At 34.7% G+C, this 133,221-nt stretch overlaps 26 protein-coding genes, 3 long non-coding RNA genes and 3 other non-coding genes across 68 annotated transcripts in view; 13 read left to right on the top strand and 19 right to left on the bottom strand.

Annotated features, from left to right (window-relative positions):
• The window catches only part of LOC103857517 (protein SPEAR2), a 2,226-nt gene extending 1,136 nt beyond the window's left edge, over window positions 1-1,090 (bottom strand). For 2 of the 4 annotated variants that reach the window (XM_009134719.2, XM_009134720.2), the window contains exon 1: window positions 1-1,028. This exon is cut by the window's left edge and continues 68 nt beyond it. In XM_009134719.2, the coding sequence (XP_009132967.1) occupies window positions 1-370 (370 nt within the window). In that variant the 5' untranslated portion in view covers window positions 371-1,028. The other 2 variants (XM_033286083.1, XM_033286084.1) reach the window with 2 other exon arrangements.
• A 2,942-nt stretch (window positions 1,091-4,032) lies between these two features.
• On the top strand, window positions 4,033-8,807 carry LOC103857516. 5 transcript variants are annotated; one of them, XR_004455902.1, is made up of 9 exons: window positions 4,039-4,311; window positions 4,379-4,444; window positions 4,645-4,759; window positions 5,282-5,361; window positions 6,117-6,210; window positions 7,417-7,499; window positions 7,728-7,826; window positions 8,010-8,093; window positions 8,206-8,807. It is a non-coding gene; the product is annotated as an uncharacterized LOC103857516 (long non-coding RNA). The 5 variants fall into 5 exon arrangements; XR_001957786.2 differs by having other exon boundaries at window positions 4,033-4,311; window positions 7,728-8,118; XR_001957785.2 differs by having other exon boundaries at window positions 4,035-4,311; window positions 7,728-8,093.
• On the bottom strand, window positions 5,513-5,584 carry TRNAP-UGG. The gene has a single exon. It is a non-coding gene; the product is annotated as a tRNA-Pro (tRNA).
• Window positions 8,808-8,914: 107 nt separating the features above from the next.
• Window positions 8,915-8,986, bottom strand: TRNAP-AGG. The gene has a single exon. It is a non-coding gene; the product is annotated as a tRNA-Pro (tRNA).
• An 8,352-nt stretch (window positions 8,987-17,338) lies between these two features.
• Window positions 17,339-22,745, top strand: LOC103857514 (WUSCHEL-related homeobox 9). 2 transcript variants are annotated; one of them, XM_009134717.3, is made up of 4 exons: window positions 17,340-19,110; window positions 19,231-20,037; window positions 20,315-20,496; window positions 21,201-22,745. In XM_009134717.3, exons 1-4 carry the CDS (start codon window positions 18,984-18,986, stop codon window positions 21,204-21,206), a joined length of 1,122 nt encoding a protein of 373 aa, XP_009132965.1. In that variant the 5' UTR covers window positions 17,340-18,983; the 3' UTR covers window positions 21,207-22,745. The 2 variants fall into 2 exon arrangements, with proteins under 2 accessions (XP_033144651.1, XP_009132965.1); XM_033288760.1 differs by having other exon boundaries at window positions 17,339-19,110; window positions 20,315-22,745.
• A 318-nt stretch (window positions 22,746-23,063) lies between these two features.
• LOC103857513 (ras-related protein RABA1h) lies at window positions 23,064-26,618 on the top strand. The gene is made up of 2 exons (XM_009134715.3): window positions 23,064-25,415; window positions 26,137-26,618. The coding sequence occupies exons 1-2, from the start codon at window positions 25,195-25,197 to the stop codon at window positions 26,570-26,572; spliced, it is 657 nt and encodes a 218-aa protein (XP_009132963.1). The 5' UTR covers window positions 23,064-25,194; the 3' UTR covers window positions 26,573-26,618.
• A 1,074-nt stretch (window positions 26,619-27,692) lies between these two features.
• On the top strand, window positions 27,693-29,388 carry LOC103857512 (acid phosphatase 1). Its single transcript, XM_033288217.1, has 3 exons — window positions 27,693-28,119; window positions 28,193-28,402; window positions 29,053-29,388. Exons 1-3 carry the CDS (start codon window positions 27,722-27,724, stop codon window positions 29,228-29,230), a joined length of 786 nt encoding a protein of 261 aa, XP_033144108.1. The 5' UTR covers window positions 27,693-27,721; the 3' UTR covers window positions 29,231-29,388.
• A 339-nt stretch (window positions 29,389-29,727) lies between these two features.
• LOC103857510 (protein FRIGIDA-ESSENTIAL 1-like) lies at window positions 29,728-31,489 on the top strand. Its single transcript, XM_033288219.1, has 3 exons — window positions 29,728-30,791; window positions 31,009-31,087; window positions 31,199-31,489. Exons 1-3 carry the CDS (start codon window positions 30,674-30,676, stop codon window positions 31,431-31,433), a joined length of 432 nt encoding a protein of 143 aa, XP_033144110.1. The 5' UTR covers window positions 29,728-30,673; the 3' UTR covers window positions 31,434-31,489.
• Window positions 31,438-34,804, top strand: LOC117125711 (protein FRIGIDA-ESSENTIAL 1-like). The gene is made up of 4 exons (XM_033288218.1): window positions 31,438-32,623; window positions 32,705-34,129; window positions 34,239-34,437; window positions 34,538-34,804. The coding sequence occupies exons 1-2, from the start codon at window positions 31,568-31,570 to the stop codon at window positions 32,738-32,740; spliced, it is 1,092 nt and encodes a 363-aa protein (XP_033144109.1). The 5' UTR covers window positions 31,438-31,567; the 3' UTR covers window positions 32,741-34,129; window positions 34,239-34,437; window positions 34,538-34,804.
• LOC103857509 (dormancy-associated protein homolog 1) lies at window positions 33,899-34,812 on the top strand. Of its 2 annotated transcripts, none has more exons than XM_009134707.3 (3): window positions 33,899-34,129; window positions 34,239-34,437; window positions 34,538-34,811. In XM_009134707.3, exons 1-3 carry the CDS (start codon window positions 33,967-33,969, stop codon window positions 34,572-34,574), a joined length of 399 nt encoding a protein of 132 aa, XP_009132955.2. In that variant the 5' UTR covers window positions 33,899-33,966; the 3' UTR covers window positions 34,575-34,811. The 2 variants fall into 2 exon arrangements, with proteins under 2 accessions (XP_009132955.2, XP_009132956.2); XM_009134708.3 differs by having other exon boundaries at window positions 33,943-34,129; window positions 34,245-34,437; window positions 34,538-34,812.
• A 6,118-nt stretch (window positions 34,813-40,930) lies between these two features.
• On the bottom strand, window positions 40,931-41,002 carry TRNAK-UUU. Its single transcript has one exon. It is a non-coding gene; the product is annotated as a tRNA-Lys (tRNA).
• Window positions 41,003-42,031: 1,029 nt separating this feature from the next.
• LOC103857508 (squamosa promoter-binding-like protein 3) lies at window positions 42,032-42,905 on the bottom strand. The gene is made up of 2 exons (XM_009134706.3): window positions 42,458-42,905; window positions 42,032-42,364 (listed from the first exon to the last, which is right to left on the bottom strand). The coding sequence occupies exons 1-2, from the start codon at window positions 42,772-42,774 to the stop codon at window positions 42,268-42,270; spliced, it is 414 nt and encodes a 137-aa protein (XP_009132954.1). The 5' UTR covers window positions 42,775-42,905; the 3' UTR covers window positions 42,032-42,267.
• A 1,917-nt stretch (window positions 42,906-44,822) lies between these two features.
• LOC103857697 (F-box/kelch-repeat protein At4g39560) lies at window positions 44,823-48,997 on the bottom strand. Its single transcript, XM_033288216.1, has one exon. It carries the CDS (start codon window positions 48,439-48,441, stop codon window positions 47,227-47,229), a length of 1,215 nt encoding a protein of 404 aa, XP_033144107.1. The 5' UTR covers window positions 48,442-48,997; the 3' UTR covers window positions 44,823-47,226.
• Window positions 48,998-49,011: 14 nt separating this feature from the next.
• LOC103857505 (DEAD-box ATP-dependent RNA helicase 21) lies at window positions 49,012-51,346 on the top strand. The gene is made up of 2 exons (XM_009134705.3): window positions 49,012-50,991; window positions 51,217-51,346. The coding sequence occupies exons 1-2, from the start codon at window positions 49,122-49,124 to the stop codon at window positions 51,219-51,221; spliced, it is 1,875 nt and encodes a 624-aa protein (XP_009132953.1). The 5' UTR covers window positions 49,012-49,121; the 3' UTR covers window positions 51,222-51,346.
• On the bottom strand, window positions 51,337-54,806 carry LOC103857504 (B3 domain-containing protein At2g33720). Its single transcript, XM_033288210.1, has one exon. The coding sequence runs from the start codon at window positions 52,298-52,300 to the stop codon at window positions 51,398-51,400; it is 903 nt and encodes a 300-aa protein (XP_033144101.1). The 5' UTR covers window positions 52,301-54,806; the 3' UTR covers window positions 51,337-51,397.
• A 6,392-nt stretch (window positions 54,807-61,198) lies between these two features.
• Window positions 61,199-68,264, bottom strand: LOC103857501 (heat stress transcription factor A-4a). Of its 2 annotated transcripts, none has more exons than XM_033288212.1 (2): window positions 67,886-68,264; window positions 61,199-67,812 (listed from the first exon to the last, which is right to left on the bottom strand). In XM_033288212.1, exon 2 carries the CDS (start codon window positions 64,624-64,626, stop codon window positions 64,411-64,413), a length of 216 nt encoding a protein of 71 aa, XP_033144103.1. In that variant the 5' UTR covers window positions 64,627-67,812; window positions 67,886-68,264; the 3' UTR covers window positions 61,199-64,410. The 2 variants fall into 2 exon arrangements, with proteins under 2 accessions (XP_033144103.1, XP_009132950.1); XM_009134702.3 differs by having other exon boundaries at window positions 67,383-67,812; window positions 67,886-68,242.
• Window positions 68,265-68,667: 403 nt separating this feature from the next.
• LOC103857499 lies at window positions 68,668-72,007 on the bottom strand. Of its 19 annotated transcripts, none has more exons than XR_004456493.1 (6): window positions 71,850-72,007; window positions 71,097-71,765; window positions 70,946-71,008; window positions 69,273-69,382; window positions 69,145-69,198; window positions 68,668-69,067 (listed from the first exon to the last, which is right to left on the bottom strand). XR_004456493.1 is itself a non-coding variant. In XM_018657055.2 (3 exons), the coding sequence occupies exons 1-2, from the start codon at window positions 71,913-71,915 to the stop codon at window positions 71,097-71,099; spliced, it is 735 nt and encodes a 244-aa protein (XP_018512571.1). In that variant the 5' UTR covers window positions 71,916-72,007; the 3' UTR covers window positions 70,737-71,008. The 19 variants fall into 19 exon arrangements, 3 of the variants coding, with proteins under 3 accessions (XP_018512571.1, XP_033144102.1, XP_018512572.1); XR_004456489.1 differs by having other exon boundaries at window positions 68,668-69,052; XR_004456496.1 differs by having other exon boundaries at window positions 68,668-68,991.
• Window positions 72,008-72,979: 972 nt separating this feature from the next.
• On the top strand, window positions 72,980-75,077 carry LOC103857497 (short-chain dehydrogenase/reductase family 42E member 1). Its single transcript, XM_009134691.3, has 5 exons — window positions 72,980-73,270; window positions 73,366-73,708; window positions 73,775-74,043; window positions 74,288-74,484; window positions 74,551-75,077. Exons 1-5 carry the CDS (start codon window positions 73,081-73,083, stop codon window positions 74,992-74,994), a joined length of 1,443 nt encoding a protein of 480 aa, XP_009132939.2. The 5' UTR covers window positions 72,980-73,080; the 3' UTR covers window positions 74,995-75,077.
• On the bottom strand, window positions 75,036-77,724 carry LOC103857498 (AT-hook motif nuclear-localized protein 10). Of its 2 annotated transcripts, XM_009134692.3 has the most exons (6): window positions 77,336-77,724; window positions 76,537-76,954; window positions 76,052-76,104; window positions 75,786-75,917; window positions 75,543-75,704; window positions 75,036-75,453 (listed from the first exon to the last, which is right to left on the bottom strand). In XM_009134692.3, exons 2-6 carry the CDS (start codon window positions 76,952-76,954, stop codon window positions 75,232-75,234), a joined length of 987 nt encoding a protein of 328 aa, XP_009132940.1. In that variant the 5' UTR covers window positions 77,336-77,724; the 3' UTR covers window positions 75,036-75,231. The 2 variants fall into 2 exon arrangements, with proteins under 2 accessions (XP_009132940.1, XP_009132941.1); XM_009134693.3 differs by lacking the exon at window positions 77,336-77,724 and having other exon boundaries at window positions 76,537-77,293.
• Window positions 77,725-79,617: 1,893 nt separating this feature from the next.
• LOC103857496 lies at window positions 79,618-81,553 on the top strand. 3 transcript variants are annotated; one of them, XM_033288215.1, is made up of 4 exons: window positions 79,774-80,143; window positions 80,219-80,290; window positions 80,377-80,443; window positions 81,210-81,553. In XM_033288215.1, the coding sequence occupies exons 1-3, from the start codon at window positions 79,979-79,981 to the stop codon at window positions 80,428-80,430; spliced, it is 291 nt and encodes a 96-aa protein (XP_033144106.1). In that variant the 5' UTR covers window positions 79,774-79,978; the 3' UTR covers window positions 80,431-80,443; window positions 81,210-81,553. The 3 variants fall into 3 exon arrangements, with proteins under 3 accessions (XP_033144104.1, XP_033144106.1, XP_009132937.1); XM_033288213.1 differs by lacking the exon at window positions 80,377-80,443 and having other exon boundaries at window positions 79,618-80,143; XM_009134689.3 differs by lacking the exon at window positions 81,210-81,553 and having other exon boundaries at window positions 79,841-80,143; window positions 80,377-80,676.
• A 125-nt stretch (window positions 81,554-81,678) lies between these two features.
• LOC103857495 (galactan beta-1,4-galactosyltransferase GALS1) lies at window positions 81,679-85,632 on the bottom strand. Its single transcript, XM_009134688.3, has 2 exons — window positions 82,776-85,632; window positions 81,679-82,152 (listed from the first exon to the last, which is right to left on the bottom strand). Exons 1-2 carry the CDS (start codon window positions 83,897-83,899, stop codon window positions 81,795-81,797), a joined length of 1,482 nt encoding a protein of 493 aa, XP_009132936.1. The 5' UTR covers window positions 83,900-85,632; the 3' UTR covers window positions 81,679-81,794.
• A 251-nt stretch (window positions 85,633-85,883) lies between these two features.
• Window positions 85,884-86,839, bottom strand: LOC103857494 (cysteine-rich and transmembrane domain-containing protein 1). The gene is made up of 3 exons (XM_009134687.3): window positions 86,649-86,839; window positions 86,341-86,524; window positions 85,884-86,070 (listed from the first exon to the last, which is right to left on the bottom strand). The coding sequence occupies exons 1-3, from the start codon at window positions 86,689-86,691 to the stop codon at window positions 86,010-86,012; spliced, it is 288 nt and encodes a 95-aa protein (XP_009132935.1). The 5' UTR covers window positions 86,692-86,839; the 3' UTR covers window positions 85,884-86,009.
• Window positions 86,840-87,756: 917 nt separating this feature from the next.
• Window positions 87,757-90,282, bottom strand: LOC103857492. Its single transcript, XM_009134686.3, has 2 exons — window positions 88,953-90,282; window positions 87,757-88,248 (listed from the first exon to the last, which is right to left on the bottom strand). The coding sequence occupies exons 1-2, from the start codon at window positions 89,163-89,165 to the stop codon at window positions 87,928-87,930; spliced, it is 534 nt and encodes a 177-aa protein (XP_009132934.1). The 5' UTR covers window positions 89,166-90,282; the 3' UTR covers window positions 87,757-87,927.
• Window positions 90,283-92,499: 2,217 nt separating this feature from the next.
• LOC103857491 (titin homolog) lies at window positions 92,500-100,839 on the bottom strand. Of its 2 annotated transcripts, none has more exons than XM_009134683.3 (10): window positions 100,307-100,839; window positions 97,174-99,622; window positions 96,946-97,083; window positions 95,042-95,113; window positions 94,434-94,475; window positions 94,211-94,300; window positions 93,883-93,993; window positions 93,690-93,779; window positions 93,515-93,594; window positions 92,500-93,422 (listed from the first exon to the last, which is right to left on the bottom strand). In XM_009134683.3, exons 1-10 carry the CDS (start codon window positions 100,471-100,473, stop codon window positions 92,708-92,710), a joined length of 3,954 nt encoding a protein of 1,317 aa, XP_009132931.1. In that variant the 5' UTR covers window positions 100,474-100,839; the 3' UTR covers window positions 92,500-92,707. The 2 variants fall into 2 exon arrangements, with proteins under 2 accessions (XP_009132931.1, XP_009132932.1); XM_009134684.3 differs by having other exon boundaries at window positions 97,174-99,629; window positions 100,307-100,436.
• An 81-nt stretch (window positions 100,840-100,920) lies between these two features.
• LOC103857490 (putative F-box/kelch-repeat protein At1g20940) lies at window positions 100,921-103,083 on the top strand. The gene has a single exon (XM_033288209.1). It carries the CDS (start codon window positions 101,893-101,895, stop codon window positions 103,039-103,041), a length of 1,149 nt encoding a protein of 382 aa, XP_033144100.1. The 5' UTR covers window positions 100,921-101,892; the 3' UTR covers window positions 103,042-103,083.
• Window positions 103,084-103,213: 130 nt separating this feature from the next.
• On the bottom strand, window positions 103,214-108,516 carry LOC103857489 (protein unc-13 homolog). The gene is made up of 6 exons (XM_009134681.3): window positions 107,668-108,516; window positions 106,915-107,585; window positions 106,629-106,830; window positions 105,804-106,259; window positions 105,539-105,725; window positions 103,214-104,804 (listed from the first exon to the last, which is right to left on the bottom strand). The coding sequence occupies exons 1-6, from the start codon at window positions 108,289-108,291 to the stop codon at window positions 103,834-103,836; spliced, it is 3,111 nt and encodes a 1,036-aa protein (XP_009132929.1). The 5' UTR covers window positions 108,292-108,516; the 3' UTR covers window positions 103,214-103,833.
• A 275-nt stretch (window positions 108,517-108,791) lies between these two features.
• Window positions 108,792-109,694, top strand: LOC117132851. The gene is made up of 2 exons (XR_004456504.1): window positions 108,792-109,358; window positions 109,439-109,694. It is a non-coding gene; the product is annotated as an uncharacterized LOC117132851 (long non-coding RNA).
• An 11-nt stretch (window positions 109,695-109,705) lies between these two features.
• On the bottom strand, window positions 109,706-111,628 carry LOC103857488 (heterogeneous nuclear ribonucleoprotein 1). Of its 2 annotated transcripts, XM_033288208.1 has the most exons (3): window positions 111,267-111,628; window positions 109,942-110,989; window positions 109,706-109,905 (listed from the first exon to the last, which is right to left on the bottom strand). In XM_033288208.1, the coding sequence occupies exons 1-2, from the start codon at window positions 111,486-111,488 to the stop codon at window positions 109,985-109,987; spliced, it is 1,227 nt and encodes a 408-aa protein (XP_033144099.1). In that variant the 5' UTR covers window positions 111,489-111,628; the 3' UTR covers window positions 109,706-109,905; window positions 109,942-109,984. The 2 variants fall into 2 exon arrangements, with proteins under 2 accessions (XP_033144099.1, XP_009132928.1); XM_009134680.3 differs by having other exon boundaries at window positions 109,710-110,989.
• Window positions 111,629-114,590: 2,962 nt separating this feature from the next.
• On the bottom strand, window positions 114,591-115,955 carry LOC103857487. 4 transcript variants are annotated; one of them, XM_009134675.3, is made up of 4 exons: window positions 115,800-115,955; window positions 115,316-115,720; window positions 114,972-115,025; window positions 114,591-114,888 (listed from the first exon to the last, which is right to left on the bottom strand). In XM_009134675.3, exons 2-4 carry the CDS (start codon window positions 115,528-115,530, stop codon window positions 114,873-114,875), a joined length of 285 nt encoding a protein of 94 aa, XP_009132923.1. In that variant the 5' UTR covers window positions 115,531-115,720; window positions 115,800-115,955; the 3' UTR covers window positions 114,591-114,872. The 4 variants fall into 4 exon arrangements, with proteins under 4 accessions (XP_009132923.1, XP_009132924.1, XP_009132925.1 ...); XM_009134676.3 differs by having other exon boundaries at window positions 115,316-115,643; XM_009134677.3 differs by having other exon boundaries at window positions 114,591-115,025; window positions 115,800-115,953.
• Window positions 115,956-117,587: 1,632 nt separating this feature from the next.
• Window positions 117,588-119,577, top strand: LOC103857486 (probable peroxygenase 3). Its single transcript, XM_009134674.3, has 6 exons — window positions 117,588-117,855; window positions 117,950-118,099; window positions 118,228-118,313; window positions 118,764-118,858; window positions 118,959-119,084; window positions 119,204-119,577. The coding sequence occupies exons 1-6, from the start codon at window positions 117,753-117,755 to the stop codon at window positions 119,361-119,363; spliced, it is 720 nt and encodes a 239-aa protein (XP_009132922.1). The 5' UTR covers window positions 117,588-117,752; the 3' UTR covers window positions 119,364-119,577.
• Window positions 119,578-119,714: 137 nt separating this feature from the next.
• On the bottom strand, window positions 119,715-122,273 carry LOC103857484. The gene is made up of 3 exons (XM_009134673.3): window positions 122,029-122,273; window positions 120,211-121,618; window positions 119,715-120,133 (listed from the first exon to the last, which is right to left on the bottom strand). Exons 2-3 carry the CDS (start codon window positions 121,600-121,602, stop codon window positions 119,960-119,962), a joined length of 1,566 nt encoding a protein of 521 aa, XP_009132921.2. The 5' UTR covers window positions 121,603-121,618; window positions 122,029-122,273; the 3' UTR covers window positions 119,715-119,959.
• Window positions 122,274-129,568: 7,295 nt separating this feature from the next.
• LOC103857482 lies at window positions 129,569-132,154 on the bottom strand. Its single transcript, XR_631012.3, has 3 exons — window positions 131,101-132,154; window positions 130,460-130,805; window positions 129,569-129,892 (listed from the first exon to the last, which is right to left on the bottom strand). It is a non-coding gene; the product is annotated as an uncharacterized LOC103857482 (long non-coding RNA).
• Window positions 132,155-133,221: the final 1,067 nt, after the last annotated feature.

Here is a 133,221-nt window from a genome sequence, read left to right as displayed (position 1 = left end):
AAGATCCGTTCGAGAGGTAAGACGACAACGGCAAATCAAAGTTTGGAGGCATCGCCGTCGCCGGTGACCACCGGAAAATATGATTAGTGGTGTAAGAGGACGGCAAAGGAAGCTGTGGAGGAGGAGGAGGAGGAAAAAAGAGAGTGTGATCGGTTCTTGGTAATGATAAAGAAGAAGAAGAATGTGGAGTTACAAGAGAAGGAGTTTTGTTCTCTTCTTCTAAACGGATCTTCTCGAGTTCGGCGACACCAGGTCCTCTTCGTCGTACTTTATCTTTCTTCTGTTTTTTCGGACAAGAACCAAAGTAATCATCTCGTTGTAAGAAGTCTCTGTCTCCTCCATAGCTTCCACTGCTTATGTTACTACACATTTTTCCTCTGCTTCTGAGATGAAAACGGATCTTCTTGCGTGGGAGTTTAAAGAAAGTTTAAAGTCTCCATGTTTTAAGCTTTCTTAAGATCTATTTCTCCCTTTCGAATGTACCATCTGTAGATAGAGAATCTTCGTCGGTTTCCGTGATTTTCTCTCTGGAAAATATTGTGATTCTGTTCCTCCACCTACACAGTTTTATTATTGTTAAAATCATTTTATGCTTCTTTTTCTTATAATTTGCAATATTACTGAATGACCCTTATAGTTATTTATGTTTGACAAATTGATCTCTTTAATAAAGGTTTGAATTTTGAATTAACATGTGTTACCCATTAAAGATGCAATTTTTACTATATGTTCGGATTGGGAATAAGTTTTTTTAATCAGATTTTGATATTGTGCTCATAAGTTTTATTCAGGTGTTTTTAATTTTTTTAAATACCTAAATTACTCAAAAATTGGTAAAAACCCTCAAAATATGAAATATTCAAAGGTATCTGAATAATAAAAACCGATATAAAATTATTTAACTTCTCCAAAGTACTCTAAAATATTCAAATTACTCAAAATTAGGTTAAAAAGTGAACTTGTTTAGTTAACTTTGTGATTTTTTGGATATTAATTCAAACTACGGTCATGTCCTAGTATTACTATTACCTAATATCTGAAGTATTTGGCTTAATTTTAAGTCTCATTCATGCATGCTTAGAATTATATTGGATAAGTTTGAATTTAGTAGGATTCAGATATTTGGTTCAATTATAGATGTTTAGGCCTAATTTGTACAAATATCTTATTCCATGCTCATCTGATTATTCAACTAAACTATGTGCTTTTTGTGACAAAAAAAAACTATGCGCTTTTTAGGAAAAATTGAATCATATATGTTTTATTAATTTATATTAGGAGTAGGGGCCTTTATGAAAATTTCTAATTAAGGAAGCTGTCGAGAATCAGAGAACGTTAATGATTAAATGAAAAAGTGGGGGATATTTATAATTATTGAAATTGAAAGTTGAAAACTTATATGGTCCCAGAAACAAAACCGAGCAAACATATAATACAAGACCCACTTGTGAAATGTGATTTAATAAGTTTCTTGTCTTTTACTCTTCATTTTCTGTTAGAATGGTTATAACTATTAATAAATTTATATACTGGGGAAAAAGTTCCAAACAACCTATATGCATTATGCACCATGTTCTGTCATAAAGATTTTTTATTTGTTTGGTTTGCTATCTATCTTATAGTTTCGTAATAGGTTGACTACAAAAAATCATGATATACGTACATAGTTTCTCCATTTGTAAATGAGATCTCATGGTCCCATAAAATATCTGATCCGAAAAATAATTGAGTTAATTATATTTTGTGCTAATTTTCCCTTTAATACGTAAACATCACAATAATGATGCATGCATCATGCACATTCTTGCGTCATCCGTATCAATTGTTTAATAGAATGACATCCTACTTGTAAATGGTCGATACCCTACGATCCAACTCAAATCACGTGCTCAATATTTTCAGAATCCATAATTTGGTTATAAAGAACAGTATACTGTTTATCCCTATGTTTTTAAGACAGCGTACGATTACAAATAATTTAATTGAGTAACAAATCATCTGAAATTTAGTTGTTGATTCGCACGTTGGAGGATCAACTGTAATTAGGATTCGGCAATATGTAAGATTCGCTAGAAAATTGTTATACGAAATTGTATGGTTTTGTGTCAATGGTTAGAGTCTTTCTAATAGTTCTAATTTCTAAATCAAACGCATCCCGCGATGGAGCGGGAAAAAGACATGGTATTTACAAGGTCGTTTACTACAAAATTGTTTGGTGCAATTTGACACAAAAATTCGTTTTATGCAATTTTTACTGAAACTAACTGAAATTTTCGGTTTAGTGAAATTTCAAAAAGTTAAATTTTTGTTTAAATTTAGTTAGTTTGGTTATATCAGGTTAAAATTTGGTTAGTTTGGTCAAAATTTTTAATTAGAATATGTATATATTTTTTTTAAAACAAACTAGATTTTGACCCGCGCTTCAAAAGCGCGGGTTTCTTCGGGTAATAAAAATGTTTGATATGAATTAGTTTTTTGGTTTTGAAGTATATTATCAAGTTATAAAGTTGTATTATATTAGAGAAGAAAACGTTTCTTTTTGTGTAAATTATATTAACTTATCAGTTAGTTTATTTGAGATTTTGTATGTACACTTTTATGTCATAACGTCATTTTTATATTGTGTGCATTTTATAAAAGTTATATTTGTTCAGCTGGTAAAACATAAGAATTTTTTGCTGGATTTTGGATTTTGGGCTGATCTAATAATATACATTTGTAGGGTTTTTAATAGTCTTAGAAGTGTTTCCGTACCCGACCTAGACCCGCAGTCAAACCAATAAATCCAGTAACTTGTATATATTACGGTTCAGATTTAGTTAAAACCTGACATAAAAACCTGATAAATCCAGTTCAAAACTCAAAACCAATCATTAATCTGGGATCTGATATTGTTTTGACTCTATAAGACCCTATATAAATATGATGATATTTAAACAATGTTTAATATGAATTCGTATTTTAGTTTTGTTGTACATTTTTATGTTCTAAAGTCATTTTATATCGAAAAATAATTTTTTTTGTTTTAAATTAAAGTTTTATGAATTTATATTTGAGATTTTGTATGTTATAACGATATTATTATATATATTTTTTTGCTATTTATAAGAGTTACATTATTTGTTGAATTATAGGGACATAAGATTTATGATTTTGGCTTTATGTAATAATAAAGGTTTGTACGGTTTTTAATAGTTTCAGTTTATTTTAAAATAATAATTTTTAATTATAAATAACTTTTATACAAATGAGGTTAACTTAATACATATAGTTTTGTTTTAAAAGATTGTTTGGTAAAGTGTGTTTTTCGTCGTTCACATGGATCAATATCTCCGAGTGTGGTTTACAAAGTACATATGAATCTGTAATGTTGTCGACAAAAAAAAAAGTTTGGTAAAGTGTGTTTATCAAAAACAAATTTCTAAAAATTTGTTTTTCTATGTATTTAAATAAATTTATTTTGTAAATTTTGAATATTAGGATATTTAGTATCAACTTGTGGGTTAAATTATAATACACATTTACAACATATGTTTTGTTTTTTTTTCTTGGTTTTGTCAGCGTTTTGGACTTAAGTGCGTAGGCTTTATCTAAAATAATTATTTCTACACATTATAACATTTTTAGACATGGACCAATAAAATAAATTTCTAAAATAATATATTAGCCCACGAAAATGAACATTACCACTGGGCTTTAGTTAAACAAAAACTTTGGTCCACTATGCCGACTAATAAATAAAAGCATCATGTATAGTTATAGCTAAGTAAGACTAAATGTATTAGTTAAATAAAAGGATGCAACAACCTTTTTAAGTAGATTTTTTAGAATTCCTTCCCTTTTAATAGTATTGATGGAAACCGAACTATCAACATGTCAAACGAATAACCAATTTTTTAATCTACCAAATTGAACCGGATTTAAACTAAGAAACCAATTTTTTGGTTTGGTTTGGTATAGTCTGTTCGGTTCGGGTCGAACTCCCAGACTAACATATTTTGGGTGCAAAAAAACACACAGACAGGACCGGGACTAACTTGCAAAAATGGATCAGACCAGAGCTGTGTAGGGTGAAAAAGCTTTGCTTTTTTTTCTTTAATGTCGTTGGCTCTGCACTTTCATGGAGTCCGTAGCATCGGTCGCCCAAAAGTTTCTCAATTGAAACTTCCTGACTCTTTGCCGTGGCCAGCAGCTGCGTGTATACAAGGCAAGGCAGCCGCTTTCTTCACCGTTCGACGAGGCGAATATAAAGCGGCTGTCTTGATCTGTCACTTCGAAGGAGACGACGGTGATTGGCTTCTACTCACTCGGGTTTGTACTTTGCTTTTTAGAATTGGGTTTACTGTCTGTTGGGTTTGTAACATTGCATTTGATTCAGTTTCTTTACCAGGTGGCAAAGCAGAAGAGCATGAGCCTTGTAAGATGAATGGATGTTCGTATCAAGGTATGAGAGCTATGTTCTGTAAGGACACTGAGTTAGTGTTAATAGTTAGGCAGATTTGCATATTGAAGACTGAATTGTCAATGCCATATTCTTAATCACTAGTAGTTCTCATTAGGACTTTGTTGGTAGGGCTCATTACTAGTAGTTCTCATTAGGACATTTTGGTCTAGGGTGATTTACTTTTCTATCGTTTCCTGTAGCTCATTCCTGGAGACTATGGCAGCATTTGCGTTGTACTTTGATGTTCTCTGGTTGGAATGGTTCAAGAAGAGATTACTTTTTTGCAAATATCAATCACCCAGCCTGAAAGTAAAGGTATGTCACGCAATGATTTATTAGAACCAATATCTTAATATACAATGCTGGAAATACATAATTCTCCAAAGATTTTAGATACTGACCCTCCTCTAACTCCCACCTGACAACCCTAAACCTCGATAAAAAGACCACCATATCTCTTACTACTCCATACGCATGTACGGATATGTTGTAGTGATGTTTGTAATTTACTGATGGTGAAATTCTAGGACTGGTCAAATTTTTAGTTTAACATGAACTTTACAATATGCATAGGAAAGTATTGCCGGTAACAAAAATTTAGCTACATTTAGACCTTTCTGATATAAGGAGCTACCTACAGGATTCTGGTAATAATTATACACTAGACCAAATGTCCAGTTGTTGTGATTCATTAATAAGAGAATGCTTTTGCCTAGTCCTGTGAACTCTTGCACCCTATAGCTGAACTTTAGTTCAAAGCAATTGTTCTGGAAACTCAGTAACTTCTTTTCATTTGTGTTCTTTTTTTGTTGGAGCTTATGTTTTCCTTTCCTGCAGTACACTGCTTGCGTTATCTAGTTGGAAAATTATCAAGGCCGATTTTGTGCAGATCTGAATAATTTGACCTGAAAGCCAAGGTATGTTGTGGTGATGTTATCATTTACAGCTGGAGAAAATTAAGAAATGATTAGTGAATTGCTGTCTTAAACGTGATCTTTGAAAATCTGATACCAAAAGACGGGAAAGTATTAAATAATGATTCATAACACACACTGTAAAAAAGTCAATGGGGCATTCCGAGAATCGAACTCGGGACCTCTCGCACCCAAAGCGAGAATCATACCACTAGACCAAATGCCCTCTTGCTGCTTTAACTCAGTTAAGGTGCCTATAGGCTTGCCTGCTAAGATTTGACCATTTCTTGGAAGTGCCAGTTTGAATTCTCTGGTTGTTATATCTGAAACTTTGCTTTTGTAGGTGATATGAGTAAAATCATTTCTGATTGGTTACTAGAATACAGGCCAAAGCATCTGAAAATAAGGCTACAGTTTGGATATTGTTTTCATAGTTCATTTGATTAAAAAGAATGAATCATAAGAATCTCTTAGATGCATAGATGTGGTATCATGCCAAAACAGATCCAGTGTCTGAAATTTGATTTTTAGCTTTTTGAGGTTATTGCCTTTAAATTTTGATCAGAAAAAAATCTGATTTTAGATCTTGGTTGCTGAGTTTAAACCTATACTTTTCAAGAATTATAGCTTAGAGATTAATTTTCTTCATTTTGTTACCATTGTTTTCTGTAATGTTTAACCAGTCCTTCAAAAAGAGCTGTGATTTCTGTTGATTACTAGAGGAAAGTTAGTTAACGAACCGTTTCTTATTGGTGCAGCTTATTCTTAAATGCCTTTCAACATTGTTGGTGGCTAACTCTGATATTGGAAATCAACAAAGCTAAGCTATCTTATTCATCTGAACGAGCAAAGGTACATAAAGATCTTTTTCTTTTTGTTGACTTTGAAAATTTTATACAGTGGAAGTCTTAACGTGCGTTCTGATCATTTGGCCTTATTTCAGTTAAAGGAAAATGAATGTTGTACATGGTCTCTGAAAAGTCTAGTAGAAGTAGACTTTATTATCTAACAATGCTAAGCTTGCTTTTAGTACACAATATATGAAAAAGTCTTGGGGGCATTCCGAGAATTGAACAATTCTGGGGACCTCTCACTCCCGAAGCGAGAATCATACCACTAGACCAAATGCCCTGATGTTGAATACTTATGATGAAAATGCTATAGAAGAAATCATATTTAAGTCAGTGTCGGTTTTAGTTCCCGTAGTTGACTTTTCCGTGATTAATTTTCAGTCTTAACAAGGTTTCTTAGATCTTATCTGTGTGATCTTTTCACAACCGAGAGTCCAGGGAGTGGCCATGTGCATTGATTGTGTGAAATTGTTCCTATTACTCTGTGTCTTATGACCATGTTTGTATGTTAAAGCACATGTGATACGTTCTATGACATTTCCTGTTGTAAGGGAATCCCATGGTATTTAGGAAACAAAAATAAAGCCAGAAGCATCTTTTAGACATAATTCTCTGTTTTTGATGTAATTCAAGTGAAAAAACTTAAGGGGAAGCTGTTTTTAGATCCATCCTCTAAATGCGTGGTTAGGCTGTTTTTAGATCCATCCTCTAAATGCGTGGTTCTACTCTCGTTGGTGGTTTGAGTACCTAAATAGCCACATAATAAGACCAGGGCTATTTTTGCTCTTTGGTGTTTCAATATCTGTTTTAATGGATTTTTTGTTGTGTATCTTGGTTTTCTTAATGGACATGTACAACATAATCAGTAAGTGGTAAGAAATGTGAATTGTCTGAGATCTGATGTATAATGTATAGTTTATGGCCTTTGGATGTAAAATGTTCTGATCAGTAGAATTTTCTTATTAAGAAATTTAAGGGTGCATCTGTTGACTTTTCGTATCACATACTCAGGATCTAGTTTAAGCACAAAAGTATGATTTTTCATGGGGCATTCCGAGAATCGAACTCGGGACCTCTCGCACCCAAAGCGAGAATCATACCACTAGACCAAATGCCATACTGTTGATGTTATTCATTTGCAGTACCTTCTTTGAAATTCTGTTAGGTTAGTTAACTTGAGCAATGTTCTTTATACATTTCCTTGCAGCTTGTTGGCGGAGAATCAGGCATCGTAGCCCTTTTCTGATATTATCTGGTTAGACATCTCAATCATATGACCTGAAAGCAAAGGTATGTTTCCCTGACCGTTTGTGATGTTCAGTTGAATATAATACTTATAAATCTGGCACTAGATGACAGAACTTTCAGTAATAAACTTTAATTAGCATACCAAACATACACTGCTTAACAAGACCAAACACCCAACTGTTTGATGTAATCCATTTCAAGCAACTGTTTCTGGAATTCCACTGAACTTTATTGACGTGGGCCTGATCATTTTTTTTCTGTTTCTTGCAGCTTATTCTTGGAGAAACTACCTGCATTTGATATTTATTTGGTTGGAATGGTTCAAGAAAAGTTTAACTATCTGCAAATCTATATCATCTGACCTGAAAGGTATGTGATGACAGAAACCGATATTTTAGTATATGACAATGCTGAAAATACAAAGACCCTAAGGATTTTGATAATGGAGAGCTCCTGCAACTCTGTATAAAGTAGAGAGACAAAAAGCTTTGCCTGACTATAAACGAAAGTAGAGGTGAAGTTTTGAGCCTCGAAACGCTTGTTATGTTGCAGTGATGTTTTGTAATTTACTGATGAAGAAGTTCAAGGGATGGTCAATCGTTTTGTTGATATGATCTATAAACGATAATCTCTTAGGTGAACCAACTTCTCGGCTGTTGATGTAACCTTAAGATCAAAGCAATTTTTCTTGGTCTTTTGCAGGAACTTTATTAATCTAAGCGTTTGCATTCGTTTTCATATCTTGTAGCATACTCTGCTTGCATAAGGAGATTGGAATATTATCAAGATGGAGCATGAAAATCTAAATTTCTGAATCCTGAAAGCCAAGGTGTATGTGAGTAGCTACTTTTGTAAATCTGGCACCAAAAACATAGAAATTGCGAGGTAAAGTCAATGGGGGCATTCCGTGAATCGAACTGGGATCTCTTGCACCCAAAGCCAGAATCATACCACTAGACCAAATGCCCTGTTTTCAAACATTGAAGAGAGAATGATTTTATCTTTGGATCCATTTTTTATAATACCAGTTCCTGCTCTCTGGTTTTATTGTGCTTGAAAGATCACCATTGCAATTGATGGAACTGGAATCAGATCAGGATTGATTTGGTTAGAGGGAGATGTGGATTTTGCTTTAGGGAACCTAAGGTAGTGGATCTGATGGTAAGGATGCAATTTGCATCTTGTTTAATCAGTTACCATTCATGTCATATCTCATATCTTATGTTTTGTTTTTTTCCTGAAACACTATCATATCTTATGTGTTTTTTGTCAACATCTCATATCTTATGTTAAACCATTTGTTTTTCACCTTAAATTCCTAAAATTAATAAACATGTGATTGTCGGTCTTGATTTTGCTTATCAAGGAGTTCTGATATGCTTTCGACATACTATGTTACTGAGATGTGTGATGTTGTATTTCACCTGAACACCCCTGACATTTATTTAAAAAGAGAGGGGGCATTCCGACAATTGAACTCGGGACCTCTCGCACCCTAAGCGAGAATCATACCACTAGACCAAATGCCCTGTGGTTGTACAATTAGGACAAGGCAAAATCTATGTTAAAAGTGTTATATTATTTGTTTATGTTCATTGTATAAAAAACGCAAAAGCTATTGTTTCTGTAGTTAGTCTTTCATTTGATACGTTAATAGTAATTGAATGACATTCGCATACAATTTTCTCTGCCAAAAATACGATAGAAGTATATCTCAAAGTAAATTTACAGTTTGGTGGTTCCGGTTATTAGTGCCTTCTGATCGTCTAACGTTCAAAAATGTCAACGGAGCATTTCGAACTCGGGACCTCTCGCCACAAGAGATAATGCCCTATGCAGCTATGCTGATATAATTGGATTTGTATGCTGAAGAAGAGGAGAATGACAAAGGTCTTTGCTGAAATATGCTTATATGCGCCAAATTTCATGAGGCTTACATTTACCATGCTAACTTGTATTCCATCTAAACAAAATTAATTTGGAGTGTCTATATCGTGTTATTTTACTCCAAACATTGATCTTGGACATTTAATAGATAGTATATATGTGCTATGAGCCATCGACTTAATACATGTTGTCTGAATTTAGTGATTGATTTCAGACGAAAAAAAGCAAGGATTCCAGCATAATCAATTCCAAATTTCTAATAGTAGCATAACTGTGTATATAGTCCCAAGTATTAGAGAATATATAGTACTCCTCAAACATTCTCATTCCTCAATGCTCCTCCCTTAATTATAGTCCCGATGCATTATACTACTAGTGTGATAAAAAATTTAGATATTAATGATGTCATTTGACATTTTTTAATAGTCAATCAAAAAAATAAACTTGAGAGAATGTTGTTAAGAATTCATATTTTCTTTGGCATACTCTAATTCCAATAAGAGCATGTTTCTCGAAAACTTGTCTTTCGTACTTAGAAAATTGATATTTCAAAATCCACACACACAAAATTGTTCTGAAGTTCATTATACACGTGTGAGGTTTACTGGTCGTGATTCTTATAGGCTTTTAGTGTCGTTTCCCAATGGGATTAGTTAACAAATCTGTTTTTTCTTCACCATCTTTTGTCAAACTTTTGACTATATACATGAACTTTATGTATTTTGTCAAATTTTCTATATTATCGTTTTGTAAATATAAGCAGTTTTGTGCCAATAATGGAATGTGCTAGTTGTCAAAATAACGGAATGTGATAGTTGTCAAAATTATATTTGCTCTGTTCTATCATATAACGTGGTTAAGAAGTCATATAGTTGACACAAATGGTAATATTATTGTTTGATCTTTATGACTATTTATAGGCGCAGTATGTTTATGTTAAGAAAAAATAGATCTCTCAAGTGAATATTAGAAAAGTACCCCTTTCTCACAAGAATGGAATTCTCTCCAAAAACTGCTTATGAGACTTTACATGAGACACATGCCTCAATTACACAAAAGGTCAGGCATTTTAGGGAGTTGGAGGTGACAAGTTTACGTGTCATCCTGGGACAATGATGTTTTACGAATGGGTCATGCAAAGCTCATGATATTCATTCGGGCCAAGGCTGGTATAGTACGCTAAATGATTTTGATGGACCAATATGGAAATAAGAAATACGAGAGCCAGCCTTTCACCCATACATTAGGAAATAGAAGCACTCATATGAGCCATAGAAAGTATGAGGAATTTAAGTTTGTTTCACGTCACATTTGCAACATATTGTTCTCAATTGATGAAGATTAACACCAAAAGAATAACTTGTTTTTGCAAATTATTTAGAAAACGTCAAGATATTACAAAAAAGTTTCAATCACTCAGAAGTCATTTATATACCCCAAACACAGAATTTAAGGGTGGATAATATTACGCAGTGCCTAAAATCAATTGTTTTTTGTCGTTCACATGAATGCGAAGTTACCGGTTTGGTTTGAAGAGTCGTATTAGTTGAGTCTATTTATGTTGATGACAAAAACAACTCACAAAATATCATATTTTGATATGTTTTGGATATTAATAATACTAGTTATCATATTATTTTGTGTGGGTTTCCTTATATTTTAGGGTCACCCAAATTAAGAAAATGAACTAGTATTTTGACTTTTCCTAGATATAACAAGAATAGTGTTTAAGTATTCCTTCTATTTTCAAAAAAGATCAAGATATGAGTATTTAGAAGATCTAGCAATTGTATAAGAAGTAACAAATTAGTTACTACAAAAAGAATATGAAATTTATATGAAAATGAGCAATTTATGATAATTAATAATCAAAGATAAGGATAAGGATCGATGATGAAAATGCAAAGTAGGGAGATTGCATGTGATGGAAAATTAGGGCATTGAAGAGATGGCATGTTGGTGTATTTACTAATGTGAGCATTTAGTGAGACTGCAAAAAGTGAGCGCAATTTTAGCTTACAAGCTTACAACCTCTTTCGGTCTTTCCTATAACCCATTTCTCGCGCTCCCTCTCTGTGTACTTTTCATTTATTGCATCGCTCGCAACATATTATATAACGATAGGCTATAGATGTGTGTATATACTTATAAGAAAAAGATTACGTACGTATATGACATTACTATCATGTGTGTTCGTATATATATATCAAGTATTGCAGTAAGGTCAATAAAAGGTCTTTTGTTGGTTGCTAGCTAGCCAGTAGCCATATATTTACAATTTTGAAAGACTATTCTATTTTCATATATATGACTTACCATAATCCAATTCAAACTTGATCCGAATAAAATAGACTTTATATGTCGGAAAACCCTCAGTTAAGTTGATGTCAGCTTTCAAGCTCATAAAGTATAAAGCATTAATTGGAGTGATCGTGCAATTTACTGACTTTTTGGTTAGGGACAAACTGGCTGTAGCAAAAAAAAAAAATCTTTTGTTGGTCGTCTAGCTAGCCAGCCATCTACTTATTTGAGACTTCCTCTACGAAGGATCTGATATGTATACAATTGTATTTACCATTTTATTGTTGTATACATGTGAATTCCCTCATGCTCCCACATCCAATTTAATTTAAAGCAAACTTTAAATGTTGGAACATATTTAATTAAGGTTCTGTCAGCTTCACGCCAATAAACTATATATAAAGCATTTGAAGTGATCGTGATTCGTGCAGCAATCTTTTGACATTTAGGTTAGGGACAACTTATTTGTAACAAAGTATGTAAACGATCCAGGAAGATGAAAAATCGAAAAGAAATTAAAATACTTATCGCTTCAGTACTATTCGGTGTGGATCACTCTTCATCCACTACTCCACATAATAATTGCTTCGAACATGTACAACATAAATGTATGAGTCAAGGACATCTATATTTTTACGCTAAAAGCAAATGAAGTTACTTGAATATCAGTTTGAAAGAGATCTTACAATTATACACAAAGCAAAAACATCTTATTACTTGTAAGTGAGTGCGAGTAAAATCTATGTTTAGAAGATATATCTATTTGAGGGTAGACAAAAAATAAAGTGTAAATATTACGAAGTATAACATCCCGCATTGTATTTGTTGTGTGAATCCATGTCCAATTTTTTATTATCATGTTAGTGATATTTTCTAGTTTAGATCTTAGGCAAGTCCACATGGTTTTACTTTTGGTTTCCTTTCCAAAAAGATTCGTACTAATTAGAGTTTGACATCTCTTAATATATTAGACTCTCTTTTATCTAATTTCTAATGTGAGACTTAGATTGACATCTCACATTCTCCCCATCAAGCTAAGGACCACACTCATCTCGTGTATTCTTCTTTCAGCGGATTATCTTGGCACCACCTTGTACCAGTAATCGCATAGCTTTCCTTTAAGAATGTGTCTTTCATAACATCTCGTTCCTTTGAGAATGGTCTCCCACAACATCACAGATTCCATGATCTTTTTGACGTTTCTGCCATAGACTTTTTCTTCCATCTTGAAGAGTTTCATTATTACTTTAAGGGTATTTTAGTTTTCTTGCAGAATCTCGTCAAACCGCTCTGATACCAATTGTTTGGATTTATTAAATTCCTTGTCTAACTTTGTATTTTCTGATTAGTACGATATTATTCACTTTGGGCCTTAGGCAAACCCGCATGGTTTTACTTTTAGTTTCCTTCCCAAAAAATCTCGTACTGATTATATATTAGATTTTCTTTTGTCTAATTTCCAATGTGGAACTTAGATTGATATCTCACAATATTTGTAAAACATATTATAATTTGATAAATTGTCGAGGTCTATTCTAGTTACAGTGTAGTTTTTTTCTTAATTTACACACATTTTATTTCATTGTAACAAACGCAAAGAAACATGACATCTTGTAATAAACAATCGTATAAATATTTGTTAGTGCTGGGTGGATGTTATAAAAAGTATTCAAATTCATATCTTGAATATTTAAAAAATTGTATAATATTTATATGGACGTAAAATGGTCGTTTTGATTATTCAAAAAAGGTCGTTTGGTTTGAAACCGTAATATCAAAAAATAGGTTTTACAATGATTTCTTTTTTTTTTTGAAAAAAGGTTTTACAATGATTTTTCAAATTGGTTTTTAAATACATACATTTAGACCAAGGCCTGAGTTCGAACACGGATTAATTACAGAAAATGAATTTAACCTGTTTGATTTCTGATTTAAAGATAATACGTATGATCCCATATTTATATTCTACTGTAAGGTCTCGATAAAACTTGAAAAGTGTCAGATGTCAAAATTTTTTTTTTAGAGCATCTCCAAAAAAACATTCTATTTTGTAATTTATAAAATTTTATATTTGAAGTTTAAAAATGTTGTTCTATTAAAACAAAACTTCAAATTTAACTTCAAAACTATTTATAATTTTTATACTATCATCCTTATATTTGTCATAACTAATTTAATTCATAATATACATAAAGCTATTACACTAAAATTAAATAGAAATACAAAATTAATATTAAACTACAAAAAATATCATATTATTCCATAAAATTATGGATGCAATGTATATATAGTCAACTAGTGCATTTAGAAGTAAAAATTGCCCTATATTTTTAATTTATAGATTACGAGCTAAAAACTATTGAAATCAGGTGATAGTAATACTTGTAAATACATTCAATCTGAGCAAGGAAGTAAAGGAATAAAATAAAATATTGCTAAAAGACTTAACTTCTGTTGATGATATTAATATTATTGAGTGCATTCGATATGTACAAGACAAAATCGTATAAAAAGGCGTCAAATACAACAAAAATCATATTCAGTTATACAAAATTTGTTTGGATAATATTTGGAGATTTTGGAGGCACCTGATTAAATTTACATGAATATTAGTATTGTTATAATATATAAATTTATGTAATAGTTATGTCTTTATGTACTTTTTAAAATCTTGTTTGTTAAGTTTTTTTTAATATTGTTGTTGTTGTCTAAATCTAGCTTTAGCTATTTTAAATCTTATTTAAAAATTTTGATTTAATTATATGAGTAAAACTTAAATTAATAAGAAAATTGAAATATTTATGAGATATTATTTTAAGGACTAAAACAATAAACTTAATTGATAAAATATTTAAGAATCAAATTTGAACTTTTGAGTATTGAAACTTCAAATATATAATTTCACTCTTCAAAATTTTAAATTTAAAGTTTTTTCATAAAGTAAAAAACTTCACATTTGAAATTATAGAATGTATTTTAAAGATGTTCACGAAAGAAAATCCAATTATTTATCGTAAAAAGTTGTATGTACTTTTTTTGAGCCTTTAAGGTTTTCATTCGTTTGTAGTGGTCCCAATATATCAAACTTATCCCATACTGATTGCTGTTTAGACACCCCACTGAAATCTAGGGTTCCTCCGTGACGCCAATAATTTTTTACTAATAATTCAAAGAAAATAATTTATTTTCAACAAAGAAAATAAATTTTTACTAACACGTATAATGTTCCACGACAGACGACACAAGAAGAATTTAGAGAGTGATGACATTACCATTTGGGCAACGCAGGATAAACATATTCATTTTTGCAAAGAACCAAGAAATGGTGACCAATGCGACAAATTATTCATTTCGAAATTTGTCATGCTCAATGAAACGAATGCAACACAGCAGTTAATGTTTATTTCTAGATCCCCCGGAGAGTGTTGCACACCGTACGAGGGCACATCTGAATTCCGCCATGATGATTTGGTTTATTTTCACCCTACTCAAATAAGTCTTTATAAACAGTATTTTCACCCTACTCACCGTACCATTGTTGTTGATAAGATAAATGTTCGCATTTCGTTTAACTATGAAATAACGGCATACGAAAAGAATTCTAATACTTCAAAAAAAATATCTAACAATTACTAAAAGTACATTATTAATGGGAACGATCATCAAAAAGACCCTCGAGTCAATCCAAGTAAACAACCTTAATTTCTTTGCAATTACTATACCACCTTGCACCACCCATCCTGACCTCTCAAAATTTCTTATTACATTACATCACACAACTTCTTTGGTTTATCGAACCACTATTCCCACATCCAATAAAAACATCTCTCGCTCCGAAATTACGGCCATAAACACAAACGTGACTGAGAAATTTTCTATGCATCAAAGGATGGGGAATGAATAACAAACAAAAAATATCAAGGGAAATAACTAAGCTCGAACCTTTATCTGTATGAAATAACCTTCTCCCTCTCGAACTAAAACAACACATGTTGTAAAAATTAGTTTTGGTTGAATAGAATTTTACATCTATATTATTAAAACTGAAGTACACTTTAGTAATGTTTGGAAACATGAATAGTACTATAACTGAAAATTGTTTGGAAACGAAGATAGCAGTACTACATTAATTGTATTTCCATATTTCACTCATATTAATTATATTGTCTTAACAATATTTTACATCATTAATTATATTACCATAATAATAATAGTGTGGATTTTATTTAGTAGTTAATCAATATTAGTTTTGTGTCAATTATAAAATCAAAAAAGTAAAATAACTGAGTTTTGCATAAGGTTAAGCGTTTGTTTTAATTTGTTTTACTATAACATTTTTTTTTCAATCAGTGGAAAATTACGTAGCCAAAAACATAATTCAAAAACATGTTTAGTGAATAAAATCATAACTTAAATCAAAATAATAAAAATGAATTACATTCATTGTCACTTAATTTTTCACTCAATATAATTGCTTACTAAATAAGAAAAACTCTTTCAGTTTCACTTAATTTAGCAAAACACATAAAAAATATCATTTATATTAGTTTATAAAATCAGTTAGGCATGAACACTAAATATCCACTTAGGTACGAGTCGTTCCTTTCGGGTATCGTTTTATTTTGTTTTAAAATTACTCACTCCTTGAATATTATAAATTTATGTGTAGATTTTGAGTTGAATTTTTTTGAGTCTGGATGAGTTTGGTTCTGATGTATATGACCCTAAAATATCTAAATAACCAATGTATTTGAAACGGGTTTGGATATTTGTACCAAAAATAACCATATTATCTGATTCGATCCGGATCTTTTGAATACAATTAGTTATATTACGACATATCTAAAATATAAAACACTAATTATGAAAAACAAATATTAATGTATAAAAATATAAGTATAGTTTTATTTTAGTAATTTCATTAATTATATTACTTTAACAATATATCACATCATTAATTATATTTACCGTAAAAGTAATAATGTAGATTTTTATTTATTAGTTAATCAATATTAACTTTGTGCAATTATAAAAAAAATAAAAATGTAAGATAACCGAGTTTTGCATATGGTTAATAGTTTGGTTTAATATGTTTTACTAAAACTTTCTTTTGTCTTAGTTCCAATTGGTGAAAAATTACATAGCAAACACACATAATTCAAAGGCATAGTTTATATGAACAAGTTAATAATTTAAATCAAAATAATTAAAAAGTATTACATTTATTATCACTTAATGTTTCACTTCATATAACTATTTTATTAAATAAAAAATTCTTTCTATTTTTCTTATTTTTGCCAAATATATAGAAAGAGTTTTCTTTTTAATCTATTTGCAAAATCAGTTAAGTATGGACATTCGGATACTCATTGAGGTACAAGTTGTTTCTTTCGGGATTAATTTTTTTGGATTTTTAAATTAGGCGCCACTTGGATATTATAAATTTATGTATGATGCTTGAGTTGGATCCTCTCGGGTCTGAATGATTTTGATTTTGATGTGTAGAAATATAAAAATATTTAATTAACCAATGTATCTGAAAAGAGTGTATATTTGTACCAAAAATAATCTTATTACCCGATTCAATCCAAATATTTTGAATACAATTAGTTATACGACGACACATCTTAAATATATAACACTAATGATAAAATAACAAATAATTTATAAAACCGTAAAAATTAACACCCGCACGGGCGTGCGGGTCAATCTCTAGTTCAATTTAAAATAAAAACACAGTTTATAGTAGTATTGAATATATAGTTCTAGGACAGAAGTAAAATTACGATCTTTCTGTCTGGTTCTATTTAACGTTTTTGAGATGTCATAATAAAGAAAATAATAAAAGTGATAAATCATAGTTCAGAACCAAACATACGGATCACTTTCAAATAGTCTGTTGCTTCTATTTATGAAGAAATTTGGCTTTGTACGTTTGAACATTGAAGTGAAGAAGCAGTTTGGATTTCAATGCAAGAACTATAGTAAAGAAAGATAGGCATGGGGTTGCATTTATACTTTGAGTTTTCCCCGATCTCTTACTGTTTTAGTCACAATACATTGTTATCTTATTAAATATTAATCTGTTTCAAATTAAATTATTCATGTTTCTTAAAAATTTGTTTCCAAAAGATACATTTAAAAAAATTTCATTATAGTTTTCATTATGTAATATGGTAAATTATAAACTTTAAAGATGTGATTAAACTTCTATTGGTAAAATATTATAGAAAATACTCCATCAATTCCCGAAAGTAAGATTTTCTAGAGTTTATTCTTGTTACACAAAAATAAATTTTATATATATATTTAAGGTACTTTTGTATACTTTTGAGAAACATTAGTTTTGAATATTTAAATTGATTAAATTTTATTGGTGGATAGTTATTGGAAATTGTATTGAAAAATAAATTGTAAACATTTATTATATTTTTAATAAACGTAAAAATTTTAGAAAATCTTACTTTCGGGAACGGAGAGAGTAGTTAATTACAAAAAATAATGCATTTATAGTTAAAATTAATTTGTTTATTATGTGTAAAAATTCTAAATATGAATTTTGAAACGGATCGAGTATTCCCTAGGCAATTTATATAAGCATTTTAAGTTTTTATTCCTGCTATAGTAGTACACATTTCGCCATACAAAATCGAACTAACTAAATGTAACACCTAAAACAAATCTTAGTTTCTTACATGCATGGATCCTAGTATAAAGTAATTCAAATCATGACGACAAGCAAAATTGGATTCAATTCTAAAATGTCAAAGTTCTCCTCGGAATCTAAAACAGATCAAAGACCCTAAATAATGTATCTTTACATGCAGTTGCTAAATTCATTTTTAATGCGATTAGAACATACTTTTTGACTGGTGTAGTTTATAATAAACAGTGTAAAATAAGAAAATTATTTCTTTATATATTTTATTTTATGATATTTTATGTTTGTAGGATATATAGCCTACTCTAATTCTTTTGCATCCTAAAACAAGAGTAGTGTATTTTCATAAAAGTTTGTCTTTACTAAACACATACAGATGAAAGAAAACATCATATATCCAGAGAACGAGACTCTATTAAATTAGGTAAACGAGATGAATATAAGTAAGTAGAGAGGTTGGGTAGGTGAAGAGAGACAATAAGATGGAGAAAAAGAGGCCGTAACTCTTTTGCCCTATTCACATTTTTTATTTTCTTCCCATTAGCCATTCTGCTCCCTGCCTCTACTCCTCCTCCTCCCTCTTGACACATCACATCATCATCACATCATAATCACCATCAATCATCATCATATACATACGCATATATCTGTCTTCTTTGGATCGAGTTAAATCAGTTATGGCTTCCTCGAATAGACACTGGCCAAGCATGTTCAAATCCAAACCTCATCACCATCAATGGCAACACGACATCAACTCTCCTCCCTTGCCTTCTTCTGCTTCCCACCGATCTTCTCCCTTCTCAGGTCCTTCTATACTTCCATATATATATTTAGCAATTGAAACCCAAAACTTTCTGATAATTTTGTTCAAGATAATTTTTTTTTGGTTTTAGTTCTAATCTGATGAGATGTGATTTGTTAAAGGGTGTGAGGTGGAGAGGAGTCCAGAGCCAAAACCAAGATGGAATCCGAAGCCAGAGCAGATTCGTGTACTTGAAGCAATCTTCAACTCAGGGATGGTGAATCCACCAAGAGAGGAGATTCGAAGGATTAGGGCTCAGCTTCAAGAATACGGCCAAGTTGGTGACGCCAACGTCTTCTATTGGTTCCAAAACCGCAAGTCTCGTAGCAAATACAAACTACGCCTCCTCCATAAACACTCCCTCTCTCAACCCCAACCCCAACCTCAACCGCAGCCTTCATCTTCCTCATCATCTTCCTCCAAGTCTACCAAACCCCACAAAAACAAGGACAAGAACAACACTAATCTCTCTTTGGGTGGTGGTCAAATGATGGGGATGTTTCCATCGGAAGATGCGTTTCTTTTCCCGGTTTCCACCGTCGGAGCGTTTGGAGGTATCACCGCCTCATCCCAATTAGGATTTCTCTCCGGTGATATGATTGAGCAACATAAACCGGCTCATCCAACGGTGGAACAATGTACCGGATATCTCTTGAGCGAGATCATGAACGGTAATGCTAGTTATGGAACTCATCATCAACAGCACTTGAGTGATAAAGAAGATGAAGAAATGAGTATGAAGATGTTGCAGCAGCCACAACCTTACGCTGCTACAAGTCATCAAATCACTTCTTACAACAACAACAACAACATCATTCTTCATGTTCCTCCAATTACTCCAACTACTTCAACTACTACTACTACTAGTACTACAACCTCAGATCCTCTTGATATTGTATTATCAACTTCGGACCAGCTTCAAGTTCAAGGTTAGTTGAGTACATAATGTTATTTCCCTTCTAAAAAAAGACTCATTATTTACATATCTTTAATTTTCTACTCAACAATCTAAATACATTAATTGTTTGTCAACAATGAAAGGGACACATTGATCAATATAAATCTACAAAAAACTTTGTTTATTAGTATGTAAAATGATTATTTCTTTATATACCCGTTTGAGGTTTTCTATATATAGATAGTGTTAGCATACAGTCATTATACTAACATGAAATAATGGGATAACCTTGGCTAAATCGAAAGCAGTGTGCACGAGAATAAGGGTGTTTATCAACGAAATGGAGTTTGAAGTGAGCCCCGGACCGTTCAATGTGAGAGATGCATTCGGAGAAGAGGTTGTTCTCATCAATTCTGCGGGTCAGCCCATTGTCACTGATGAATATGGCGTCGCACTTCAGCCTCTTCAACATGGAGCCTCCTACTATCTGGTTTTGTTTCCTCTCTTAGTTTCTCTAATTCAGATGAGTAATTTTTGTGAACAAAAGTGAATTAACTCGAAGAAAGTAAAAGAGAGCAAAAAAACTTATATCCGTTTAAGGTTTTTTATTATTATGTGAATGAAAAATTACAAATCTGTAAACCCGTATTTATAACAGCCTCAAAATCCGATATTTTTCCTTATAGAAATACATACTTATTTAGAAAAAATAAATTTTTCTAAACCAGTAAGATATACTTTAGATTATACTCCTAGTGTACAGAGATTTAAGATACCTGAAGATGCAACATTAATTAATGTTTATACATTCACTTTAATAACTAGATACTATTATAGGTTAGATTATACTCCTAGTAAAAGAAATCATTATTTAATGGTTATATAAACTTCGTCTACAGATCTACAGTACTATTGTTTATTTCTTCATTGGGATCTATAATGGATAAATGCATGCGAGAGACATGTTGTTTGGCATAGGTCAACAATGTTGACTCAATGTAATTTAGTTACACACGGACACACATTGTGCTTCTTTAGAGCATTCATTGGTTTTTCCCTTTTTGGCCTTCGTGTCTTTTGACTTTGTAGTATAAATTCTAGTAACATTTTTGGAGGTTGTGCATGCATGTATGTACATACAGTGTATACTTATTGTGTATGATTAATTTTCAGGTATCCTTTTTACTTTTGCAGATCTAGCCGTGTGGGAGATAATGGTTTGAAGATGAATTTAAGACGTGTCTCTTTCTTTAACTATCTCTCGTACGGACGCTTAAATGTTAACATTTGAAAAAATATTGGTTTCACTTACCTGTTGTGATGGTGTGATGTATGAGTTTAGGATAACATTCACAAAACGCTCTCGTTAGATTGTTGACCAATATTTTGTTGTGTGCGTTTCTTATTGATTTCATAAAATCTATAATGCTTTTGTTTCTTCATCTGGATCTTTTATAGATGCGAAGAATTGTTAAACAATGGGCTAATATGGTGATGAGTAATGTCGAAGCTTCACATTGCCCAATGTGAAAGTAAAGTAGGTCATGCTTTTAGTGTTTAGAGTAGAATGTGGTATAAGGTTTACCTGCGGAAAGTGTGGAAGTTAGTCTTTATCCACGTGAGGTGATACTTCACTTTAATCCCGGGGATTAAAAACGTTAGTACGTCAATATAATTATTACAGAACCTAATCTCCTTTTCAACCAAATGATAGTGATATATATATAGTTACTTTTATTGTAATTATAAAATGTAGGAAATTTAGTTTAATTGAGATAATTATTCTAATTTTTTCATTTAAGATATATTTGAGTAAATTTTATCTGAAATTGCCATCTACAATATTGTTAATTTTCATTCAATTTATTAATACTCACACAAGAGACTTGCCTTGGAAATGTTTTTAAACTATTAAGATCCGTATGTTAAAACTGTAGAAATATTGTCCAAACAAATAAGTGAATAACCATATATGTTAAATCGCTATAACTGTTTTTAGATGTCCAAACATAATGATAAAATCTCATTATTATTTTTTTGCTAAGATAAAATCTCATTATTTACCCCCCTACAAATTAATTTGCAACAAAGGAATACGTAACATATCAAAGTCAGGAACAGAGTTTTTGACAGTCAAGTTGATATGATCCTTTGCTTCAAAGTTTTAACTCTGTCTCATGATTGTAATATTTAAGTTACTGCATTGCAATGGAGTATACGAAAACCTACATATATTTTAGGTAATTAAGGAGAATAAATACTAGTAAAAACTGTATTCGAATGCAAAGGAAGTCTAGCTAGGTAGGGGCTTTGTTAGATCAAATCAGATGTCAAAAACGTGCATAATGAAAATGTAAATCAAATCACACAAATGTTTCTCAATAAAAACATGGTCCTACTTTCTACTGTTTGACTGTTTCCTTCATTTTGTCGCTTTGGCGTTATCTTTACCCATGCGTAAGTTAAAAACAATAGCAACTATGTTTAGCAAAAAAACACTGGGGGAGACGATGTTCAGTATCAAAATAATATCATAACGAAACCAAATCTATATTGTCATGTTTGGAAAGGAACGATTGCCCTTTTTCGAACTTAAAGAGATAAATTACGGTCGCAAAATTAAAAAGTCGTTATTTACAAAAAAAAAAAAAATTAAAAAGTCGTCATGAAAATTAATTCACGTTGAAGAATGTAAATAGAAACCTATGAATTGACAAGAAAGAAAAAAAAGTAGAAAGCTAAGAAAAAGACAATGAAAACTACGTTAGTAAGAGTGTTGACCAGATAGACTGTGGATTCACCAACAAGTGGGACAAAGTTTTCTTACGTCCAGAACTGACACAACAGTATTTTAACTCGTTCTCCTTATCATGAATCACATTCATATGACACACACTCCATGTTCTCTCTTCTCTCTCTCTCTCTCTCTCTCTCTCTTCTCTCTCTCTCTCTCTCTCTCTCTCTCTCTCTCTCTCTCTCTCTCTCTCTCTCTCTCTCTCTCTCTCTCCTCTCTCTCCTCTCTCTCTCCTCTCTCTCTCTCTCTCTCTCTCTCTCTCTCTCTCTCTCTCTATTTTTTTTCTATATAGCCCAAGGTATTAAATTGATAACTCTACAATGATTTAGATCTTAGAGGTGAGAGTTTCTTTTTTTGTTTAAGAAATTGTCACTTTTAAAAAAGAAAGAAAAAAGTTTGTCGTTTTTGAGAATTAATTTGCAGACTCTTAACTTAAGTATTGACAATATTATCTTAAACTATGTAACAATAACAATGTGAGTTCATTTTCACTTAAAGTGGTTGCTGTTTCTAATTATAATCTACCCTTATGGCATTTAAGCGTTTTAGAGGAAATACTGAAGCATGAAAGTCTTAAGAATGAAAATGGGAATAGATGGACGATTATTTTTCTTCATTTGATTAGTTTTACTATTTGACATTGTATTATTGGAATTAAAGACAATAAATGGACGTTTCTTTTTACTATTAGATTTGGTAATTAAATCTCTTCTTTTGTATGACATCAATCAAATTATCTAGTATAACTTGGTAATCACCTAAATAGTTTTCACTTTTCAGATATTTTCTTGTTTTTGAATAAAGGTCTTATGAACTTAATCTTATATTCAGGACCCATCTTACTTTGGATTTCACCAGTTTCACTTACACAATAAATTTATATCTTTATTTTGATTTAGAGCATATCCAAGAAGAAACCTCATTTTGAGGGTAAGAGATCCTCAAAATGAAAGTTTGAGAACGGGTTGCTCAAAGAAAAAAACTTCAACTTTATCTTTAAAATGGAATATAATTTGCAATTTAATCATTAACTTTAATATAAATTAATTACAAATATTACACTTTATGTAGCTAAATAATACATACGGGTTAAAATATTAAAAATAATATTTATAAATGCAGTTTATTATAAAAATACATGAAATAATAATATAAACACACACATTAATTCATAAAAATATAAAAATTCAAAACATTCATATTTGTATTTCCATAGTGTTCAATTAAGGTATTTCAAAGTAAAAAATGAGTTTCTTTATTTATTTTTATCTGAAGATTACGAGTTAAAACTCTTGGAATCGAGTATTTTCATTTCTCGTTATTTCAACGGTTTCTTTTGATGCCATCTAACCGGTATGTTGATATCACGTCACTTTTCAATTATCATGTTATGCATTATAATGCACATTGTCATTATATCATGCAATACTTTTTTCTAATAACGTGATCATCCTGCTATGATGGCAAATTTTGACTGTAGAATATAATGCACATTGTCATTATATCATGCGATATTTTTTTCTAGTAACGTGATCATCCTGCTATGATAGCAAATTTTGACTGTAGAATATATATTCTTATACTTTTAATCTTTAATTTATAAGATATTGTTCAATATAATATAATTTTGTGTGAAATAATAATTTTATTTTAAATAATATTAGTTTACGTTAGTTTTTTATTTTAACATATTTATATATTTTAAGCATTAATAATATATAAAACATATTTGAATACTTAGGTGAAATACAGTTATAAAGATTAAAGTGATAAAAATTAATATTAGTACAACTATATGTAAGTTACAAAATTATAAGGACTCAACTGAAAGTAAATAATATTTTGATGTTTTAAATAGTATAACCTCAAAATTTGAGGGTTTGAAAGTTTTTTGGAGAGCAAAAAAACCCAAAAATTGAGGGTATGAATGTCTCTTAGAAATGCTCTTAGTCAAAATTTTATTTTCGTTAGCAAATATATTCATTTCCATATTTATAGGACTCATTTTGAGGGAAAAAATCCTAGAAAGCCTAAGCAATAGATCATCACACATAAAGATATATATAGACTATTCCAAAATTGATAAGACAAGTAAAATAGAGGAGTGTCCTTGATTCTCTGAAGCCTCTTGGTCTCATCTCAAATTTAACATTCGTAAACAATATTGGTCTCTTCTCCAATTTAGGAAACGTTAAAGATATACCATATAAATAAAATATAAAATAAACTAAACCCAAAAAGAATACCATTTGAAGACTTCGGATTTTGTTAATTTTAAGAACAAAGACTTCAGATTTTGCTTGTCATCCAAAGTTCTTGGAACAGCCAAAAAATCTATGTTGGATACGTTTCTCCGAGAAAAACGCTATATTAACAAAAGGGTATCGACCAAACATGGGAGCATACAAATCTGAGGACGATTATGATTACCTGTTCAAAGTTGTGTTAACAGGAGATTCCGGTGTCGGAAAATCAAATCTGCTCTCCCGATTCACCAAAAACGACTTCAGCCACGATTCGCGCTCGACCATTGGCGTCGAATTCGCCACACGGAGCATTCAAGTCGACGACAAGATTGTCAAAGCTCAAATATGGGATACTGCGGGCCAAGAAAGGTAATCAACTATAGGTGGACATATACACCAAACCAAAGTAAAATAGATCCAAATGCATAATTAGACAAAAATCCAACTTATTTTATCTAGCTATATTGGTTATTATCTAAAACCGACACCATTTTATTAAGTTGGATAAATTTTTTAACAAAAAATTATAAGCAGACTGATTCTTTTTTTTTGATAAAAGATTGATTCATATTACTTAATATATCTTCTAATATGTCAAATTTTTGGGTAAATATATATGAGTCAATTTCGGCAATATTATCTATTGATCTGGTTGGATACGGTGGATTGGATTCTGATACCATATTAAAATTTAGAAGAGTTTTCAATTTAAAATGATTAATTATAGGTGTATTGTTCTATCTTTTATATATTATTGATGTTTTTCAACTTTTGATGTGGAATTTTGTTCATAATACATTTTAGTGTAATTGAACATAATAAATCGAACTTCATCTGTATTTTATATTGAAGAAAATTTTGATGTCACAATATTACATAAACATTATTAAGCTTCTTGATTTATATACCTTAGGATACATATATAATCAAAATTAATACAAAGTGGCATTTTATTTGGTTTTAGTTTCTTTAAAACCAAGAAATCAAAAATGTAAAAAGCTTACCAAAACCAATTGTTAATCCATAATAACAGTTTATGGCCAACATTTTGCGTATGTGTTGCATTATCTTAGCTATTACTTGCAATCAGGTATCGAGCCATCACGAGCGCTTATTACCGAGGAGCCGTTGGTGCGTTATTGGTCTACGACGTAACACGGCACGTGACATTCGAGAACGTTGAGAGATGGCTAAAGGAGTTAAGGAACCACACAGACGCAAACATTGTGATTATGCTAGTAGGTAACAAATCTGATCTGCGTCACCTTCGAGCCATCCCGACTGAAGAAGTGAAAGCTTTTGCAGAGAGAGAGAACACTTTCTTCATGGAGACTTCGGCACTCGAAGCATTAAACGTCGAAAGCGCTTTCACAGAGGTTCTCACTCAGATTTACAGAGTCGTTAGCAAGAATGCTCTTGAAGGTGGAGCTGATCCAACCACTGCTTTGCCTAAAGGACAGGTGATTAATGTTGGAAGCAGAGATGATGTTTCAGCGGTCAAGAAAGCGGGTTGCTGCTCGACATAATAGCCGGCCTCGAAATTTTAAAGGGTCTTAAACAATTTAGTAAAATCTTTTGCAAACTTGTTTCTTTTTCTAATTTAGGAACCTATATTTTATCTATTAACTTGGAAAATTTTGGTAGCTCAAAGCTAATGTTTCATTTATATATGTCCAGGATCGGCTATGTGCATAAACGAGCTTTTACTCTCTTTTTGTAAGCAATCTCTTTTGATGTACTGAAACGTTACAGGTTAAAAGAAATGTGGAAACTTTGATATTGCAATTGGAATAAAGAATCACTTTTTATTTGGGAAAATCGCATTGTAAACACTCAGAATGTCACTTTCTAACACTTTAAACACTGAACTTTTTTGACAAGCACTTTAAACCTTCAAAGTGACATTTTTATAATAATAAACCTCCAAAGATGTTTTTCTGTTCATAGACGACTAGTATTGTTCATTTTAGTGTTCATAAACCACTTTATCTTTTAACGTGAGAGTTCGACTTCGCAAATAATTCTATAGATATAAATATTTACTATGTTTCAAAATGATGTACCTTTAAAAAAGTTCACACATGTTAACAAAACATATTAAATTTTAGTATTAAATGTATAACTTTTGTGATTATTTATTTTCCGTAATTCTAAACCAACAATTTCTTTTTTGTAAATGTAATGAATTTATTGAAGTTTACAATCAATTATTATTAATTGGTAGAAATGTATTCGATGGATACAAAAATGTACCTTCGAAAAAAAAAATTCTTCAAAAACATGCATTTTTACGAAAAAGTATTAGATATGAATTTGTAGTTGAACACATGATTTCTTAATCATTAGTTAGCAAGAGGGCTACGTTTTCGAATAAAATAATGACAAAAATTAGAGAGATGTAAAACGAGGAATATTGTAAATTAGAATTAACGAAATACATTATTTTGTAATTGAAGTTTAGTTTATCTTTTTTGGGAAACATTTACTTACCCAAGAGATTACCATATCTGGTCCAGCCTGTGTTTTAGCAACGTCGACGTTTTCCAAAGTAAATGCACATGGGCTTTTGATCCGACGTCCACAACAAAAATCACGTGGTGTATACGATACTTTAAGTTCACATTCAACCATCTTCTTCTATCATCTCGGGCACAACACAAAAAGATTGTAAAAAGATGGCGTGTTCTCGTAACAGCTTGGTTTCGTTCTTTATCCTCGGTTTATTCACCGTCTTAATCAGTCCGGCCATCTCTTCTCGCGTCTTGTCCTCCACTAAGCGTCCGGTCAATGGTGAGTCTCGCTCTTCCGTTGCTTCCTACTGCGAGAGCTGGAGGTTGGCCGTCGAGACCAACAATGCGGGAACATGGAAGGTGGTTCCATCCAAATGTGTTAGCTCCCTTGAAACCTATTACAACGGAGGCCAGTTCGACAAGGACTACAATGTAGTCGCTCGTTACGCGCTCGCCTTCGCTAAAACGGTTAAGATTGGTGGAGACGGTAAGGACGCATGGGTCTTCGACGTTGATGAGACGCTTCTCTCGAATCTCGAGTACTATAAGGCTAATGGTTATGGGTAATGCTCTCTCTATTACTAGCCGTTTAGGTTTTGTTTACCATACCTATTGATTTGTTTCTGGTGGAGTAAGGTCTGAGCCGTACAACTCAAAGAAGTTCCATGAGTGGGTGGTACAAGGTACAGCTCCAGGTTTTGATGCGAGCTTGAAACTGTACACAGGTCTCAAGAACATTGGTTTCACTATCATTCTGCTAACCGGCCGAGACGAAGCCGAGAGGAGAATTACCGAGAAAAATCTCCATGACGCCGGTTATTTCGGTTGGGAACATCTCCTCCTGAGGTATAAGTTATACCAAAATATCACTTTAAAAACTAGGTCCATTACTTTTCTATAACGGTAAATTTTCAAATCTTAATCACTGTCATTACCAGACAAAATCTATGTGTTGATTGGTCTTGGAATCATGTCGTAAATATGATGATGTGTAGGTAATATAACATCTAAAACAAAAGGAGAATTAGGGTCACTAGTGATTTGAAGAATTATATGTTAGGAAGAGTAAAGCTTACTACTATAAGCAATACTTGGCTGTTAAAAAGTGTATACAATGGTTTTAAAATCTCTACCGGTATTAAAAAAATTGTTTACCACCTAGCGTAGATTTAGGAAACGGGTTTCATGAGAAAACAGCTAATCATTCTGTTCCTGAAATGATAAATTTTCTATATTTTTTTGTACAAAATAGGGTTTTTAGATTTTTAAAATACTTTTTTGTAATTAATGTTAATAAGTTGTATATTTCTAAAAATTTATTAACTACAAATATTTAAATTAATTAAATATTATTGTTTAATAATTATTAGAAAATGTTTAGTAAAAATAAAATAAAATTTATTGCAATCATCATTTTACATTTAGTGTGTGAATATTCTATTAAAAAAAACTTTTAGTAACAGATAGAGTAATGAATTTTATTGTTTTTAATGTAGGGGTCACGAAGATCAAGGTAAAGCAGCTGTAAAGTACAAATCAGAGCAGCGATCAAGAATGGTTAAGAAAGGCTACATACTCCATGGAAATACTGGTGATCAATGGAGCGACCTGCAAGGCTTTGCTGTAGCTGATCGTTCTTTCAAAGTCCCAAATCCAATATACTATATTGCTTGATCATCGGCTTTTGCATGAAATTTTATAATTTATGTCAGAATAAGAACGTAGGAAAGAACTTGGTGATTGGCCGCAAAATAACCAGCCTTAAATGAACAACGTTCTCCTTTTAATGGCTTATGTTTTCAATGCTTTATTTGTTTAAGAATATCTTCCGAGTTTCGATATATTTGAGACGTTGCAGATTGAATCAAATGTAAAAAATTAATATAGTGTAATTTAAATACAACCTGTGAAGGGAGGAACTTTGTTATATATTGTGCTGGCTTGATTTTTCATGATCAATTTTTTGTATACAGAAGGAGTATAATTTAGAAACTTTCCAAAATATTATAGGTTTAGAGGCATTCATGAATGAATTTCTTATGCTTAGATTCTAGGTAGTATTATATCAGCGACTATTTCAGAGCAGACATCTTACATCTTCACAGTCATGTGCAGGCTGTTTGGTTTCCCATTGAGGGATGATGCCACGGCTGTTGCATCTAAGATGGGTGTCCCTTGTGTTGAAGGGCAAAATGGGATTCTATTGAAAGACAATTCACAGGGAAAAGAGTTAAATGGCATGAGGGATATGTTGCTCTCTAGTGTTCTTTAGGTTTATGTGTGTTTGCTTGCGTGAGGCTTAAGTAAGTTCGTATGTTTAGTTGATTTGTTTTTGAAGATGACTTGCTAGCTAACCTTCGGACGTCACAAGTTGATGGATTTTGTAAACTTGGTCGCTTCGTTGCAAGAATGGTTTTTTTTTTATTAGGTTGAAAGTTTTTAACAGAACCCCCACCTACAACAACAATGAAGATCAGTTTAAATAACAAAAATTACGACGAGAATGTCAACTACGACGACTCTCTCTCAAGCCTAAGCGTAAGCGAAACCCGCCTCTTCGAGGGCACGGTTGATAGGTAACACCAGTAAGAGAATACATTCTCTAATTCTTGATGCACCAACAAAAGTATTGTTACAACACTCGTTTTTCTGTCTAGCCGTAATTGTAATTTGATGGACTGATTTGTATTTTCTATAAATAAATGGGAATGTTGTAAAACAAAATCACTTGAACCGTGTTTTAAAAATCAGACCGACCCGATAATTGGACCGGGTTCGACCATGAATTGGTTACGTAATCGGATTGAATCAAACAAATGATTCGACTATGAAAATCATGTAACCTGATTGAATCTCAAATTTATTAAACTGATAAAAACCATTAAAACTATCAAAAATTTATAAACTATCCATATAAACAGTGTATATTTATAATATTGGGCCGTACATTTTAATAAGGCCCATGAAACAAAACAGTAACGTATTTGTATCAACGATATGTCTCGATATAGTCAGCACTAACAAAAACGTATCCTCTGAGCTTAGTTTCCTGATCACGCCGCGCCAAATACACCACCTTCGCTCGCCGGGAAACTTGCCACTCAAAACACCTTCGAGATGTCTGATTCCGATATGGACATTGACGATGATGACGTCCAAGTACATGTACAGCGTACAATTGCGGGAGACTCTGGATTGCTGCTCGCTAAACCTTCCGATTCCCAATCCCGGAACGGTTCGTGATTTTCCTTTCAAGCTCGTGAATTGAAATTGACACAAACACATCTTCTCAATTGTAATTTGAAACTCTCTTCTGATGATGAGCTAAGAAGAAGGGTCGTGTGCAAGAGAGAGAGAATATACATGCATAGTTCTTGTTTTAGAATAAAGAAAAGAGTTTTTGAATTTAACGTTTGTTTGTACTATCTCATGGTTTGACGTGTTACGTGTAGATGTGAAGAAGCATTTAGATGAGAACAGTGGGAAGAATAATACTATGCTGGGAGAAGCAAAAGACATGCTTTTGTCAAGGTTTACTATAGCAAAAAGTTTCATTCTTAATGCCTTTTTTTTTTTACTGAAGCTAAGTTAGGAAGAGAGGTGGGTAGACAGGCTTTTTATACTTACAGATTCTGTTCTCAGGTTTCCTGCTCCGGCGCCAAGCTTTCCTTTGGTGAATGGACCAGAACAGAAACGTGCATCACTTCCCTGCAAGTTTTTTGGTCAAGGGTGGTGTGATAATGGGATCTCCTGCAGGTTTCTTCATGTGAAGGAGAACATGAATGGCACTAGCCAGCAACAGTGGGGGAATCATATGGCTGGAACCAGTGGTATCCAGTCTGTTGAAGGTACTGGATTGTTTATTGCTTCTAGGTGACTTTAAGTTCTCTTCTTGAATCAACCAGTGACTTATTTTCACTTGTATTTCCCCTGTTAGGCGAAAATGGTGTAGCATCTTTGGTGAATCCATCAGGTGGTCACGAGATACTCTTTGTGCCTTCATTGGGAAACATGGAAATGGAAAGAGGGAGTCTACCAAAGGGTGGTGCTGTTTTCACTGAGGACAGGCCTGTGTTTGTTAATAGCACTAGTTCCTTCCCATTGAAAAGCAGCTTTGTTCAAGAACATGGAGCTTCTATCACTTCCTATGGACAAACAGACATGGGATCTTCTGCACCTGCCTGGACAGGGTCATTGTTCAGTTCTACTCCTATGAATCAGTATGCTTCTAAATTGGGGAACTGTGAAAACATGAATGATAAAAATGGATCTGGATCACTACCGATGGTGCAAGCTATATCTGTTTCATCCGTTCAAGATGCAGAAGGCGACAGGACTAGCAACAACAAGAAAGTTTATTCACATGATTGGGAACCTTCTGAACCTTTTCGAGCATCTTTCACAATTCCACCTTATATACTTCCCTCCTCTGATGCCCTCTACGATCCTTTCACGGATATAGAGAATCCACAAGACAGATCTCTTACTGCTCCATTGTCAAGTAAAGGGAGATATGCACAGAAAAAGTCCAGCCAGCAGAAAGATGATGAATCTGCTAGTGATAATAAAAACAGTTCATGTAGCAATAATCAGTATCAAGAATCTATGGCGACGAAGAATTTGGAAGCACATGGAGTGGTGGAGGGGGTGGCTACTTCGGTTGTTGATCAAAATGATGAAACAACACCAAGCAAAGAAGTTTCTGCAGAGAATAGATCTGTTTTAAAAAGAAGCAAACCTGCGGGGCACGGATCTTGGCGTAGAAGTGACGGCTCTTCGCATCAAAAGGTGTTGAAATCAGATGAGAGAGATGGTGAAGCGAGGTCAGACGCAGGGACCAAAGCAATGAGACAGTTCCGGACCGCAGTTGTGGAAACCATCAAAGAAATGGTGAAACCGTTGTGGCGCGAAGGCCGTCTTACCAAAGAAGTGCATAACATGGTAGTTAAAAGAGCTTCTGAAAAGATAGTCAGTGCTGCTGTCCAGTCCCATCAGGTGCCGACTGACTCAGCATTCGTTGATCAGTATCTTAGTATGTCTGCAACGAAGATTGTGAAGCTTGTTGAGGCGAGTCTCTTCTTAGACACTTCAGTAAAAAAACTTAGTAAAGTCTTGCATTAATCTGACAGTTCCTCTGTTCATTCGCAGGGTTATGTCGAAAAGTATGGTAAACCTAAACCATAAGGTACATCATCAAAACAAACGCCACTTTACATGGGTGGCATGAGGGCAAGCTAATGATATTCTTGTAAATTATGTCATCATTCATTTTCTCAGTTAGGACTTTAGCACCTAATTTTTTGAATCTCCGTTCTTATCCTTCACCAATAATGGAAGAAAGTTGGAAGTGGAGATGTGTATACATTGTAGAACTTATCAAAGCTTGGTTAATGCTTAGAAACAGCGTATCAACTTAGAAAGATAATGGATTATTTTGCATTGATTATAACGTCATAGAGATGTGCTTATATTATATAGCTATATATATTAATCTAGTTGGTGTTTGCTGTAGAAGCAGATGAATGGGGAAAGATAGAGAAACAGAATGATGTTGGGGTACGTTGTTGATCATCTTGACTGTTTCTTTGTTTGTGATTAGCTTTGTGACTGTTTGTATAGCATGTTCATTCAATAATCTCTCATCCATTATCGCTTCTATAATACGTCTCATTTGCTGTTGCCTGTTCCTATAATACTTTTCCACAAAAGACTAGATACTTTGATTCCAGGGTCCTACTTCATGACTCATTCTTTCTTATCCATATCTCCTCTATCCACATGTCGCATTTTTATGTATTTCCACACTCCTTCCTCACTGTTCACTCCAGTTATTTACAACAATGGTGTTTTAAGTTAAGGTAGTATACGTTTTATTGACTATACAATTTAAAATAGGATACGAGACCCTAATTTCCAAGGATAGTGTGTGTTTGATTCTAGATTTGACGCACTGGAAGTTACAATTTCCAAATCTCCAGAGACGTATATGCTACTAAAAAGGCTACTTCGCTAAGGAAAAATGGGTTAAAGGCACTGAAGTAGTAAGAAAAATATTATTTGGGTTAATTAGTTAGATAAGGAAATGAATGAGAATTAATTGATAAAACAAAAAAGCTGAAAGAAATTGTACAAAAATTAGGAAATGGAAAATAAGATTTGAGAAATTGCAAAGCCACTGCCATATGTGGTATATAAAAATATAATATGGTCAGTTACAAAAAGATAAAATAAATAATATGTTACTAGTATTTAGGCTAACGTTATTTTGTTAGACAAAATGGTCATAGATATATAAATTCTACTTTATGCAAATACAAAAAAAAATCCTTTGATCTTTTTTCAAAGAATTGCCAATTATTATTTATTTCTCTAGATATTTTATGGGTGAAAGTTAAGATATTTCTCTATAAATGAGATGCAGAAGCCTCACTAAGCACATCACACCCTTCACTACTAATAAACAAAAGAAAAAGAAAAACAAGATGTGGGATGAAACTGTAGCTGGACCTAAGCCGGAGCATGGCCTTGGCCGCCTCCGCAACAAGATCAACGCCCAACCCATTGACATCAAAGGTATACACATATATTCATGCATGCATATGTATGTTTTTGGTAACTAAGCAGTTCTGAACCTTCGTCTATATATGATTTAATTAAAATTTAATTATGTGATCTTGAAAAGGTGTAGGAGAAGGGAGCAGCAGCAAGGCTATGCCTGCGGTGGCCGGGAGTCCTGGAACTCCAACGACGCCAGGATCTGCACGTAAAGAGAACGTGTGGAGGAGTGTGTTTCATCCAGGAAGTAACATCGCCACCAGAGGAATGGGTACTAACCTCTTCGACAAGCCCTCTCACCCAAACGCTCCCACCGTCTACGACTGGTACGCAAACTTTGTTATTAATATCTAGAGTTTTGTGGTCGTTGACCGCACAGTTCAGTTCAGATCAGATCTAAGATGTCTTAACCGTTGTGCTTCGCAGGTTGTACAGCGACGATACTAGGAGCCAGCACCGTTGAGCCGAGATCGAGAGGAAGGAGTGACATGCCGGTGATGTAGTATATCATGTTTCCATTAGCCACGTGTTTATTTTCAGTTTATGGCAGTGTTCGCAAGCTATTTTTCTTTGTTTGTTGTTGCTAGTGACCGTTTGATTTCCACCATCTGGGTTGTTTTTTAACGGTGGTAATGCGTCCTCTCGTCTCGTGTTATGTTTCTACTGTTTGGTAATGGATATATTTAACTTTTAGCTTCGAATGATTCCAACTAAAAGATGATAATATATAACTCAACTATGGTTAGCATTATTGAACTTTTAATTCAACTATGGTTAATTAGTGGGGTCTCATTTCATTATTATACGACAAAATTTTAACCATAGTTAGTGTGACAAGAAGCAGTTCCGATAGTGATTTAATTATAGACTATAGTATATACTTGTCAAATAAGAAGATTCAAACAATACATCAATATGTGAATGTTAGATGAGTTAATTTAACAAAAACTCTGGTTGAGTAGTGGGTCTCTTACCATTAATCCATTTTATAAGAAAAGATAATTATATAGTCTTTCAATATAGTCTCTCGATAGATTGCAAGAACACGTTAACAAGAAGTAGCTTCTCTTATTAATCTCTTAGGGAAAATTACTCAAAACCCTAAGCTCACAATCACAATGTTTCTCTTAAGTGTTGCAACAATTCTGCAACTCCTTTTATATCAATAGATAACTCCTAACCTCATTAGTAAATAAACTTTCAAGATAATCCTAAATCTTATAGATAACCATAACAAGATAGGAATAGGATTACTTGTTTCCCAAGCTATTTTGAGATTACTCCAACATTGTCCCCCTTAAGCTTAAAATAGCTTTGGGACACATCTTCAACTCCAATCAAACTTCTCATTTCTTTGTATCGTATTCTTCCAAGTCCTTTGGTTAGAATGTCTGCTTTCTGAATGCTTCCTGGTACATGTTGAACTTCAATCAGATTGTTGTCAACACACTCCCTTATAAAATGATAGCGACGATGAATATGTTTGCTGCGTCCATGGAAGACTGGGTTCTTGGTTAAGGCTATTGCAGACTTGTTATCAATCAGAACCACTACTTTCTCACACTCCTTTCCCATGATCTCACTAAGTAATTCTTGAAGCCAAATTGCCTGTTTTGCTGCCTCGGTTGCTGCCATAAATTCTGCTTCACAGGATGAGAGAGCAACTGTCTCTTGTTTCTGAGAACACCAGGTTATGGGTGAATCTAAGAAGTAAAAGACATGACCTGTCGTGCTTCTGCCGTCGTCCTCGTCCACATTGTGACTTGCGTCACTATAACCTATTAGCTTTGTATTTGTTCCCCGTTTGAACACTAATCCAAAACCAAGTGTTCCCTGTAAGTAGCGCAAGATTTGCTTTATGGCTGCGGCGTGTGACGTCTTCGGGTCCTGCATATACCTACTAGTCACTCCAACCGAAAAGGATAAGTCGGGTCGAGTATGAAGTAAATATCTGAGACACCCGATGCTTCTTCTGTACTCTTTCTCGTTCACGCTTTGCTCATCTAGTGCTTTAGACATCTTCAAGCTTGGATCCATAGGTACTTGAACTGTGTTGCAGTCACGCATTCCACATTCTTCTAGTATCTTCTTGGCGTATCTTTCCTGCTTCAGCGTGATGCCTTCATTGTGTTGATCAACCTCAATGCCCAGATAGTATGTTAATTTACCCAAATCACTCATTTCAAACCTTTCAGACATTCCTTTCTTAAACTCTTCGATCATCACACGACTTGTACCAGTCACAAGAAGGTCATCAACATACACTGCAACAAGCAATAGATGTTCTTTCTCTTGGCGTCGATAAACTGCTGGTTCTTTTGCACACTTTACGAACTTCAATTCTCCTAAAACTCTGTTTAATTTTTCGTTCCATGCTCTTGGAGCCTGACGTAGACCGTAGAGTGCCTTTTTAAGCCTGTATACTTTTCCTTCCTGTCCTTTAACCACGAATCCTTCTGGTTGGGAGACGTACACTTCTTCTTTAAGGTCTCCGTGTAAGAATGCAGTCTTGACGTCCAAGTGATGAACTTGCCAACCTTGTGATGCTGCTAATGCAAGTAAGAACCGGACAGTTTCAATACGTGCCACGGGCGCAAAAACCTCATCAAAGTCGACACCATGTCTCTGTATGTAGCCCTTTGCTACTAGTCTTGCCTTGAATTTGTTGATGCTTCCGTCAGAGTTTCGTTTGATCTTAAAGATCCATTTTAGCCCTATTGCCTTTGCTCCAACAGGTAGTTCAGCTAAGTCCCATGTTTTGTTTTTGACTATTGATTTGATCTCGTCTTCGCAAGCATCTCTCCATACTTTCTTTTCTTTAGCTTCTTCGAAGCTCCATGGTTCATCATTTATGCTCAGCAATAACCGCTCTCCTTCTAGCTCTGCCAGAAGGATGTAATCATCAAGGTAACCAGGTAACTTTCTTTCTCTAGTGGATCTCCTTAGCTCTGGTTCATCATGATCATCATCGTGATCCTCATCTTCTTCTCCTTGGTTTATAGTATCTGTAGCTTGGGTTTCTGTTGCTTCTTCTTCGTTGTCGACGACAGTGGTGTCGTCATCAACTCCGTGATTCCCAAACTGACTGATACCAATGCGGAACACTCCCGTCTCTCCTCTTTCATTAATCTTCTTCCAGTCCCAGCTCTTGGTTTCATCAAATATCACATCTCTACTTACCACCATTCTTTTTGTCGTTGGATCAAGTAACCTATAGGCCTTAGATCCTGGCTCGGTTCCGAGATGTACGAGCTGTCGAGACCTGTTGTCGAGTTTCTTGAGATGTTGTGAGTCTACTTTAGCATATCCAATACATCCAAAAATCCGCAGGTGCTCTATGTTTGGTTTCCTGCCTTTGAACAGCTCGTAGGGTGTTGTCTTGATGACTCGAGTTGCAGCTCTGTTTATAAGGTAAGTCGCATGTCTCACTGCCTCGCCCCAGAGGTAGTTTGGTAGCTCCATATGTTTCAACATACTTCTAGTCATGTTAAGAAGAGTTCGATTCCGTCTTTCTACTACCCCGTTTTGTTGAGGGGTGTAGGGAGCTGTTAGGTGTCTTGTAATTCCATTCGTCTCGCAAAATATGTTGAACTCGTTAGACACAAATTCACCTCCTCTGTCTGTTCTAAGAGTTTTGATCACAGTTCCTGTTTCCTTCTCAACTACAGCCTTGAATTTTCTGAACTTGTCGAATGCTTCTCCTTTTTCCTTCAAGAGTATACTCCACATATACCTGGAATGGTCATCAATGAGAACAAAAATATATCGGTTTTGAGAGGGTGTGGATGGTGTTATAGGCCCGCAGAGGTCTCCATGTATAAGTTCGAGTATTTTCTCAGCTCGATATGCAGTCGCTTTTGGAAACATCTGTCTTGCTTGTTTGCCAAGTAAGCAAGAGGAGCATGTTTCTTTATCAATCTCGATCTTAGGTAGTCCATACACGAGCTCTCTGTTGGCCATTAGTCGCATTGTTTCTCTCCCTATGTGACCTAACCGTGCATGCCACTTTGCGGAGTCGCTTGGAACTGAGAGCTGTAGGCATTCCTCATTGCTGTCAATAGTTACCTTATATAGCCGATTCTTAGATCGTCTTGCTTTTACGATCAATTTTCCATCTTTGTCTTGTAATGTAAGGTAATCATCTTTCATTCTGATGTCGCAGCCGGACTCTGTAGCTTGACCTAGGCTAATTATATTGCTTTTTAGGTCTGGTATATAATAGACATCAGCAAGAATCTTCTTTCCTCCTTCCTTGGTGAGGAACAGTATTGGCCCTTTTCCTTTGATGTCGATGCGAGAGTCGTCTCCAAATCTTACTTTGCCAGTGATTGACTCGTCGATTTCCTTAAAGTATCTCCGGTCGCCAGTCATATGGTTGCTTGCCCCATTGTCTAGATACCATACTCTTTCATTTTCTGAATTTGCTTCAAAGTCAAGTGGGTTAACGTTCTTCTCGTTAAGGTATACCACCTCATGCATCATCAGTTCCTCTGCTTCCTGTGTTGCATCATCTTTCTCTTTTGTTTCTGTGGCTATCTGTAGCTTGAGTAGACGATCAGGACATACAGACGCGAAGTGACCCATCTTGTCACACCGAAAGCATTCGATCTTGGACATGTCGAAAGTATTTTGGTACCGGTTTTGGTACTGGTCGTTGTACCGATCGTTGTACCTTCCCCTTCCTCGTCCTCTGTTATTAAATCGACCACCACGTCCTCTACCTCTATAGTTGTTGCTGTAGGTTGAAGCAGGTTGAGATTCAGTATTTTCTGCGTACATGAGTTTGTTCTGTGTTTCATCTTCTTCCTCAGCAACTCTCTCTTCATAAGCTTTTAACCGGCCAATTATATCCTCGAAGCTTGTGGTTTTAAGATCAAGGACCTGTTCTAATGATGCCACAATATGTATATATTTTCTTCGTGGTAAGCTGGATAAGAACTTCTTCACCAATTTTGTTTCTTCAATAACTTCTCCTAGAGCAGATGATTTAGATGAGATCTCCGATAGCTTTCCCACAAAGTCATCAATTGTATCACTGTCTTTCATCTTCATTCTCTCAAATTCTGCGGTTAATGTTTGTAGTCTTGCCTCGCGTACACGATCTGCTCCCATGTGTCTTGATTTAATCGCATCCCATACTTTCTTGGCTGTGTCAAGCTCTCCTACCTGGAGAATGAGTGCCTCGGGTATAGACTGGAAGAGTAGAGCAGTAGCCATGTCGTTCTTCTCTCCATTATCAGATTCATTCTCTATGACCTCCCAAACTTTATGAACCCTCAATAGCACTTTAACTCGCATTGCCCACACCGTATAGTTTGTCGAAGTTAGCATCGGACACTTTATGGAAGAGGATCCTCCCCCTTCCTTAACTTTCGTAGTGACAATGTCGCCCATAACTTCTGTGATCGTATCCTAGAGGCTCTGATACCACAATATAGTCTTTCAATATAGTCTCTCGATAGATTGCAAGAACACGTTAACAAGAAGTAGCTTCTCTTATTAATCTCTTAGGGAAAATTACTCAAAACCCTAAGCTCACAATCACAATGTTTCTCTTAAGTGTTGCAACAATTCTGCAACTCCTTTTATATCAATAGATAACTCCTAACCTCATTAGTAAATAAACTTTCAAGATAATCCTAAACCTTATAGATAACCATAACAAGATAGGAATAGGATTACTTGTTTCCCAAGCTATTTTGAGATTACTCCAACAAATTATAAATGGTTAGATGAGTTATTCGTGTTGAGAATAAATTATGATAGTGATTTACTGACTACGGGTGTACATAATTAGTTTTACTTGTTGAATATGGTATTGGGAAACACTATAAATAATACGCGGTCAAATTGTGATACATTTTATGCATATCCTTTGGTTCTTATACAATCCCAATCCCAATCCCAACGCAGCTTTATCTTACTCCACAGCTTCATATTTAGGTCAGAACTCGCAAACTACAGAACTATATTGTATCAATAAGGAAAATTAAGAAGATTCACCATCTATACACTACATCAAGATGTGAATGTTTCGTAGTTCATAGGATTGTAAGCAACAGGGCCGTCTAACAGCACGCGCAAGTGGAGCGGTCGAACAGGGCCCCGAAATATAAAAATAAAAAATTTAAGAATTTTTCAAAATATGTAGATAAATTATGATAAAAAACTTTAAAATTTTAGATATAATGCTAAATTTAGAACTTATAATTAAAAAAATATCAAACAAAGTTATTAAATATTAAAATTACGTGATAAAATATACGATTAATATTTTTTTTGAACAGGGCCTAAAATTAATTCGAGACGGCCCTGGTAAGCAAGACCAATCGAGATTCCTATCTTCCTCTAAAATACAATTAGCAATATAATTTGCATCACTCATCTTGTGAAAACAATATAGAATGACCATATCTTGCTGAAATCTAGAAAGCAAAACTATATTGTAGCATATTTTGGCTCATATATGATATCTAGCAGTCCGACATTTAGATTAAATTCTTTCTCTCATCTACCCTGAAGTTTTATGTTTTGTACGAATTACAAAAGACTGTAAACTACTAGCTGATAATGATTTTCTTATTCCTTAACAAGTCTTACGTACATTCTCCACAACAATATATCTTGCATTTTCGGCCAATAAATTGTTCTTGCACCATGTTTGATGTGTTATATCATCCCGAGTGGCTGGCTAAGTTGTAACATCCTTGATTCGAAGTAAAATCTATATAGTTAGTAAAGGTGGTTCTTGTGTTCGAGCCAGGAATTGATATTCTTGTTGTGGAAAATATTATTTTCTCAAAGTGGGAAAAAATAGACCGCCGTCTGTGGGGATCGAACCCACGGCCACGGGATTAAAAGTCACGCGCTCTACCACTGAGCTAAGACGGCTGTACGATTTTTGTTTGATGGTGCCACTACTTTATGTTGAAATTTCTCTGCCAATGTTTCCTCCTCAATTCTTTTTTCTTTACTGAAATTCAAAACCGTTGATAAAGAATACATTGCCGGAATGATGTCTGGTCTCGCCACCGTAGCCGTCGGCCATACTTTTGATACCGTCAAGGTACTCACTTTTCAATCCCAATTTCGATCTTTTTTTCCTTCACATCCAGTTTATATAGATATATATCGAAAGGGTGTATTTCAAGTATGCATCGATAGATATGTAACGCTTGTGTGTTATAGATTATGTCCAACAGAGCTAGTTAAGGTGAAACTTCCGCGTTGTAATATGTTTTAGTTAATTTTTTTAAGGGAATGTGCTGGAAATGCTGTCCTTTTTTTGAACGGTTTATGAGAGTACCTACGGCGGTATCACATCCACACGATATTAGAGGATTCTAAGCTGATTAGATGGTTACTTGGTTGACATGGGGTAATATAGGAGTTCTCACGGGTGGTCTTGGAGGCAAAGCTGTAAGAATCTTTCTTTTAGAGTTTCATGAACTCCTGTCGTAAAAAAAAATTGTTGTTATTGATTGATCTTGTTTGGAATCTTACTACCGTTTCTATAGTACAGTTCTGGTCAGCTGTTTCGCCTCTTGATGTAGCAAAAAGAAAACCATTATCCAGACAAAGCTAATGAGACAAATACTTTGAAAGTGTTGAGATCGGTTTGTGAGCCATCTTGATTTTTGCATTTCCTCTTTGAATATAAAATCTGATACGAAATAAAAATAGTGTCTTTTGACATTTTTAAATCATCTTATGCAGATTTACAATTGGGACTTGACTCAGGGATGCTATGCAGATTTGGGTCCAACCATCTTGAGAGTATTAGTTTTAGAACCTAATAGACATTTGATGAGCTTTCTTGTAACATAATATAGATGCCAAGAATCAAAAGTTTCTCCCACATTATTAATAAAAAGTTGATCACAAAACATAGACAGATAGATTCCTGGATTTAGTTTAAGATTTTGGCTTGAATACATATTCTTACACATGTTCACCTTCAAGCATTTACTTGATAATGCATTTATTGATGTCTTAGGTTTAGCATATAGCTTTTGATTGCATTACAGTATTGATAAACAGAGAGAGACACATAAGATTACTAGGAGCTTAAAAAGAGACTTGACAGAAGAGAGCAAGCAAAGCCTATTTCATTAACATTCAGAAACATGTTTTTGAGACCTTTCATCACCATCGTTTTATTCATTTGTGCTTTTTCTCCTTCTCTCATTGTGTCCAGCTAAGCGTCTCCTGCAACTCCGCTTGGCTTCATCAAACTCACGGAGCTCGTGAAACCTTAAAAAACAAAGTTGATCATCTTTATTTTTCTTGTTTTTGGTTGTTGTTGCTGGAGCTGAAGATATTTATTTGATAAGAAAGAGATGTTACCTGCTACATTGTTGGCAGAAACGTTGGTAACCACCAGAGATCCGAACAACAGGAGCTTTGGCATGAAACTCACAGACTTTGTGTCGTTTGTGGTACTGTTTGGCTCTGCTCATATCCGCAGTACATCTCTCCACCTGACAACAAACTCCACTACTACTTGTAGCTTTGCCTTTCTGCTTCTTCTCTGAAGCCTCCTCTTCTTCTTCTTCTCCGTCTTCTTCAACAAAAGTATCATCATCATCTTCTTCTTGCTCCTCTTCCTCACTCATTTCTATTAAACTCCTCTTCCCTTCTGCGTTGCTTCTTCTCGCACTCATCTTCAAAGTATTACTCTCTTTCTCTCTCTCTCTCTCTCTCTCTCTCTCTCTCACATGAAAGATATATATAACAAGAGGAGAAGAAGATGTGAAAGTAAACGTTGGAAGAGAAGTAAAGGACCCCAGAAACGAAAGTGGGGAAGGATCTTAAGGTGCTTAAGTTGTTGGACCACAAAATTTCACTCATTTTTTTCTTCTTCTTTCTCTTCATGTACTAACATGTTGTGTAAAATAAAGTACGATCAAGCTTTAATGCTCTATTATTAGTGTATGTGTAACACATTCATCGTCCTGTATATTAAAAGAAACCGTAGAAAGAGAATGAAAAAAAAAAAAAAAACTGTGAACAAAATGGATTAACATTTTGAGAGTGGTAAGAACTTTTGTTGTTATGTTGTCTGATTTTACATTTTATAAAACTTAAACATTTATGTATAAGCCACACTTTCTAACTAATACTAATATTTTAATCATCTTTCTCTATTAATATTACTTTTGTTATACATATTTATACGTTATAACCATCCATAATTCGGATTATATATGTATGTACTATATAGATAGTTGACATAAGGTAAATACTGTATGTGTACCAAAAATACCAATGTATTGATTCGAAAGCAAGGTTTAACAGTTATTAAATTTAAGTTTTACAATGTGAAAAGTTTTTGTTTTTCTCAGTGAAGAAGTTGATATTCGAAGTAGAAAACTGACTACACATAGCTCATTGCTTTCTTATGAATCATATTCCATTTCTTTTTTATTTACTTTTTCTATAATGAATATTTGATAACAGAATATAATATGAAAAAACATAACCTGAATGAGCTATACATAATTTAAAAGGTCACCAATTCGTATTTAGTGTGCAAGCGGACAAATAATTGTCTATTATATCATACTGACGATGCTTGGTGTCGTAAAAAAAAATATACTTGGGTACAAATGGAGGTTCTTTTGATTTTATGGCATAGGGCCACCGCTAAATTAAATTTGCAATTTAATTTCTTGTCTGGTGAAGATGATAAGGTCAATAATCAAGTTAGCCGTCGGGGCCACGAAGCCAGAACTACATATATAAGAATGGTCTTTTTTTTTTGAACAAATATAAGAATGGTCCAATCTTGAATGTATTCACTTTTCAACTGGTAATATGTAAAGTGAAGACATGTTAGCAAAATTGAACGATTAAAAACAGCACAAGACTTTGTTTTGTACTGGTTTCATGGTTTGCAATCAACCATTGGAGAGTATTACCATGCACAGAGAGCAATAAACTCAAACACAAGTGACTGGAGTAACTTTTTACTAGACAATATATATATCATCATAGGTTATATACAAAGACTAATTAGTCAAGCAACTTGTCTAAATATCCTGGGGGAAGGTAAAATCTGAAATATTTTCACATGACATGATCTTACTTATGTGTTATGTCCACATAATTCATCTCATTATGAGAAAAAAATCTAGATATGAAGATAAAAGATAACTGAAATGGTTATGAATAGTAACATTAAGCATGCGGGAATCAATTTAATGGAAAATGAGAAATAACACTCTTATAATGGATAATAAGGAAGAAAATAGGTTTCTTAATAAGTTTTTTTTCTGCTTTCTGGAGTCTTAATTAAATTATTAAGCTGAAACATTTTCGAATATAAGAGATAAAAGGGTCAAAACATTAACATCGAAAATGGGTAGTAGCTAGACAACTCAGCTGACACACTACTACACATTATTGTACTGCCTGTCAATTTTGATTGCATCTTTTTGTTTAGCATCTCGTTCTCCTTCTCTTCTCTTTTTTCATATATTCTTCCTCATTTAAACTAGTATATGATGGATTAGTACGTAGTGTTATACTACTATTATATAACTCTATTTTTTGTAATATGTGTAGAGATAGAACTAACTCTTCAAGTCTGGAGTTTAGTTGGATGATCAGAGTTATCTTATACAGTTTAAGCTAATCGAGTTGACCACAGACTTCTTTTTTTCTTCTTACGTTTACACGTTTGTAAAATTGTTTACTTCTGTTTTTCTTGACAAGGAATATGCATGCATGAAGTCTATATTTTATTTTATTGAACAATGTGATAGAATAAACCACGTGTAGAATACATTTGTAAAATTATGTGCTTCATTTTTCTTAAAAACTAACTTTTGAAATAGACAATACATAAGAGAAGTGGCAGGGGAACCTTAACCTCTCCACGTGACAGCAACGAGCAACGTTAATTCTGAGTTCTGCGTGGGGCCTTTTGTAGTACAGTACTCATTTACTTTTGCCACCTTTTCAATTTGCTATGAGCTTTCAAGCTTCCTTTCCTCTGTCTATATAATCAAGTTTCAAAAATGAACCAGAGACTAATCTAGAGATTGCTTAAGATGACTAACACACTACAACAAAACAGGATATTGTCATAATGTCAACGGAAATTTTCATCGGAACGGCAATCCCGATGAATTTTCGACGTACACGTTTCGTTGAAATTTTATCTAACCTTTCCGAGTCCGACTGACGGTTTCCCAAAAGATCTTCATGTAAAATGTCGGGCAATTTGCTCAAATCGCTATTTTAAGTTTTTGTTACAAAAATAGCTACCAAAACAGAAAATGTTCAAAATAATTCATTTTTATTTTGAAAATTTTAATATTTATTTTTTATTTATTAAAATTTGAAATCATATCTCCAAAACTATACTCGCTAACTCTAACTCAAAGTTCATTAGTTAATCCTAGGATAAAAACATATTTTTACCCTTTAATAAAACTTCCTTTGATCATTTTTCATTGAATGCTATTTTGTGAAAATAAACTAAAAATGATTATTGAAGGGAATTTCTCTAAAATGTCTGTTGGAAAATTCGTCCGGAAATCATAAAAAAAAATGAAAATCCAAATAGACAATACTTGTCAAGAAAAAAAAAAATCCTATCCGTCGGAAATTTCCTGAAGTAATCTTCTTCGTCATAATTTTTTTTGACAAATTTCAAAATTTTGATACTTTTTTTCCTCTATAATATTTCGTCGGAATTCGTTGGAAATGTGCATTTTTTTAATTCTTGTTAAAATATAATTTAATTAACTAAAAATGATAAAAAAATAGCTAAATAAAATTTATAATAGAAAAACAAATTATATTTAGCCGCTAAAGATGGCATAAATCGAGAACTCGTTGGAGAAACAGCTCGGAAACAACAATGCTCTCAACAACGCGAGAGCCACTCTTGCAGCAGTTCAAGAGATGAAACAGTTCCGGGATGTTGCTCTTGAACGTCGACGATTCCCCATGGAAGAACTCCGGAAATTCATCTTCCATTTATAATATTTTCACCTCTTTCTTTCCAATGTAGTAAAAGATTCTTGTAAAATCAAGAGTCGTAATTTCATGAGAAAGATATGACTATTTTGAAATATCAATAATTTCCTATAGAGAATTCTCTAGCTATGTTAATATATGATTCTTACTCGATGTGATGCATAATGTATCAGTAATGGCATCCACATTACTTTCTGTACATCAAAAACTCTCCACGACTTCACCAACAACGGTAAGCACAATTTCAAATCTTTGTGTTCTGTGCCCAATGATACTAACATGCTAGCTAGCGAATGGTACTAACATGCTAGCTAGCGAATGGTGTTGAGCTATCTTAACGTCAGAGCAAACGAAGAGTGCACCAACTCAATGTGTTACCGATGTAGGAACTAGTCTAATCTCAATAGTTTATAACCCAAATTGACCATCATTCACTATATGCCGTAGAAGAACAAGAAGAAACACACTTGACAACAGAAACAAAGAATATCAAGTCTTAAATAAAAATATAAATTATTCAAAGACGAATATTAATAGAAGTCAAAACATAGAGGCCAGGGTCCACAGTGAGGACTGAAATGAAGAGCCAGTAATCAGCTGAAACGTCCTTTTTTTCCAGCAATGCAACACATCAATATAAAGATTCAACAGTCTGATATTTCCTCAAGCGGAGATGCTTGTCTTTATTTGTATGATTGGTTGCTACTTGCCACTTGCCACACACATTTAAATCTCTGAATTGCTTAACGTGGCACCATAAACTTGACAATTGAGGTTTGTCTTATCATTCTCACCAAGATTTAGATGTGTTCCCCTTATTAGAACTCAACATTCATAGGTGGAGAAGCACATAATCCAATTTTTTACAGCATGTGGCTGACACACTCTGGGCTTAACCACACAGCTTCAAGTTCAACACATGTGAGTAGCAAGCGAAAGACCTGATTATGGTGTTCCAAAACTGCTAATAACTGTACAACTTGAAAACCTACTTGGATTCGCAATTCTGTTTTGACTTTTCTCACTGCTCTGTTCTCGGTGGTTCGGTTAACCATAAATAGCATCCAGCACCTTTAGAGTTATACAATTATCTATCAAGTCTTAAATAAAAGATAAAAAAGTAATGTTCAAAGACTAACATTAATAGAAGACAAAACATAAAGGTTAGGGTCCATAGTGAAGACATGATCAATGCACTGAATGTTCCCCCAAATCTGGCCATCCTGGCGCCGCCTCTCAAGTGAAATCTCAGCACACCAAATCTGCAACTTGTCCCCGACGAGCACGCTCCAGAAGGGGACAATGTTGCCAGCGGATTTGCGGATTTTGAAACCTGGAATTAAGCCTAGGAGGCCGTCGGTGTAACCGCGCTTGAGCATATGGCAATTCCACACATCCGCCCCCTCCCCATAAAAAAGGATTGTATTGATGTTGGTACGGTCAAACTTGAGGAACCCTTGAAGATCTTCCAAACCATTCACCTTGTACCACTCCATGCTCCCTTTCCTCACCCCACTCCAAGGGTCACACCACTTGATTATCCCGTCAAGACCACAACTGAATAACAATCTGTCTATTATTGCACCACCACAACAATCATCATCATCTCCTCTTGCGTTTAAAAAGAAATCATTCCACAAACCTTCTTCACTCCAAAATTTGAACGAAATAATATTATCCGGCCCAACCACCTTGCAAACCTCATTGTTCATCACGGGAGCAGGTATACACACACTGCTCCAAGTCTGCGTCTTTGGATCGAAAACCTCTGGATTGTCGGGGGAGAATGCATCATCGCAGCCTCCCGTGACGTATATCTTACCGTCTAAGACGCCTGCCTTGGCGTCACAGCGAGCAAATCTCATGGAGGGGAGTTGGCTCCACGTGTGAGTCCGACAATCAAGAAACGAGACACGCGATGTCGTCATGGCTTCTATACTTCCTCCAATTACATAGATCCCGCATCCCATGGAGACATAGGTAGCTCTGCGCCGAGATGGGAACGAAGGCATCGGGATCGGGATCAGCCGATTCCCTTGTCCTCCTTTTCTTCTGAGGATGAACCATTCCAAAGGCTTTCTGCCAAAAGTAGTTCCCAAGCATACATAGATGCACTCCTCCCTCAAACCCATTCGAGATCGGGTCTCGTACATCTCCGCCGAAGCCACCAGCGAGCGGATGCTCTTTGAGACCAGAGATAAGGCCCCTAGGTCCGATCTCGACACGCGGGCCAAGCTGTTTAGAACCATGTCATATGGCAAAGACATTATTGATGGTGGAGACTCAACACTTCTCCTCTTCTTTCTGCGTAATTGCTCTACCCCGGCGGACATCATCATCATCGGTGCTTGGGTTGTTTTGCCTTTTTTTTTTATCTCATAAAGCGCTTCTGTTTACTTGACTTTACTTTTGTCGTGACGTTGTAATGGTTTTTATAAGATTTTCTGTTGTACTTTTAAGGAAAAGTTCAAAATATTTCCAAAAACTTAATTAAGGATTTTTCAATCCTGAGATGGACGGATGGACGGCCCAAAATTCAATTTTTTTTACCAGAATAAAATCACATGTATGTGTACCCATAACATCATGAAATTATTTCGAATATACCAAAAACTTTCTTTCATTTTTTATTGTAGGTGCATATGTTCTATATATATATATATATACATATATCATTCTAAATATTATATAGTAAAATTTAGGTACACTTAATGGTAAATGAAATAAACTATTTTAGTAGCAAAATATACCTTAAGATAAATTTTATTAAAGTAAATATTACAAATTGTTTTAATGAAAAATAAATTAAACTGATGGTTTTGTTTATCCTCAGAAAACAAACAAAATTGGGTTTGATTAAGAATACTAAAAGAAGTCGGTGTTGGAAAAAAAAAAAAAAAAAAAGTCATATTCACCAAATTTGAAATTTCCAAATATAAAAGGAAAAAAAAAAGGTGAGAAGGAGAAGACGGTTCTCCAGCTTCCCCTTCCTGCAATCTACCAAGCGAATACCTCACCAGCCATGAAGCGATCAATCAACCAAGTCATAGGGTCCACGTCAGCGACTTCCGCCGACGCTAATAAGCCCGTCTTCCTCTCCAAAGCTCAGCGCGAAGATTTAGCCCTAAACCGCCCCCACGATCCAATCCCCGATCACCGTCTCCTCCGCGAGCAACTAGATCGCTCCACTCCCGACAGGGAAAGACGCAGAGGGCGAGATCGCGATGGCGATAGAGGTCGTAAGCGTAGCCGCCGTGAACGAGACCGAGAGCGAGAAGAAGAAGAAGCCAAATCTCGCGAGAAGGCGCGTGTTGAGAAGCTACTCGATCGTGAGAAGGAGCTCGACGCCATCAAAGAGCAGTACCTCGGAGTCAAGAAGCCGAAGAAGAGAGTCACAAAACCAAGCGAGAAGCTCCGATTCTCCTTCGACTGGGAAAACACCGAAGACACTTCAAGAGACGTGAACGCTCTCTACCAAAACCCTCACGAGGCCCAGCTTCTCTTCGGCAGAGGCTTCCTCGCCGGCACGGACCGCCGCCAGCAGAAGAAGCACTATACGAGCGTCGATAGGCATTGGAGCGAGAAGAGATTAGATGAGATGAGTGAAAGAGACTGGCGCATCTTTAAAGAAGACTTCAACATCTCTTACAAAGGCTCCAAGATTCCTCCTCCCATGAGGAGCTGGGAAGAGAGCAAGCTAAGCTCCGAGCTTTTAAAAGCTGTGGAGAGAGCTGGTTACAATGCCCCTAGGCCTATTCAAATGGCAGCTATACCACTTGGACTTCAACAGCGCGATGTTATCGGTGTTGCAGAGACTGGTTCTGGAAAAACTCATGCTTTCGTGTTGCCCATGTTAGCTTACATAGCTAGATTGCCTCCTATGAGCGAAGAGAATATAAGGGAAGGTCCTTATGCAGTTGTTTTGGCACCTACTCATGAGCTTGCTCAGCAGATTGAGAAGGAAACTGTTAAGTTTGCGCGTTGTCTAGGGCTTAGGGTGGTTTTAACAGTGGGTGGTCAGTCTATTGAGGAACAGGGGTTGAAGTTAGCGCAAGGGTGTGAGATTGTGATTGCTACTCCTGGTCGTTTGATTGATTGCCTTGAGAGACGGCTTGTTGTGTTGAACCAGTGCAACTACGTGGTTCTTGATGAGGCTGATCGGATGATAGACATGGGTTTCGAGCCTCAGGTTGCATGTGTGTTGGATGCAATGCCTTCGAGTAACTTGAAACCGGAGAAGGAAGAAGAAGAGCTTGACGAGAAGAAGATTTACAGAACCACTTATATGTTCAGTGCTACAATGGCTTCTGGTGTAGAGAGGCTAGCTAGAAAGTACTTGAGGAACCCTGTTGTTGTTGTCACCATTGGTACTGCAGGAAAGGCCACGGATTTGATATCGCAGCACGTGATTATGATGAAAGAGTCTGAGAAGTTCTTCAGATTACAGAAGCTGCTCGATGAGCTTGGAGATAAAACTGCCTTTGTGTTTGTCAACACAAGGATAAAATGCCACTCTATTGCTAAGAGTCTGGACAAGGCAGGGTACCGTGTCACTACCTCGCACGGTGGGAAGTCGCAAGAGCAGAGAGAAATCAGCTTAGAAGGATTCAGAGCAAAGAGATACAACGTTCTCGTCGCAACGGATGTTGTAGGGCGTGGAATCGATATTCAAGATGTGGCTCATGTCATAAACTATGACATGCCTAAACCTATAGAGATGTATACACATCGTATCGGGCGTACAGGACGTGCTGGAAAAAGTGGTGTTGCCACTACGTTCTTGACTCTTAATGATACTGATGTTTTTTATGATTTGAAGCAGATTCTTGTTCAGAGCAACAGTGCTGTGCCTCCAGAGCTGGCTAGACATGAAGCGTCCAGATTCAAACCAGGTACGGTTCCTGATAGACCCCCAAGACATAGGGACACTGGCTATGTAAACTGAGTTACTAGGCTCTGGATTTGTTCTTGAAGTGATGATCTCTTTAGTTTAATAGTGAAGGAAGCAGTAGGAAGTGGGATAGTTGAATTATTTATTTGTTTTCATCCTAATTTTTACATATATTTCTTTGTTCATGACACTTTAATTCAAACTTCATTTTCATTGCTTTTTATAGGATAAAATCAATGATTCTGTTTATAACTTGCATAAGAAACCAAATGATGCTATAAAGGAAAATATGTTCACAACTTTGCCATCAAGAAAACCACAAGAACGACGGGAAAACAAAAACAAAAACAAAAACAAAACCACAACAACGATGACATATGAAAGAAGAATCTAGGACACCCAGGGTTTTATGGATCTGCTAGAAGGGGAGAGTAGGATGCTATTGTGACAGATCCTGAGCTAACTCCAATTGGTGCCTGAGATGGACCTGCAAGAACAGAACCTGAGCTAACTTCTATTGGTGCCTGAGATGGACTTGCTAGAACAGAGCCTGAGCTAATTTCTATTGGTGCCTGAGATTGACCTGCAAGAACAGAGCCTGATCTAACTTCTATTGGTGCCTGAGATGGTACTGCAAGAACAGAACCTGAGCCGACTCTTGTTGGTGCACGAGAAAGCACGCAGAAATGAAGCTTCGAATCAGAAAGATCCCAATACATTCCAATCTCATCTTTCGCCTTCAAAGCCCTCCTGATGACAAAATCCATAAGCCATCCACCACTGAGAACATAGGATCCACGCCTGGTCAGTTTCGTTAGAAGCATCTGGTGCGTAGTGTGAGTATTGTGATCATACACGTCGACTGTTAACCCTGAGCCTTCTTGGACCATCTTTTGGTTAACCTCAGGGAGATATCTCATTATGTGGCTATGTACGGTTCTGGGATTCAGAAGAAGACAGTTTTGACGGCTACGATCGCTTATAGTCAGTTTCTTCTTGATGGTCCATGGATCGGTGCACAGAGTTAACTCTGTTGAGACGCCGTACTGCTCCTCCTCTTGTCTTCCTTCATTCGAGAGAAGCTTAAGCTTCATCAGCGAGTTCTCTTTTTCTTCAGTACCTGTATTGCCTCTCGGCCCACAAGATAGCTTGGTATCATCACTGCTCTTAGGCCATGTTGGGTCGTACAAACAGAGAGTCGTGGAGACCAAGCAATCAGTCTCTGACGCTGAAATAGGAGGCATCTCCCTGACAACATTGGGGATCAAGGAAAGTAAGTCTTGAGTTAACTTTTGCTGATCTTGGATCATTCTCGTTCAATTCCTCTGCACCATAAGAGACTGCAATTTAGAGAGCGAGTGACCAAAAAGTACCTTGGAAATATGTAGCTGGATCAAAGATCATTTATTCAATCATATATTACCATAAATAAATAAAGACATTCGAATCAAATGAACGCATAGTTCGCATTTTTTTTTCTTTGGTCTGATAAACAATATTAACCGAAGAAAAGAGAGACAAAAAAAATTAAATAAATAAATGAACCCATGGTCTGCATTTATACATAGTTTTACCGAATAAATCTATTAAAAAAGCCTATCAAAAAGGCTTCAATTTGCTTCAAGAAAAATTGTTTCCATTTCAGAATCATTGTAAAATATATAATTCTATTAATTATCTATTAATATCCATTAATTTATAACATGATTTGGACTAATATTTATTTAATATTTTAAATAGTTCATTAAAATTACACAATGTTGTTTTAAATAAAAAATAATATTTTTTATGTACTTATATACTTAAAAAGACTTCCATATGTAAATTTTGCAACATAAAATTTAGAATATAACTCAAAGATTTTAAATATACACGCGGCTAAATATCTATCTTCAAAATTAAAAAAACATGTCAAAATTAATTTTAAACAACTCATCGAATCACCATTTTACTATTTCATTTCATGGTATTAAATTTAAATTTTCCTATCGAAACACTGCATATTTTTGAAATCCAAAATCATTTGGATATTGAGTGTTTCAAATGCTATTTTCTGTCGAAATGTGTTAAAATGATTCTTAATTACAGTTCTACATATATTTTCATGTTATTGATGTTTAAAACTTGAAACTTACTTATAATAATTAAAATATTATCACAAAAATAACAAATATAACGATAATAATAAGCATTCAATGGCTAACCTGCACTACGAATGAAAAATATGATGCTTGGAGAGATGATCGGCCAAAAAATTTAAGAAAAGTTTTCTTTTATTAACAAAGTAGTTTTTCATGGTATGCTTATTTATACGATAATTATGACCTACTTCATTTATTATAGTACTCATACTTTACAATTTCCATATACGTTTTCCGAAAAGAAATTATTATGTTTTCTAAATTTGAGTTCTGTTGACCAAATATTTTGGTATATTAATACTTGGTCAACAGAACTCAAACTTAGAAAATATAATATATTTTTTCCGAGAACGTATATGGAAATTGTAAAACATGAGTAATATAATAAATTAAATATGTCATAAATTATCATATAAATAAGTATACCATGAAAAAGTACTATGTTAGTATACCATATCATACTTCAATATATTATTGTTTAATTCAAATTGAATTACCATATCATGCAGTAATTCAAGTATTAATATACCTCAAACTGAGATAGACTATTCGGATTTGGTGGTTATATTCAACAACTTGGTTGACTAGTTGGTATTAGCTTCAGAGCTAGTTTCCTTTTGTTTATAACTAAAGCTTCGAGTTTGATTTTTCTGTCAGCAACTTAAATAGACTCATATAAACTCAGCTTCGGAGTTTTAATACTATATATATATCCTTATGAGAGAATCCCTTGAAAATAAATCTAAGAACCAAAACACCATTTTCTCATGTAGATCAGAGTCGATCTAGTAAAAATAGTTTTTGGAACAACTTTCTTATTGGATAAACTTGATTTTTTTATAGATTGTTAAGACAAAGTTATAGGATTTGATGTCATTTGGGTCGAAATCATATTGTATATTTTGATTATGGGTTTAGTAAGATATATGAACTTCGATTCAAAACCTTCAAATCGTTAGGGAAAATTAGTTATTGACGAAAATCAATAGTAAGAGTGCCAAAATATTGGATAAAATGTTTTATACATATTATTTGGAAATTATATAATTCTTTTTCTAAAAACATGTATGAGCAGATAAAAACATATAGCAACATGTTATCATTAAATATTCAATAATTTATTCACCAAAAATGTATCTTTCAAAGTTAGAAAATTACATAAATGTTAATGTTAACACATACATTTCCAATGCAATTCAATTTAATATATACACAAAATAAACATTTGGCATTATTAGCTACTTTTTGGGATATCATACATTTAAATGTTGTGCAAATGTACACTAATGTACTATGTACATTGATGCTTCAGTCAAAATTTGAAAGGCAGTCTGCTTAAAAGTTACATAATGAAATGAATTTCGCCTAGGAAGATCTCCTTCTGTAAGACAATTCAAAGTGGGAAAAAAATAAGGAATATATAAATTTTGTACAACAATATTAGAGTGAATTAAGTAAAGGAGAGATAGAGTTCAAAGTTAACAAGACAAGACTGATCATCTCCATGTAAGAGTCAATGCCGCAATCATCAAGAATGGTCATATCATATGATCCAAACACACATTATTTCATCTTGTATACAATATGATCGAACTTAATTATTTCATCTTGTAGTATCATAGGACATATGATACTTGTTTAAGTATATAATTGATTACTAATTAAAAGAAAAGTCTTATGGAGGCTTCTTGGTCTTTGGCGAAATAGATTTCATAAGAAGTGCAGAATGGTCATATCATATGATCCAAACACACATTAACAATCTTTAAACAAATGCCTTCACTCCAATTTATATGAAAGCAAAGAACAACATGCTAAATATAACGAGTTTTCTTAAATGACGATGTGTGATTTAGAATACATCTAGATAGGATCCAAAAAGATATCCACATAAGCATTCATGCACCGCACGTCTACACTACAAGAAAACACGCCGAATTCCGACGGAGATTCCGACGGACGACACAGCCGTCGGACACTTTGGACGGAATTCTGACCGATTTCCGACGAAAACAAAAAATCTGAAGTCGTCGGAATTCCGTCGGCTAATTCCGACGAATTTCCGAGAAAACATGGGTCGTCGGAATATTCCGACGACTTTTCGACGATATTCCGATAAACAATATAACCGTTGTAGTCGTCGAAAAGTCGTCGGAATATTCCGTCAAATTTCCGACGATATGCCGATGAAAAGATATAACCGTTACGGTCGTCGGTATTCCGTCGGTATTTTCCGACGAATTTCCGACGAACCAAGTGACCGTTGCCGACAAATAAATATGACCGTTTTATAGCCGTTCGAGATTGGAAAATACTGACGGAATTCCGACGGAATGCTTAATATCTGTCGGTATTCCGTCGGAAAGTCGTCGGATATCCGTAAGCAATTTCCTATAAATGCAACCCCTCCTCATTCATCTCATTCACACCTCATTCTCTCTTCTTTCTCTTTAGTCATAACAATTCCGTGAAAATCATGTCTTCAGGAGCTTATTATCGTTCGTGGATGGATAAACCTCATTTGGATCCCAACACTAATTTGCTTACGGAAGAATACGTTCAAGGAATTGGAGAATTCATGAGGCTTGTTCAACAGCAACCGGATGCAAAAAGTGGTATGTTAAGATGTCCCTGCTCTACTTGCAATAATAATAAGGTTATAAAAGAATTTGATGTTTGGACTCATTTGTATATGAAAGGGTTTTCACGTAATTATAAAGTTTGGTACCTTCATGGGGAAACTGGTTATGAATATGGTAGTACTAGCGAACCTCAGCCTGTTAGTGAACTTCAGCCTGATATTAGGTTAGAAGAACCTAGAACGGATATAGATTATGGTGTAGGTACTGAGCAGATGGTACATGATCATTATAGAGGGGAAGAACCAAATCCCGAATCTAGGAGATTTTTTGATATGTTAGATGCAGGAAAACAACCTTTGTATCAAAATTGTAGAGATGGTCATTCAGTCTTATCATCTGCAACTAGATTAATGGGTATTAAGACAGACTATAATTTGGCTGAAGAATGCATGGATGCGATTACTGATTTTGTCAAAGGTATTCTACCTGAGGATAACCTTGCACCGGGTTCATACTACGAGGTTCAGAAACTTGTAGCCGGTCTTCAACTACCGTACGAAGTGATAGATGTATGTATTGACAACTGCATGATCTACTGGAGAGCGGATGAGACACGAAATGTATGCAAATTTTGTGGGAAACCTCGTTATCAGGAGACGAGGGGAAGAGTTCCGATCCCGTTCAAAAGAATGTGGTATTTGCCTTTGACGGAAAGATTGAAGAGGTTGTATCAGTGTGAGCGCACAGCAAAAGCAATGAGATGGCATGCAGAGCATTCCACAAATGGTGAGATTAGACATCCTTCAGATGCGAAGGCTTGGAAACATTTCCAGTCAACATATCCAGAATTTGCGGAAGAGAGAAGAAATGTTTATCTTGGATTATCTACTGATGGTTTCAGCCCGTTTGGAAAGCATGGAAGACAGTATTCTCTATGGCCAGTTATCGTGACCCCGTACAACTTACCGCCGAGCTTGTGCATGCGACGAGAGTTTTTGTTTCTCTCAATTCTCGTCCCCGGTCCAGATCATCCTAAAAGATCACTAGATGTGTTTCTTCAACCACTGATATATGAGTTGCAACAACTATGGGCGCATGGTTTTGAGACATACGATGTTTCGTGCAAAGAAAACTTTCAGATGCGGGCAGTACTTATGTGGACAATAAGTGACTTTCCAGCATATGGTATGTTATCTGGATGGACAACACATGGGAGGCTATCATGTCCATATTGTCAAGATGACACCGATGCTTTCCAACTAAAGAACGGAAGGAAAACGTGTTGGTTTGACTGTCACAGACGATTTCTTCCACCTGATCATCCTTACCGCAGGAGTAAGACTTCGTTTACGAAGAACAAGCAGGTGTTTGATGGTCCACCTGAGGAAGTTAGTGGGGAAAATTTGTTGAAGCAGTTTAGGGATTTTGATGCAGAAAGGACGCCAGATGTAGGTGGACATGAAAACATTCGAGTCAGTGCGGTTGGAGAGCTACATAACTGGCACAAAAAGAGTATTTTCTGGGATCTGCCATATTGGAAGACTCATCTATTGCGGCATAATTTAGATGTCATGCATATTGAGAAGAACTTCTTCGACAATCTGATGAACACAGTCCTTAACATCCAAGGTAAAACGAAGGATAATTTGAAGTCAAGGTTGGATTTAGTCGATATCTGTGATCGTTCTGAACTTCACGTTGATGAGAACGGTACGGCCCCTTTTCCCATTTATCGGCTGGATGGTGCTAGAAAAGAAGAGTTCTTTGATTGGATTACAGATAAAGTGAAATTTCTTGACGGATATGCATCAAATTTGGGGAACTGCGTTGATAGAAGCGAAGGAAAGTTTAGTGGCTTGAAGAGTCATGATTGTCATGTAATTATGCAGCGCCTCCTCCCGTTTGCTTTTTCAGCATTATTGCCACGTAATGTTCATGAAGCAATTGCAGGGATAAGTGTTTTCTTCCGCGACTTATGCAGCAGAGTAGTGACTGAAGAGGGTATTAATAATTTGAAGACAAACGCACCAGTCAGCATGTGCAACCTTGAGAAGATATTTCCTCCATCATTCTTTGATGTAATGGAACATCTTGCTATTCATCTCGCAAGAGAATTGGAACTTGGTGGTCCTGTGCAGTACAGATGGATGTATATTTTTGAGCGTTATATGCATCATCTGAAGAAGATGGTCAAAAATCAAAGCAGGGTGGAAGGATCTATAGTGGCACAGGTGATCAATGAAGAAACTGCAATCTTTGCTGAAAATTATTTTCCACCAGAAGTGCATACAAAACACCGAAGACCTGCTCGGCATGATGACAGAGGGGAGAGAGCAACATATCATGTTACTGTCCCAAGCATGTTCAAGGAAATAGGACGACTTAGCGGAAAATTCACGAAGCGCAGACTTACGGACACTGAGCACGCTCATTTGCAAACATATTTGCTCACCAACTGTGAAGATGTTCTACAATATGAGAGGTAAAAATATTTTTTCATTTACATTGTTAGATTAATATTCAATAAATTTATTTCATATTGATAATATTTTTGTATATAGTGTATATATGGCGGAGTTGCGTATGACTCACAGGCATGCAACAGAAGATGAGCTTCAACAACTTAGAGATAACGGATTTGCTGTGTGGCTTCGTAGTTATGTGAGTCATATATCATATTACCCTATGCAAATGAGTAGTTTAAATTTAATATAAACTAATTAACTTTTCACTCATATATGTTTTTAATTTGTAGGTGAATGATGGTTTGGCCAGAGGTTTTGTGTTCGATGATTGGATACGCGAATTTGTGCAGGGACCAAACTATGTGGTCAAATCATATCCAAAATTTTGTACGCGAGGATATGCATTCACAAGGAAAGGTCATTCTAAGACTCTAGGATACTCATCTTCTTCCTTCTTCGTTATTTCCGCCTCCGGCTCTCTCTCAATTCTCTCCGCGATTTCTCTCCCTTTCACGGCGATTCCGGCCGTTCTCGAGCCCCCATCACCGGCGGCCCCCATTCCGGCCCCCAATCATCTTCCCCAAACCCCAAATCATGTAAGAATCATCCCAACCTTGTTTTATCCCAATTTTTTAGGGTTTTGGAAGTTAGATCTCGGATTTTAGGTTGTTTGATTGAAAATTTTAGGATTGAATGGATAGTTTAGGATATATAAGTTAGGATTGTTGTTTGGATTGTTGTTTAAGTTTTTTTTTGGAATTATTTTGTGTTTTTGTTAAAATTCAAAACGTTTTCCTGTTTTTAAAACGTTTTTTGATTTTTAAAAACGTTTTTCAAGTTTCCAATAATAAACTATGTATAATAAAACGTTTTTAAAAAATTTTAAAAATATTTAACAACATTTTTCTATAATTATAAAAATTTATAATTTTGTATACATATATATATATAAATCATGTATAATAAAAAATTTTAAAATTTTAATAATTTTTTACAAATTTCCAGTAATAAACTATGTATAATAAAACGTTTTTTAAAAATTTTAAAAATATTTAACAACATTTTTCTATAATTATAAAAATTTATAATTTTGTATACATATATATATATATAAATCATGTATAATAAAAAATTTTAAAATTTTAATAATTTTTTACAAATTTCCAGTAATAAACTATGTATAATAAAACGTTTTTTAAAAATTTTAAAAATATTTAACAACATTTTTCTGTAATTATAAAAATTTATAATTTTGTATACAATATATATATAAATCATGTATAATAAAAAATTTAGTTGTTTTTTTTAAACGTTTATAAAACCTTTTGTAAATATATAAATGAAAACATTAAAAATAGAAATGGTTTGAAAAGATTTTTGATAAATTAATTTTTTTTTAGGTCCGAGGATGTACCCCGCCCCGCAGCCCGTCTTCGACGTAGTTCGGTGAGCAGTTCCCGTGCATCGGGATCGTCTCACGAACAAAACTCGGTTCCCGCATATATTCCCGCTCCAGCTCCCGCTGCCCCTCCCGCTGCTGCTCAACAGGATCCGGGGGTCATGCCAGTTGATCTATTGGTTCAACAACCAGGTCGAGAGCATCTCCCGGTTCTCCATCCCAACCCACGACGAGGACATAGCACTTGGTTAGTATTTTTTTTAATTTGTAGTATTATGTTTTTTTCCATTAATTAACTTGTTAACTAACTTGTATTTTTTTTTAAGGTTCACCAAGTCGAAAAATGGCATTAGCAGGAGCATCAACCAGATGATGTACTCCATGCTTCGTTTTGGATATTCAAAGTGGAGTGTGATTCCTTTCGAAGAACGAGAGTTGTGGTTTCGTCAGTTTGCGGTAAACTCTTCATTTTTTTAAAGTATTTACATTTTTTAAAATATATTTACTTATTAAATTATGTTTGTTTTGTAGCAAGAGTTCAACTGGCACTCCGATCTCACGGAAACAGTCCGTAAGAAATTCAACGAAAAAGCCATGGACTCTTATACGAAGCAGATAAACGCGTGGAAGACAGTTTGGCAGAAGAACAAGAGGCCACGGTTCATCAACGGGACGGTGTGGGAGCAGTTGATAGCTCATTGGGAGAAGGAAGAAACTGCAGAGACGTCTTCTAGGAACTCCAAGAACCGGAAGAGCGATCGTGGCGGGAAAGGTATGTATGTGCACAACCTCGGCGCTTGCTCTATGTCTACTAAGGAAGATGAACTTGTAAGTTTTTTTTAATTATTTATCTTTATATTTTTTAAATAAATATTTTATATATTCCTTGGCTAATAATGGCGGTTTTTTAGATCGAAGAAAATGACGGTAATCCCGTTGATCGTCTCCAACTCATTAAGGTGGCTCACACTAACAAGAAGACAGGTCAAATTCAGGATCCCGTGATCAAAGGTGTCGTTGATTTGGTGGAAGCTGAAATAGCAACTCAATCTCAGCCTCTCTCTGATGACGGCGATTCTACGGGAGCTTCAACCAACTTGTCCCTATTGCAAATAAATGAGATGGTTGAAAAGGTAATTTTTTTTATTAATATATTTTTTTATAATGTCGATTACTAATTTGTCTATATTTACTAACTTTAAATATTTTTGTAGGCGGTTCCTAAAAGGAAAGGAGGCCGTTTAGTTGGGTTGGCCCGCCGTGCTTCTTCGTATCCGGCGTCTTCTTCGCAAGCTCCGTATGCCGATCCCATGATTCTCGAGGAGCTACATGACAAAGATGAACGGATTGGGGCATTGGAGGAGCAGAACACCACTATCCTTTCGGAGAATGCCACTATCCGTTCGGAGAATGCCACTATCCTTGCTGAGCTGGCATCCCAGAAGAAGTTCAACGCCGAGATAATGCAGAAGCTAGATCGTTTGATGTCTTCGAGTTCTTAGTTTTTTTCAGCTTTTTAAAACTGTCTGAATGTTTTTTTCTTTCGTTTTGCATGAATTTTAAATTTTCTGAATGTTTTTTTTCTATTTCGGTTTGTATGAATTTAAATTCTATAATATTATTAGTTTTAAATTTCAGATTTTATTTATTTATTAATTAATTTTTCATATAAAAAATATATATAAAAATGCAAAATTAATTCGTATTATTAAAATTGACATTTTCCGACGAACTAAGTTCTCGGTAAATACCGACGGAGTATGACTCGTCGGTAAATACCGACGGACTATGATTCGTCGGAACATACCGACGAATGGTGAGTCGTCGGAATTTACCGACGAATCGTAATCCGTCGGTATTTACCGACGAGTCATATTCCGTCGGTATTTACCGACGAATCAGACTCCGTCGGTATTTACCGAGAACTTAGTTCGTCGGAATCTTCGGAGGATCCGTCTCCGTCGGTATATAGTTTTTCCGATGAACTCTAGTCTCGTGTGTCCGCATCGGAATATTGTCGGAAGTTCGTCAGAATGTTATTTCTCGGTATTCGTCAGAAAGTCGTCGGAAATTCTGACGAAATTCCGACGAATTCTTTTTTTCCGACGAAATGATACCGACGAACGCCTTCGTCAGAAATGCGTCGGAATAGGCCTTTTCCGACGAACTTCCGACGATTTTGGCCATCAGAATCTCTTTGTTTTCTTGTAGTGCTACCACCTTTATATATGTTACCGTTGTCACAAAAGTGAACTTACAAATTTCATCATGTCCTCGGACAAAAAAAAAATCCGAGACAACGAAACTACAGAGGCGTGAGGAAAAGACCATGGGGGAAATGGGCGGCCGAGATCCGTGACAGCTCGTGTGTGGCTTGGCACGTTCGAGACCGCAGAAGAAGCAGCCTTAGCATATGATAAAGCTGCATTTGAGTTTAGAGGTCACAAGGCCAAGCTTAACTTCCCCGAGCACATTCGCGTCAATTCTACTCATCACTATCCATCAACTACTACTTCCCATTATCCCATTAACGTAACGCCACCTCGGCCAATTGCTCCTGACGTACTTCTTGATCGATACGGACAATTTCAATCGGGGAATATCGATTTAAGTGCCAACTTGTCCATGACTATGTCGTCTTCATTGAGTCAACGAGGACATGGACCAAACTTGGAGGATGGTTGTATTAACAAACGAAGAAAATAGCATATACATGCTTCAGGCTTCAGGAGTATATGAATAATTCATCTTCCTTCCAAGTTATCAAACACATTGTATCAGATATAGTGTATGTTAGCAAGTAGTGTAGGTTAGCAGTTAGTTGTGCAGTTACGGTGTAAGTTAGCTAACAACATTCTGTATATAAGCTAGAAACATTGTGTATAGTAAGCTTAATGTGAGATTTCATATTCATAACAAACTTATCTTCTCTCTCTCGCTTTCCCTTCTTCGATTCTCTTCATACATTGTATCCATGTGATTCGGGTTTGATTTCTTTATGATTTCATGTTTTAGCACTGCATAATAGCCTAATAGGCATCTTGAGAGAGTAAATGGGTCGATTTAGGATTCAGGCCTCTGGCCTCATGGAGAAAGATAACCTTTGGGGGCTTGAAACTTTCTCTTATGTCAATCGTTGAGTCATCAAAAACAGAAGATATTATGGTAATCAGATTCATCATGATTTTGGAGGCAGCTTTGTGATCCAAACCTACTTGCCAAGAGAGAGAAAGATTTAGATGCCACAAGTAACATAACTTACTTCGCATATGGACATGAAGTTGGTAATGAAGAAATTCATAAACTATCACAATTGCGCATACACACATAAACGAAGTGCACTAAAACCAAATGTACATAACAATATACATACCGACAAATTTGATCAATATTTACTTGTACCATGACATTCCAGAACTTATTAAAGTGAAATTCCATCTTCCAAAGTGAACTTGACAAGGAATAAGAAGAGAGCCGTACCACTGTTCTTGAATGCATAGAAAGGGATATGATCTAGTAGATTTGAATTTTATTTCCATCATTTTTGTTAAAAATGTATAATATTAAAACATAAGTATTAAAAAATTTCACTTATAAATAGTTGTAGTTGGACTATTACTTTTTTTAACTTTCTATTATTTTCGCCTACAACTTGGTTATTTGAGAGAGAAATCGCAGAGAGAGACGAAGAAACTTTGTCTGGCCCCGGTTATTCAGGTAATCTCTTCGATCCCCCGTCTGCACTCCGGAAGTATCTTACTGACACGGTGTCGTTGACGAAGCATTACTTTGACCGGGTGGTACGGTACCGCCACCGAGTCCCAGCAGTTAGATCACTTGGATAGCAAATCAACGGTCGAGATCTTGCTATTCATTGGCTGTAACGCCTGTAACTAATGTTTCGTGTTGATCAAAAAAAAAAGCTATCGGGAAATTTGTTTCCGGTTAAGGACGGAACTTATCCAAAACCCGTAAAAACCCAAATTAGTATTTATCTAACTATGGAGACGACATGGTAGTATTAGTTAGCTAATGTTGTTGGTAACTAGACATCTCACTAATGGAATGAGCATATTAATTTTGCAATTATTATTTTACTGACTTTAATTGCAATTAAAAGTATTAACTGCTAATGATTAAGTAGAAATTTTGATGCCTAAAGCTAACAGCCAGTGGTCAGATGACATATGTAGTTGAATGTTCTATATGTATTTGATTCTTGAGATTTTAATATGTCATTTCTTTAGAACTCAACTCTATTTGGGAATGATATGTATCCGTAGGAATTTGTTGATTGTTATATTCAAGAACTTAATTAAAATGTTGCTTTTTAAAAAATAAAAATGTTGCTTATAACATCTATTTTTTTTCCAAAATTCATCAAGCTTAGGAAGTTAGGAAGATACGTTATGCAATAAGTAACTCAAAATGTGTACATTTTAAGGGGTTTAGGATAAATAAACCTTTAAAAAATATTATGACAAACTAATACTTTTTTTGTTGCACATACAATTTCTTTTAAATGATAAAGTGACAAAAAAAATTTGAAAGTGATAATTTGCCAAATTATTTTTATCAAGAGATCCGGAAAACTTACGTTTATACTTTGCGTTTAATTTGTCTCAGGATGGCCAAATTTTTGTAGACATCTATTTGATGAGATATCATAACAATGGATTAAAACTTAGACAAAAAACAATGGATTATGAGAGAGAAACAAAAGAACAATTTAATTTTCACAAGGCATCAAATAAAATCCCATTGGATAGTAAATAAAACAGAAGCAATAGAAACATGTTTGTTTTGTTTTGTTTTGTAATAACTGAGTGTGATTCACTTCTTAGCTTGTTGGTTAGCTGAATCAATAGCGGATGGAGGAGCACTGCCCGAGAGAGTCGGTGCGTCCGTTGTGCCACCACCTTGGCCATGCTTAACCTGTTGGTGACCAGATGTTCCATAAGCGTTCTTCTTGTAATCTTCAATATCCTCATACTTTGTGTACGGACTCGTTTCTAGTGGCAGTTCTTGTTTATCTGGTGTCTTCGACATACTTCTTGAACCAAACGTTAGCTTTCTTTATTTCTTGTGTAGGAACCAATAATATTCCGAACAAAAAAAGTGATGATTTACTTATGGGAAGACGTAACTAAATGTTGTCCAAATATATTGCACAATAGTAGGCATGGAATTAGGATGTGTTTTTGACTAAGTAATTTCTTCATCATCTATTTGTCTCGTATAGAAAGAAAGTCATTTTGTTATGATAAAATATTAACTATATAGAAATTACTTAGTCAAAAACACATCCTAGTTCCATGCCTACTATTGTTATACAGTATTTAAATCTTAATACGGGTAAAAAGTTCAAAATATTCATCGTTGTGAAATGAGGGCAACTTGAGTTCAAAATATTCCTCAAAGATGTGACTTGTGAGATATACTGATGAAAAGTTTAAATGCATTTGAGACCAACTTTATACAAAATAGACATGTCAATTACGGTCCATCCAGCCCTAAAAAATTACCGGATTTAGGTTTGGCTTTAGCTTTATAAACCCAAAAAATTGGGTTTTTTTGGGTTAAGTCTATATAGGCTTCGGATATTTTGGGTCTACGTCCATTTAGGCTAAGACCGGCCCGATAACCCAAAACTTTACTTTATAGTTTAAATATTATCATTCTTGCAATCAAAACTATTATTAGTATTGACATATTATTTAATATTTTTGATCGAAATCTAATAAATCAAATATGAAATTTGTCAACGCACCTTTTGATCATTACAAGTGTCACATTTTAAATTTTGCAAATGTACTTTTTTCTTTTATGTACAATATGTTTTTTTACAAAATAAGAAATATGAAATGTTTGACCTTATTTATCATAATTTTTTTTTTATTTATTTAATTAGTTTAATTTATAATTGATTATTTAATTATATTAAATTTGGTTTGTTTATAATATGCTTTTAAAACATACAAAAAAGTAAAACACTTTTGATAAAGGAAAAAGTTTAAACTCACTTTATATTTAAAAACAAAAAGTTGAAACTGATTTTTTTATGAAAATTCGCATGTACTAAAACGATGGAAGCGACAATGACAAATTATTTTTCGAAAATTCCAAAAGTCCTATAAGGGTTGGACCAGGCTTTGAAATCTAGACACAAAATATTTTTGGGCTTAGAAAATTTGGTCGTGCCAGCCGAACTGACACCCCTAGTACAACACAAAGTTGGGTTTGGTTCCTTTAGGGTTTTAAAAGTATCTTTTTAAAACCTGAAAATTGACAAAAGAATACTTAAAATATATAAATTATTCACAACTCTAATCAAAAATTTGTTAAAATATTTAAACTAATTAAAAGGTATTCAAAATAACAAATAAAAAACTACAAAAATATTTAGAATACTATAAAATATCTAAACCACCTTAACATATATAAAAACATTAATATATTTAACTAATTTAGATATTTTTGGATTCTAGTTAAGATTTTGGGTTATTCAGGTTATACCCAAACTCCAAAGTGCCAAGCTCATAAGAATATTTTTGTATAATGGTTGGGATCAGATTTTTGTTTTCTCGGTTCGGTTTAGATAAGTACTTCGGTTTAGGGTAAATTCGCCATGCCTACTAGAACATGTTCGGATATTTTTATATATCCGTTCAAATTCAAATACTTTTAGTTCGTGTTTGGTTATTTCGGTCGAGTTAAGATATTTAGATTTTGAAAAAAATTAAATTCGTAATTGCTAAAGTTTTCAATACCTAAAAATTTACAGTTAATTTAACTAATTTTTAAACTTTTAATAGGTTAGCCGATTAAAAAGTTTGGAAACAAAACTTTTAAAATGGAAAGATACAAATTTTGTGGTTGTTTTGAGAATTTGGATATATTTTTTATTGATGCATGAAAGAAAAAGTTTGATATACATTTTAGATGAATATCAAATTATTTTGTCTTCAACTGTATATTGTCTTATTTGAAATACATGCAACATTGATATAAATATTTGGATAAAATGAGAAAAGTAAAGTAAGAATATAAGGTTTAATATATTTGAATATCCAATCTCTAGTAACTCAATACCCGGTGCGAATTTCAGTTTGAGTTTTTCCTCTATGTTCGGATTTGGATATTGGATAAAATTCTCAAACCTACCTTTATCATTAAGTACTTTGGAAAAGAAAAAAAGAAGTTGTGCTAAGGATATAGTAAATTTTTTAAGAATAGAGGGGCATATCCTCAATTATAAAGCCCGATAAAGTACAGAAATTTTGTGCTACAAAGGTGAAAAGTCGAGAGTGCACATCGTATAGTATAGATCACAGTATAATAGTCGTCAGATTTAATCGGAGTGATCGTGGAATCTTGACAGGTGATGTAACTGGTAAACAAGATGTAGACGAGGCAATATATATGATGCAGACTGTGTTTTGCATCTTGCGTCCTACGGCATGTCTGGTAATTAATCAAGAACAATGGAGTTGCAAATATGACTCGGCATACGATACAATCTTCACATACCATATAACTGGAGTTGTTTCAATTGAATGTTAGAAAGAAAAGGAAACACATATATGGATGGTATTGTATATACAATGGCTTCTCTTTGTAAATTCAAGAGATACAAAGAAATTATCTTTAGGTGCTAAATGTGTTTACGATAGGAATCACTTGTAGTAACAATGTGACCTGTTACAACTAGAGGGCAGTTGCAGCCGGGAGAAACAGGGTAATGTGTTTGGTCAACAAGAGAAACATTCTTGAAACAGACAAAAGAGTGAATTGGTCTTAGGATATAAGGATTCATCAAAACGCAATCGAACCAACATTAAAGATGCCAACAAACAAAAGTACATAGCTACAATCAAAGAGGACAGTTGCAGCCGGCTCAGGAGAAACAAGAGTCATGTGTTTGGTCAATACAAGAAACAAGAGAAGCATTTCTTGAAACAGACAAGAGAGATTTGGTCTTAGGGACATAAGGATTCATCAAAACGCAATCGAACCAACATTAAATCAAAGACCTAAATCACCCAAGGCATCCGCTAACTTCATCGCTCTAGCTTTGGCTTTCTTTCTCATAGCCCTGTCTTGTTCAAATTTGTGCATTCTCTTCTCATGAGCCTCTTCCTGCATCTTTTTCATAAGCTCAGGTTTACATCTCACAAAATATTTCGGATGTCCAATGTGATAACGATGCTTAGATCCCTTAACCCTTATAAATCCCTAATACCAAAAAGAAAAACGAACACATTATAAGGTGGGCGTTGATGATTAGAGTTAAAATCCAGAAACTTACATAGTACTTAAGGTCGGCCATAAACATCGAGAAATTTAAGGATCGTATTCTTCTTTCTCTGCCCGTCGGCAGAACCCTTCTCTGAAACTCTATCGGATCCCAAATGATGAAACTTTTCTTGTTTTTGCTCCACGAGACTACTGCATCCAGTGAAGAATCATCAACCACAGCGTATACACCCTTGTAGAATGAAGATAATGAGTAATCCGTCACAGTCACCGGCACGTGCATCGCTACACCACTTTGGATCTCTCAGAAACCAACACCACAAACCCTAAAATCAATCTCCCCAATTCTCTTCTTCTTCTCTCACGATTTATTACCCCTTCTTTTCTTTCTTTTTTTTAATCCCAATAATGGGCTTCTTTAACATTTACACCAAAAAAAGATATATATATAATAATGGACTTCTTCACTTATTTTCTTCACTTATTATTACACTATTGTATTATTAAAAAAAATTCAAAACATGACAGAAATAAAATCTATGTTTTTCATAAGCAAATAAAAATCTGAATAATTGTGGAGTGATAGAAGTAAATAAAATAAAAAGGGAAAATGAAAAAGGGTAAATAGCAAATATTGTATAAATAGTTAAATACACCGCTATTTTTTTTTGTCATGGGTCATTTTCTTAATTAACATGTTTGTTTTGGTTATTGGCTCTAACTTCTCATATAGTTATGCTTCAAATTAACCATTTTAAGTTTTATCCATATCTTTTAGCTTTGTTCTGAATTATAAATCAAACTAAAGAAGAAAAGTGGAATGCTGCAAATAAAGAGATGAAATGAATCTGTGAAATATCTCACCTTCTGAATTACTATCTCCTATAGTTTTAATCTAATAAGATTTTCTCATAATAAACAAAGTGTAATTCCAAAACTCGTTTAGCTTAACAACCTAAATAATCATATGCTCTGAGAGACTTTGAAGTGGTCCAGTGAGGTTTAGAAATGAACCAATCAACAGCAAAATTCAGTGGCTGAAGCAATGGCAAGTGGACACCATCTAGCTCTTGTTGTGTAATGACTTGACATCCCAATAGCGACATTTTCGACCAAACCCGATTGAGACAATTTAATGCGAAAGGAGGACATGCAGTTCTGTTAATGCAAAAGCAAAATCCAGCATATCATTCTCTTGTTTGTCGTAGTTCTCCAGGTCCTATTTTCAATCAAACTATTTAAATATTTGGTAATACACAATTCATGATCAATCTATGTAGATTAGTGACTTGAAAGGAAGAGAAGTTTTACCATAACAATCACATGGGACGTCGAGCGAGCACGCTAGAGAACCTCCACACACCCCTGAAGACATTTAGAGACAAAAATAAGCAACCATAAATACTCAATCAAAGGATCAAATCTGAGATATTAATTACCACATCATAAAAACAAAACAAAAGATGGAAGACAATACAGTTTTCATGCACAGCTTCAAGGATGTTTATTCCGTTTGTCATCATCTTTATCAACAAGTATAACATTCAACCTGACAAAAAAAAAGATAAAACAATGAGGAAATGCATGTATAATACATATATCGATAACTTGTAATGAAATATTACACATTCAATCATATGTCAAGACTCAAGAAATAGAATGTTCAAATCTACACAAATCAAGTACACATGTATAATAAGTAAGTAGTTTAGCTAAAGATAAAAATCATCCCATTTAAAGACAAATATGTAGCATTTATTTTTCAGTCTGGAATTTATTATCTACATCAAATAATGAAAAATCATCAAAACTCAAATGCACTATAGACTCTATAAATAAACAGCTCATAAGTAATTTAATTTCAAAATATAACTCAATTGGATAAAACAAAAATTTAAGTAAAATTATATATATATATATCACTAATATTATAAACTGATAGTTATCATATGTAAAACAGACCTCAGACAGACAAAGTTCCCATGTAACCTAGTTAATGAAACAGTAAGGATATGAAATGCAAGGTGCATCGAATTTTCACAACGTGAGAACAAAGGTAAGACAAACAGAAGATTGCAGATATTAGCCATAAACTATCAGTAGAAAAATGGCTCCTTGCCCCAAATATTATATGACAGAGTTAAATCACACAGAAAATATATGAGATTTTCCTTCATCACTAGAAAGCAAAGAACAAATTTAGTCAACAATTCCAAAAAAAAAGTTCAAAATATAACACAATTTGATAAGATAATAAATTTTAGTAAAACTATATCTTATATATATAGTCACATTTATATTTTAAATTGATAGTTATCCTATATAAAACAGACCTCAGACAGACAGAGTTCTCATGTAACCTACCTAGGAGCAAACTGGTTAGGTCTATGTTTTAAAGATACCAAGATTAGGAGCAAATATATGAGCTTTGCGTTCACCAATAAAAAGCAGAAGAACAAATTCAGTCAACAATTGTAACAAAAAAAAATGTGTGACAGAAAGATAATTTATCAGAGGATGGAATGCATATTAAGAGAAATATATATCAGCAACCATACCATTCAATTCGGTATATCTATACTATATTCAGATTGAAGCTATAGAATACAAAGCCAAAACTAAAACTAGTTTCAGCAAACATTTGTGCCCAGTCGAGGTGTTAATGCAAGCAGGCTGGCTACACAAAGAATAAACTTAACGCTAACGAAATTGGGAAAATGAGATGTCTAATTGAGACTGCTTATGAGAAGATTGCACGAGTGAAAGGGACGATCTAAATTTGTATGAGCCAAAGTGAAAGGACTGGACCAAAAATACGAATGGATATCATAATATATGGCATATGATCTTATATATATATATATATATATATATATATATATATATTACTAAAATTATATAAATATTGAAAACTTATTAAATTTTCAGAAATTATTTTTATAAACCGAACATGTTTATAGAAACGAACCGACAGTGGATAAACATGTTTTTTTTAGAGCTATATGTTTTTTTCCCTAGCATAATGACACCAAAAGAAACTGAGTAAGGTTTAACCAAAGCATATGCAACATCGATAATGGAGAATATAAAAAGAGCTAGAAAAACTACACACGTCATTGCCCGAGAAACTTCCACGTCTTGATCCTTGTACTCCTCTGCCATCACAGTATTTCTTCTGATCAGTGTGATATATTTGGAAAGATTAGGATATCATACAAAAACGATCCAAAACTTGAACAAAACAGAGCAAATTTCAATATTACCTAAGTCGAACCTAATGAAGAAGTTGGGCTTGCTGAAGCATGACGCTTACGATTGGCCTCTTTAACCAAGTCAACAGGCTCTTCCTTGACCTCAACAAGCTCTTCCTTGACCTCAACCAATTTCAGCTCCTCCTTGACTTCAACCAAGTGCGGCTCCTCTTTGACTTCAGCCAAGTTCGGCTCGTCCTTGAGAACAGGCTCCTTCTCATCCTCCTCCTCTTCAAACTCATCTTCATCCTCCACTGCCAAACCCAAGCCATGAGAGGTAGCATCTGAGTCTGAGGGGTACATTGCGCTACTACCACTTTCTGTTTCCACCTGATCACTGGAAAGGGCACTGTTTGGGAAGTAGTAGCAGAACTTGATGGCGTAGTCACAGAGTTGTCTACCGATAGATTTATCAGCTTCTTTGGTAGTAGCTTTCTCCTTGAGGGCTGCTGTGAAGGACTCGAGATAGGGACCATCGATATAACGCAGGATCGATGCTAGCTCGTCGCTGTGAATGTGTTCAGGAACGATTGTAGCTCGAGATGTGAGGAAGGTCAAGAGATTAGCGTCATCTTCCGGCGGAGGCACATTGATACGTCTTTGGCTACCCCACATCATCTCGAAACCTTCAAAAAGGTCCACAGTAGCAACGAAGATGACAGCTGGACTTACAGAACGTACCTATCAGTTACAAACAAAAGATCGAGATTAAACTTTGCAATCTAACACAAGTTACATTAGATAAGAGATTGATGGTTTCCTTACCGGATCGGGAACTTCCACATTCCTGATGACCTTGTGGAGATACTCTCTGAACTTCTCCAGATTCATCTGGATTTTCACCGGCACGTTCAGTCGCCGCAATTCTCTTCTTCGTTTCTCATGATTTCTACCCCTTTTTTCTCTTAGTGGGCTTCGTCGCTTATTTTCTTCAGGCCCATTATTGTATTTGATACATTGGTTTTTTTTTTCTAACTTCTTGTACATAAAAAATTTGATACATTAGTTACTTAATAAGAACTGTATTATTATTTTTACCACATAGTGATCCGCGCTAAAGCGCTGATATTTTTTTTTGTAAAAAGTTTATAGAATCACAAAAGCGCTGATATTTTTTTGTAAAAAGTTTATATAATCACAATTTTTTCTTCATTTAAAGTAGGTGTAAACAACGTTAAAAAAAAAAAAAAGTAGGTGTAGACATAAAATTCGTAAATTCGTAACCTACTGAACTCAAACTAAAAAAATAATCCATACTAGTCTGAAATGTAAGAAATCAGTAATTCTTGTAAGGTGGTACACAACGTATTCTAAGCCGAAGTGTTATTAGGTGAATCTGAACAGGCAACCTGAAAAACCAAACACCCTCTCCAAAAAGTCCAAAAAATCGATCCAAAATTCCAAATTAATCGCAAATATAAATATTTGAAACATAATATGTACTTCAAATATTCAATTCCATAATTATTTTGAAATTATATCTAAAAATAAGTATTAAATTTTCAATAAATACCTTAAATATTCAATCCTATATAAATAAGTTATTTTTTATATTTTGCTTTTCAATTTCAAATATAACTTTGGATATATCCAAATCAAACTCAAATAACCTGAATCGGAACAATATACGGTTACTTTATGGACAAATTAGAAGCACAACCGATGTTTTATATCTGACTCCATCCGTAATTACAAATTTACCAGAATGAGATCAGATTATTCATTACCATACTTTTATTCTGAATGTCATAATCATAAAACATGTTTTTTGTCAACCTATTACTGTGATCATTAATAAAGTACTTATGAAAAAAAAGTTATGGTAGAGATATAATAAATTTTAAGAATGGAGGGGCATATCCCCAATTAAAATCCCGAGAAGTAAAGTACAACGTTTTTGAGTTAAAAAGGTGAAAATTCAAGACAGTAGTTGTCGGACTCTCAAATCTCCAGTTTCTCATCGCCGGTCAAACTCGTATCGAGAAAGAACAAAAAAATGCATTTGAGCGAGAACGAAGGTGTCGAAGGCAACACCTTCGTCGTCACCGGAGGCCTCGGCTACGTCGGCGCCGCCCTCTGCTTAGAGCTAGTCCGCCGCGGTGCTCGCCAGGTCCGCTCCTTCGACCTCCGCAACTCATCTCCCTGGTCCGATGACCTCAGAAACAGCGGCGTTCGCTGCATCCAAGGTTTCACTCTCCTCTCTCTTCAATTGATTCCACTTCGATCTGTGTGATCATCATATAGATCCTTAGATTTAATTGATCTTGGGAATCTTGAACAGGTGACGTAACTCAGAAACAAGATGTGGACAAGGCGCTAGACGGAGCAGACTGTGTTCTGCACCTCGCTTCCTACGGCATGTCCGGCAAAGAGATGCTCCAGTTCGGTCGTTGCGACGAGGTCAACATAAACGGGACATGTAACGTCTTGGAAGCTGTCTTCAAACACGAGATCACAAGACTTGTGTACGTCAGCACTTACAACGTCGTGTTTGGTGGTAAAGAGATTATAAACGGTAATGAGAGTTTGCCTTATTACCCGCTTGATGATCATGTAGACGCATATGGTCGAAGTAAATCCATCGCGGAACAGCTTGTCCTCAAGAGTAACGGCCGACCGTTTAAGTAAGTCAAAAGACTCTAATAGGAAAAATAAAATCTTCTCATTGGCTTTGTGTGTGGTTTATGTAGAAATGGAGGGAAGAAGTTGTATACATGTGCGGTTCGTCCAGCAGCTATATATGGACCTGGTGAAGACAGACATCTTCCTAGGATAGTTAATCTAGCGAAGATGGGTTTGCTGCTGTTTAAAACCGGTGAACCGAGTGTTAAGACAGATTGGATTTATGTTGAGAACCTTGTCCTAGCGATTATATTGGCGAGTATGGGACTCTTGGATGACATTCCTGGTAGAGAAGGAGAGCCTGTTGCTGCTGGTCAACCTTATTTCGTCTCTGATGGTAAACCATTTAGCCTTAAAAACGTGTATTTGCTAAGTGAAAGCTGAGTTTGTTACTAGAGATCATTAGCTCAACTGGAAAGGACATCGACCATTTTGTCAGAGGTCCCCAGTTTGAGTGACCGCTAAGACGAAACTAATATTAGATGTTGTGGTTTCGGACATGGGGGATTACGGTTTCGGTCCGAACCTCCTGGTATTCAATTAAAAAAAGCTGAGTTAGTTTTGGATCTATGACGTGGTAGGTTCCCCTGTGAATACATTTGAGTTTCTACGTCCCTTCCTACGAAGTTTGGACTATGATCTTCCCAAATTTACTATCTCGGTACCTGTTGCGCTGACCTTGGGTAAGATCTTCCAAGGAGTCTACACTGTTTTGTATCCATGGCTTTCTAAGAGCTGGTTACCTCAGCCTCTTATTCTTCCTGCTGAAGTCTACAAGGTAACAGTTTCTCAAATCTTAACTCAGTGTCCCAAGTTGTTTGATGAATCTGCTGGTCTTGTGTAGGTCGGTGTTACCCATTATTTCTCATATCTCAAGGCCAAGGAAGAGCTTGGATATATACCATTCAAGAGCTCCAAGGAAGGCATGGCTGCAACAATCTCATATTGGCAGGAGAGGAAACAGAGATCATTAGACGGTCCAACTATATTCACTTGGTTAGCTGTTATACTAGGAATGTCAGCTCTTTTCGCTGCGGGGTGGTTACCGGAAGTAGGACCTGTGCCTTTCTTAAGAGCACTAAGCCTCTTCTTCTTCAGGACAATGACGATGGTAAGGGCTGTCTTCATCATATCAGTGGGACTACATGTTGGAGAAGGAATCTATGCTTGGTCGCTGGCTAAACGAGTGGACCCGAGGAATGCAATGGGGTGGTTCTGGCAAACTACTGCTCTTGGGTTCTTCTCAATGCGGTTTTTGTTGAAGAGAGCCAAAGACCACCAGGCTTGAAGTGAAACCAGTATTGTTTTTGGTGTTGTAATGTTTTCAAGAATTTGAGAAAATTTATATTAAAAAAAGATCTACATTAATCAGGATATTCCAATTTTCTGAACAAATCAAAGTCTCTTAAAGCACACCACGGAACACAAAAGCATGTTAAGTTATTTAAAACTCAACTAAAATAGCCTAAACTAAAGGGTATGAATCATCATCATCATTTAGCAAGACAGATATATATCACTTTGGCTACTTCCAGGGCATGGAAGGGTTGTTGGTGTTGTTGTAAGGTCCTCCTGTGTTGCTCTGGTGAAGAGGGCTTCCATGTCCTCCGATAGATGACTCACTCATTGCGCCACGAGACTGCGGGCTACTCGGATTCATCAGTACGTGACTTGGGGCCACACGCGGTAGTAATGTCGGTGACGCTAGTTCTTTTTGCCCCTCTGGTATGAAACTCCCAACAACAATCTGTGATTTGAGAATACCCAAAAGTGTCATTACATTGTTCTTATGAGCATCGAATATAATGTTGTAATGGAAAAAAGAAAGAAAGTAACCTGAACAGGTGATGCTGCTATAAGAAGACCAGCTACACAGCCACCTAAGACATGACCATCAGGAGCCGATAAAGTCACGCTTAGACCTCCTGTCCTGCTTCTGTGACCATTGTTCTCTACCAGGAGGAAGGAGCCCGACAAAGACAGAATCTCAAATCTCCCCTGATTTTCAGTGTAAGCAACTTAGTAAAAAGGTTAAGCAGCAAAAAGATCAGAGACAAAGATACAGCCAACTCTTGATACCTCATATGTAACGGTTCCACCGGATGTGGCGAACTGGCGAAGAGTCACATTGGAGATAGATCCGTTTGCAGACAAGACACACACAGTTCTTGGTCCGTTCTGAGAAAACGCCATTATCTTTGATGATACATCCTGTCCCAATTCATAATAAAACAAATGTCAACTCTTACCACTGACCAAATCAAATGGGCCTTAAACACAACAACTCGCTCTCTAGACATGCAGTAAAATAAGGAAATTCAAGAAGCTAGAAGATGATAACACACCTCTCCAGTCCCCACGGTGAGTACATGAGGTACAAATCCCACTCCTGTCGAGCCTGCATAAACAAGCACACACACACACACAAAAGATCAGAGCTCATGTTTCAGTTCATAAAACTCAACACAACAAACGAAGAAACTCAAAAACCCACAAAAGATATCAAGATTGCAACAACAAGCACACACACACACACACAAAAAGACAACACTAAGAGCTCAAGTTGCGGTACATAACATTCAGAACAATGAACTAAGAAACTCCAAAAGCCACAAAAGAGTAAAGATGGTTGAACAAGACACGTCAAGAGGGGCATATAAGTAATTTGAGAAGTAATCTAATCCTCAAGGACATTGTTTACCATATTCACCATTTTACTATATTCTAATTGATTGCAGCCGACAGAGAAGATCCAAGCCATCACGTGAGGAAGAAGATTCCAACACAAAACAAACAAAACAAAAAAACATGTAATATAAATATAAATTACCTAAAGCTTGAAGCTTTTTCCTATTGCTAGAGCCACGAGGCCGTCCTCTCATCCTCTTCTGCGCAGACGACCCTCCTTCGCCGGAACCGCCGCCGCTCGTCTGAGCCTGGGTGAAAGAAGGAGCTCCGGGAACCAAACCCAGTTCCGGACCGTACTTCCTCGGTCTCCCTCTCCTCTTCTTCACAGGCTCACTTCCCGTCATCTCCACAGGCATGTTCATGTTCAAACCAGGATTCCCACCTCCGGCTGAGTTGTGTTGGTACTGCTGCGGTGGTGGTGGTGACGACTGCTGCTGCTGCTGTTGCGTTTGCGGCGGAGAAGGAGGTTGATTGTGCTGTTGTTGGTGGTGGAGAGCCATCGTGAATGGCATTGATGATTCTCTGCTCGCCGCCATTAAACCAGTCTCAGATCCTGACATCTTTACTCAAAAGAAAAACTCTACTTTAGCAGAAGATTCACTACAAAACCCTAGCTTTAGCTTCTTCCATTGAAGTGAAGTGGAGACTGTAACATCTCCGACAAGATAAAGTTCGAAACTTTACAACTAAAACCCAGAAGAGAACAATTCTCTGAAACTCCAAAGATTTTCACAATTCGAAAGGATTTTTCAGATCTCTCTTAAAAAAAAAAGAAAACGGATCGCGCTTTAGAATTTCCGAATTGGAGAGTAAGATAAAAATTAACTTTAATAAAACTTTTTTAAATATTAACAGAAGATTATTTATTTTCATCTAGAAAATTCAATTTACTGGAAGAAAAATTAGAAAAACTGAAGGGGAGAGAGAGAAAGAAAACTTACGATAAGTTGGCGAAAATTCAGGGAATAAAGCAAAGAGGATTCCTGCCTGCTCCCTACAATTATTAGGTTTTTATATTTTGTTAAGACCAGTAAAATATATAATGGCTTATATATATATGCCCTCAAGGATGAAAAAGGGATTTTTGGATCTCTATGTATCTTTGACTACTATTCAACAATATCTAACAATTTCCTCTATTTCTTGTTTTCTTTTCCTTTATTGCAGCCCTTTTTTGGGAAATAAAACAAAAAAAATTGACTAAATATATTGTTTTATTTCTTTAGCTTTACAATTTTTAGCCTAATATCTTTTGAAATATAATATATTTATGTTAGCAATATATACATCAAACATAAATTACATGTGTCGTGTAGAATAAAGATTTAAATAGATAAATACAAAATATTTTAAATACATAAATATATTGTAAATTTTAATGAATTATTTATATTTAAAATAATTAATTTCTTTGTATTTTATAAATATTAATGTATTTTATTAATAAAATAAATTTAATAAATTAAAATAATAATGATACTCTTGATTTTGATATATTAAAAGAATATTTGCACTCTTCGACCAAAAAATAATAATATTTGCACTCTATATACAAAAATAAGATAATAACATATTTAGGTGAATATTTAAACATTGTTTTATACACAATTACAATAGCTTGATTTTACCCTTATAATATTTACATTGTTAGCATGTATATTTGTAATCTATGTCGATTAAATCTAAAGTACACATTATCTTCTTTTTTATTTTTATAACTCTTTAGTATTTCTTTATTTTAAAACTTTAAAAATAATTGTGTTTTCATCAATTAGGATGGATCATAAAAAAACAAAAACAAAAGATTAGAGAAATAAATGTGGCCAGAACAAAGAAATGTATTCCTTCAAACCAGTTTCAATTTCAACACATACCAAATCAACTTGGTGAGCCAATTAAATGAGTAAAGAGGAAGTTTTTTTGTTTTTATTAAAAAAATTTTCAAAAGAAATAATTTTGGTTTAAAATAATTATACACGTCGTGTAGAATAAAGATTTAAATAGATAAATACAAAATATTTTAAATACATAAGTATATTGTAAGTTTTAATGAATTATTTATAGTTAAAATAATTAATTTCTTGACATTTTTATAATATTTATGTATTTTATTCATAAAATAAATTTAATAAATAAAATAATATATGATACTCTTGATTTTGATATTTTAAAATAATATTTGCACTCTTTGAAAAAACAAATTTTGCACTCTATACATAAAGATAAGATAATAACATATTTGGGTGATTATTTAAACATTGTTTTATACACAATTACAATAGCTTGATTTTACCCTTATAATACTTACATTGTTAGCATGTATATTTGTATCTATGTCACTTAAATCTAATGTACACATTATCTTCTTTTTCTTTTTATAACTCTTTAGTATTTCTTTATTTTCAAACTTTAAAAATAATTGTGTTTTTCATCAATTAGGATGGATCATAAAGAAAACAAAAACAAGAGATTGGAGAAATAAATGTGGCCAGAATAGAGAAATGATTGTTTGTTCAAACCAGTTTCAAGTTCAAAATTTTTATTTAAAAACTTTTCACAACAAAATAATCTTGGTTGAAAGCAACGTCGTAAGATCCAAGTTGTTCAAAGTGGAGTTAAATCCGACTATTGGGTGAACATAATTTTCTTTTTGATTGGATTTGTCTTTCAGTTAATAATATGAATCTCATAACCAAAGCTGAATCCATGTTTGATTATATTTATATGCATTTTATGTAATACCAAATAAAAAATTAAGAAGATAAGTCTTGTTAAAAAACTGAAAAAGTCTAAATTACAAATTTATAAACATGTGTTAAGTTATGATGTTAATTGTTTATCTATAATGCGATAAAATTGAATTGATGATGTCAACCAAGTTTGTAATATGGTACTATATCTGAACGAAATCAAAGAAACCAAAACCAATTTTGTATTGACTTTCAAAAATATTCAAGTTAGACAAAATTTCATATCCTATAAAAATTGAAACCATTTTAAATTCGGATTTAGTTTAAGATTCGGTTACATAAATATTTATTCATGAGTCAAATTTTAAATATGCTTAGGGCATCAAGAAAAAATTGAGAATGTTGGACCGGCAATGGTCTATTGAGTATCGTTAGTCCTTTCTCATGAAAATTAGTACTAATGTCCGACATTTTCCAAAAAAAAATATTTATCGAGGTGGGTTTTACTGTAGTACTAATGTCCGAAATTTTCCAAAATTTCTCATGAAAATTAGTACTAACGTTCTACATTTTCCAAAAAAATTATGTATCGAGGTGGGTTTTACTACAGCTACCTTATTCAAAGTCGATGTGCCTAACAATTTTTATCCAGCCCATATAATCATATCGGATCTCCTAATGCTACGTGGAGAAATTACAGACCCACGATGTTCAAATCACAAACAAACACATATTTGCTAAATTGCCACCACTAACCGGTCTCGACGACCCCGGTTTAGAATTCGCAGTGGGCACCAAGCAAATTAGAATCAGACCAAATCAAAGCTTTACTTTTCTAATTCACAAATCGAATCATCCATCAAAGTGACTGAAGAGATCAAAGAGTGGTATCAAATGGGTAGCGACTGGAGAAGATCAATGGGGAACGTGAGGTCGTTCGTGGGAAACTCCATGGGTGGACTTAGAGGAGGTCAGAATCTCGCTTCTTGGCTCGTCGCGGGAACAATCGCTTACTATCTTTGGGTTAAACCAGCTCAAGATCTCAAAAAGGAACAGCAGGTACCGATCTACACACTCATGGTCTCTAAAAAAACAAGAATCTCTTATTTCAGTTTCGTGTATGGTTTGATTTAGGCGAGGGCACTTCTCGCGGTGGCTGATGCGAATGAATACGTCGAGAAGAGGAAACCAATCGCTGATCCTCAGGTCAGTCTACAAAAAAAATCAATCAATCATTTGCGTTCCTTAGGATGTTGTTTATAAGTTACCAATGGTTTGCTGCTATATTGTAGGTTACGGGTCTGATATATGGAAACAAGAACAGAACCGATAAACAACAGGATTAAGTTTTTTTTTTGTGTATGCTTCTACTGGTTTTGTCAAGTTTTTTTCATCGCTAAAGAATCATTGTATAGACAAATACTATAAGCTGTTACACTTACACAATCGAATAAAAATGATGGAATTGGAAACTTTGTTTTGAGTTCAACTTTCTTGTTACATTTACTCCTATAATCTTTGTTGTATTTTTGAAGTTTGCTGTTTTTGGTTTCCTTATGTGGAAACATATAAAAGGTTGAATTTGAATGATTTGTTTACCGTTTAAAGTTTGTGAGATGAATAGACTTGTATCTTTTCCTTGTATTGCTTTTGTTTGGGTTTATTCTACTACTATGGTTGTATTCAGTCTACCACAATGATTTGGGAAATTATGTTAGGATAGTACATATGATCATCGTTTTATAACATGCGATGCAATTGACAATAGACCTATGTGTTTTGTTTGTGGGTACAGTCGAAGATTTATGTCTCTTCTTATTGTGTATTTGGACAGAAGACCTCATGTGTTTGAGACATATGCTTTAGTGTCCTTATCATGAATGTTCTATGAGTTTGACAGATGGGTTTGGTTAGTTCTGATTTGCGTTCTTGGATTGATTCATTTTGGGTATGTGTGTGAAACTATCGTTAAATAATTTCTCACTGCCACATCCTTGTAATGGAGATACTAATGCAAAATGTATGTTTGATCTTGTATGTTAATTACCAAAGAAAAGAACATTCAGTTTAGTTGAAATAGTAAACTTGGTTTGGTAAACTTGCTGTTCTTGTGGGGGCATTGCAGGCTGTTTCAGCTAGAGAAACCAGTGTCACACACGATCCACTGCAACTTGATCCCGTTGGAAGAAGGCGCAACAAGAAACAAGGAAGACCGAGTAGTAGGCGAATCACCTAAGGATACTGATTCTTGAAAACCGCTTAACTGAATCACAGGAGTAACACAGACACAGTTAAACAGTGACTGTATATATAGGAGCTGGCCAGTATAGGAGTTAGTACATCTCTCGTGTCTCGTATTACTTGTTGAAATGTTCTTGGTTAAGAACCGGTTTTGCATACCGGTAGAATAATGATACTCTATTTGTAGCCTTTTAGTTTGTTCAATTTGAAGTTTGGAACCGGCTCGAATTTTCTTCTGTGAAACTGATAATGGAATCACATGTTTGCCCTTGCAATTATTTTGTTTGGGTTTATACTAAGTTCAATACTTAAACACAAGAGAACACAACACATTAGAAAAATGTTTGATAAAAGTTATTAATGAAATAGTAAAAGAGGACAAAACAGATGATACAACTAAACAGAAACAACTACTGTACCTTCTTTATAAACAAAATGATTATCAGAGGGATTAAGTTTTTATCTCTTGTCATGAGAAATGCTTCACATCTTTGTTCCCAAGTTTTTTCTGCTCAAACTCTTTAATCGTGTTCACTAGCTTCTTCATGTTATCGTCATACACATATGGAAGCTTCTTGTACAATGTCACCTTCTTCTTGGCTGAAACAGGTAACATCTCTCTGCAAAGCTCCTCGTGCACTGTTATGGTGTTGTGGTAATGGTAATAACGGATCTTCGTCTCTGTCTTGTGTAGCGTTTTGCCTACTACGTTTTCAGACATGTGAACTCCTGTTGCAAAAGCGTTCTTGGCCTGGATCGCATATTTCCTGTCACGTCTTATGTTTGTTCTTGATTCCCTGAATAATAGCTTCTCAAATCCCCATTGCCTGATAACAAACACACACCAAACAAGAAAACAAGTGTTTTCCTTTCAGAAACATCACTGATAAAAGAAAAAGCTAATTTCCAGGTTCTATCCTACAATTAGGCTTAGGCGTTACAGAAAACCATCTAAATGGTTCATGTTTCTCTATACTAAAATGACTAAACCGAATCGGAACTGAATAAGTACCTGAATACCCGAAATACAAGTAATATATCTATTACATTTAATTTTAAAATAACTACAGTCTAGAATTACTATTATTTATAAGTCAAAATTTATGTTTTTATCCGAATATTTCTATCCAAATTATATGAATTTGTCCGAATTATCCAGTATTTTATTTCAAACAATCCAAATTGCCTAACATCCAAATTGAATTTCATTTTTTCTTTCAGGTATTAGTTGTTGTTAATGTTTTTACTAGAACTAAAGAACCAAACCCGACCCAATTTTATAAAATACTTTGACAGTTCCGATATCTTCTAATTTCTATTTCACAAAGAACCGAAAACTAAAACAATCAAACCAAAAAACGAATGAATGCTCAGTTCTACCAAGTACTAACAATAACAATTGACTTCTTTGAATTCAATTGCATTACAAAGGAGACTGAGGAAGCAATACCTGGGATAATCTTGAGTTGAATCGTTCAAGCAAAGAACACTAGACATTGGGTTCTGCTCAATAGTGAACTGAGTATAATCCGAAAACTCAGCAAGAACCGATTCAAGCGTATTCCCACCAGGCAAATAAATATACTCATCAACATCAAAGAAAAACGTCCACTCCGCAGCGTGACGATACCGATGCAAACAATCATTAACAATCAAAAACTGGTTATAGTAATAACCATCGTACCGAGCCTGGTCCCTAATGTCCTGAACCGTGACCCTCCCGGCTCGAATCCACGGCTCAAGAACCTCCCTAACCTCCGGCGAAACCCCACCGGCATCGTGAAAAACAAAATGCGATCTCTCTCCGAAGAACCACGCGTGGTAAGCCATCCACTCCCTCATACGCGACGAGCTCACGTTCCCGTACAGCGACGAGCCGCAGTAGAGGTACTCGTACGGATACGGCGGCGAGAATCTCGACTCGTTGTAAGACCCTGCGCTCTCCTCGAGGGCCGTGAGCCTCTCGAAGAGTGTGGGAGATTCGTTGTAGTAGGCGTTGAGGACGAGTTTGCCTCCGGAGTTATCGGAGTTGGGGTTCGAGGGGAACGTGCAGTTGACGACGACGACGGTGTAGACTCGTCCGTAGCCCCAGTCCGGGAGAATCTTCACGGCTTTGGTGGCTCGTGCTGTGGTTCCGTTGTTGGATAGGTACTCGCACTTGAACCATGGCTTCCCGAAGGTGTGGATCGGTTTGGAGGCGAGTCCGACGACGGAGAAGGATGATGGACCGCCGCGGTAAGCTCCCATGAGGACGAACAGCGCCGCCGCGTTTCCGAACGGTTGGAAAACGCGTTTGTTCGGATCTGACGGAGGAGAAGTTGCCGGCGTGGCGGAGAGAGAGGTGGCGAAATTCTCAGGTGGAGAAAATGAGGAGGAGGAGGAGGAGAGTATGGTGGTGGCGGTGGTGGTGGGAGAGGCGGAGCAGGGAGGAGCGGTGGAGATGAGGTTGTGGTAGTAAGGAGGAAGGTTCCAGATGATCATGACGAGGGAGAGAGCTAGCAATGTGGCGACTAATGGCTTATTCTCTAAACAGACGGTGGTGGTGGACACCGGCGGCAGAATCTCCTTCCTCATTGTTTCCGGCGCCGGTGAAACGAAACGCACCGTTTCAGTTTCAAATTAATTAATTTTTTTTTTGAAGTGTGACGACAAAAGCGTAATAAGAGAGAAGTGTGCCTCGTAGCTTTTGCCGACACAAGTGTTCTATTATGGAGAGACTCGTGGCTGTCTCTATCTCTATGTAGTGTGTTATAGGAATATGGGCCTGGATCTCTTGTTATTTACGGAAACGACACTGCATCTAATCGTAAAGCTGGATCGTCTACTGGCTCCCAGCTGATAGCTTTGTGGGACCCCATAATTCTTGCCAAGCTGGCGCAACGGTGCTAACTTTGATTTGTTTTTGTTACCAAAGAGGAGTAACAACAAAAAGAAAGTTAAAAAGAGTTGTGGATAGATTTTGTTAAGAGTTTGTGAATTTTTCAGTCAAAAGAAAAAGTTTTAAAATTCTTTTCAGTAGAACGATTTTGGTTTAAGACTAATTAACCGAAGAAAAAAAGGTATTCATCAGTCAAAATCGAATGGTGTTAGATATTTGATACTCCAAATATAGTAACAAAAATAACGAATATATATAAAAGATTGGAGTTAATATGTGTTGTTTGTTCGTCGAAGTGATAATGATGTAAACCTATAATCCAAATTACCTACGTAAATTTGAAACTATTTTCACCAAAAAAACAAGTGCAACCCATTTCATTTAATATTCTATTTATATAAGCTCGAATAATAGATTATGAAGCTCGTGAGTAATATAATAGAAATCACCTTGTTTGTTGTAGAAATATTACATTAAAGACCCCAGGTCAAATCCATGTTTAAGCTACTGGATCCATGTCTGAATGAAGTAAAAATAAAGTTGTTTTAGTCTCATGATCCCTGAATTGATTAAAAACATGATGTTTTCGTCTAATTTTGGAACTCCCGGAGACTTATGAGTATGACAAATGCTTTATGTTTTACAGTATGATTTAATATGAACAAGCATGTGTAGATCTAATGAGAATAGGATTGCGTGCTTGTCGACAAAAAGAAAAAAGGATTGCGTGCTTATTCCATTTGATAATCACAGCTAAATCCAGTCAAGACTTCAATTTTTCAAACTTAAACGTCAATAAAGAGACCGTGTGTCACATTCAAAACTGAAGGATACCGTGTATGTTTTAAATTTGTCGTCATATTATTTATATTTTCAGTTTTTTTTTTCTTGCCGTCAACGAATTTCAAAGTTTAAGAATCTTTTACAGAATTGTCGGTGGACGTTGTTACAATCATTTCCAACTCCAAGTACTTTATACAAAACCTTCAGCATGTGATTGGCCATCATACTTAAGCATACTGAGTTTATTTACGCAATGTGTTTAATCATCCCTTGTGGAAACTTCTTACCGACAAAGTGAATCTTGGAGAAATCTGTTTTACCTTTCCAATGCAACAGTAAGTTATGCTCGTAAATAAAAAAAGGCAAGACCAAAAATGATCACGTCATCTTCTTAACTTTGGCTTTGATTGGTGTTATGAAAAACTACTAAACCACCGAATGTTAATTTGTTTATTGCAAAATGCAAGATTTTGCTAATCAGTTTTCATTTATGCGAGATGAATGACAAGTATAACTTTAAAATTGTCATCTGCAGTTTAACAGCGAAATCAACATTTTGTTGGCGAGTGACTTCATCGTTCCTTTTCACATATTTCTTTATCTTCTATGGTTATGTCACTTATCGGATTGATGTTTCTATTTGTCAATCAATTGTGAAGTCTTAACATAAAATATCTATGTCACTTATAGCATAAAGTCATCTCTACCAACAATCATGACACACACGATCTTCTGAATTTGTTATGTGGGCTTTTGTCTATAAAACTCGTTGTAATATTCCTATCTTCAGTGTGTATCTAGGGAGTTTTGTTAGGGAATGCTTAGGTCGACCAATCTGGTAACGATAAAGTGAATAAGCTTTTCAAGAGTTGTGTCATGAATCGTGGACCATAACTATGGATGCGATAACAATTCAAAACCTTTGTATAAGAAAATAATCAGAAGTCAATGTTTCATAAACAAGATTTCTGATTTGCACATTACATTAACACATAGTAGATCAAAAGTAACTCATATAAAGAACTAGTAACGACTTGGAAGGCAACATCGTTCCACAAACCAGCAACAACATAGAGTTGTCAAACTGCATCATTCAAAAAATCCAAAGATATATTAGTGATTATTTACAAAAAGGAAAAATAAACTACTATCATTGTTTTTAATGGCTTTATCAAACTTAGTTGATTCACATACCGTGACATAATTATTCACAGTTCAAAAGGAAAAAAAAATCCGAAACTGTCTTTCAACATATTCAAAAGAAAAAAAAAAACTGAAGACAAAAATCTTTAGTTAGACCACCCAACGACGGAAAGGAGACATACTATATCATATAATAACGTTAAGAGTTTACCAGGTTCTGAGAAAAGGAAAGCAACCCATATACTCTCCTTCTCCATAGTATTCATCTCTATATGGACGCAGCGGCGGTGGATGTGGCTGACCGTAGCCACTGTAGTAGTCTTGGAACCTCGTGCTGGTTGGTGGATACGGTGGTGGTGGAGCCTCCATTACCGGAGGGTAGAGAGGCGACGGGGCTGAAAAATTTCATGGAAAGTAAAACACATGCATGGTATGGTATTTTATCATTTCAGCTAATTGTCACATTTATAAGAAAACAAATATTAAGTTTACAAAAAAATATAATGTTTTGAGGATTGCCTTGTGGTTGATTTGACTCATGAGAAACATGGTAAGCTGCCATTGTGAAGCTTTAGATTTGAAACTCGTTTGGCAATAGAAACAGGAAAGTTCAAAAGAAGTCTGATTCAAAAAAGTGATATGTTCATGAGATTATCTGAGGAACTACAAGACATTCTTATGTCTGTTCCCAAGTTGAACTTAAGGAAAATAATCTGAAATAGTAGTTATCAAGAGCAAAACCGACGTTGGTTTTGTCGAGGGGGAGACACATGGCAGTTGTGGTGTTTTGACGTGTTGGCTTGCAAACAGCGCGACGAGCTACTTGGCAGTTTAATCCGATTTGGGTCGGTGCCTTCCGGTTCGCCTTGATTTTGTAATTTTGAGAAATATCTTCCGGTTGGCCCAATATAAGACTGAAACCACGTCTCTGATCCAAATTTCTACGTCTATTTCTATTCTGGTTTGACATTTGTGGCCCTATTTCCTCTTGGGACATGAGACATCTCTCGCTTCTTACCTGGAAGGCTTTTTTTTTGTTGTTTCCTTGTAAATTAACTAAAACGCTAGACTATCTTGATTGCCTAAAACAAATCCACCCTTGATTATCCTCTCGCTTCTAGAATTTCTTTCTGAGTCTCATAGTTATGTTCTAACTTATACATACATTTCACCATTTATCTTAAATCAGCCCAAGAGACATTATGGTATTAGATAATGCTGATAAACTTGTGTAGCTAATTGTACATGACGCTATAAAACTTAACACAACATTTAATTCATTTTATATCATAATTTATTTATTTCATAAGATGGTTAGTTAGTACTTTAGCCGTCAAGAACACGAATAAAACAAACATATTCCAGAAATTATATTCCGAAGTATATACTTTGAGTTCCCTCATCACATTTGTTGTATTGGTTTACTTTTACTGGATATATTTGAATATTTGATCATTTCATTTCATCATTTAGTTGCAGTACAACTTTTTTTATAGTCGCTCAGTTCGATGAAAAAAAAATCTCTCTGTTCCATAAAGATAATAATTTTATAATATAAATGCATTAATATTTTCTGCGAATTTCAGTTTTCGTTAAAGTTAAACTAATTGTAATTGAATAAATTCACTTTTTTCTAAAAATTACAATATACTATTATTAAATAATACAAAATTATATTTTCTACGTTTTAAAGTTTTAAGTTTATGCACGCAGATAAAAAAAACATTTCATATAAACGAGAATAGAAAATGAACAAGTGAAATTAAGGAGATATGTTTCAAGGAGAAGCAGAATGAGGTCAATCAAAGTGAAGAAGCTGTGCAGCACATTTAGGACAGTCCTCAACAATCTTAGGAACCATGAAGTACATGAAACAAGCGTTGCATCCAGCAACAACAAGCACATCTTCTTCTTGATCCTCTTCCTCTTTATGATTCTCTCTTGATGATGGAGATGACTCTGATGAAGACTCCTCACTGTCGTAATATGAGCTATCTTCTTCAGAGCACAGTGTCCCATATGATTCTCCACTGTCATTGTCTTCATTCATCATCACTTTCCTTGGATCCTCTTTCACTCTCATTCCATTTTTCCAGTTTATGTAGTAGATTTCTCCTGTCTAAACAAAAAGAAAACCACCCATCTCAAGATTTGCATCAAAAGGTTAAAAATGTAACTCCATTTTGATATTAAGATAAAAGTTTTTATCTCTTTTTTTCCCGGTACTTAACTGTCTTATGCATCCAAAGTTGTGTTAAGACAGAAAGCTTTGGCCCTAGTTTTATAAATAAACAAATGACTATGCAATTTTTTACATGTATGTTTGAGGTAATATATCATTAGTTTTCTCAGACTTATCACTGAACAAGAAAAGATAAAAAAACATTTGTTTTGTTTGTCTAGAAAAATCATATCTAGAATATCAAGTATTTGGTTCACTGTGGTCTAAGCCTTTCATAAGTTTCTGCAAAAGGATTTAAAATGATTTTTTCCTTTTAATGCTTTTCTTTTGGTCTCTTTTAGAACGAAAACTTATTTTTCCCTAACACACGAGCCTGAACACAAAAAAAACTACGAACATAGCAATATCTATACGGTCTTTGAAGCAATGAATGCATCAGATACAAACGAAACAAGAAGAGCCATTAGTTAAAATGAAATACTGGCCCCAATGAACAAAGAAAAGCGTATTTAATGCAATCCAAAATACGAAAACGACACGAGTTAGAACTTTATGTAGTGATTAATTCAACCTAGAAAGCTTAAAAGTATAAAAAAATGTAGAGGAAGAATCTCATTTGATGTTTTTGTATGTTTGTTTACCTTGAGATCAAGACATTGTTCCCAGTGACAAGGAAGAGATAAGTGAGAATTGAGCTCCAATGTTCTATCTGAGATCGGAGGAATATGTTCGTTGATTCTCTCTTCCATTGTAGCCGCCGATCTTCCTACTCTTCTTCTCCGATCTTTCAGAGAAATATTCTGCATAGATTTTTCCAGAGATTTCGTTATGGTCTCCATGTTCGGTGCCTTCATCTTCTTCTCTCCCTCTCAGAGAGAAAGAGAAAAAAAGAGTAACAAAAAAAAGATTTTTCAAAAAACAAAAAAAAGAGAGAAGAGTTTGATGAGAATATTTTCGACTGAGTAAGAAAACAAAGAAAAACAAGAGAGGGGGGTCAAGCGCCATGAGGGGGAAGCGCGTAGAGAGATTCTTTGGGTAAAAGAGAAAGTGGACCCGTAAAACTGTCAGGTCAGGAAACGGTGGCTCGCACTTTGTCTCACGTCCGTGTTACCGTGTTAGTTGTAAACCGCAGGAGCATACGGCACACGCGCGGGGTGTGCGTTTTGTTGTATCGGTAAGTGGCCGGAAGAGCATAAAAGTTTAAATATTGGGAAGAGTTAAAGTGAAACAAACCTGAGAATTTTATTTTTGAAAGAAGAGATAATTCAGTAATTTTTTTTTTTATAATATGTAATTAACGTAGCTATCGAAAAGAATGCCGGAACTTCCTTTTTCTGTTATTTCGTTTTCTTTTTACCCTTGGAAACTTACTAGTTTACATAAACACAGCTCACAATTAAAGTAAGTTTTTTGTGCGTACTTTTTTTTAATAGAAAAGTCAACTAAAGTATAGAGAAAGTGTGTGCAAATGTCAACATTTAAGCCAACTAGAGTAAAGTTTTTATTCCGTGGATATAGGCTCTCAAACTTTAGCTGCAATGATTTAAGTAAGTTTTTTTGAAACTTATGATTAAGTAAGTTTGTGAAGAAAAACACCTCACAAATCTTACGAATAATAAAGTCAATAACATCACGTCAAAGACAAAAGAAAAACATAAAAATCACGTACGACCATCAGACCATGTTCCAACTATCATTTTTGGTTATATTAAAACCACATGATATTTAAGATATTAACTACAAACATCAACCATGCTAAATTTGTATAGTGTGGTTAGTTAAGATATTAGGTTAACGTATGACGTATAATATTTTTTTTGATAAATGCATTCATAAATCACGGCAATAACGTTTACCATGATAACTTATGATGTATAACTTAAAACGATAATGACGTTTATTATAGAACTGGTAAAGAACTCTTACCATGATATGTGGTATGTCCATACGTACACTCCAATATGCAAAGATAACTAACTATACAATAACTTTTTCGTAAAAAAATACAAAAGAGAAGAAATTGTGTGTGTGTGTGTGTGTGGGGGGGGGGGGGGGAAGGAATTGTGAGGCGAATATATGTTCTGGAGGAAAATGATGTTAAAATGAATAAAAATAAATAAACAAACAAAATAGTGAAAAATGAAAGAGAGAAATGCAAGAGAATCTGTCGGAAGTGTAAGAAGGGAAAGCGACGAACCAGTCCAATCCAGTGTTGTTCTTTTCTTTCCTAGCAAAAAGTTTTTGTTTTACCAAAACATTGAATACATTGAATTTTATCGTATTGCTGGCGAAAAGGTTTATTATTACTTATTAGTTGTAATATACAGAAAGAGAGGTGTGTTCAAAAAAAAAAATACAGAAAGAGAGACAATGGGACCTGAGAAGGGAATCTCTGAGGAGAGATAGAGATGTTTCAGATCCAAAGAGACATCAAAGTGTGTCTGTGACTCGCTCTGTGTGTGGGTCTCTCATCTCCTTCTTTATCTAAAACAAATAGACCATTTTGCTCTCTTTTTTCTTGTTTAATCATATTTTGTTTTTTTTTAAGTTTCGGATTTGTAAGAATCGAATTAAAACATTGCCTCTTTTTGTTTACACTGCATGGTTCAATTTCTTATTGCGGTTCTAATTTACTTATTGTTGTTAATTTTCTTAATGAGTATTCATATATTTGTCTTAAAGGTCAAAGAAGCTTACAAGAAATGAAAGTCCTAAGCTAATGTTTCCGAGGCAAAAGAATAAAACAAGGAAGCATTACATTTGGCCCATTTAAGACGACATTACACAAGCAAGAGACTTAACTTAACTCTGCCATTTTGACAAGAGATAAGCAAATTGCCTTCTGCCTCCTCCTCCCAGGATTATGTTTTTAATCTCTCTATCTATCCTCTTGAAGACAGTTGCCGCAGGGGTGAAGGAGTGGTTGTAGAGAGTATCATTTCTTTGACGCCATATGTGATATACGGTTGCGTGGACAGCGACTTTAATTTCCTGATGAATATGGTCTAGACTACTTTTGTGCGACTATATACAAATAGAATACTAAAATATATATGGATAATTGGTTATAAAACAAACGATACTTGATTACTTGATAGTTTATTTGAAAGATGAAACCAAAAAAGACTAAATGAATTAATATAAAGTTTTGAAACTACTAGTTTACACTATAAAATATGTATGGATTTTATAAAAAATGTTAAATGTTGGGTAAAATATGCTTATTCACGATCATTGTATATAGAAGGTAGTGAAGCAGTCAAGACATAACCGAAGCAAACACGGGTCATTAATTAATGGACTCATCTGATGATCAAGAACCTTCAGTACGTAGAAGGCGTAGTGGTGGTAACTCGGTTAAAGATACGGAAGCTTCTACTAATCATATTCTTCCTGATGGTTCAGCTCCTCCATGGAAAGCTGCATCACGACCGAGGAAACTAAAAGGATCAATAGGAGGAGAAGCATCAATGAAGAAATCATCAAAATGAAAACCACCCGAGAGTTCAGTCGATGATACCTCTTAAGGATATTATCTGATATATACACATAAAAACGAAAACATGAAATGTAACGCATATAACCTGTGTGACTAATCATCATGTACTAGATGTTGTTGGTCTATTTCTTGCGAAGATCAATGCCAGCATTCTTGCTCTTGGCAACAGCATCGATTGCGTTTTTCTCAATGGTCTTCAAGGCTTTAGTAGATAACGAAGTTTAACAAAACGTTTGCCAGCTTCCCACCAAAACTTTCTTGTGCTCTAAGTTAAAGAAGTTTAAAAACATGCATAATGTTTCCGGCAAAGGTCTTTGGGGTACAAGACACTATGCAACACAACTCAAAACATGTATACACAGATTTACTCCCTACCAAGACAAGCCGTGTCCTAACAATTCTAAATTCTTACGAGACGCAAGGAGATTGGGCATTTATTTCGTAGAAAAAAGAAAGAAACCCTCTAGCTCATCCAGAAGGTTACATTCTCGGTTTTAAAGATAACCAGGTAGCATTTATGTGATGATGGATATCGACTCCAGTTATCGGCCAATCTCTGTTCCGAAAACCGGGATCTTATCCACCAAAATATGAAGTACGGTTTTAATAATATAGATATGCTTAGATTCTGGAATGCGCACAAATAACTAAGACACAGGTGGTCGTGGTGGTGACGAAAAGCCAACCTCTGATCAATCTTAAACTATTATAAAGAATCTTCAAGTGTTTTCAATTTTTATATGCTTTAAAATAACTCTAAAGTTGGTGACACAATAAGAGTTAAGAAATTCAAACGGTAAGTGTCTCTGACCCCGGTTTGAAACGGTATGTATGTCGCCAAAATAAAGAAGAATCAGATTGATTACTAGTCATTTTCTTGTGGGAAGGATTCTTTATCTACCCACTTGGGAACCTGATTTTGTAAAGCTCTTTAGAAACGTATTCCGCTTTCACAATTTTGTTGTCGTAGAGCCGTCCGTGCAAGGAATGAGCTGCAACGCGTGTGGCTTCTGGTCTTCCGTACTCAATGAAGATACATCCCGGCTCAAAGACTTCCTCCGGGTCTTGTTCTTCCTCTATCTTGTCGCCACTATCCCATCTTGTCTTGACAGCACGTGCTGGTCCTACTTCTTGCGGATTCTCTGGCTCGTCTTGTGCACGGGCTGATCCTATTTCTTCTTGTGGAATCTCTGGCTCATCTTGAGCACGGCCTGATCCTACTTCTTCTTGTGGAATCTCTGCGTCGTCTTGAGCACGAGCTGATCCTACTTCTTCTTGCGGAATCGCTGCCTCACTTTCCCCGACAAGCTTCTCAGAATTTCCTTGTTCAGTAGAGTCATGATCTTCATTTGCTTGACTAATTGTCTCAAGCGCAGTAACTGAGCACGGTTCACGTAACTTGTCTGCACCCATCGAACTGTCTGACCTGACAACTTCTCCAGAATCTACATTATCTGCAGTGTCATCCACTTTCTCGGATATCTCGTCTTTCTCCTGAATCACTGACACATTCATTTCTTTAGATTCTGGGTTTAACGATGCATCTGTGTTTGAGCCACTAATATCTTTGCTCTCATGTTTCACGATGTTTATCGACTTAATAACACCAAACCTGCACACAATAAGACGCAGAGGTCTGTCTCTTAATTTACTAGATTTTTAGAGCTCAATGAACTCATGGGAAGAACAATCACAGAGCTTAACCTGGCACATTCGAGCCGTACATCCTCCAGAATTTCTTTCATTTCTGGCACAGACAGCGATGGCAGATCTTCTGGGTCAACCTGTCAAACAAGTAAGATTAGAATTTTAAAAATATATCCTCGCAAACTTTTTGCAGGTGATGTTCACAAGAAAAAAAAAGGCAATCTATCCTCACCAAGTTCTTAAGCTTTAGGATATGCTTAGGTTTGCGAAGAAGTGGTTTTGCATGCTCAGGTATCCCATAGAATGGTGGATTCTCATCAGACTGCAACACAATATATACAACATCACTCTCACAAGTAACTAAAGCAAAACCATTCAAAAGAACATGAACTAACGAAAAAAGTAAAGTTGGGACACTGAATTACCGCTACAGATGACGAATCAGGAAGTGCACAAACGGCAGTTATTACACTGCCACCCAACTTCATACCATTAAGGCCGGCACAAGCTTTGGGGGTAACAGATCCATCAATGTACTGCGGTATAAAATTGTAACAAGAGTTAAAAACATATGCCGATATTTGGAACTAGAGTCACATTCATTAATAGTATCTTCAACTTTACGAAACAATCACAATAATTACGTCAAGCTGGCAGATTATGATGGGTATCACAGTTGAACTTGATGGCACATAAAGATTATAGAGTTAAATATTAGCCACCGAGAAAGCCAAGATAAGAGCATCTTCTAACCTCTAGGAAAGCGCATCGCTGATTGAGATCATTGTTGATCACGAACCGGTATGCTTTTAAAGGTCCAAAGACACCGACAATCTCCTTTAGCTGAAAAAGCAACAAAGAAGGATCATAAAAATCCTTGAATTTGAAACCTTGTAGAATTACAAATAAAGGAGAACGGAGACCAATAGGAGACTGAACGTGTCAAAAGTTTTCAAAGGATTACAGTTAATCATACCATTTCGGATGAAATTGTTTTTGGAAATCCACCAATAAAGATCTGCAACAGGTATATTAGAATCAACAGCAAGCTTGAAGTAAAAAATAAATTAATAGCATGCAAATCCAAAAAAAAAAAAAGATTAACGCTTTTAACATAATCAACTATAAATATGCCGTAGATGCAGAGAGAATTTCAATTATATTTTTCGTCAGGTGGTCTGATATGGCTTCCCAAGTTGAACCAATATGAACAAGTTTTTAATCGTAACACCTACCAATACCAGCGAAAGTTAACAAGAAAGTTGATATTCTAAAATCTTCATTTTAAACTACTACAACGAATTAAACGGTAAAGGGATAAAACCTGTTAGCATGAAAAACGTGCTGTAAAATTCCAAGATATGCCAATGTTTCGGTCTCTAGAGCAAGATTTTTTGTGTTATAAAACTATGTGCACATACTTCAAATTTGATCTGAACTATAAACCATAGTTCACGGACCTATACTGTTATCTTATAAAAGTAAATATGTTTAGAGATATTTAAAATAAATTCTACATTCGTTGTCAATATAAAAGGTTTTACCCACTGTCAGAAGAAGCTAATTTAAGGCATCAATTTCTACCTTGTTCGATGAGTCCTCCATATTGTCACTTAGTGCATTTGTGGCTGGCTCCTTTTTCTCCAATTCACCGCTCTGCATGAAAATAGCAACCGTCTGAAAACCTGCTTCATGGATGGTAACCATAACATAGCTCAGAAATCATAGCAAAAAGCACAGTATTGGTTTACAAGGCCAAGTAGGACACAGTCTCTACAGCCTTGATAATCCAGTCAGTTTTCAAAAACTTTCCTATAGCTCCTCTCAACCAAAAGTCACAGAAGCAACTGATCAAACATGAAGAACAAATACAAACAATCATCGGTCGCTAGGCTCAAGAAAAGGTTTTGTTGTTCCACTTAGTTAGGGCTCCAAATCTGATTAATGATAGCTTTATGCAAAAGTAATTCTGCGTATCTTTCCATTTACAAGAAAGTTGATCATCAGCAATGGAACACAGATCCATTCGAGAGATGGAGGCTAGTTAGGATGGAGGTAAAAGTTTAAGGCATAAATGTAATTCTTAGAGCTATATCACGAAAGCATCGAGATAACAATCAACACAAAGTATCTGATCCAGCTACGAATAAAACACAGATATAACCAAACAGATGAAAGAAATAAAAGAAAAAGAGCATCCTAGGCAGGTCTTTAACTGCGTATGCGAGTATTCCTACAACAACAATCAGTACGGAGAAAAATGAAGATAAAGCGCCAGATATGGTATTATAAAAGGATCAAAGAACACAAGAACGGTAAACCAAGATTCACACAGGAATCATAAGGATGATTTTTATAAATTCCCCCAAAGCCCAAAAGGGAGAAGAAAAATGCAAAGGAACTTGAAACACAATAAACTCGTCACTACACCTGGGAGTCTTCTTATTTAGCAGACAGCTTCATCAGCCTCCTGAATGTGAAATATGACATACCCAACATAAACACCCTATTTAAGAGATTCCAACACACCACAGTCAGAATACGATTTCACATGTGGCTTGAAAAACATATTATTTCAAGTGCATGCAGCATGAATCCATAAACTACAGTAACTCTCAGTGTCGCCTATTCCTTTCACCCATGAAATAGTTTACATTAACGACGTCCAAATTTCTATTCTCGGAGCCAAAGGGCATCCTTGGGAAAAAAATCCCTAGGATTAACCATAATGAACTATAACCCAAACAATATGTTTCCCACCATAAATGCCTAAAGATGTAAGAACAACAAGTGTGATATATTAACTATCTTGCATTCATTGAACTCAAGTAGCTATACATAGTTTATAAACTAGTGGCATAATGCTTCCACCGAGACTTCCTTCGAAGACATGGCAATGAGTATTTGTGGGTCCAATAAAGGAGAACTAAGCAGTGGCAAGTGTATACAAATCTGAGACTGAACATTAATCGATGATGATAAAGAAGTCTACTAATTTCCCTGACTATAGAAATTAAAAGGCAAACATAGTCAATCAAGACGCTTCAACAGAACAAAAATAAAGTATCACTACACGAAAATGTGGACTGACCATACCATGCTTATGTGCTCTAAAATATGGGTCCAGATGTTTTAGTAAGTTCCAAAGTCTGATATATCTTTCTAGTTTGAATCTGTATCTGGTTCAAAATAGGACTGGTGCTCACTACTCGTGAATAATGCAACATAAACTTCCACCAGACAATCATATCACAATGATTGAATGACAAATTGCATTCAGTCTTAAATCATTAAAAAGAAGTCACACAGGTCTCAGTAGCATGTTGTAAACTCAATTGTATGAAAGTGGAAAAATAACCGTTGAATCTTACTGATGGCACCAAAGATATATGCAGATATTTGAGCTAGCTTGGAAAATTAACCGGATGACTATTAAAAGTTACACATTTGCAGCAGATGGCAAGAGTTCTGGAGAAAGGAATTCTTACTGTTGTCTCGACATAGTCTTTAGGGCGTCGAATTTTGAGGTTCGAACCCGCAAAGGAGCAGCCATCCAAGGAGAGTGCAGCAGAAGCATCCTGTGGTGTAAGGAACTCAACTAGCGCCTGACTTTTTTCTTTGTTTATCTGCAATTAAAAGGACGAAATACCATCAGCTATATTCCACAAACATAACAAGAGTGGCATGTATGAGGAATTCAAACACCAGAAACTTACAATACAACTTATACATGGTTCGCTTCCTTTTATGTGATTGGAGCCTGAAGATAGCATATAACCATTGAAGCATTCAATCAGAGACTTCTCAGAGGCCGAATCTGGCACATTTTCTGCGTAAAGTCTCCTCATACGCCTGGTGGATTCGGTCAGTTGAACAGAATCAATTGAAGTGGTCTGCCTTGCTGGTGGCGTCCTGAAAGATGCCTCTATTTGTGGCTTCAAAAGCGTCAAGGAAACCTCGCTCATGGTAGGATATGCTGTCTGAGTGGCTGGTTGGAGACCAGAAAAACCTGAGTTCGAGAACATGCCAGCAGTTACAGTTGGTGGAAGATCCCATTTAGCAACTTTTTTCTCTGAAGGAAGATTAGATGGAGAAGCAGCCTTGGCAGAGGCGTCCTCCCTTCTTTTCCGCGGTGAGTATCCACCAAGTTCACTTTTGGAAGAACTATACCGTCTAGACTTGTTATCATTATCATTAAAATGATGCTTTCCTGCCCTATCCTTAACAGTATTTTCGGAGCGGTCCTCATGGCCTCTTTTATGACGCGATGTAGCCTTTTCAGCCTTTGGTAATGGAGATGACCTTTTCTGCCGTTCCTGCCCACCATGATCTCGACTTCTTGATCTCCTTCTCTCTCTCATGTCACGTCGATCCGATTTGGGCTGTTCCCTTTTCTCCGATCGCTCAGAAACTTCAACAGCGTGAACTTTTGTTGGATCATGCCTCCTTGACACATCTCTCTCCCTATTAGTCATATGGTCTCCATTTTGATTCTTTCTCTTGTTTCCACTGTCAGGTTTCGTACTATTTTCATTTCGAGGTATATCTGCCACCACTAGACTTCTAAGACGCTTCCTACTACCAGCTGAATTTTCAAGAGCATTTCTTCCTTGTTCCCGGCCTGCATCCTGTGGATGAATCTGTTTTTCAGTTGTCTTTTCAGAAGGTCTTTCTCTGTTTGCCTTCATTCTGGTATCCACACCACGCCCATCTCTATCTGTCCTTGTTTTCGTTTCAGTTGTAGGAAATTCTCCTTCAACCCTTATTTTTCTGTTTGCAGCAAGGTCTTCCTTCTTCATCTTTTTATCTGGTCTTTCCTCCCTAAAACTAGAATTAGTTTCTTCTTTCTTTATTCGTCTATCCTTACTATGTTCTTCCACTATTTTTTCTTTGGCTCTAGAACCCTCTCCTTCTGCCTTCCGTTTTCTATGTCCAGCAGGCTCCTCCTCTTTTGTTGGTTTATCTAGTTTTTCTTCTCTACAACTAGAAATGGCGTCCACCTTCTTTCTTAACCTGTCCTTATCATCTTCTTCACGCCTCAGTTTCTCAGATCTATGATACCCTTTTTTAGACTCATGATAGTCAGAAACCTTCTCAACAAGATCGTTACTCAGTAATTGAGCTGCTCCTACAGGATCGTCTTTCATCGATTTTTCTTCTCTAGCGCTAGAAATGGTGTCTTCTTTCTTTTTTGAACTGTCCTTAACGCGTTCTCCAGGTCTTAATTTCTTGGATCTGTCATGCTCTCTTCCGGACGCACGGTAGTCAGAAACTTTATCAACGGGGTCCTTTTTCATTGGTTTATCTAGTCTTCCTTCCCTAGATCTAGAAGTGGCTTCTTCTTTCTTTCTTGAGCTGTCCTTAACACTTTCACAACTCACTTTCTTGGATTTTTCAAGCTCTTTGTCAGACGCACGACAGTCCGAAACCTTCTCAACAAGATCATTACCCAGTAACTGAGCTGTTTCAACATGGTCATCTTTCCTCGGTTTATCTGGTCCTTCATTCTTAGAACTAGAAGTGGCATCTTCTTTCTTTCTTGAGCTGTCCTTGCCACGTTCTTCATGCCTTACTTTCTTGGACTTATCATTCCCTTTTTCAGAGGCATGATCGTCAGAAACCTTCTCACCAAGATCGTTACCCAGTAGCGTAGCTGCTCCAACAGTGCCCTCTTTATCTAATTTTTCATCTTTAGAACTAGAAATGGCCTCTTCTTTATTTCTTGAACTGTCATTAACAAGCTCTCCATGCCTCGGTTTCTCCGATCTATCATTCCATTTTTCAGACTCATGATAGTCAGAAACCTTCTCAACAAGATTGTTACCGACTAACTGAACTGCTCCAAAAGAGTCTTCTTCCCTCGATTTATCTTGTCTTTCCTCCCTGGAATCAGAAATGGCATCTTCTTTCTTTCTTAAACTGTTCTCAACTCCTTCTTCACGACTCACTTCCTTGGATTCATCATAGTCTCCTTTTCGAGACTCATGATAGTCAGAAACCTTCCCAACAAGATCGTTACCCAGTAACTGAGCAGCTTCTAAATTTTCCAAGGACTCTTTCCTCTTCCTTCTTACCATAATCTCCTCAACGCTGGTAGGTCTTGTTCGAGCAGCAGATCCTTCATGTCCATCAGGCTTTTCTTTTTGATCACTAACTTCGTTCATCCTGATTCCTCAAGGAAAAAAAAAAGGGCAGATTCTTTTATTCCTTTGAGATAATAAAACAAGCACATCCACCACCAGAGATAATCATATACGAAAAGACAGAACATAAACAAACGCATAACTATAATTCATGAATTCGTTTAACAATATGCAATAATATCAGTAAGAGTGCTCCCTCGTCTCTAGCAACAGATCATAACCGGAACTTCAAAATCAATGAAGACAGTAATAGCAACTGATAAATGTGCTAGCACAATACTCTCCAAACAATTTTTTTTCTATTAGTTTATAGATCTCAAATCAGTGATAACAAGTTTAACAAAAAAACATTTAGGTTTATATTACAGTTGCGCCTCTAAAAACTGGCACCATTTCTTAACTAGTTCCTCGGAAACATTCAAGGTGAGCATACAAATTACAGCAACGATACAATTGAATCTAATCGCATCAAGCAAATCCACAACGTAAAGAATCAGACGGCGCGCAGAGAAGAAAAAATCTCCAAAACCTCCATTTTCACATTGAAATCACTAGCAATTTCTCAGCAATGATACAAACCCTAGATATGTCAAAATTGATAAGTAATCGTGTGATTCTATCGCGATTCGCGACTATACACACCCAAACAACCTTGTCACGAGAGACGGAAAAGGAACAAAGAAATGAAGGAGAAGAAGTGTCGCACCTCTCCAGCAGCAAATGAAATAGCCTCGCCGACGGCGAAGATAAGCGCCTCCGTTTGAGAGTTTCGTCAACTTTTACGCGAGTGAGCGATGGATTAGAAGAAGAACTCGCCCCAGCAGATTTTGGCTGCTGGATATTTTTAAAATCTACTTCTTTACTAACTCTCATTTATTGAGAAATCACCAGATCTCCCTTTTATTTTTATAAAATTTTAGTTTAACCCAAAGTATATTTTCCACACTGACAAAAGGAGTAATGTCTCCTTCAGTATTCTAAAATCGTTGATGAAAATAATAATTACATCATTTGCTACAGACGGAATTAGATAAGAACAATACATGTAAATTGCTCTAGAAAGGAAGACGATTTTTTTATGCCTAAATATCTTGGTGGCGATGTGCGTATGGTATGATTGAGTATTATGAATCTGGAGACCTTCTAGTGATTAGTCTAAAGTTTGAATGTTTCTTTACTGTTTTGCTTTGTCTCCTAGAGTTTGTATACTCGCCTGCTTCTGTCTCTAAGGATGTTTCTTTATCCGTTGGCTTTGTCTCCGGGAGTTTGTATAACTCAGCCGGCTTTGTATCAGTCCCGTCATGTTGTAGTTTGGCATGGTTGAATAAAATCTTTCTTTCACGGTTTAAAAAAAAGCCCATCATCTTAAGCAAAAAAGATAAAAATGTTCCATCTTTTTCATAATTGTATAATAAATAATCATTGCAAAATAAATATTGTTTTATGTTCTTAATGTAAATTTTACACTAATTTATCTCCTTGCAAAAGAAATTTGTTTATAAGTTTATTTTGATTGTAGAATCCTTAATATATTTCTTGATTTGTATGGCCTCTGATTTTCTTTTACAGTTGATGTTTCCATTTTTCAGAATTCCATACGCTAACCTTAAGCAAAAAAAAAAAACATTTGCCAAAATTTCACCTTACTTTTGTTTTGTTAATAGATTTATAAATTTGTATATATAGTTAGATTATCATTTGATTTTCTTGGACATTTTTAAGTTAATGACTAATAAAAAATGAAAATTAGAAAAAGTAGATTTCATTTTTAAATCTGTAAGTTTTTCTTTACACTAAAATAGTAATTTTCAGTTTTATTATATTATGGTGTGAAATCTTGCCATTTCACTTACTGAAATTAGTTGTTTACTTTTGCTAGAACATGACACGTATATGAGAAAAATACTCTTACATAAAATCACTGAAATCATTGACATTGTTCAAATTAATAACTAATAAATTATTTTCAATATAAAATACTTTAAACTGTATATGATATTTTGAATTTTCTTGATCTCATAAGGATATAAATCCATCAAATATAATAAATTTATACTACCCTAAAACTCATTGTTTTATTTTTTCTACTGACAAATGAGATTGTCATTTAATAGTGGTTGATTGTTACTTTCTTTCTTTTTGTGTATGGATTTGCAGTTTATTTAACAACCTCATGATCATCAGTACAAAACACAATCACTGAACAAAAAAAAGGGATATTCACATCAACAAACAAAGCAGAATTCGTGATTTTTGTAGGGAGATTCTCACTTTTGCTTAATTATTTTGATCATGGATCACTTACCTTTGGATCTTATCGACAACATTCTCTTTAGATTGGATCCTATATCTGTGATTGTGATGCAATGCACCAATAAATTTCTTCGGACATATATATCTGATCCAAAATTTGATTCGTACCGCTTTTCTCTAGTTGGATCTAGTTTGTTTTACATTTCTAGACATGCCCCCTTTTACGTCACCTGCCAAGAGAATATTATCCGTTCGTATCCATGTTACATCCTCGGCTCATGCTCCGGCCTTCTTCTATTGGACATTGGTGGTTGCTTCTTCGTCGCAAATCCCTTCACAAATAGGTCTCGACCTTTGGATCACTCTGGGTCAAAGATTCTCTATGACATAGTTACTTGTGTCAAGTGGGTCGATAAGGCAATGTGCGTCGGTTTCGCGGTAGATCGGATTCAAAATCAGACCAAAAAGAGATTCAAGATCGTTTGCATAGTGAAGATGCAGATGATGTATGGATTCGAGATCAGCGATGGACATTCCTGGAGACTATCCGAAACGACCATCACCTCTAGTTCAAAAAGTGACCTCGCTAAGAGAACGAAACCTGTTTACTTGGAAGGCACTCTTCACTGGCTGAGAAACGATGGGAGCATCATAGCTTTCAACCCCGAGACAGAGCAAGCGTGCTTTATTCCTTCTGTGTTCCATCAAGAACCGGAGACGGAACTGTTTTTCGCGTCTGACGACAAGATCAATCGTCTGGCTTTGGTATCGGGAACAAAAGAAGAAATCTCGGTTTACACACTAGCCGAGAACGCAAAGTGGGCCCTCGCAAGGCAGATCAAGAACGTGTTTATGGAGCAATGTGAGCTTGAGTTCTGGAGCCTGGTTATGTACGACGGCAAGCGACTTGTGGTGAGGGAGAAGAAGAGGAATCTTGAAGGTGTGTTTCATGTGTACGACATGGAAGCTAACAATTGGGGAGTTTTGGGGTCGACCTTTTGGTCGAGCAAAGGTGTCACAGACTTCTATAAGCTTACACCCTCCTTGTCCTTTGTCGAGGAAGATGAAGTGAAGGATAATATTCCTTGTTATGACCCACAAGCCTCTTATTTAACTGCGGTTATGAGATCCACTGACAGTCCTCTGGCATTTGGAGGTCAATTACAAAATTTAAAATTAGAGCCCTAAATAAGCTACCATTTCTAACAAATAAAATTTTCAGTACTTTTTTTCTCGCAAAATCATCAATCAAATTTTTATAATCAAAATTTTTGATCATGCTTTCTTAATCGTTAACGTGGCCAAAACACAAATTCATATAAAAAAAAGAAGAAGTAAGGCTATATGATTCTAGTTATTTTTGCATATTTGAAATGATAATAAAAACAAATTTTGACAGAGATGCATGATGTATAAAGTGTAAAGAAGATTCATGCATGATGTATAAAGCGTAAAGAAGTATCGATCTATGTGTGTCTTAGTTAAAACATTGTCAGATTATTATTCGTTTTTTAATGGAGTAAATCCTTTACAAGTGAATCTTTACTCAAATCCTATTCCATTTTGAGATGCAAAAGAGAGTGGTGCAGAAAACAAATTTTTATTTCATTATAGACAAAATATAAAATAGAACGAATTTGATTTTACTCCAAATTTTATTCTGTATTGGAAATAAAAGTAGAGTTGAAGATATAATAATACTGCGATGAAGGAGGCTGCAACTGAATGTAATTTTTAGAATAAAATTATGTGGGATGAGTCATTTATAAAGATTTCACAAAAAAATGTAAAGAATGTAAACTATTTATCGGAATTAATAATGAGACAACTCTGTTGAATTTTCTTCAACCTCTGTAACAACGAAAAAACATTACAAATCAGCCGAAAAAGTCATATTTTTTAGGTTCACGGCTTACATTATCAACGCAAACATTTTTTTTATTCAGTTGAATTCTTTTTGTTTTCTCCTTTTTGCAGTTCTCACCTCCTTTTAGGCAATTGGAATGATTTCTTTAAAAACCGATTAGCAACACGGTCGTTCCTATGACAAAGAACCCTCAAGATAGTGTTCGCATCCGACCGGTTCCACCTTCCAGTGGTCGGAGGCATCGGTAGCTTATGTCCTGGCCCAACCATCCCCATCCCACTTGTTTCGCACGTCACAATACTAAAATCTTCCATAAGCTGTTCAGTAGGTTGACTCATCAGCTGAATCACACCTTCCACAATCTCCGCATCTCTATCCACAATCTCCTCAGGTATCAACCCTTCACCACAAGTGCAGAAAACCCTTTTCAAGTTCTCGAAATCTTCCTCGATCAAACTATGATCCGACCTGTAAAACACTCGCGAATAGCCTCCAGCGAGCAAGACCATCAAGAACGCTTCGAAAGACGACTTCATAACCTCCCTCATCGCTAGCGCTTGAGCCCGGTCCGCGAGAATCGCTGACATTAACGTTAAGTTCTGTTTCGTGACTCGCAAAGCCGGTCTGATCCTCGAGTTCGTGACGTCTCCTATGTAAAGACTCTCGTAGAAAACCGAGTTTGAGTCGAGGAAGATCAAACGGTAAGCCGCGACTTCTGACACGTGCTGGCATGCGGATTCGATGCCCGCGTAGGTGAAGTCGAAGTAAGAAGAGTTGTTGTTGTTTCGGTGGCGGTAACGTTTTCGGGTTGCGGGAAGTACCTTCGGGTTTAATGAGAGTGCTTTGTTCAGCGAATGGATATGTGAGCTTAGGAAATGTAATGTGTTGAGACGAATGTAAAGACGCTGCGTTCCGCGGCTTGTGGAAGGCCGTGGATGGTGGCCGTCGGAGGGTGGTGCGGTGTGGCTGAAATCTTTTCCGGAGGCAGTACATGGTGTAGCTCTCTTCCATAGTTTAAGGAATCTTGAATCTCGGTTGCATCTTGTAAGAGGAGGTAATGTAGGTATGTAACTTTGTCTTGATCCTAACAAAACCAAGAATAAGAGTGAAAGTTAAGATTATATTTTTGCAGCTAGGCATGGCATTTTATCCAAAACCTGAAAAGCCAAACCCAAAAACGAACTGAAACCGGATTGGAACTTACAAAAACCTATTTTTTGTAAACCCAAAAAATCAAAAATGAATTGAGATCCAAACATATACCCGAAATACAGTTCATTTACCTAAAAATATTAGTTATATAAAACAACTATATCTAAAAATGTAATTTCTAAACTGAAGTTATTGTATAAAAAGAAAAAAATACCCTAATATTTTTATTTTGGATTTAACTAGGGTTTTTGGGTTTTCTCGGTTTTTGGGTAAACCCGAACCAAATCTAAACCATATGTAATTTAGTTATGTTTTGTTTATATAGAAAAAAAAACAGAACCTGACTAGATCCAAACCCATCCCAAAAATGTTTGATTCCTAAATGGGTTCAAAACACCCCGATCAATAACCTGACCCAACCCTGTCGGTTTTTGGGTCAAAACCCGAACCAAATCTGAGCCATATGTAATTTAGTTCTGATTTGGTTATATGGAAACAAAAAAAATAGAACCTGACTAGATCCAAACCCATCCGAAAAATGTTTGATTCCTAAATGGGTTCAAAACACCCCGATCAATAACCCGACCCAACCCGAAACCGAAAGCTAAAGACTAATTGCAATGCCATTTCATGAAGTTAAAAGAATGGTTTTGATATTAAGCTCACCGCAAGATGCAACAAAGGTAGTGTATTCTTGAAAAAGTTGTTCCAATCCTTCAGCAAGATCATAAACTAAATCCTCTGTGATCCCAATGGGGATTTCAAAAAACTCATCAATTATATCCTTTGCTAGCTTCATCATTTCTCCTGCAGATTGTGCATATGGTTCCGATTTGGACTTCGGGTTCCATGTCTATAAAGAAAGAAAACAAATATTCAATATATAAGTTAAAAACCACATGAAAGTAACGTTAAAATCTCTAACACTTACTTCAGTTTCTTTTGCTCTAAACAAACACTCTTGAACTCCCTTTAGCTTCTCTTCAATCCATTGTCGTATAAGCCTCAATATTATCGAATCAACTTCATAAGGAACCATCTCTCGAACCAACCCTTTTCCACCGTCATCGCATTCTTCTGTATCTTCAGCCACCATCTGCACTAAAACCTTCTCTAGCTTCCCTGCCGTTTGCAAAACATCAACAGTATCTCTCGAGATAAACGATCTTCCTGCCAGATACTGCATCAAGATCGAACCATAGCATTGGTGAAGCGACACCGAGGCAACGCCAGCAGCAACTGAGTGCCATCTCTTGAGTATTGGACTGAAACATTCACGTTCTCTTAATGCTAACTCCTCTGTTTCCTTAGCTAGTTGCAATAGAGTTGCAGCTGCTTCTTCTCCTTCCTCTGTAGCTGCGATCTTAGCTTTCGTGTTCTCTATCACCTAGAAACAAAAGATTTCATAACCTTAAAGAACACAAATAAAACAACATTTTAATTTGTTTTCAACGTTTAATATAGAGAAATATATTAGGATGTCACTAAGACATATTCTTATTCCAAAAATAATACACAAGAAAAAAAATTCTCAAATTATCATTAATTAAAAAAAAATTCAAAATTTTTAGATTTGTTTTAAGTGATTAATGTTTAAATTTTAATATTTAATGGATAGATTAAGGTAAAGTTTTAGGGTTTGGAGTAATTTAATCTTTTTACCGTTTGATTAATATTTTCTTAAATTAAACACCTTATGTAATGTTTTTATCATAATTTTTGTTCGTGGCATCTAAAATATTTACCATTAATATACCTTTGAAAATGCAGTTTTAATAGAGGCTCTTATGTAAAAGTCCACACGATCTCCAGAATAATCAATTAGTTTCACATCGCCTTTCCCTTGAGAGATTGTCACATCATCTCCTAAGATTCTTGATGATGATAACGCCAGTGGGAGAAGATTCTCTATCAGTCCAACATTTCCTCTTTGGAAATAATCATGGTAGCTCAATAACCTAAAATAATAGCAATCACATCTAGATTTCAAGCGTTCTTAAGTATATTAATTTTCCTTTGTTATATATCAAGTCATCAAATACCTTTTCTCGGTCCATCCTTGCATAGAGGCCAATGTCGACGTCAATAATTTTACATAGAGGGCTTCACGGTCAAGTTTCTTAGCGTCATTAGCAACTTCAGCTAGCATAGCGTGGGATGCGCCTAGCAAGTCTGGCTCCATTTGTGAAGTCACTACATATTGATGAAACAAAACCCAAGTGAAACATAGATTATGCACCGGTCTTGTGATCCCTAGTGTTGACCAAGTTTTCTTCATTAGCTCTAGAAGCTCATTGATCTCATCAAGCACCAATGTCTCATCCCTAACATCGAATATCGACTGCAGAAGTGCTACATAAAGATGAATGTTGAGAGGGTAACCATCAGCCCAGTGACAAACATCGCTAGGGTTTCCATTAGTGCTGCGCCAAGATAAAGACACGACTACGTTGCATAGTGTTCTCATGGTGTCTGAGGTTTTGCTTGTGTCTATGGTTTTGTTCTCGCTTTGTCTAACGATTTCTCTTAAGCGCATTGCGTTGTTGTTGGTTTTGTCTAGAGGAATCGATGGGTGAAGGAGAAGACCAGCTTCAAGGACTTTGAGTTGTCTTCGTTGCCAGACCTGGTACTCGTTTGCATCGCCGAACTCTGATGTTTTCAAGTGTCGGAGAAGCTCTAACGGCAAAATAATTGTCTCTGCTCGTCTACCCGTCTGTAGATAAAACAAAACATGTTATATTATTGTTAGTTTTTTTATTAACTTGTGTAACAAGCAAGTGAACGATCAAGCTTACTTGACCAACAAGCGTTCTCAATAAGGTTTTACGAAGCCGACTATCACTTTGTTCTGTCACCCTCATTTGCTGTCTCATGATCTCCGCTGATGTTAACGGTCTTCTAGGCCGAGAAGGCTGGACCGTCAAGAATCCGGCTCCAGGGCTAACATGTCCTGAGCCGCTACCGGGTGACAATGAAGTTGTCCCGGCTCCTCCAGTGGCTCCTATCGTAGACATTCGCCTAGACGGAGACCTTTTAAGCATCTTCAACCCTAGAGCACGTTTCACCCGGCTTGTCGGGGTTGTAACCACCTCTTTCCTCCCAGAAAACCCAAACCCAGAACCAGAACCAACACCAGGTGAACCTCCTGATGTTGCTGCTGCTCCTCCTCCTTCTCCATGATGGTCATTGTTGTTGTGCGTAGAGTAGAATGTGAGAGCAGTCTTACCTCCAAACCCTGGTGATGACCTACAAGCCGTGAAGAAGATCTCGTAAGCCGTCTCACGTATATCATTACCATCAAGACCGCTTAGCTTCCCAAATGGCCAGAGAAGGTCGGTGTTAGGACAAACCACAGTCGAACCACCTCCCATGTTAGAGATAGTTACCGAGAAAGACTCACGCCGCTGATGATGGTTCATGGCGGAGGAGGAGAGGGTGGAGGAAAAAACTTTGGACGTGATTTTATAAAATTAGATTGTCCAATAAGAGAGGAAAGAGGGAGAGAGAAGGCATTTCTTGTTTTAAAATAAGGCAAACACTTAACAAACAAACAAAACAAGAGGAAGAGGAATGAGACAAGTTGGATAAAGGTAATCTACAGCAAATTTTTCATGTGCTGATGAATGAGAGAGGATGTGAGTTAAATCAGGGAATTTTACAAAATAATACCAGATTTAGCAAATCTCTTATTTCTAGTAATTTTTTGTCCATCCAAATCTCATCTTGTTAAAACGATTTGGCTAACCAAGTTGATGGTATAGAATTTACAAAAATCATTTTCAGTAGATATTGGTAGCATGATGCATATAACTTTTTGTATTTCTTCATTTTTTTCTCACAAAAACCATGATGCATATAACTTGGTAATATTTTTAAGGCTTATTCGCCAAATATTCAAAAAGAAAGGATGAGAGAACGGGAATTTTAGTTAGCTAATGAATATGTGGTTTTTTTCCAGACAAATTTCATTTTTTTACTGACCCGGTTTTTTTTCATTTTATTAATGTATTTTCATCATTATCATTTGAGATATGATCTTGATATCTAATCTCTTTTTCAATATAAAGAGATTAGATATAAAGAGGTGACAAGAGAAAAAAGATAGGGATCTCATTATAATAAAAAAAGAAGAAGATTTCATCTCTTGTCAACATTGATCAACCATTTTTTATAAAGAATTGGATTTTCATGACAGTTTTCAAGCATTCACATACTTGATAGTAGTGTGAAACAGAGTAGAAGTGGCCTTTTTAGAGAAGTAGGAAGCGAGTTTAGTGGCAAATCCAAAAGTACAGAACAAAGGTTTGTTGACTGTTGTGTTATCCAATTTTGCAAATTGCACCCATAAATTTGTATACTAGACTTTAATTGTAGCTGTTCTTAGATCCTAGATTCCAGCAAAACCATTGACAATGTCTTGAGAGACTTAGTTACATAATTGCTTTCTATACCTTCTGCATTGATCAGCGCCATTTTTTGTTACTCGGTCTGCCCACAAGAAGGAAAGAGGTGTGTTATCCTAAAGATCTCCTTTTATTTAAATCGTTTACAGCTTATAGGAGGAAGGCCATAGCTCTTAAGGGAACAACGTTGATCCAATTTGTAGACTTCCCATGGATCTTGTGACTATGAAGTTTCCCTTCTCTTATCTCCCCTATGCAAACTTCTTGACATACATTATTGTATCTCCTCCTGTAACAACACAAGTGCTTTATTGCAGCTCTTGTTCTAACAAACACTTTCTCAGATACCGCTGCGTACGAAGCAGAAATGTTCACCAAAACAGAAGAGAAAGCAAAGTAAGAATCTTCAAAGGAGTATTTAAAAAAAAAATGAATGCAGGGAAGAAATATGAATAATGATAATCTGGAGGAGTTACTGTTAAACACAAAACACTAGGATAGAGAAACATAAAATAAGCACGCAAACATACAAAAAAAACTACAGCTTCATAGGAAATACTAAGTACGACTCAGCATCAAGTGTGCCTGAACACAACTTATTAAAAACTAACAAAACAGATAGCGTAGACCTCCTCGCCAAACCGCCCCAGAAGTGGAGGTTTCAGAGGTCAGGAATAAAACCACACTGCAGTATTTTTTATTCCTCCAATCACTGTTGCTGAGCTTGCCTAACATTTCCATAACCTCCACCATAACCAGCTTGCCCATTCCCTTGGTGATTCAGATTCCCATAGCCTCCAGAGCCATCTGAACCATCGGCATAGCCACCGCCATGGCTGTTAGGCATACTTCCAGGCCGTCCACCAACTGCACCATAACCAGATGGAGCCCCATAAGACGCATCATTTCCACCATAGCCATAACCTTGACTACTGCCATAACCTGCAGACGCACCTCCTCCTTGACTCATCACTGCTGAACCGGGACCCGAACCACCAACCCACGGAGCAGCAGCATTTCCATATCCCACATTACTGTAACCCGTTGGAGCTTGTCCTCCCCATGAACTTCTTGGACCACTTCCAAACCCAGCTCCAGGGACACCAGCTGGATTCCCGTATGGCGCACCAGCTGGATTCCCGTACCCTCCAAAACCGCCGTAACCAACACCGTTGCTGCCATAACCATAACCAGTACCATACCCAGAAGCACCATAAGGAGGGTAACCACTTCCAACGTTTTGAGGCGGCATGTATCTACTACTCGAATCAACACGACCACCCTCATAGCAACTTCCACCAGAACCACCACCATATCCGGGGAAACCTCCAGAGCCACCGCGACCACCCCCAGCTATTCCAGGATTAGCATCTTTAGGAAGAGCTCTTTTGACCTCTACTTGTTTACCATTCATATCGTGGAAAGTCTTGTGCAAAACAAGGTCAACAGAATCCTCCGAGTCAAATGAAACAAAACCAAACCCTCTAGGACGCTGTGTTGCCTGGTCAATCATAATGACCGCATCGCTAACAGGGCCGTAAGTCTCGAAGTAGGCCCGAAACTCGTCTGATGTTAAAGCGGGAGGCAAACCTCCGACAAATATCTTCTTGGTACGAACGCTAGCGCCGCTATCAAAACTCCTAGAAGCATTAAAACCCCCTGGTCTCCCACCAGGACTCTGCTCTTCTCTAGACATTGCTCTCTTCACATCAACCTAAAACATGATGTCACAAAAAGTACAAAACCACATCAAACAAGATCAAAGCATGAAACTTTAACGCCAAATGAATCAGGGGAGAGTGGCAATTACTAATAACTCTCAAAAACTAGAGAAACTCAATTCAGAGAAAGTGCAAATTCGAGACCTTAGCTAAACCCACGACAACAAGATCAAAGCATGAAACTTTTACATCAAGATTCAAAAACTAAACAAACCCATTTCAGACACAAGTACGAATTCGAGTTTAATCAAAGAAAGTTTTGAGCTTTACATCTCTATTATCGATATGGTGCTTCTCCTGAAGAACCCTATCAATGACAGCTGGATCGGAGAATGCGACGAATCCGAATCCTCGAGGACGACCTGTAGCTTTCTCTCGCATCACCGTCACCTGCAAAACCTCGCCGTAATTGGCGAAGTACTCCTTCAGGAGATTCTCGTCAGTGTCCCATGAAATCCCGCCGATAAACAGCTTCCCCTGATCTGATTCCATCTCCCTCCCCCGGTGAAGAAAGAGGAAAGGAGCTGTGAAAATTTGAGTGTCGAGAGAAAATTAGGGTTTGAGTTTGTGAAATCGAGAGAAAGGAGAAAAAAAAACAGATTTGGAAAGTGGTAAGTAGCCAATTGGGTTAAAGAGAGTGAAAGAGATCAGCTTAACCAAAAAAAAAAAATAGAAGACTTTTCAATATTAACTTTTTTTATTTTATTTCCTTTAAAAAAATTCAAGTAATATAACAAAAATGTTATTCTCAAAATCGAAAAATTCACTGAAAAAAAGAAAAAAGATATTTTAAAATTAAATACCCACTTAATTTTGTATTATTACTAATACTTTTATTATAATTCCGTTAAAGGTATATATATACTTATTTTTATAAAACCTTACAAGCGTAAAAGAAGATATTTTACTTGGGTTGGTTACTCGAAGCTGGAGTGATGCAATAAAATTGAGCTAAAATATCGGACGGTGTACCGTGAGACTAATGGTGAGAATCGGATGGTCAATATCACCTCTCATTCAAGAGATGGTTCTAACGTGGAACTAAGGGTTCGAATGGTAAAAGCAGTTCAAGCGGTGCAGATCAAGCAGAACATGCAGATCAAGCAGATTAAGAACAGATCATGCAGATCAAGCAGATCATGTGGGAGAAAGGCAGAACAACGGTTGAATTGGTCCAACCATATTTTAAATTTAAATTTTACATTAAATTAATTAATTATATATATATATATATGTATATATATATATATATAAGTACAGCTACAAAAATATTCTCATGCAATTTTATCATTGTTAGAATCTAAAATGATATCAAAATAAAATGATATAAAAATGACAAACTCAATTTATTTAAATGGTTATTAGAAAACGTATGAAATTTTTATGATTTTTATAAAATTATAATTTTTAACTTAATTAAAAACCAGCTTTTAATATCGAATCAGATCACGATTTTAGCATGTTTGACCGGTTTTTGATTTGGATTTACCGGTATAACTCAAATCCGGTTTTTAACACAACCAGAAACAAGTCGAAAAAATAAGTCACGGTCTGACCAGTTTGATCTACCGTCTCTGGTCCGATTTTGAAAACATTAATTACAATTTATAATGATAAAAGCAATTTAAAAATATATTATATATTTAAATAATAAAAATAACAATAATATACATAATATACAAATACAATACGTAAATAACAATAAATATTTCACTAAAGTTATGTTACTAAAATTTAAAATTAAAAAAATGAAAATATTAGTAATTAACCAAATATTTTTATTTTCTATTAAAAAAAACATCTCATTGTCTACTTATCTCTCTTTTTATATGATATGTGAATTTTTAATTATGTAAATGTATAATATTGTAGTTTAAATATGGTTAGTATTAAATATAAAAGATTATAGAAGATTATTAAATATATTAATAATTTGTAATAAAATCATTTATTGGTCAAAAAAGAAAAAAAGTGGGAGAACATCACCAAATAGTAGTGGACAGAACTGCATGTGGGAGATCTGCTTTTTCACAGAAAAAGACAAAAAATTCTGAACTGCTTGCAGTTCTCCTGCCAAATAAATTTTAAAAACAGAAAATAGTGAATGGGTGATTCAAGTGCAGTTCTCCTGCAACAGCAGATGATCTGCCTTTCTCCTGCCTCCCATTCATAACCTAAACAGTACATTTGACATACTGCACAAACGATTTGATCGAGAATGTGGAATCGCACGTGATATGTCTAAAGCATGAGTGAAAATGAACATCGATCAGTACGCCTAGTAGTTTGAGAAGAAAATTGTTCAATCATTTTGTTGCCATCTTATCAATTTATGTCACTACACTCAATTGCAGCAATGGTTTTATCTTTGATGTGATAGAATAGAGAAATTAGTTTTTTTTTATTATTATTATTGTGTTTATATCAAATAGATGTTCTATATAAACATGTTCAAAAGACACTTGAATGAAGCATAAACTTAAAAGCAAATCATTGTTATAGTTTTGTGTTAAAACAAAAAAAAACATTGTTATAGTTTTGTTAATGCTAATAATATCTAGGCGAGTAGAAAAAGATTCAAACCAGAAACGAATAAGTATGGAGGGTGGTGTCAAAATACGCAAGACATGAATGATCTTGTTAATTTTTACTACTTTCCATTGGCTGTCCAAGTATGATGCATACGCAAGACATGATCTTAGGCTGAAGCTCATGAAGCAACACAATGTAGCTATCAAAATTTATAGATTCTTAGGGTTGTTAATTTCAGCTGTCCCTTATAGTTAAAATTAAGGGCCAATATTTTCTTTAACTGATTTAGGTTTCACTTGAGGCCTATTATACTATAACGTTTATCGATCGAGGATATCAGTCATATATGGATGTCAATCAAATATAAAATAAAAAATAAAAAATTTACTTGATTTTGCTTTTGTATGTAGTCGATCCAAATTATGAAACAAAAGAAGAAAAAAAAAAGACTATTGCAAAGTGTGCATTTGCAAATAGTAAAAAAATTTGAATGTTGATGAGAGCATCATTAGTGGTAGTCTTCAATAAAGAGATGGGTGTGACTGTTAGAGTAAAATAAAATAGGTGAAAATTATTTCATTTCATCAATCAAGTGAAAATTATTTTAGTTCGTTTTACTATAAAAGATGAGAAAAAACAGTGGAAGTAGAGTAAATCTTCCTTCTATCTTTTATGAAATGAAAAAGTTTACTCCAGATTATAAAGCCAAACCAAAACCGGTTTTAGCAGCTCATGTCTATGAATCTCTTGTAGAAACATGTGAAAGAGATCTGATCATTTAACAATGGTCAATGGCTGTTTTTCTGGTAATGCCTCAGGTGTGAGGTGGATGCAGATTAGGAGAAGAAGAAAGGGACAAAGAGAAGAGGAGGAAGAGAGTCAGATTTGATTTGAATGTACAAACCTTTGAACCAACTCTACCATCAAGATATGAGACTTACTGCAGTGATGATGAAGAGGGACAAGGAGAAGTAAGCAATGTATCTTCGGTTATCGGTAAGAAACCACGGTATTGAACCCAGTGGATAATACTGATTCTTTATGTGTGTCTATGGAGGTTTGTTCATCTTTGGGAAAACAACTAAAATTGCTGTATTTGCTTTACAATTTAATTAGCCTGTATGTTGCAGAAAGACATAGTTTACAATCAAAACCTGTCAGAATCAAACAACACTCAAAAGATCAGCCTCTATTGATCAATACAGCAGTAATCTATAATCTATATACTCTCTCACTCCTGTAACTTATATGTGACAATCCCTCTTTTGGACTGGCTTCTTGTCAGAAGTCCTGAGCAAAAAGAATCTGAAACTTCATGATTGTAATGTCCACTCGCTTATCCTCTCACAAATACTGGTTGCTGAAAAGAAGCCAGATACAAGGACGAGCTCATTGTTAAAAACTCCATGTTAGTGGTGATTGAATGCAGGTTTTGAGGATTACATAATGGTGCAGATGCAAGCATCTGAATCATCGTCATCTGAATCGCTTACTTCACTGAAAAGCATAAAATGGTGATAAAAGTCAAATAAATTCTTTTTCAGTTCCCAAACAGAACAAACAACAATGCAAGAGAGTAAGTTCCTGAACAGAGATAACTACTCAACTGGACTTATAAACAAAGGAACTAACAATATGGACTATCAAAAAGAACTTTATCTATCGAAACCATTACTAAAACAAAAAAGGCAACTTGTTAAGGGCAGTCTAAACAAACAAGTTCACAAGCTGAAGGAAACAAAACAATCAACAGAGACTAGTTGTGTTCCTTGTGATAATAGCTTTACCTTGGTTCATAAACCAAAACCTCAGCAAGATTGTCTCCTTTGTTATCAGTCCACTGCACAGTCCTCTTAACCTTATCAGTACTCCTAGACATCCCTCCTTTCCTAGGAGGAGGCAACAAACACTGTGACTCACTTTCTTCTTCCTCCTCCTCAACAATAGCCTTATGATTCTCAAATCCGTTGGCCTCTTTAGCCTCTCCACGAGTCGTATCCATAACACAGATCCACCACAGCAGAGATATGGAAAGTATACCCAAAATCCAAAACAATCTGGAGAAGATAAAGATTCCTCCTTTTTCTTTCCTAATCCATGTCAAACACAATCCACCTGAAACCCACAATCAAGTAACACGATTTGGATCTTAACGGTTTGGTTTCAAGGTTTGAGCTTGATCCTAATAAACCCTAATTACACAAAAAGGCAGAAGTCAACGATCAATAGTACACCCAGATCGAAATTGAGATCGAGATTAGCATTACTTACGTAGTCAGTGGCGGCGGCGGTGTTTTCTCTCCGGTAGAAGACGACGGAGAGAAAAAAAAAGCTATTTTTCTCGAGAAATGAGATCTGAGAGAAGGAGAAAGAGAAGTTCGTTAAATAGAATCAACGGCTGAGGCTTTTTGCAGATTAGATTAAAGCTTTGTTTTGGGACATGGTAGTTAATGCGGCCGTTGACTTATTAGCACAACTTATGTTTATTTTAATTACAGTTGTAAGCTCAGCCTATCATTTAATATGGTTTGATTTTTTCATTAACAGTTGACAAAATTTAAATTAAAACTTATAGAACAAAATAATGATTTTATTGTGACTAGCACTTTGTGTAATTATTAAAGAAAGTCAGTGGTAAATCCAAAAGTTCAACGGGTTGTTGTTGTTATAAACATCCAAAAGTTTAATTTTATTGTTTTATATTTTGTGCATAAAATTAATAATAAGAAAATCTTATATATATATTAATAATAAGAAAATCTAATTTATGTTAATATGACCCTAGAATGACCACTCTTTTACTCTAAGCATGATAAAGAATGATAATGAACTTTTACCCCAAAAAGGACGGTAATGAATTAGTACGTGGGGGTGATATATACCATATGTTAGTAAGCACTTTTTAGTTCAATTAATCAAGACCTGTGGATATGAAGCTCGTTACCATATCAATTTAACGGTTTGATTATGTGAGATGGAATCTATTGACCAACTAAAAGAAGATGATTGGAATCTAAGCTTTCATATGAATAGATTAGAACTGTTTCCTAAGATTCAGATTTATGATCCCGATAAAAAAACATTAGTACTACTAGATTCCTTCTTTGTCATTTATGTGACGGTGCGAATCAGAGTGTATCGTACCACAGTCCACAGCTTTAATGAGCCGACAGAATGACAGGTATATATGTCTTCATATCATACGTTATATGATTGCTTTGATTGCAAATTTAGAATTTACCTTCTACTCCACCTCCAGTGATTCAATTACACATACATACAAACAAACCCCACTTATGCCTAAGATCAGACTCACATAATAACAAAAGATAAAAGACAACAAACAAAAAGTTATAAATACACGATCCTTTTGACCTTTTTATACACAAGTACTTAGTTATTCAACGCATGATTTTGATTACTAAAACTTGTCCTGTAAATTATGATCATATATATTCTTTATATGCTCTTGTAAGGCCCTCACCTAAAGCAGAGGAAGCCGGTGCTTTAGATTAGATTAAGAATCGAAGGAAAACAAGCCACTAAGAATTTGCATATACTCCAATTGTTTTCTACCATTCACCCAATGTCATTTGAATAACTTTTCTACAGTAATTTTAACCGATAAAAGGAGGGTAAACTAAACCGGTCAGTAAGTAGATAATAGTTGATTGGTTAATTGCTCAAGATTTCTTGTGAATGAGACAAGGATTATTTTTGTCCAGACAACTTATAAGAGATTGCTGTGATGGAAAGGAAGCCCATTTGTATATTGTATTGTGCTAAGAAGAATAGGATGATAATCACTCGAGATTTTTTTTGGGTGAATTATTGTTCGTAATATTGTTATGATAGAATGGAATCCCTTTTATATGTAATCTACCGACCTCTCCGTGATTTTTTTTTGTTTTTTTTTCGGACCTCTCGTGACTAAAACGTGGATTTATTTCAGCAAACTGAGAATCGCCACGTGAATGCATGGACCGTATTAGATGTCGTCATGCTAACTTATTATCTTTTGTATACTGAAATATATATAGTGAATTTAAACCACAAATGTCACGACACATGTCCATTATTTTGTTTTCCTTATCACATCATCCTCGTTATATCGTTTTACTTATAAAAGGACCACGACGGAAACCAAATGATCACACTGTTACAGCTTTTGCAAAAATAAGAAACTGAGAGCATCTTCAATTATTAACACTTACTGAAGAGAGAATGGGAGAAGAGTCAGAGGCTTTTGCCACGACGGCGCCGTTAGCTCCGGTGACCGGTCAGAGAAAAGTACGGAACGACTTGGAGGAAACATTATCTAAACCATGTAAGTAACCATTGGTCACACTATCCATGTTAAAGAATAAAAATAATAGACATTGTATACATATAAATCCAACGGTAAAAAAAATGAAAATCAGATTTGGCTAGAGCATTAGTAGCTCCAGATACAGAGCATCCGAATGGAACAGAAGGTTATGACAGCAAAGGCATGAGTGTTATGCAACAACATGTTGCTTTCTTCGACCAAAACGGCGATGGGATCGTATATCCTTGGGAGACTTATGCAGGTAATTAATTTTTCATTATATATGTGTGTGTTTTAAAAAGGTCAGAAAATAAGAATCAATTATTTATTTCCAATGTGTCTTTTTCGTAACGTATCCATTTATTTATCATTATAAAATTTTTTTTGCAGGACTCCGTGACCTTGGTTTCAACCCAATCTCCTGTATCTTTTGGAGCTTAATCGTAAACCTAGCGTTTAGCTATGTTACACTTCCGGTATGGAAAACAAATCCTAATTAAACCCTTTAAATTTAGTTTTAATTATTATCTATTTCTATGATTGATATATAAATACAAACAACAAAAAAGCAAAAAAAAAAGATTGATATAGTAATACTTTAAGATAGGAGTAAAATATATTTTTGTTTCAAAATAGTAGCACATAGAATAATTTTTTACAAATTAAAAATATAGTTAGTTACAAGAAAAACTTTTTCATTTTACATTTAGGATTGAGTTTAGTGTTTATCAGTTTGTGGTTTAATATTTAAGGGGTGATGTTAGAGTAATGGTTTAGCATTTGAAGTAATTTAGTCATTTACTTTTTAATTAATGCTATTTTAAATATTTGTCTCTTTGTTTGGTATTTTTGTCATAATTTTTGGTTTTGTGTCATCTAATGGATATGTCCATTTACTATGTTGTGAATGGTAAAAATGTAAACAGAGTTGGTTGCCATCACCATTATTGCCTGTTTATATCGATAACATACACAAAGCCAAGCATGGGAGTGATTCAAGCACCTATGATACCGAAGGAAGGTAACATTCACTCAAACACATAAAATATACTCAAAAATCATTTCAAACGTACAGTATATATAGTTTCCGTGATACTCAGTTTGTAAAATGGTGATTGTAGGTTTGTCCCGGCTAATCTCGAGAACATATTTAGCAAATACGCGTTAACAGTTTCGGATAAATTATCATTTAAAGAGCTTTGGAACTTAACCGAGGGAAACCGAATGGCAATCGATCCTTTTGGATGGTAAGTGCCAAAAAAACGTTATTGGTTCTTAGTTAAATATATCTGCAGACGTCTCTTATTTGATTATAATCCGGTATAATCCATTTAAATTGGCCGGTTTTGTGTATTGATTATGGCAGGGTTTCGAACAAAGTTGAATGGCTACTACTATATATTCTTGCAAAGGACGAAGAAGGTTTTGTGTCTAAAGAAGCTGTGAGACGTTGCTTTGATGGAAGTTTATTTGAATATTGTGCTAAACAGAACAAAGAGAAAGCCAATTCTCGCAAGCAAGACTAAGAGTTAGTTTATTATCTTCTGTTTGAATAAGCATGTATAAATGTATTTGTAGCCTACTATAATTTCTTTGTAAAAAAAAAAAGCCTACTATAATTATGCCCTCGATCTTGGTTATGAAAAAAAAACAAATAAACAAAAGTGTAAGTGGAAGAAAACTTTGTGTTCTTTACAATATTGTTGTGTAAAATTTGTTGATCAAATAAATAAGATTTTCATCAATATGGCAGACGAAAATGTACAGTGGATTATAGTTTGCAATATTTTCAGAGAAAGCTGTGGATTACAATGGATTATAAGTTTTGATAGTTGACCTCATTGTATAAAACTGAAGATAATTGACAAAACAAAGTATATAAAACCAGAATATCATAAATATCAAAATCGAAAGTCAGCATTTACCAAACATGCATGTGATTTCAAGTAAAGAAGCATTTTCTATTTAAAAAAATATATAATAGTAAACGAATAAACTAAAAATATATGAATAAAAGTATAAAACATATTATGCAACTCAAGAACCTGCCAAAATTACCAAGGCTGAGTTTTTGCCTATCTTTACTCTGTGCAATCCTCTCTCTTTAGCTAGCTAAGCTTCTCTACAAACACTTCCCTGACGACCATGGCCTGAGTCTCTGGCTCTGGCTATGAATGTATGCCAAAGCTATTGAAAAAGATTGTAAAACAGATATATTCGCTTGAAAATGGACAAAGTAAAGACCATCTCGTACACTCATGATCCTCACTCCAGGAGGAACCCCCTGCTTTGATCCCTGAAACAACACAAAAAGAATCAAACAAACCAACATGGCCAAAAGAATGAATCTTGTAATGGCTTGAATGTTATTACCTCTGAGAAGAGCTCAAAAAAATTGCATTGACCTTCTTCACTTTGGCCTTTAAAGACGGTCAAGGGACAACCAAGGTCCCATCCAGAGCAATCACAGCTTCCTCCAGACTTCCATCTCTCAACCAAGCTCGAAGGACCACCACCACCGTTTCTGCTTCTCGGCCCTCCGTGAATCCCTGAAGGAATCACAACATCTATGCTCGTTGAATGCTTGGTTCGAGCCAAGGGAGCTTTCTTGAGAAACTTCATGCCCCATCCCCCTCCTCCTCCAACTTTCTCTTCCTCATCATACTGTTCCCTCACAACAACAGCTAAGGTTTCAAGATTTGGTGGAAGGTTGTCATCTAGTAAACTCACGGCTGGTTCATGAAACGGCTCCCAAGAACAAGAATCCGCTACTGAACTTGTTCTACTGAATCTTGAGATACTACTTCTTTGCCTTAAAGAAGCTGCTCGTGTGGTGCTTCTAATCGCATGAGCGACTTTCTTAGACAATCCTCTACTTTTCTTGATAAGGCTTGGTAACTGTGGATTCACACCACTACTGAATAGAACAAACTGTCTCTCTACGACCTTTTGATTAGTGGATGAGACAGAGAACAATGTTGATACCTTAAGTTTACCAACCAATTCAGACCTGTGGCCTTTCTTCAAATGGATCAGATACGAATAGTCTTTCGAACTACGGTCAAAACTCGGTCCAGGACTACTAGTGGTTAAGCTAGCTACGTAGATCTCTTTCTGACCATCCAAAGAGAAAACAAAATGAGGAGTCTTGTTGTCTTTCATAGTGAACTGAAGTGTTCCTTGAGAAACCGTTGAAGACGGAGACCAACATGAAGAAGAACTCCTTGAGTTTGTGCTTGATAAAGAGACAACATCATCACATAACAAAGGTTTATCAACAACCATGTGTGTAACCCTCTTGCAACCTGTGATTGCAGGACTAATCACTGCATTGCCTGAATCATCTACCAAAGGAAGATCAAAGACAAGGCGAGCAACATCTTCTTTGGGGATCATCATCATCACAGGTGAATCAAAACTCATATTTGGTCCAACAAGATTCATGGAAAGGCTGTGACTAGCTGAGTTAAAGGCAGTGATGTTAATCAGGTCGAGGCAGCGACGGAGATACTTCTCGTCCAATGACAGCAAATGCCTTGGGATGTTGTAATCGAGCACGAAGCTAGTGGCGCGAGATAACGAACCTCTGGGACCGTTTTTAACGATCTGTAGCCACTTTCCGCTCCTTGAAACTAAACTACATTGCTCTCTTTTGTGAGTCAACAAGCTCTCTGACCTCAGTAAACCATTTTCCCCAGGTAGATTCTCATCTTCAAGCTCAAGATCATCCTTGTGAACATCACCAGGAGGAGTAACACTCCCCATCGTTAGCTCTCTTATGCTAAATCAAAGCCCACCAAAAATGAAGAGAATAAGAAAAGATCTAAGCTTTAAGCTAGCAACTCTACTACAAAGAGGACATCAAGCTACGAAGCTGATTTTGCTGGAAGGTTTTTAAAATATGTTACCTAACCTCATACCTAAAAGCTAAAGAAGAAGAACCCTACACGAATTGACAAGCAGAGAAAAAGGTTGAAACTTTAGATGTGCCCATTAATTTAATGAGAGAGATAAAAAAAAGGGTAAGACTTTGATTGAGTGTTCAAGCTCAAGAGAAACATTTGAGGATTTTGCGTAATTTTAATTTTACTTAGGATGACAGATGATTATGCTCTGAACAAAACAAAACAAGAAGTGGTACAGTAAAAAGGATAAAACTTTCGTCATCGTTCATTCAATTTGACTTTTTACCTGAGTAAAAGAAAAGGGAATTGGATCGAAGAAACTCAAGCAGCCCTCTTCGCCAATTCTCTGGATTGTCGCGATGTTTTTTTCTTCAGTGTCTTTCAAAGTTAATGAAATGAAAAAAAGCTGAGAAGCAAGAATGATTTCTGGGTTTCTAGAGAGAAAGAAGAGTCACGTTAATGTCTGTCTGAGTCTGACTAGTACCAATGGAGACGATGTGAAAATAAGGAACGTCTTTTTGTGTGTGTGTATGCCGTGTGTGTGGGGCTTGACTTTGACTACTACTATGAGGTTTCTTACAATGCAGAGGGGCCCACCTTTGCGTGTTTCCTCTATGCGAAATTGGAAGTGGAGATTGTGGGTAGGGATTAAGAGAGTGAGCGAGCTGGTGGGCACGATCGAGATAGATATAAATCTAAAGGAAGGGTGGTGGTGGTGGCTACTCTGTTGGCCAAAGAGGAGGGAGGAGTAGAGAAGTTATTAAAAGCGAATGCTCACATCACATTAATTCCTTTTTTTTTTTGTTCAAACTGAATTTCATTAAATTTTAAACTTGGTTTAAGGCCCATAATGCCTGTTTGGCAACAGAGTCAGCTCTAGCATTAGCTGTTCTAGGAATAAAATTAAACATGATTGACTTAAATGAAAGGGATAGGAGGTAGATATCATGAAGACTTCCATAGATCTCTAGCTTCATTTCCTTTCGTTTGATCGTGTTGATCAGAACTTGAGAATCTGAGAAGACCATTACAGAGTCGATTCCGTGAGTCAGATCCATTGTTCCTATTTTCTTCTATATCCACCTTTTATTTGATTTTTATTTTGAGTTAATCCATTGTTTATTTATTGGGAAACTTTTTTTTGTAGATCCACGAGGTGAAAATTATACAAATGGTAAGTATCTTCACATTTGGCTATGCATAGAAATAAATCATTATTAATATATTTTTAAGATAGAATTCTCATGATTTTTGTGATCTTTTTAATTGAATATAAATATTTTTACATAGAAAGAAATCATTATTAATATATTTATGTGAGAAATTTAGTTTGAGAATTCTCAATCAGAAATGCTCTAAATATGTAAGTATATATTTCAAGAAAGTTTCCAAATCCTCTGTTAGTTTGTAATTTTGCTTTTGTTTACACTTTTAACAAATAGGTGCTAATCAGGTCTATTTGTTAACATCTTTTTAATCATCCAGAAAATAAGGAGTTTCTAAGAAGTTATACATTTGTTATAAATTTTCGATTAGTGATCTACGAGAAAACGGATTTATAAGAAAGCTAGTTCTTTATACAATCATGGGAATAAATAAATTATCATATTGTTTAAAAATAAAATAAAACAAACTATCATATTGTTTTAAAATAAAATAAATCAAACCCTAGAATACATATTTTGCCTTTTAAAATATACATGATTGGATTATTGGAGATTTGGAGTCTTTATGAATATTTTTCACATGAATTTGAGAATCCATGGACCAGCCAACAAATTGACAAAAACTAGTTTGTCTTATTCCTGACCGTGAGCTTGCGGCACATGATTATCTCGAAACAGTTTCATTCTTATTTCGATTGCATTTTACGCATTTTATTTAAAATCCAAAACTCAAACACGTAGACCTCGATAGAAAAATATAGTTGTGTTTTTTTTTCTTCTTGGATGTGGCAGAAGTCAGCTCAATTATTCATCTAGAAGATTAATATCTTAGACTCGTAGTAGAGACACGTCTATATGTGATTGAATATTAGTGTTAATTGAATCGACCTACTAGCGTGTATAACATTTGATGCTTTGGTTTCTATATTCAAAGATGGTTTTCCACCAAAATCCGGTCCATATGTTTGCACTAATTGCATTAACCTTGTTGATTATGTGAAGCAGTAACCATAATTCGTGAAGCATTAGTAATCATAGTTCATGTATTTTCATGCATGTGATTTAGTCTGTTTATTTGTTTTTAAATTAGTTAGTTAGTTAACACCTGGTCTAAAACTATTATTATCTTTCAATACACGTACGTGTAGATGTTCTGGAAAGTAAGTTGGAAAATAGATTCGAAGTTGATAAGATTGTGCCATTACAAGTCCATTTTATATTAGATCGAGATCGGATGTTCAAGTGGTAAAGAGCTCTTCATATCTGGTTTAGTAAGTTCTTTGGTTGGGATTGACTTAGTCAATTTGAGCGTCTGTGCTCTATATCACTGATTATTTACTTTGTTTTGTAAAGTTGGTTCTAATTATAGTTCAAAAAAAAAACCGGTTCTAATTCTATATTTTTTTTTTTAAAGATCGAGATCGAATGTTAGTTTTCAAATGCAGCAAAATAGTAATAGTTTTTTAGTAATTAAACTCCTCAACTAAAGATAAATCGTAAAAAAAAACCTCAACTAAAAATTCTGTGAAATAAACCCTCAACTTTAATTTCGTTAACATATGTTACCCTCCGTCTAAAAAACCGTGACGGAGGGTGACATATGTTAACGGTTTATAAGTTGAGGGTTTATAATGTTAAAAACTTAGTTGAGGGTTTTTTTTACGATTCAAAAATAGTTGAGGGGTTTTATCACTAAAAATCATTAAAGGGTTTTAAAGTTATTTATTATCATTTATACATTGTTTTAGATTGATTTGTAAGCCTTTAAAACTAATTTATATTTTTAATACGTTAATCTATTATAAAATTAATTTATACATTTTAAATTAATAATTTTCAACATGACTTACAACTTATTATAACTTCAAAATATTAAATTATTTGATATTTGGCAATAGTGATATTAAAAAAATTGTGTGCTTATATCGTCATTGTCAAATATCAAATAATTGAAAGTTTCTAAGTTATATTAAGTCTTAAGTAGTGTCGAGGATAATTCATCCATGAAGTCCATTTTTATATTTGGAGTAGGACGTACGTTTTCTTATTTTCATGATTTTCGTCATCCGGCTCATACTTTACTATTTTCCTATATTGTTCTTGATTTATTGTATCTTTATGTTTCAAATATATTATTGATCAAGAAAATAAAAATATAACGTAATTATTCAGAAATCAATGAGAATAAAAATAATCATGCATTATTTTGGAAGGGGGGGGGAGAAAGTATGAGTCGGATGACAGAAATCATGAAAATAGAAAAAAATGCGTCATACTCTAAATAGAAAGATTGACTTCATGGATGAATTATCTCGACACTACTTAAGACTTAATGTAACTTAGAAACTATAAATTATTTCATATTTGACAATGACGATACAAACACACAAATTTTTTTATATTACTATTGCCAAATATCAAATAATTTAATATTTCAAAGTTATATTAAGTTGTAAGTAGTGCTGAAAATTATTAATTTAAGATGTATAAATTAATTTTATAATATATTAATGTATTAAAATTTATAAATTATTATTAAAGGCTTATAAATCCTAAAACAATGTGTAAATGATAATAAATAATTTAATAATATTTAATGACTTTTAGTGATAAAACTCCTCAACTAAAGATGAATTGTAAAAAAAAAACTCAACTAAAAATCCAGTGAAATAAATCCTTAACTTATAAACCGTTAACATATGTCACCCTCCGTCACGGTTTTTTAGACGGAGGGTAACATATGTTAACGAAACTAAAGTTGAGGGTTTATTTCACAGAATTTTTAGTTGAGGGTTTTTTTTACGATTCATCTTTAGTTGAGGGGTTTAATTACTAAAAATCCAACAATTGGGTAACACTTTTTAGTCATAATTATTTTTATGAAAGATAAAGCCCAAACAAGTGATCGTTTGAGGCCCATTATTCACAAAATTGAATCCCTTAGTCTCCATTTCACGGTTCACCAGTTTACCGGAGAAGATAAAACCATTATGGCAAGTGTCGGTGAACCTCTTATTGTTCCAATCAAAACTGGCAAGGTAGTTTACTTTCTTTGAGTTTGTTTGGTGCGGAGAACTGTTGAAGAAGCTCATTTAAGCTGTTCCAATTTCTTTGAGTATTCTGCAGGTCTTAAAACCGAAAACATTGCATACAGCTAGTATCCCTGGATTTTGCTAGGAACGTTCCAGAATGTAAGCATTTAGATTGATTTTGTTAATAAATTTAATAAACCATTAAGTTTATAAAAACTTACTTAATAAACTTAACTTTAACTTAATAAACTTAATAATTTATTAAACTTACTTAATAAACTTAAAATTTCTTAAACCTATTAAAATTAATAAATCTATCGAACTTAATAAATTTATTAAATTAATTAGTAAACTTAATAAAATTAATCCTTTATTAATAAACTTAGTAAATTTATTAATTTTAAGTTTATTAAATTATTAAGTTTATTAAGTTTAATAAATTTATTAAGTATAATAAATTATTAAGTTTATTAAGTTAAAGTTTATTAAAATACTAAGTTTATTAATAAAATCAATTAAGTTTATTAAACTTAATAAATCATTAAGTTTATTAAGTTTAATAAATCACGGATTGACCACATAACTTAGTTTAAAATCAATTAAACATGATTATGATGTTGCCACTATATTATTATTTATTTTATACATGTTATATGTATTAACATAAATTTTGTATACACATTCTTATATATTGGATGGTTTCTATCATATTAGTGTAAATTTTGTGTAGGTAGAAATTGTTTTTTCATTTCGAAACATCAAAAACTTTGTCAATTTAGAAATGGAAGGAGTATAAAATAACGCGTACAAAAACGTTAGAAAAAGGCGCGTGAGAACAAAAGATATAGGGAGCGTAGAAAAGGGAATATATGTCTTGCACGCACTAAACTGGTAAAACATCTGGGTGGTCCGCAAAGACCTTTGTACAACGTGTCGTTTACTTATAAAAGCTTTTGGTTTTATCCACGCGCCTTTGTCGTTTTGTCTCCCTAAAATGACACCCTTTTTCGTCTTTCACGGCCAATATTTTTATTCATTTTACTCCCCTTAATTTTAGTCACATGACTCGCATCATATCTCTCTCACCGATTCTATTGATAACCGATAAATTTTACTACAGTGAAATGATTCTACAGCTCAATTGTCTATTTTTTGTCCAATACTCAATTGTAAATTTTAGAAAATAATTATTACATACAATGTTTTGTCATTTTAATAATAAATTGTAATCTATTGTTTTGAAGTTAAAATTTTGATTTTTTTGTAAATTTTTACAGCTCAATTGTACATTTTTTATTTATTTTTATTCAACGCTCAATTAAAAATTTTAGAAAATATTTTTTTACATTCAATGTTTTTTCGGTACATTAGTTTTGGAATACTCTACTATTTCCATTCCTACTAATGTATTTTATTTTCTACAACCATGCATTTCCCAATGTTACTTCTCAAATTATAAGATTGTTACTGATATATAGAAAATAAAATTAGTGAAACAAAAATAAATATAATAAAAAGAAATGGAATATGAAGAAAATGAATACAATATACTCTGTTCATTCATGATCAAAATTATAATGGAATGAATTTCATATTTTATTTATCTTTTTAGAATGGATAATTCTTGTAAATAGGCTATTTTTAAGTTTTGATCACCAAAATAAACCATAAAGAGGAAAATAACCAAAATATTTTATTTAATAGGTAAAAAGACCCTAATATCCTAGATATATAAAAAAATAAAATATAAAAATATAATTTTTTATATAGTTTTAGATTATATATTTTTAAATTCGAACTTTTCTAAAACTTTTTTTTATATTTTTTAATATTTTTTTTGTGATTCAAAAATATTTTTTGAAACTATTTTTAAAATTTTATTTTCAAATTTTTAATATTTATTTTTATTTTATAAAATCCAAAATCTCAACCCCTCAACTATAAACCCTAAGATTTGGATTAGTTAACCCTAGAGGTATAAGTGTATATTTACCTCTTTAATGAAACATTTTTGTAATTTTAACCCTTAAAATCTATATTTGTGACAAAAACTTTTTTTTACTGTTATCCTATGATATTTTATTTTTTAAATTGATGAAATGATTATTCCATTTCATTTCATACAAATTTAATTTTTTCGGTAGAATGAAAAAGTAGGGAATTCCATACCAAAATTTGACAGTATATATATCTTACAAACACTCGACTATATTGTCACATGTCATGTAATCATATTAGTCAAACACGAACAAATTCATATATCTATAGCTTAAAATCTTTTTCCAAGTTGTTAAATATACAATTACGATGTGTGTGCACAAACCCGGTGATTGGAACATTTGTGTGTTGTTAGGATACTGGTAAGAGTAGAAAATATGTTTTGAACACACAAAAAGTTTGTCTATTTGCTAAATAGCAATAAACTTCGCTCTTTGCTACATGCACGGCCGAATCATATCAGCTTAGATAACTATGGGTTAAGACTTCAGGTGCCAAACTTTTTTTTTAATTAAAAATCAGATACATGTCTTCGAAATTTCGAATTATCATTACGTGGGCATATATATTACAGACACAATTCCCTTTTTTTTTTTAGTATCGACCATATGCTTTAATCTTTAAATCGTGACTGAAAACTTTATTCGACATCATATGATATTCGCTCGCGCGGCTTCTATACAATACTAAGCAAAACACTAGCTTTTCTACATATTGATTTTCTTCTATAATCAAAATGTTTTCATATGAGTATTAACAGTTGATCACTTTCTAAAAACCATGATTAGTGCTTAATCCTACTTTACAGTAATATGACGGTGTCAATTTTTTTGTAACTAATTATGATATATTTTTCTGAGGCAAGTACAAGCTACAATAAACTTACAATTGAAATGTAACATCCCAATTTTTGTTCTTTTTTGGTAAAATGTAATAACATCCCAATGTTTATAAGTTCAATCAAATCAAACATATGTTGATACAAATACATACATACTCACATGCATGTATTTTACCAAAAATTTGTTGATATCTTCATGTTGGAGTCATCTTTGAATTAGGGATGAGCACATATCAAATACCCAAATTTTTGGATATTGTGTATTAGTATTTGCTTAGCAGAATAACAAATATTTGAATTTTTTTGTTCAAACCGAAACAAATAATGAAGCAAATCAAAATTTACAGATATTTTGTTTATTCCTACTTGGAACAACGTCATCTATCTTATTAAAACTGAAGTACAAAATGAGATTGTTTGGAAACTTGATTAGTAGTTTAAAAATTAAATCTGTTTGGAAACAGGGTTTGTTTAAATTGTTATGTCTGCAGGTTTTTCTAAAGCCCATCGAAATCCATGTTTACTATAACCCATCGATTTGAATTTTGAAAAAAAAAATTGTTACCTTAAATATCTCATTCTTATCTTATAAGATCTTATTCACTGTAACTGATCGATGAATACCTTCTCCCCACGTAAAAGCATCAATAGGAACAAAATAGTATATACCCTAACTATTTATGATGAAGATATTTAAGAAATATCTATGATTGAATAGCAATATATTCTAAAAAGTATTAACCAATTAAATAGAACTTCCATAATTTGAACGAACATTACGCGTGAACAAGATCAATAGTATCTAAGTTTGAATAACATATATTACAATATATATGATTTATTTATTAACAGAAAGGAAAAAATATCGTTGATACATATATCCTCGCCATAAATACAGCTTAACCTATATTTCATCACCCATCTATATATATATACTGAGACTACATTCAAAGACTTTAGCATCAAGGTCTCACAGCAAACATGTCAAATGAAAGAAAAATATGTCTTATTAAGAATCTCAAACTGTTCCGAGATGAATGGCGTCTCACTCTGAAACTGCCTCATTCCTGGAAACAAACCACCAGCTATGGAGGAGATACTCTTGAGTGCGTCCTGGTTGACCAAACTGTAAGATACATTTTTCTTTGACAGAATATATATACATATGTATGTCGATTCTCATCTAATAGTTACTCATATTCTACTATGTTTTCTTAAAAGGATGTTACTGAAACAAATATCATGGGACATGTTACTGATCTTGGACCAGTAGCTATGGTCCAAGCTAAGGGAAATGACACGAAAAGAGTTTTTTTCCGTTTGCGTGATACAAGGTAGTTTTAGTAATAGCTTTTAATAAATTTTTTCAACATTTTGTATCCTAAGTTTCAATAAATTTTGGTTTCTCTCTGAGTGGTCATGAAGTGGCATGTTGCTTATTGGGAAAATATGCTGAGCAATTTGAATCGGTGGAAGAAGCTAATGATGAAAGTATAATATGCTTGATAAGGTTTGCAAAAATCAGCGAATACAGAGGTATACACTCCACATCTTATATGTATTTTTTTCAATAGATACCCAAACCCGTTTCAAATAATTTAAATCAATACAATGAAACTAATAAACCAATAGATAATTCATTCACGTAATATCAAAAATTAAAAAGTAGAATTTACTAACCATTGTTTTGTTCCAGTTGGTCGACAAATGCGTATATGGAATTGGTCATCTCGAGTCTGGTCTTTCTTCTCTACGACAAATGCGTATAGGGAATTGTTAGAATTAAGGACTGAATCTTCGTTTTCCTCATAAATCAAATAAAACATATAAATTATTCTCAAACATTTTACAGAACAAACAAACACAATGAATTGAGAAAGAAGGATAATAAATGAGATTTTACAGAATAAACAAACATAAAAAATTTATACTTATCTGCTTATTGTCTGAATCAGTTACATGGCGGAGATGAATCATGGTGGAGATGATGTTTCAAAGAAAGCTCCATTTTATATGTTGCATCAACCTGTAAAAGTTTTCATGTTAAAGCTTTCGTTACAGTTCCATTACAATTCTAAATTGTAACCATCCGACCATAGAAAGGAAGACTGTTCTACAGAAAACAAACAATTTTAAAAAGAAACTAATTTAACAATCTAAAACCTTTTGATGTTTTGTCGGAGACCTCATTCCAAATACAATAGATCAAACAGATTAAAAACCACGAAACCCATAATACAATAGATCGATGGTATTTAACAATATAAAATCTGGCAAACCCTTGCAATGAAATTAGAGCAAGCAAATTTTAAAAGTCTAACCTGTAATACAATAGATCGATTGTATTTAATCCGGATTGAGAGTGAACATGAAATCATAAGTAGTTCAGATTCTGTATTTGGGTTAGGTGTTTGAAGGATTGAAGAACACGAAGAAGACAAAAGAGTTAAGAAAGAGAGAGAGAGGCAGCGACAGATCGAGAAAAAAAGAAGCAAAAAATGAAATTGTTTTAGTTTTTTATTAGCATGTTAGATAACAAACCCTTTCCCGGAGTAATTAGTTGGGCTAATGGATATTGATTACAATTTTTATATGGGCCAGATTTAATGTAATGTTTAAATAATTTAGGAAGTTTATGTGTATGGCCCAATTTTGTAAATAATAATTTTGTAAATAATTGACATTTACATTTTTTATATAAAGAAAGTTAATGAATACTATATTTTATATAGCATCTTATGGTTGTTGTTTTTTTGTGAAAAAAATTAAAACTCCGTAACTGAAATTTTAAATATTAAAAAAACACTATTTTGTATATATTATTATCTTAATTAGTTTAGTCCCATATAAATAGTTAGAGAATATAATTATCAGAAAACAAATTTATTATTAATAACATTTCATATAATTTTTTTTTGAATTAAAATTTTCAATATGTTTTAAAATTTAGAAAAAAAAAATCACAACAAAACAAGTGGTACATATATTATTAGTCCAAATTCATCTAAAACAAAAAATTGCACAAGTTATACAATTTTGAAAACAAACTACACAAGTTATAAAAAGTAATAAGAATAATCTAATAATAATGTTTCATTTGTGCCAAAAAAAATATATTTTGCTTACAAAATCAGATCGACAGGTAAATCAGAGTACCCGTTACAATATGATCCGTTTTTTCGGATATTGTGTTTTTAAGGCTTTAGTACAATTAAGATATTATAAATTTCTAGAATGGGAAGGAGTCGGACTATCCTATGTCCGTCAAAGATTGTAACAACCTAAAAACATGTAAATAAATTATACTTCTAAAAATATCGTTAAATAGTTTAAAAATATATTTAAAAAATAAAAACCCGCGCGGGCGCGCGGGTCAAAATCTAGTTTATGTTACAATTGGTATGTTAACAGTACATATATTTATTTACAAGCGTGAATTATCTCCATCATTTATCCTGAACATTTGATTACAAATTATATATCATGAATCTCTTTTTGTCTTTTCCTTATGATTCTAAATGATATCGACTCTCAAGTTAATGCATGCATGCTTTCAAAAGAAACTATTCATGGCACATTAGATCGATATTAGTTCTTGGGATATAATTTGATTAGTCGAAATATACACGAGCACTAGATATTGAGAAAAGCTGCAGAAAAGATATTGTTCACAACTCATCGGCTATCAAAGGCTTCAGTTTCCTCTATTCTATTCTCTCATATTTTCTAATTCTACTGTGATTCATCATATTGTTGTGGACTCGACCAGTAAATGGTAAAATCAATATTACTTAGCGCTAACGGTAGTTTTTTTTTAATTCTATAGCAAGAGATTTCTTTAATTTTTCAAATAATATAAAAAATACTGATCATGCTGGTTATGAAGAAAAATTTATTTCAGTCTATAATCTTAATTTGCCATTTTGGCCAACCCCACTGCCCACTTGGGTTGCGACTTTATAGTTAAAGCAATGTTCGTGCCTTTTGTCCTATAAAGGAACGACACAGATATATCTAGCAAAAGAAGAAGTGAATAAAATTGCGAGAATAGGAAGAAAGAAAAATATTAAAATTACACGAAATCTAGAACAAACGTATGAAATTCTTGAAAAAACATAGAATCAAATATTTGATATTGACTAACTGATGGTTCTTGGAACTGAAGGAGTAAACGTCTTGTTGAAGAGGTCCATGTCTCCTTATTTCCTAATTAAGAACAAAAACAACATGTGTTACTTTTTTTGCTAAAATATAAATGTAAAATATTATATCAACCTTTTAAATTCTTATCATTCTAATTTTTCATTTACAAGAAATATATCTGACAGAGTTAGCTTCCGATTACTGATTAAAATGTTACATGAATGATGATAAAAGTTGGTTTATAAGAATAGTGTCGCTCATAAGAGAATGTAACATAATTATTTAGGTTTTGATAAAAG

This window comes from Brassica rapa, chromosome A03 (assembly GCF_000309985.2).
Source record: "Brassica rapa cultivar Chiifu-401-42 chromosome A03, CAAS_Brap_v3.01, whole genome shotgun sequence".
Lineage (NCBI taxonomy): Eukaryota > Viridiplantae > Streptophyta > Magnoliopsida > Brassicales > Brassicaceae > Brassica > Brassica rapa.
The sequence above is the reverse complement of the archived record's forward strand: the minus strand, read 5'-3'. Positions and strand labels throughout refer to the sequence as shown.

What these genes read in the sequence shown, in the direction of transcription:
- LOC103857514 (XM_033288760.1), top strand. Translation starts at nt 18,984, where the DNA reads ATGGCTTCCTCGAATAGACACTGGCCAAGCATGTTCAAATCCAAACCT. An exon ending in CCGATCTTCTCCCTTCTCAG is followed by an intron (nt 19,111 to 19,230) that starts GTCCTTCTATAC and finishes GATTTGTTAAAG; the next exon opens with GGTGTGAGGTGGAGAGGAGT. An exon ending in GGACCAGCTTCAAGTTCAAG is followed by an intron (nt 20,038 to 20,314) that starts GTTAGTTGAGTA and finishes AATCGAAAGCAG; the next exon opens with TGTGCACGAGAATAAGGGTG.
- LOC103857513 (XM_009134715.3), top strand. Translation starts at nt 25,195, where the DNA reads ATGGGAGCATACAAATCTGAGGACGATTATGATTACCTGTTCAAAGTT. An exon ending in GATACTGCGGGCCAAGAAAG is followed by an intron (nt 25,416 to 26,136) that starts GTAATCAACTAT and finishes ACTTGCAATCAG; the next exon opens with GTATCGAGCCATCACGAGCG.
- LOC103857512 (XM_033288217.1), top strand. Translation starts at nt 27,722, where the DNA reads ATGGCGTGTTCTCGTAACAGCTTGGTTTCGTTCTTTATCCTCGGTTTA. An exon ending in TATAAGGCTAATGGTTATGG is followed by an intron (nt 28,120 to 28,192) that starts GTAATGCTCTCT and finishes TGGTGGAGTAAG; the next exon opens with GTCTGAGCCGTACAACTCAA. An exon ending in TGGGAACATCTCCTCCTGAG is followed by an intron (nt 28,403 to 29,052) that starts GTATAAGTTATA and finishes TTTTTAATGTAG; the next exon opens with GGGTCACGAAGATCAAGGTA.
- LOC103857510 (XM_033288219.1), top strand. Translation starts at nt 30,674, where the DNA reads ATGTCTGATTCCGATATGGACATTGACGATGATGACGTCCAAGTACAT. An exon ending in CGATTCCCAATCCCGGAACG is followed by an intron (nt 30,792 to 31,008) that starts GTTCGTGATTTT and finishes TGTTACGTGTAG; the next exon opens with ATGTGAAGAAGCATTTAGAT. An exon ending in AAAGACATGCTTTTGTCAAG is followed by an intron (nt 31,088 to 31,198) that starts GTTTACTATAGC and finishes TTCTGTTCTCAG; the next exon opens with GTTTCCTGCTCCGGCGCCAA.
- LOC117125711 (XM_033288218.1), top strand. Translation starts at nt 31,568, where the DNA reads ATGGAAATGGAAAGAGGGAGTCTACCAAAGGGTGGTGCTGTTTTCACT. An exon ending in AGATTGTGAAGCTTGTTGAG is followed by an intron (nt 32,624 to 32,704) that starts GCGAGTCTCTTC and finishes GTTCATTCGCAG; the next exon opens with GGTTATGTCGAAAAGTATGG.
- LOC103857509 (XM_009134707.3), top strand. Translation starts at nt 33,967, where the DNA reads ATGAGATGCAGAAGCCTCACTAAGCACATCACACCCTTCACTACTAAT. An exon ending in CCAACCCATTGACATCAAAG is followed by an intron (nt 34,130 to 34,238) that starts GTATACACATAT and finishes GATCTTGAAAAG; the next exon opens with GTGTAGGAGAAGGGAGCAGC. An exon ending in GCTCCCACCGTCTACGACTG is followed by an intron (nt 34,438 to 34,537) that starts GTACGCAAACTT and finishes TGTGCTTCGCAG; the next exon opens with GTTGTACAGCGACGATACTA.
- LOC103857508 (XM_009134706.3), bottom strand. Translation starts at nt 42,774, where the DNA reads ATGAGTGCGAGAAGAAGCAACGCAGAAGGGAAGAGGAGTTTAATAGAA. An exon ending in TTCTGCCAACAATGTAGCAG is followed by an intron (nt 42,365 to 42,457) that starts GTAACATCTCTT and finishes TTGTTTTTTAAG; the next exon opens with GTTTCACGAGCTCCGTGAGT.
- LOC103857697 (XM_033288216.1), bottom strand. Translation starts at nt 48,441, where the DNA reads ATGATGATGATGTCCGCCGGGGTAGAGCAATTACGCAGAAAGAAGAGG.
- LOC103857505 (XM_009134705.3), top strand. Translation starts at nt 49,122, where the DNA reads ATGAAGCGATCAATCAACCAAGTCATAGGGTCCACGTCAGCGACTTCC.
- LOC103857504 (XM_033288210.1), bottom strand. Translation starts at nt 52,300, where the DNA reads ATGATCCAAGATCAGCAAAAGTTAACTCAAGACTTACTTTCCTTGATC.
- LOC103857501 (XM_009134702.3), bottom strand. Translation starts at nt 68,116, where the DNA reads ATGCACGTGCCGGTGACTGTGACGGATTACTCATTATCTTCATTCTAC. An exon ending in TGGCCGACCTTAAGTACTAT is followed by an intron (nt 67,813 to 67,885) that starts GTAAGTTTCTGG and finishes TTTTGGTATTAG; the next exon opens with GGATTTATAAGGGTTAAGGG.
- LOC103857499 (XM_018657055.2), bottom strand. Translation starts at nt 71,915, where the DNA reads ATGAATCTGGAGAAGTTCAGAGAGTATCTCCACAAGGTCATCAGGAAT. An exon ending in ATGTGGAAGTTCCCGATCCG is followed by an intron (nt 71,766 to 71,849) that starts GTAAGGAAACCA and finishes TGTAACTGATAG; the next exon opens with GTACGTTCTGTAAGTCCAGC.
- LOC103857497 (XM_009134691.3), top strand. Translation starts at nt 73,081, where the DNA reads ATGCATTTGAGCGAGAACGAAGGTGTCGAAGGCAACACCTTCGTCGTC. An exon ending in CGGCGTTCGCTGCATCCAAG is followed by an intron (nt 73,271 to 73,365) that starts GTTTCACTCTCC and finishes AATCTTGAACAG; the next exon opens with GTGACGTAACTCAGAAACAA. An exon ending in AGTAACGGCCGACCGTTTAA is followed by an intron (nt 73,709 to 73,774) that starts GTAAGTCAAAAG and finishes TGGTTTATGTAG; the next exon opens with AAATGGAGGGAAGAAGTTGT.
- LOC103857498 (XM_009134692.3), bottom strand. Translation starts at nt 76,954, where the DNA reads ATGTCAGGATCTGAGACTGGTTTAATGGCGGCGAGCAGAGAATCATCA. An exon ending in GTGGAACCGTTACATATGAG is followed by an intron (nt 75,705 to 75,785) that starts GTATCAAGAGTT and finishes ACTGAAAATCAG; the next exon opens with GGGAGATTTGAGATTCTGTC. An exon ending in TAGCAGCATCACCTGTTCAG is followed by an intron (nt 75,454 to 75,542) that starts GTTACTTTCTTT and finishes CTCAAATCACAG; the next exon opens with ATTGTTGTTGGGAGTTTCAT.
- LOC103857496 (XM_033288213.1), top strand. Translation starts at nt 79,979, where the DNA reads ATGGGTAGCGACTGGAGAAGATCAATGGGGAACGTGAGGTCGTTCGTG. An exon ending in ATCTCAAAAAGGAACAGCAG is followed by an intron (nt 80,144 to 80,218) that starts GTACCGATCTAC and finishes GGTTTGATTTAG; the next exon opens with GCGAGGGCACTTCTCGCGGT. An exon ending in AACCAATCGCTGATCCTCAG is followed by an intron (nt 80,291 to 81,209) that starts GTCAGTCTACAA and finishes GGGGCATTGCAG; the next exon opens with GCTGTTTCAGCTAGAGAAAC.
- LOC103857495 (XM_009134688.3), bottom strand. Translation starts at nt 83,899, where the DNA reads ATGAGGAAGGAGATTCTGCCGCCGGTGTCCACCACCACCGTCTGTTTA. An exon ending in TCAACTCAAGATTATCCCAG is followed by an intron (nt 82,153 to 82,775) that starts GTATTGCTTCCT and finishes GTTTGTTATCAG; the next exon opens with GCAATGGGGATTTGAGAAGC.
- LOC103857494 (XM_009134687.3), bottom strand. Translation starts at nt 86,691, where the DNA reads ATGGCAGCTTACCATGTTTCTCATGAGTCAAATCAACCACAAG. An exon ending in TGAGTCAAATCAACCACAAG is followed by an intron (nt 86,525 to 86,648) that starts GCAATCCTCAAA and finishes GAAATTTTTCAG; the next exon opens with CCCCGTCGCCTCTCTACCCT. An exon ending in TTTCCTTTTCTCAGAACCTG is followed by an intron (nt 86,071 to 86,340) that starts GTAAACTCTTAA and finishes TGAATGATGCAG; the next exon opens with TTTGACAACTCTATGTTGTT.
- LOC103857492 (XM_009134686.3), bottom strand. Translation starts at nt 89,165, where the DNA reads ATGAAGGCACCGAACATGGAGACCATAACGAAATCTCTGGAAAAATCT. An exon ending in AACAATGTCTTGATCTCAAG is followed by an intron (nt 88,249 to 88,952) that starts GTAAACAAACAT and finishes CTTTTTGTTTAG; the next exon opens with ACAGGAGAAATCTACTACAT.
- LOC103857491 (XM_009134683.3), bottom strand. Translation starts at nt 100,473, where the DNA reads ATGAGAGTTAGTAAAGAAGTAGATTTTAAAAATATCCAGCAGCCAAAA. An exon ending in AACCATGTATAAGTTGTATT is followed by an intron (nt 97,084 to 97,173) that starts GTAAGTTTCTGG and finishes TTTTAATTGCAG; the next exon opens with ATAAACAAAGAAAAAAGTCA. An exon ending in AAACAATTTCATCCGAAATG is followed by an intron (nt 94,301 to 94,433) that starts GTATGATTAACT and finishes TTGCTTTTTCAG; the next exon opens with CTAAAGGAGATTGTCGGTGT.
- LOC103857490 (XM_033288209.1), top strand. Translation starts at nt 101,893, where the DNA reads ATGGATCACTTACCTTTGGATCTTATCGACAACATTCTCTTTAGATTG.
- LOC103857489 (XM_009134681.3), bottom strand. Translation starts at nt 108,291, where the DNA reads ATGAACCATCATCAGCGGCGTGAGTCTTTCTCGGTAACTATCTCTAAC. An exon ending in TTAAAACTGCATTTTCAAAG is followed by an intron (nt 106,260 to 106,628) that starts GTATATTAATGG and finishes TTTTGTTTCTAG; the next exon opens with GTGATAGAGAACACGAAAGC. An exon ending in TACCTTTGTTGCATCTTGCG is followed by an intron (nt 104,805 to 105,538) that starts GTGAGCTTAATA and finishes TGGTTTTGTTAG; the next exon opens with GATCAAGACAAAGTTACATA.
- LOC103857488 (XM_033288208.1), bottom strand. Translation starts at nt 111,488, where the DNA reads ATGGAATCAGATCAGGGGAAGCTGTTTATCGGCGGGATTTCATGGGAC. An exon ending in ACCATATCGATAATAGAGAT is followed by an intron (nt 110,990 to 111,266) that starts GTAAAGCTCAAA and finishes ATCATGTTTTAG; the next exon opens with GTTGATGTGAAGAGAGCAAT.
- LOC103857487 (XM_009134675.3), bottom strand. Translation starts at nt 115,530, where the DNA reads ATGGATACGACTCGTGGAGAGGCTAAAGAGGCCAACGGATTTGAGAAT. An exon ending in GTTTTGGTTTATGAACCAAG is followed by an intron (nt 115,026 to 115,315) that starts GTAAAGCTATTA and finishes TATGCTTTTCAG; the next exon opens with TGAAGTAAGCGATTCAGATG.
- LOC103857486 (XM_009134674.3), top strand. Translation starts at nt 117,753, where the DNA reads ATGGGAGAAGAGTCAGAGGCTTTTGCCACGACGGCGCCGTTAGCTCCG. An exon ending in GGAAACATTATCTAAACCAT is followed by an intron (nt 117,856 to 117,949) that starts GTAAGTAACCAT and finishes AATGAAAATCAG; the next exon opens with ATTTGGCTAGAGCATTAGTA. An exon ending in TCCTTGGGAGACTTATGCAG is followed by an intron (nt 118,100 to 118,227) that starts GTAATTAATTTT and finishes TTTTTTTTGCAG; the next exon opens with GACTCCGTGACCTTGGTTTC.
- LOC103857484 (XM_009134673.3), bottom strand. Translation starts at nt 121,602, where the DNA reads ATGGGGAGTGTTACTCCTCCTGGTGATGTTCACAAGGATGATCTTGAG. An exon ending in TTTTTGAGCTCTTCTCAGAG is followed by an intron (nt 120,134 to 120,210) that starts GTAATAACATTC and finishes GTGTTGTTTCAG; the next exon opens with GGATCAAAGCAGGGGGTTCC.